At 33.0% G+C, this 144179-nt stretch overlaps 13 protein-coding genes across 13 annotated transcripts in view; 6 read left to right on the top strand and 7 right to left on the bottom strand.

Moving 5' to 3' along the window:
* Positions 1 to 7873, bottom strand: part of LOC149898934 (ceramide synthase 5-like) — a 21889-nt gene extending 14016 nt beyond the window's left edge. Inside the window, exons 1-3 of the mRNA XM_090114322.1 lie at positions 7529 to 7873; positions 6825 to 6945; positions 4211 to 4231 (exon numbers count right to left, since the gene is read on the bottom strand). Of these exons, the coding sequence (XP_089970448.1) occupies positions 4211 to 4231; positions 6825 to 6945; positions 7529 to 7707 (321 nt within the window). The 5' untranslated portion in view covers positions 7708 to 7873. The remainder of the gene's footprint in view (positions 1 to 4210; positions 4232 to 6824; positions 6946 to 7528) is intronic.
* An 835-nt stretch (positions 7874 to 8708) lies between these two features.
* On the top strand, positions 8709 to 9413 carry Polr3K (RNA polymerase III subunit K). The gene is made up of 2 exons (XM_090114422.1): positions 8709 to 9046; positions 9228 to 9413. Exons 1-2 carry the CDS (start codon positions 8906 to 8908, stop codon positions 9411 to 9413), a joined length of 327 nt encoding a protein of 108 aa, XP_089970548.1. The 5' UTR covers positions 8709 to 8905.
* A 29-nt stretch (positions 9414 to 9442) lies between these two features.
* Tcs1 (Threonyl-carbamoyl synthesis 1) lies at positions 9443 to 10371 on the top strand. The gene has a single exon (XM_090114420.1). It carries the CDS (start codon positions 9443 to 9445, stop codon positions 10172 to 10174), a length of 732 nt encoding a protein of 243 aa, XP_089970546.1. The 3' UTR covers positions 10175 to 10371.
* Positions 10372 to 10506: 135 nt separating this feature from the next.
* LOC149898931 (mitochondrial inner membrane protease subunit 2) lies at positions 10507 to 11408 on the bottom strand. Its single transcript, XM_090114421.1, has one exon. It carries the CDS (start codon positions 11250 to 11252, stop codon positions 10758 to 10760), a length of 495 nt encoding a protein of 164 aa, XP_089970547.1. The 5' UTR covers positions 11253 to 11408; the 3' UTR covers positions 10507 to 10757.
* Positions 11409 to 12056: 648 nt separating this feature from the next.
* On the top strand, positions 12057 to 15331 carry LOC149898930 (uncharacterized). Its single transcript, XM_090114434.1, has one exon. It carries the CDS (start codon positions 12545 to 12547, stop codon positions 14615 to 14617), a length of 2073 nt encoding a protein of 690 aa, XP_089970560.1. The 5' UTR covers positions 12057 to 12544; the 3' UTR covers positions 14618 to 15331.
* A 7708-nt stretch (positions 15332 to 23039) lies between these two features.
* On the bottom strand, positions 23040 to 38833 carry LOC149898928 (RRP12-like protein). Its single transcript, XM_090114232.1, has 19 exons — positions 38618 to 38833; positions 38075 to 38312; positions 37433 to 37559; positions 36747 to 37046; positions 35986 to 36069; positions 35429 to 35578; positions 34490 to 34725; positions 33379 to 33493; positions 32690 to 32854; positions 31657 to 32304; positions 30857 to 31338; positions 30075 to 30250; positions 29441 to 29652; positions 28710 to 28963; positions 28185 to 28399; positions 27486 to 27659; positions 26797 to 26956; positions 26005 to 26142; positions 23040 to 24022 (listed from the first exon to the last, which is right to left on the bottom strand). Exons 1-19 carry the CDS (start codon positions 38751 to 38753, stop codon positions 23938 to 23940), a joined length of 4095 nt encoding a protein of 1364 aa, XP_089970358.1. The 5' UTR covers positions 38754 to 38833; the 3' UTR covers positions 23040 to 23937.
* Positions 24343 to 25300, top strand: LOC149898929 (uncharacterized). Its single transcript, XM_090114249.1, has 2 exons — positions 24343 to 24365; positions 24562 to 25300. Exons 1-2 carry the CDS (start codon positions 24343 to 24345, stop codon positions 25262 to 25264), a joined length of 726 nt encoding a protein of 241 aa, XP_089970375.1. The 3' UTR covers positions 25265 to 25300.
* Positions 38834 to 39225: 392 nt separating the features above from the next.
* Positions 39226 to 49896, top strand: Mer (ezrin/radixin/moesin family protein merlin). Its single transcript, XM_090114444.1, has 13 exons — positions 39226 to 39521; positions 40192 to 40321; positions 41074 to 41279; positions 41685 to 41809; positions 42742 to 42844; positions 43136 to 43342; positions 43929 to 44033; positions 44677 to 44808; positions 45400 to 45546; positions 46624 to 46818; positions 47324 to 47523; positions 47886 to 48100; positions 48947 to 49896. The coding sequence occupies exons 1-12, from the start codon at positions 39435 to 39437 to the stop codon at positions 48097 to 48099; spliced, it is 1851 nt and encodes a 616-aa protein (XP_089970570.1). The 5' UTR covers positions 39226 to 39434; the 3' UTR covers position 48100; positions 48947 to 49896.
* Positions 49897 to 54020: 4124 nt separating this feature from the next.
* Positions 54021 to 56412, bottom strand: LOC149898926 (uncharacterized protein KIAA2013 homolog). Its single transcript, XM_090114532.1, has one exon. The coding sequence runs from the start codon at positions 56244 to 56246 to the stop codon at positions 54363 to 54365; it is 1884 nt and encodes a 627-aa protein (XP_089970658.1). The 5' UTR covers positions 56247 to 56412; the 3' UTR covers positions 54021 to 54362.
* Positions 56413 to 59684: 3272 nt separating this feature from the next.
* Positions 59685 to 82519, bottom strand: LOC149898925 (carboxypeptidase D-like). The gene is made up of 23 exons (XM_090114785.1): positions 82455 to 82519; positions 81275 to 81825; positions 77409 to 77647; positions 76834 to 77003; positions 76293 to 76489; positions 75915 to 76027; positions 75506 to 75600; positions 72234 to 72440; positions 71104 to 71298; positions 70552 to 70637; positions 69792 to 69992; positions 69485 to 69570; positions 69033 to 69189; positions 68401 to 68567; positions 67373 to 67483; positions 65071 to 65227; positions 64153 to 64819; positions 63632 to 63804; positions 62494 to 62629; positions 61888 to 62087; positions 61446 to 61545; positions 60642 to 60779; positions 59685 to 59841 (listed from the first exon to the last, which is right to left on the bottom strand). Exons 2-23 carry the CDS (start codon positions 81719 to 81721, stop codon positions 59750 to 59752), a joined length of 4134 nt encoding a protein of 1377 aa, XP_089970911.1. The 5' UTR covers positions 81722 to 81825; positions 82455 to 82519; the 3' UTR covers positions 59685 to 59749.
* Positions 82520 to 85524: 3005 nt separating this feature from the next.
* Positions 85525 to 102133, bottom strand: rho-4 (rhomboid-4). The gene is made up of 7 exons (XM_090114329.1): positions 101772 to 102133; positions 96801 to 97059; positions 95675 to 95716; positions 87881 to 88085; positions 87287 to 87500; positions 86463 to 86613; positions 85525 to 86079 (listed from the first exon to the last, which is right to left on the bottom strand). The coding sequence occupies exons 1-7, from the start codon at positions 101856 to 101858 to the stop codon at positions 85934 to 85936; spliced, it is 1104 nt and encodes a 367-aa protein (XP_089970455.1). The 5' UTR covers positions 101859 to 102133; the 3' UTR covers positions 85525 to 85933.
* Positions 102134 to 102551: 418 nt separating this feature from the next.
* Positions 102552 to 117640, top strand: Mks1 (Meckel syndrome, type 1). The gene is made up of 7 exons (XM_090114320.1): positions 102552 to 102686; positions 102787 to 103278; positions 103988 to 104192; positions 104686 to 104841; positions 108863 to 108998; positions 116469 to 116704; positions 116984 to 117640. The coding sequence occupies exons 1-7, from the start codon at positions 102610 to 102612 to the stop codon at positions 117194 to 117196; spliced, it is 1515 nt and encodes a 504-aa protein (XP_089970446.1). The 5' UTR covers positions 102552 to 102609; the 3' UTR covers positions 117197 to 117640.
* Positions 117641 to 117774: 134 nt separating this feature from the next.
* On the bottom strand, positions 117775 to 124329 carry LOC149898922 (uncharacterized). Its single transcript, XM_090114761.1, has 5 exons — positions 124092 to 124329; positions 120585 to 120790; positions 119977 to 120168; positions 118492 to 118671; positions 117775 to 118151 (listed from the first exon to the last, which is right to left on the bottom strand). The coding sequence occupies exons 1-5, from the start codon at positions 124180 to 124182 to the stop codon at positions 117927 to 117929; spliced, it is 894 nt and encodes a 297-aa protein (XP_089970887.1). The 5' UTR covers positions 124183 to 124329; the 3' UTR covers positions 117775 to 117926.
* Positions 124330 to 144179: the final 19850 nt, after the last annotated feature.

Raw genomic sequence — 144179 nt, 5'->3', positions numbered from 1 at the left:
AGGGCCTTCAGAGCAGTAGCATTTATTAAATCGTACATTTCAGAAATGCGCATTAATTTCTTACACAAGGTATATAATATTATGGAAGAATATATGAATGGAAATTTGATTTTGAATATGTTGGTAAGGGTTAAACTGATTCGGATTCTTTATTCTTCAGTTTGAACAGCTAATTTTTAGTTAAAAAATCTAGTTAAACTATGTAGTACTTAGCAATATGTATTATTGCTAACTATATTCTTCTAAATAATTTAAACGTATTAAAATAATTATTAATTTTAATACAATAAAATTAAAAACATAGATACTAACGACCTTTCTAAATCAAGATTGTATGTATTTGATTTAATCCCCTTTTAATTGTCGTTACAATTTTAACGACACTAATAAAATAGTAATAAAAATCAATAACATATTGTTATCACAGTATAGGAAAAAATATGTCAATTAGGTACATCATAGAATCAACTAGTAGACAATTGAGACAATCATCATCAATACAACGGAGCATGTGATGAAAACAATTTGTTTCGTCATATTATATAGATTAAAAATCGTACTTATACAGTAGTCAGTAAGCACGGTTGATTTATTTATTTTTAATTTATTTTAGTGACCAGTCAGCGAAGTACATTGCTATCCAACTTTGAGAACTTGATGAGGTATTTTAAAACATGTCCGTGCGGTAAAATCGTGCGGTTTCGTACCCGTCACCCGTGTAAACCTTACTTAAGTGACTTAGAATACTTAACTTTTCTTTTCAACCAAACTCAATCCAATCTGGAAGAAGCGTTTAGTCCTGTATACTTCTGATAATGGCATTCGCTTATGTACTACTACGTAGACATGACTTATCTGCAAGAAGCTTATATCTAATACACTGGAGATTGCACTATGACCATTAACTTGTAACAAGAAAATATGACGTTGAATGACGCCTGTATGTTTTTTTATCCCTTTCACACCTAACTTGGCAAGTTGGTGTGAAAGGAATAAAAAAACATACACAACAATCAACAACAATCTCCAGTGTATTAGATATAAGCTTCTTGCTTATCAGCATTGTCGTGACACCTTCGACATTTCAAGTTCGTGTGCAAACATTACAAAAGTGTCTACTTGGCGCAAATACCTACTTACTGCAGATCGTATGCTAGTTGTTTTAGCAATATTTGACTATTTTATGGACAAGGTATTATGAAGGTATTATGCTTTTTATTCGAGTGCATCAAAAACGTATCTCTAACTACATTCTCATTGGAATATGTTTTTGAGAATATCGTAGTAGGTATCTTATGCAGGTGATAAGGACCCCCCGCAGACAGGATATTTATTAATATTATAATCAGGTACTTGCATATAATATTCTGGTCAATGTGATCAAGGTTCTAGAAATTATAAGTTTCAAAATGTATATGTAGTTATCAAGAAGGAAAAATGTAGATATCAAGAGACCGTAACAATATTAAAATAAATAAAAATATAAATCGTTTATTTGTTTCATAACACAGTGTACACTGTACAATCAGTTTTGAATACAGTAAAAATTGCATATTATAATAACGGGCACTTAATAGAGATACACTAGTCCCCACACTAGAATCCCCTGTGTTGTGGGAAACTATAAAAATAAAATAAAAATAAAATAACATTTATTTGCCAAAAACATGGTACAGAGAGGTGTGAAGAAATAATTGTTCAGCATGTTTCGCTTTGTATAAAGCATGCAAATATATGCGTAAAACAGATAGGTATACTAGATCTAATACACTACACATGCATATTATACAATCGATTTAGCAATTATCATTTAAGGTCAAAAAATTCTTTTAGGCTATAAAAACAATTAATAATCAGCCATTTCTTTAACTTATTTTTAAACACATTCAATGTCTGGTTTCTTATGCATTTAGGAACATGGTTAAATATTTTTATAAGCATAATATATATAAGCATAATATATATACCTATAATATCTATTATTACGGTCTCTTGATATCTACATTTTTCGAGAAAAACTTAACAAATACACAAGTAATGTAGGTATGTACCTACCTTATTCGGAATCTAGGAATTGTATAATGAACCGACTATAAAAATACAAATAAAGCTCATAAATTCCCATGCGGGTCGTCAATTATTTTATTGATTTAGATCTCTTAATATATTTATGAACCCCTATCATATAGATTTCATACAATACTTTTCTCGTCTGATTTCTTGATTACTTTCTAATATGCCTGCATATTACTACTTACCTACTACTTTATTAATAAATTATTTAATAATCGTATTTTTATTGCTGTATTGTGTCTACGTAGGTACATAATAAAAAAATCATTGATAGATTCAATACTATTGTATTTAAGAATTCAGTATACTTTGAGTAATGTTTATTAACATTTAGATTGAAATTATTGGCAACCGAACGCGAACCACAGAATACTAGCTAAACCGAATTTAAAAGCAAGTTGACTCAAAACGCAAAATTATCCAAAGCGTTTTCACGATTTTCAGATCTATCTATAATATCGATAGATTAAACATAATGACATATGTACCTACTTACAATTAAATAATCGATTATTAATTTATTAAAAATCATATAGATAGATTAAATATTATGTAAGTATGTACTTATAATTAAAAAATCGATTATTTAAAAAAAATAATTATTCTTGACACCAGACAAATGATGACAAAAAAAACTAAATTTCATATTTTACAATTTAATAAAAAACCGTTGCGTAAACTTTTGCGCTACGAAATTTTCCGTGGATAACCCCACTGGATATATTTTTTTAATTTGTTGAAAAATTTAAGTGTCTTGACAGTTGACATAGTTGGGTGGTTTTGAAAATAAATATTCGCAATACGATACGTTTATATTCACTTCGTTAATTTAAATCAACAATATTATATCCTTTAAAATATAATAAAGTAACTAATAGTTTTTATCAAAATAATAATAGACAATACAATATATTTTTCCTGTTGCCGGATACACTTGGGTTAATTAACGTAAATTATTTTTATATGTCAAAATTCAGACTTATTACGTTCATATTTTAAGTTACGTGAATAAGATTAATTTGTTTATATTGCCCTTTTTATAACTAGATATAATTTGCAGACGAAAATTCTAGTACATTCATTTAAAGTATCACAGCATGCAAACTATAATCTAACTATCAAGCCACAAATATATGTATATGTACAGCATTTTTTCTGAGAAGTAAGATATAGAGTGCATTCTATATTATAGTTATAGCAACTTTTAAGGTCCTACAAGTCATGTTCATTTTTACAAAATGTCTAATTTTATTTTTGAATTGCAATTGTTTTTGTTAAATGAAAAGAAATATGTACTTATTATTGGTGTTTTCGATTATAATTTATGAGAACACTAGCTTACCGCCCGCGGCTTCGCCCGCTTTGTCTCAAACCTAATAAATTATACACTAAAACCTTCCTATTGAATCACTATGTATTAAAAAAAACCGCATCAAAATCCGTTCCGTAGTTTTAAAGATTTAAGCATACAAATGGACAAAGGGACATAGGGACAGAAAAAGCGACTTTGTTTTATATTATGTAGTGAAGATGTCAAAAACATAATAATTATAAACATTATATTCAATCGCGACAAGAGGGAAATATTTGTTAAAGAATTACGTACTTGAACAATATCTTTGTGGGCCTTAAAAATTGTTAATAAATGTAAATAATTTGGAAAATCCAAAAGTGCACGCCTCATAATTTTTTTTTAATAAATATTTATTAATTATTATTTTTGTTTATTTAATAACAATTAAACCACATCGAATCAGACCCTGAAAAATGAAAGGGTTCTATTCCTGAGCATACTCAAGCGTAAGAGAAAAAAAAAGACTCGATTAGTAAAGTATTTCGGTCGCTATCGTGTTAACAAGAAAAAGGATCCGCACATACAGACACACGGACGTCCAAGACAGAACTTTTTTAAACTGTTTTTTAACTAGTTTAAATAACAAAAATGACATCAAAAATATCATGAACGTTAAAAATAGTGTTTTTTCTTAATATGTGTGTGTATGTATTATCTTACAAGTGCAATGTATGATACATAAAGACATTTTAAGTTTGAAAAATCAGATGTTTTGCGCGAAGTGACAGTAGTACCCACCTCAACGCTTCGCTTATGAGGCGTGCAATATAGTGCAAAAATTACCTGTTCCCTGCTCAAAAAGAACTGAAAAGAAAGGAAGCACAGTTAGAGGTTACACAAGCCACACAACACCAAACCGTAATTACTTCTGAAGATATAGAATGGTCTCATATTTTCCTTATTAAATGATGAATTAAACCCGGCACATGTCATCATAAATAATTTGAAAGCCACGGGAAAAAGAAAGTACATAAGGTAAATAGAAAAACTAATAAAATATTTATTTTTTAGGATTCCGTGCCGAAAGGTAAAATGGGACCCTATTATTGGACTTCGCTGTTTGGCTGTACGGTCCGACTGCAACTGTCACCACGCTGTATCTCATAAACCGTGATAGCTAGACAGTTGTTATTTTTAAAGATGATGTTTATGATTTTGGAATTGTTAAAGCAACAGCGGCCGTCGTTATAAATTGTATAGGAGAACTTCTTTTTCGCAAAACATATATCGATGTACGGAACCCTTACCATCGCGAGTCTGACTCGCACTTGACCGATTTTTATTACGTTTTTCGCAAATTATATGGCTTTATAATCATACCATTGATAATAGATAAATGCATTCGAGTTGTTACTGAGTTCATTTTACATAATGATAATATTTTTGAGCTCTAGTGCAAATTGTCATTGCTGGTAATTTGATGACATTCAGGTAGATTTGAATTCGTCTATACTTCATGCACGTTATGCATTTTCCTACTAAGTATCTGTGCATATTAAATGCATCGAAATATACGGAATTTTATAACAATTATTCAACGAAACATTCAGAAAATGAAAGCTATACTTTTACAAATTATACTTTGTATATTGGCCTTATTTTTGAGCCCTACATAATAGATGTTTGCAAATATCATATTTTTTAATTTTTACAATGTCAATTGTAAAAATTGTAATGTAAAATTTCACCTTTTACGAATCTAGTGGTACATCTGTAAAATGTTCGTATACGGGATAATCTTATCTAAAGTTTCTAATGCGTCATGTTCATAAAGTACAGTGTGGTAAACAATATTACACTTATATTATCAGGAACAATCGCAGACACTGCAAACGGAAGTATGAATATTCGCGATATAAAATGAATGTATTTGATGCAAGATTTCATTAATAAGGATTGTGTCCAGGATTTAATTGGAAGATTTCCATTGCTTTGAAATTTGAATATTATAAGTTTATAAATATATTTAAAAAGACTAGAAAAAATTAGATCACGAGGCGGGACTCGAACCCGCATCGTTTCACGCCAATCCGGGGCGGATGCCTGACCAACTCGGCCACCCATGACCCGCCAGAGCGATCGAATAAATTATTCTATTCTTTCAGTTTTATGTGTCTAAGGGACACACCGTTATGTAAGTTTAAAAAAACATCGTGAGGAAACCGACATGTCAAACAAACAAAAAGTTCGACGAGATGTGACATCCGCCAACCCGCACTTGGCCAGCGTGGTGGATTACGACCTGATACGGGAGGCCTGTGTCCCAACAGTGGGAACATAATGAGCTGATGATGATGATGATGATTAGTTTGAAAGCGTTTTTTTTATTGGATTGTAACAAAGGAAAAGGAGAAAATATTTTTTTTTGCAATTGGTCAAAATTATGGGAGGGGGAGGATAGCTCAATGGTTAAGAATAACAGAGGAATGGCAGAAAAGGGGGCAGATTAGTATTGTAAAAAACATTACCTAATGTCTACAATGTATCAATACTTTTTCGAAATTAATAAAAACAAACCATTCCTTATCTTCACAAGTAATAAACTTAACTAGCACCATTACACTAGTTTAGTCACCCATGAATGAATTTTAATACAATGTGTTATTTCAAACTTAATTACGAAACATGTAAATGTAACTGAGCTATTAAAACCCCATTAATTTTTATACCATTATCCTAATATATTTTATCCATAAGGAAAATTGTTGAAATAGTGCACACAACTATTTCTAATCACACTTGACACATCACACACACATAGACAAACCATGCAACAATACACTCTTAATTATTATAGTTAATATATTCTATCCTTAATTGAGAATAATTGAACAAAAAATCAACTTCATAAAAATTTTTTTGAACAAAAAATTTTACGATTTTTTTTAACATTCTGCATAATATTTACTTCCTTGAAAAAAACTGTTGTTAATCCTATACCTACTATATTTTTTCAGACAAATAACAATCAATATTACTAATTTAAGAACATAGGACAGAAACATTGAAGTTGCTTTCTAAACTGGTATATGTATATATACAAATAAAATATAAGCAGATAGATAAATATAGCAGATCGCAACCGAACGAAAATTAATATTTGTTTTTTGTTGGGTTGCGATCTGCTCCCGAAATTGATATGTCACCTATGGGCCCGGCAAGATTGTAACCTGTTATGTGTATTTAATTTAAATAAATAAATAAAATGTATGATAAAAGTTCATTAATTCTTATATCTTTAAACTTTAATACTTTTCTTTGATAAGCCCATTAATAAATAACAGGTTTAAAAACTCGATGCATTTTTCAATTATTATATTACTATTTATTGAAAAATTTACTATATAATGTACTTTAGATAAGATAAGATATTCCATTAAGATAAATGATAGCTCACCTGTTTGTGTTTAATTTTAGAACACTCCTGATAAGCCGCTTCAAGTTTTGGATTACTAGGCGCTTTCTTGGACCTTGTGTTTTTTATGCCTAGTGATTTACCGAATGGTGCGAACCAATATCTGAAAAAAATATTTATAAGAATTTTTTTCAACACTGATTCAACTAAAATGAATCAAAAAATATGAAGTAAATAATTGTAATTTTATTTTTGCTTACTGCAATTAAATAATTTTGGTATGGTAACTATTTATATAATTAAAATATTTTAATAATATTCTACTTATATCTTCATTATTTTAATTTTTAAGGCATATTTGTTTTCTCCAAATTAGGCAAAAATTGTTATTGAATATGTAGATCATTAAATGTGACCTTTTTGTTGGATTTATTTATTAAAATAATTTGTGTGGAGGATCACAGAATAAATTCAAACATAGTTGAATCCATAACACAAAAAATAAAATGTTAAAACATTTTTTTTACGTATTTAAAACATATGAATGAAATTTATAATGCCTAAGTTCTAAAATAAAATAATATTATATCATCACAAGTAACTAACTGGTGATAACTAGCTGAAAATATAATAATAACCAATATTCTCTCTTATCATATTACTTTCAACTGATAATAAGAAGGCAGTGACCCACTAAAGAAGTAACGCCGACACCTGAAATATTTTTCTAAATAAATATAACTCACTTCTCTAAGCCGTGGCGTATGGCAATAACTACTAGGGCCAAGGGTATAGGATATAAGAGGTGCCTGTGATCATTATAAACCACTTCTTTATCTGGACCAGGAGCTATATCCTCCCAAGTAGTGTTCGGCGGCAACCACACATCTTCATCCCAAAATTTGTCCAATAGGTAACGTAACATTATCACCACTTTACACTAATAATCTCAGCACCAAAAACCTCTCGCCATCAATTAAACACCGAATAAATACAAAATAAGGTCATATAATACTTAAATTCATTAACAATAGATATTCCGAAATAATCGCTCTATTTTATCACGATACGTCAAGTATGATCAACATCTATCCGACGATTTGATTTTTGACTGATAGCAGGGTGACCAGCTCTACTAAATTATTTCCCTCAAAATTAAAGTTTAATTGCATCTAAAGATATAAATGATTAAACTTTAATATAATATACATAAGTAAAAATATAATATATTATACATGATTAAAACATAGCATGTCTGACAATTATTGTGACTCTTCTGCACTTTGCCAACCACAAAAAATTACTAGCGTAGATGGGCTATCAATAACTTTATTTTAATACAGTAATGACTTAACAATTTAATTTTGATTATTTAAAATGAATTCTTAATAACTTTGTAATCCTAAAAGAAAACTCTAGAAAATATTTCGTATAATTTTTATCGAATATCTTGTATTATTTGTTTACTTTTTGAATAAATCTATTTTTATCGGCTATACTTTAAGATAATCATTCCTTGTATCTTAAACTGATAACTGATGTGAATGTTAATTTTATCATAACTTTAGGGAAATTTAAAACATTGGCAACATTATAAGAAGCGTCAATGTCAGAATGTTTGGTACTCAGAGGAATGGTTTATTCCTCTGAGGTTTGGTATTTTCTTTTTAAATTTTTTTCCATAGAGACAATTTGACAACAGATGAACAGACAAAATTGTCTGTGAATAAAAAAGTAAATTACCGATTTTAAACAAGCTAACATGTTTTGTATCATATTATCTTGAGGACTTTATATCTATTTTAAAATTCTTTTCGTAATTATATCTATAAAAATTAGATCACGTTTACAGCGGTTTCGCAGCATAAGGCAGTGATGTCAATGTCAAGTGTCAAGATCAAGCAATCAAGCATCAAATATGTGTCAAATACCAATCATGTGGTCGTTCGCCGAATCGCTAGTTTTTTTTAAATATTAATAAAAATACCTTTACTAAAGTTTTGTGTTCTGTTATAAGTACAAATTCCAATTAGCACTTGTGCCCTATATTTCTAAATACATAACATCTGCGTTCAAAACACAATAAAGGTATAAATATGTATTAACATTAGTAACAGAAAATAATGTTATTTTGTCCAACGTGTGCGAATATTTTAATGGTTGAAGAAGCTCCAGAATCAGGGCTTCGATACGCATGCAACACATGTCCTTACATATATAACATAAAGAAGAAGGTGTCTGCAAAGACCTTCCCAAAATTAAAGGTAATTATTGCATCATACAATTATTAGTATTAACTCATAATAAATCGTTTTTACACGTCTGTTTTAAACTTTTGGATTTTCTTTTTGTTGCAAGTTAAACAAACATAGAAAATAATTTAAATTGTAATTATTGTTTGCAGTTTTCAAACTGATTTCTTATATTATATGTTTCTTGTTTCAGGAATTAGATTATATTATGGGCGGTGCTGCCGCATGGGAGAATGTAGATTCTACTGATGCTGTTTGCCCGAAATGCGGACATGGTAAAGCATTCTTTATGCAACTTCAAACACGATCTGCTGATGAACCAATGACAACTTTCTACAGATGTTGCGACCATAAGTGTGCTCACAACTGGCGAGATTAGATATAAATATTGTTCTATATATTGAAAGAATGAACATTTTCAAAAAGTTAAGTTTAGTCAGATTAGTTAGAAACAAAAGTGCTATAAAAATGAAGTACGAACCAACTCCAATAATACCATGTGGGGAGGAGAAGGCCTATGTGAAGGCAACAGATTATCTATCTAATGGTTATGTGATTGCTGTGCCTACTGATACAATATATGGGTTGGCATGTAGTGCCAATTGTCAGGATGCAATCAAAAAGCTATATGCAATAAAAGGCAGAGATTCGGCAAAACCAGTAGCAATCTGTGTCAGTAATATATCTGATGTAAGAAAGTGGGGCCAAGCAGATCATTTAAGTGACAATCTATTAACCAGCTTATTACCAGGGCCAGTGACTGTGGTATTAGAGAAAACTGAACGATTGAATAATCCATACTTGAATCCAAAAACAACAAAAATTGGTATAAGAATACCAAATCATAGTTTTATTAATAAAGTAACAAATGTGTTTGATATGCCCGTTGCGTTGACAAGTGCAAATTCTAGTAATGAACCATCATCACTGACTGTTAAGGAATTTGAACATTTGTTCAGCTATTTGGGTGCGGTTTTCGATGGTGGTATGTTGAGTCAAGGCTTGGATAAAAATCGGAGTGGCTCCACAGTGATTGATTTGTCTAAAATTGGATATTACGATATAATTAGAAAGGGTATTTCCTATGAAACAATTGTGAAAATTTTAAAGGAGCATGGGCTCAGCAGTATTGTTAAATAGTTGTAAAGAAGGATTAAATTTGATTGATTTAAATAGTGTTTTATATGGCTATGAGAAAGGTAAAATATTTTTATTTTTCAATTAAGTGTTGAATAAACTTGAAAAATTGACTAAAAATAATTTCAATCATATGAACATGTCTCCAACCAAATACTGTATGCAGAGGCTCTTTTTAAGAAATAATATGTTTTGGGCTACGTAACAAGTAACCAAGTAATTTCTGTGAAACAAGAAAAAAGTATTGTGCAACTTAATATTGCAGATGTATACTGTATTTTTGTGCTAAATTATAGATCTAGGACAGTAAAGGTTTTAAAATAAAAACAAAAGCATTTGATCAACAAAACTTTATTTTTCACAATATTTTTAAATTTCATTAAACTTATGTTTGAAGAGATGCTTATCCAATTTGGCAGTAATGATGAGATAAGCGCAGATCAAGACATTATTGTTCAGAAAAAAAGTATTTACATTTCACTACACTCTGTAATAAATATTGTAACAATTTATAAAACTAACACTTCATAACTAGAACTGTCTGTACTGAGATGCTGCTTCACTTTGGCTAAACTTATATTATTTGTCATATCTGGGTACTGACTGGTTTTCTGTGTTCTGGAACCTTCACTTCCAAGCTCTGCCATCTGTTTGGTGGCCACACTATAAATTTGGCCTTTGCATTTATTAAACCTAGAGAAACTGGACCAAATGTATTGCTATCCAAAGTGTGCCCTGTGTGATCACCTTCCACCCAGCAATGACCTTCAGGTACTCTCACATATGCAGTTTTATAGCCCAATGTACTCACAATATCTCCTTCTAAAGCTACAACACGTTTAATAATTTTTTGATTCGGATCTTTCGGAGACACGAGCGAGATTATGTCGCCTCTCTGTACATTGTAGTCCTTCACAGACCAACGGGATAGGAACACGTAGTCCGTGTTCGTAGATTCTGGATTTAATACCGGCTGCATTGATATACCTTCGACTCTCGCTACATAACCTACAGTATCCAGAAAAGTTACTCCGATCGGCACTCCAAGAAGCATCGATCTGAAAAGGCTTCGGATCCACATTGATGGGCCGGTGATTCCTGGTGCCAATAAAAATTAACCGACATAGTCGGTCTATCATTTATTGTTTCCTTTTAGAAAGGAAACATATTCAATTTTTTTTATAGCGAAATAAGAATTTCGTCCATAATCAGTCGGCGGACTCTTGACATTTGTGATTTGACAATTTTTTATTTAACTCTACTAACGTCAATGTCAGACGTAATTATAACAATTTGCTTCTATCTGTCAAATAATTCTAATAAAATAGACAAAGTAGAGAAATCCAAAATATTATGATCCATAAACCGTTAATTTTGGCTACATGTGCTTAAGCTACAAATTACAATTTAGAACTTGCGTTAATAAGACGTTATTAATTATTAGATTTGTTGTAGGAGATTGCCATTTTTTAAATTTATGTTACACTGTCAATCGGATCATAATAAATTGTGTCAATCTATTTCAGATTGAAAGACAAACTTTAAAAATATTATTATTGAATGAGATACGAAAAAGGATTTGTAAAATAGAAAACAGTCAATTTCATAATAGCTAGATTTTTTTTTCTATTTTAATAAAATTTTTTTTCTAATAAAATATATCAGTTGAACTTATTCTGTCTTTCTGAAAATTTAATCTCATGTAACTTTATAATGTACAATCAAATAGAACCCAAAATTACAATTAATAAATCCGTAATAAAAACAGATATCATGGTGCAAATACAAAAATTAATTAATCATCATTATATTTTTTAGCCTGTGGTATGTCACTAGACATCACTCGAAATGAATGACCATAGATTATAGAAATTCAGGAATCGTTCTTTACTTTATTACAAATACTCAAAAAAGTGTTGATGCTTTCTGTAGTAAATCACAACCACCATCAACTAAACATCATTTTTTGATTATTTATACGTGTGTAACAAGTATAGTATCACAGAAAATTAAGACAATAGTTACATTTGTTTCACTCAGAAACCAGAAAACTTTTAGAAAGGACTGTCTACAGATGGATGTGTTCCGTGGTCAAGAAAAACTTACAACCTGCATAATCAGCTGTCAGTGAGATAGATCATCTGTCCCTGTAAATATAAAAGCTAAAACAATCACAACACGTTTTGGACTGATAAGTGTAAATAATGAAGTGAATGAGTACATTACAATGTGACCTCGACGCTGTTCTCAGCTGGTCCTGACGTGGGGAAGAAATGGGATAATAACCTATCAAGGTGTAAGGAGATCACAATGACCGGGCTCCCGTGAGGCCACGAGGAGAAATCGTGTACAGAAATATAAGTTTAAGTGAAAATGTCTGGTGACTTCCCATTCGCGGCGAAGATAGTTAGTCCATTGAAATGTAACGAGAAACCATGGGATTTGTGGGTGAGCGAAATCGGTCACTTGTCTCCGAGACGAGACAACGATGGAACGTTTACGACGCCGGCGGCGGTGGACAGCAAGAGCTCGTCCACCCGCCGCGTCCACGACTCCCATCCGTACAAAGTGGCGGAGCGGGGCCAGGCGCGCTATCGGCGCGCGGGCCTCAACCGCCTGCGGTACGAAAGCATGAGCCTCCATGGACTGTTTCCGCAAATGGACAATTTAAACGCTGCAGTGTGTCACATGTGCGGAGAAATAGTGAAGTGTAGTGCAGTGTACAGACATTTACTTGAATCCCACACTGGTGCTGAGCCAATCCTTCCACCTCCACCTCCTACAGTTAAACTAAAATCGGCCCCCGGTCGAAGTAGGCATAAGAAGGAGCCACCACCTCCCGTTCCTGTAGATATCCACCCCGTAAAGATGGAGACCTCCCCAGTGCACACGGCAGCCGCTCCTTTATCTAGGATAGTTTTGCCACAACCTGATTTACAGTACCTGGAAGAAGCGAGCACCTCTTCAGCGATAACTGGTGAGGTGCAGATAAGCATGGAGAGCGGAGAGTTACCTGTTGTCAGTATACAAGATACGGAGGATTTACCACTGGGAGAAAACCTCACTGATGACATTTTTGCAATAATGAACTCTGAAGGCATACAGAGTGCCGACGACATCACAAATGCTGCAGACTGGAAAAATATAATTAAGGATATACATGACATAAATTTTCCTACGACTAGTGAAACTATGCAATCACAAGACTTGTATGCAGCCTCATTAGATACATCACTAACTGGTTATACAATATCAGACACAGATTTATCAAATTTATCATTTCCACCGAACACATCTCCCATGTTATCGACGGTCGTAGACAATGTACAAACTGCTCAAGCTTTAAAGGCTCCGGCGACGCCGAGCACGAAGGCGCAAACGCGCAAAACGAGTAAGACGAAATTTAATCTACGAGAATACGATCCAAACAAGCACTGCGGAGTAGTCACCGCCGAGAACCCCAAGCCTTGCACGCGGTCACTCACGTGCAAAGCACACGCTCTGTCGCTACGGAGGACTGTGGAGGGCCGCGCGAAGCCCTTCGACACGCTGTTAGCAGAACATCGCGCCTCAAGGGATGCTGCGGCTTCGGGGAACACGTACACTCCTCCGGTCACTCACCCCCCGCCCCCGGCGCCCGTAGTCACTCCTGCGCCAGTAACGACAGTTCCTGTCAACCTCCCACCGCTCCTAGTCAATACTTCAATAGACCTCGGCACTTTCAACGGCTTAACGACTGAGCAGCAAGTGAACGACATCTACGCGAGTTGGCTAAGCGTCGAAGATCCCGTGTTACCCGATACGTCAAGCATCACATCCCTCCTCAGCCAACCACTGCCCACTGATTCTTTTCTGTTACCGGACGACGCGGATATCCCCACGGACGTACCTATACTAAGTATAGCACCGCCAGCGCAACCGACTCCTCCTGTGAAGGAAGAGAAGCCGGAAGGTCCGCCGCCGTTGGTGCCGAGCGACGTCTGTTGGTACTCCTCGTGTCCGCGGCCGCTGGCTCTCTGTACCTTCAACGCGTCTCACGCGGGCAGTGCAATAACTTTAGGCAAGAAATTCGCGACCGTCCGGAGTAACATAAAATCGTCGTTAACGCGATCTTCCAAGGCGTCTGGCGTCGCGAACAATTACTACAGCCAGAGCCTGTCGTCGCTTTCTAAGACTTTACATATGAACAATGCTAGTAAAACGAACAAGCCAGAAGTGCGTAAACTAATAGTGACGTGTAGTTCAACTAGTGGTGGTAGTAAGGACGTGCAGCAGACGTTGAGTGATCTATTCGGTGGTGACGTGCGGCACACTTTAAACGGACATTTGGGACATTCGGAGCGCAAGCCTCGCGCTGCGACTATCAAAACCGCCAAGCGGCCTTCCTCAGCGGTGCTCGATCTGGGTTTCTCTCTAGATCCGCTCTTAGCTGACGAAAAATGCTGAACAATATAAGCAATCACTGGTTGTGTAGTCACATAATTGTATATTTATTTTTTTTTGTAAAGAATCGAATCGGACTGGCATTGTAAATGTTGAATAATCACGAATTTTGTCCCCCAACGGAATTTAAATGTTATGATAAAGTTAAATCTCATTTTTCTTTGAAAAACGAACTAATGTTTGTATTATTTTGTATATTATTTATAAGATTTTTTAAATCGGCCCGCCGACGCGGATGTTGGCGCGTCGACGAACAATTATGAAATAGATAATGCAGAATGGTTGTATTTTTTCGATATGACATAACTCATTGTTGATACTGAAATGAATACCGAGAAAATGGCCTAGGATTAATGTTTAATGTGATGAAAATTTCCATGTAAAAATATAAATATTATTAAAATTAAGTTTATCCATAATAGTAAATTGCCTCCTTTTGAAAATACCTCAGTAACCAAATTGTTTTAATTAATGAAAACCTTTAATGGATTTGACATTGTTAAAAATTTCCCACTGTTTTGTGAAAGTTGTTTACACAGTGTTTGTTAGCGAAGTTGGTCGCGTATCCGATTTCTTGGAATCAATACTCAGTTACAACACACTTCATACATGATTGTGCAAAAGGATTTTATAATTTTCAATCCATATTTTACTACTGAATTACTGAGCTCAGAATGATATAATTTTTACTAGGAAATTAAAAAAGATGGACGCTTATAGTGGTATTTTCCCTCATTTGTTGTTAATCGAAATATAATTTTTACATAATCTATTTACACACTCACTTTATTTTCTTCTGTATATTCGCATGTACAACACAACTGCTGAACTGATATTTTTTTATCAATTTGTTTTTTTTTCTTCTATCTAATTTAGTAGCAATATATTGCCTGTACTTAGATATATTTTTCCTTTTACTTTTCTGGAGTCAATAAGCTGTGTCCTAAACAGTTTTTTTCGTCTATGTCTCTAATAAATATTTTCTGATATACCTACACAATTAACAAGCAAACAATAACATTTATTACAGTTAGTTTAAAATCTAGCTGCAAGATTTTTATTACTTACATTTTATTTTATTTAGATGGAAAAAGCTCGATGAAACGCACAACTTCAAGGCGTGGCCGTGGGTTCAACTCCCACGAATTGTTATTGTGAGATCAGATTCTATCTAATTACTAATTAGGCTATTATCCAGAAAATGCTTTTCACATAAAAATACAAAATTCAACAGCAGGCAAGTCCTGTGATGGCGAAGGTGGGTAGGCGGAGGGAGAGTAGGAGGTTCCCTCAGGTATCGGAGAAGTATACTGACTACTACTTACTAGACTGTATTTTTATTTGGGTTTGTTACCTCAGAACTTCCGACTGGGTAGGTCCTCTTTAAATTCGATGCAGTTCTGATCATTTCAAGGCGGTTTAGTGTTTTTTTTTAACTATGCAATATTTCGTCAATGCAGTATTTTACTAATGTTTGGTACTTGGATTGAATCAATTTGGCAAATGAAATAAATCGTAGTTTTATGTACGATTTCAATCGCGTTGTTAATATTTTTTTCCTGAACCAATGTTGCTATTCAAGTTCATTTCGTTAAATTCGATTCTGGCTTTCCTGGATATTATGTCCATAATATAATATATAATAATATAAGCTTTTATTTCCTTACTTTTACAAAAAAAAAAAAAAAAAAAAAAAAAAAAAAAAAAAATTTACACTTTAACTTAATACTAAATACTTTATATAATAAAACCTTAAAAACTAATATAATTATGTGTATTGTTAGTGACATTTTTAGTTATTCTATGTTAGTATTTATCTTATTATTCTATATTGTAAGGACCGCTTTGTGCAGTGAAAGCCTCCTCCAAAATCTTCCATTTCTGCCTATCATTAGCCAGTTTTACCCAGTGGTTCCCCGCTACACCAACAATGTCGTCTTGCCACCTTTTATAGGGTCTGCCTCTTTTTCGGCTCCTGTCCGCTAAAAACCAGTTTGTAATGATCGTTGACCATCTTTCATCTTTTTGCCTTTGGTTGTGTCCTGCCCATCTCCATTTTAATCGAAGAACATGATTACCGACGTCATTCGCTTTTGTTACTTTCCTTATTGATGTATTTTTTATATGGTCTTTTAATCGAATATTCATGTAGCTTCTTTCAATTCCTCGTTGGCAGACTCTTAATTGGTTAAGAGATTTTTTGGTCAGTGGCCAGGTTTGGCATGCGTAAGTAAGACACGGTAACAAGCAGCTGTTCATGGCCTTCGTCTTCAAGCGTACTGGTATTGGTCCTTTAAATATGTCTTTCATAGACCAGTACTTGTTCCATGTCATAGTTATTCTTCTAGATATCTCCCTCTCTGTGCAGGACTTAAATGAGATAAGGTGACCCAGATATATGTACTCATCTGTATATTTCAGTTCTTTTGTGTCTACATATAAAGGTATTTTCTGTCTGTTTGTCATAATTTGTGTTTTGTCATAGTTGATTTCTAATCCTGCATTTTTGCTATGTTCACTGAGGGTGGTTAACATTGACTGAAGCTGAATCGGGCATTCTGATAGTAACACTATATCATCTGCGAACCGTAAATGGGACAAGTATTTTCCATTTATTCTTATGCCTTTGTCTGCCCAATCAAGTTTCCTAAATATGTTTTCAAGTACCGCAATGAATAATTTTGGTGAGAGTGGGTCTCCTTGTTTAACACCACGTTCTATTGGAAAGGGTGAACCATTTGTGTCCAACTTTATCCTTGCATAGTTTTCTCTATATATTTCTTTTAGAAGATTGATGTAGCCAGCCTCTAAACCCTGTGCTTGAAGAGCTTCCCACATAGAGTCATGAAATATTGAGTCAAAGGCTTTTGAGTAGTCTATGAATAATATGTATAGGGGTCTGTTATATTCCACGCATTTCTCAATAACTATTTTTAATGTAAATATATGATCTACTGTAGAGAATTTTGACATAAATCCAGCCTGCTCTACCGGTTGGCTCTCATCTATTGTATGGCTTATTCGTCGTAATAGGGTAGATGCGAAAACTTTATAGAGACATGATATTAAGCTTATAGGTCTGTAGTTAGATATTAGTTTTGGACTTCCTTTTTTATATATTAAAACTATTTCAGACTCCTTCCACTGATTTGGTATTGCATTTTGTGAGAGAATCAGATTGAATAAATTTGTTAGTGTCTCGACCATCATATAAGAACCTGCTTTTATCATCTCATTGGTAATTCCATCTGCACCGGGACTCTTGTCAGACTTTAGATTTTTAATTGCTTGTTCTACTTCTTCATTCAAAAAGACAGGTATTGGATCGTTATTCAAGTAGGTAGTGTACGAATCCAACTTGGTTGGTATGGTCTTAGTTTTATATAAGTCTCTGTAGTACTGTGTGGCTAGATCCAGTATTCCTGCTCGATTAAAGACTGAGGAACCTGAAGGATGGGTAAGTTGTGACAGTAAATCTTTTTTAATTTCGAGTGATTTATATGCTTTTTTGACACCTCCTGTCTTTTCTAAAAAGGTTTCCAAGGTCTTTATTCTAAGTTCCTTATCATTGCTTTTTATTTTTCTTTTTATTGTCTTGTAAAGTTGGCTAATTCTCTTTTTTTCTATTTTTGTCTTGTTTTCTGTATTTCTAAGGTTGTGTAATTCTTTCTTCATGTTAATTATTTCGTCTGTCATTACAGTTTCAATTCTTTTTTCGCGTATTCGTGAATTTCGTTCTAGTGATTTTTTTATTTCATTTATTAAGGTGTTATAAAAGTCCTGAACACAAATATTATTAGTGATATTGAGTGTTAAAATGTTGTTTTTAAAATTTTTAAAGTTGAGCTTTGAAGAACTCGTGTTATTGAAACGAGCTCGGGTTAATTTTTTTCTTCTGCCAAGATCAAGTGTTATTCTTACGATTCGGTGATCACTTGGATGTATAAATTTACTAAGTACGTTGTAGTTTTCGATAATTCCAGGACAGTTGGTAGCTATGTAGTCGATTTCATTTTTTGTTCTTCCATTTGGGGCGAGCCAAGTCCATCTAAGTCTCTCAGGTTTTTTAAAAAGTGTGTTTACTATTTTAAGTTTATACCTCAAACAGAAATCTATGAACATTTGTCCTCTTTTGTTACGCTTGCCATACCCAAAGCTGCCCATGACAAGATGTTCGTACGAGTTGGTCTGACCAATCTTAGCATTCATATCTCCCATTAAAATTATCTTATTGGTACATTTCTCTATAGCTATGTCCAGATCATTGTAGAAGTTTTTTAATTCCGTCTCGCTGCAGCTTTCGGTCGGCGCGTAGACTTGTATAAGGGAAAAGGAAGTGTGGTATATATCCACATGTAGAATTGCAACTCTGTCTGATATAGGTTGGAACTCTTTAACTTTTGTATTTGAACTTTTCTTGACTAAAAATCCTATTCCTTTCTGTCCCTTTATCATGCCGTAGTAATATAAAACGTAGTTTCTTCTCTGTTCAATTTTTAATCCTTCTCTTCTAACTTCGCAAATTCCGAGTATGTCCCAATTAATAGACGACAAAGCAAATTCAAGTTCTAGTATTCTTGTTTCATTAGCTAATGATCTTAGATTAAATGTAGCTATATAATATTTTTGTTTTATTGGAGGGTGAGAGTCTACTGCCCCCGCGGTGACAAGCCGTTGTGGGGGAGGGATGTGTTTTATTTTATTATTTTGTTTATTAATATATTTTGTGGATGAATAGGTGGTATTAGTTTGTTTCTTTTGGAGGAGGGATATTGGCTATTCGTTGTCCGAGTTGGATTGTACAGTATCTGAATTATTATTTTGATTGTTTTGTTTATGGAAGAAATTGCTTAATTGACTTTGATGTCCTGTTACTTTGTTCTTTTTAGCCACATGACCTTTAGATGTTGATGGCTCGGTATTTTGTGTTGGATTGGATTATGTCCATAGAAAGACATAAATAAATGTTGGTCTAGAATCCTAAAACTGTTATCTATAAACGCGTTCTTGTAAAACACGGTGTTTTTTAACAAATAAATCAATAGAAACTTCAATTTTATTTAGGTACCTATATCAATAAATGTGGAGGAACTGCTCACTTACTGGTATAGGTGCTGAAACAATTTAGCATGTAGGTATAATATGGAGACTTATGGAGAATAATATGAGTAGGACCGTCTTTGGCAATCATAAGGATCATAATATATGTAGGTACCTACTACATACAAACATTTCAACAAAAAGGCGAAAATTAATTCTAAGAGGAGAAACACAATGAATTCTGGAAGGTTTTCTTTTTAAAAATAATTCATGTTAAGTGTAACAAATATCAACGTTGATGCCACAGAGCGTGCCAAAAAATAGACATTCATACATACGCTTGAAAAACATAACTCTATCTGGCACAGTTGGGTAAAAATAAATATTTTCAAGCCTAGAAAACATTTCATGAATGTGAAAGATTGTGAGGATGTGTGTATGTATATGTACATACACATGTGTGTACATATGTGTGTTCTTCTTTCACGAGAAAACCACTGAATGGAATTTGATGATACTTGGCGACGATGTAGACTGTAGCTTATGTACCAAAATAACTGAATACGCACGGCACCTATTTTTTTATTTATATATGTACTTATGAGACTGTAGTGATAGGTAGTGATGTAGGCTGTAGATTAAAACACATATATTATACACTATAGAAATACTCTATCTATAGGTAGGTACTTATTCATATTGTTATTTTAAAATATTATAAAGCTTAAGAGTTTGTTTTTTTGAACGCGCTAATCTCAGGAACTACTGGTCCGATTTGAAAGTGCTTTCGGTAGTAGGTAAATAGCCCATTTATCGAGGAAGACTACATGTTTTTTCATTATTAATTAGTATTATATCATCATGCTAAGACCAACAGGAGCGGAGCAAAGCGGGTAAAACCGCGGGGCACAGCAGCTAGTACATCTTATATATAAAAATGAATCGCAAAATGTGTTGGTAAGCGCATAACTCGAGAACGGCTGAACCGATTTCGATAATTCTTTTTTTATTATATTCCTTGAAGTACGAGGATGGTTTTTATGTAGAGAAAACGTAAATATGTAGCACGGGCGAAGCCGGGGCGGACCGCTAGTATTCTATAAAAATGAAGTATAGAATATATTTTAAACTACATATTGTCAATACAATGCGATTTTAATGCATTTAACATTTTATTTAAAACACAAGTTCAATCATTAAAAAATTATTCCGAATTGCAAAATGAGACAAAATAATCCATGACCATTTAATGGTCCCACTTTACGTAAGTATTATTGAAATTTGAAGTTAGTACTTAGGTAGAAAAATAGATGTAATCCTGTAAGATATTCAAGACAACATCTGATGATTGTGTTTCTAAAATAGTTTCTGTATCTTTCAAATGCAAATAAGTATTATTCATCATAACACATACAAAGTTCAAAGTTTACATTTGATACTGCCTTTACGTAGTTAGGTATGAATACATCTAATTTATTTTCACATAAAACTTATGATTTATGAATCGGTTTTGGATACCTACTATAGTTGAAATTTTTGAAATTTTTTTTATAGTTGAAGTCATTTGACCAAACAGTGGTTAGTGTAGTACGTGAGTGTAGAAACAAGGAGCTCGGGGTTCAGTCTGGTAGAGCACAGAAGGCTGCTGGCTGATCAGTGATACATGCTTGTCCCTAAAGACAATCAACCAGTGAACTGTAAAATAGATGTGAAATTTCTGTCCTACAGCCTACAAAGGGACGGCACTTTAGTAAGTATTAAAGAAAAGGGGCTTCCTGTAACGTGCTAATCGTGTGAGCTTATGATGAAGGCATCCTCTAAAAATGCAATAAAATCTGGAATGAAACTTTATACTTACCATGAACATTTATTTTGATCTCGCGGGCGAAGCTGCAAGCAACAGCTAGTTTATAATATTTTATATTATGAGGATAAAATATGATAGTGGTTAAGCAATAGAAGATTCCTCGAAAATCGACCGATAACACCGAACAATAAAGCTCAATTATAGGATGCAGCTGCTTTGATTTAATTTTAATTTACTCCTCTTTTGTTACTAAGTAACTACTTAGTAAGTTAGTAGATATTTATATTGACGATCTAGATTCTAGAGCTACCGGCTTTGCCATTTAAAATAATTAGTATAGTAGTTAGCTACATCCCGATCACTTGGCGGTCATAATATGATCCTATAGATATAGGTACCATTTCTTACTCTTTCATTGGTTGTATCTCGTTATCCTATCCTTAATATTATTATGGGGGAAATTTATAAGAATGTCATGGATATTGGTTTTTGCTGGTTGGTTGTTGCTCTAAACTATTGAGCGGATTTTTACGATACTTTGCAGTGATGTGTTCTAAGTTTCTGCCATAACTTAACACTGTATTATATGTGGTATTATAGATACATCATACATGTATTGCCCGCGAATGAAACCGCGCGTCACAATTCGTATTATAGTGTATGTGAATATGAGAACTATACTCAGATAACTAATGTGTTATTGAAAACGTTGTTTTGATGTATTATGATATTGCAATTTGACTTGCCATCAATCTTCGTATTGACCTAGATCGCGATTAGTGTTAGCCCGAGGCATTAAGTTTGTAATTGGCTATATGCTGATTTCAACAAGTTTACGTTACTGTATACGAAACTGGATTTTAAACACTTTGTATGACTCGCTAAATTTAAATTCATTCAATACTAATACATCAATAATATATACTTTTTTCATCAATTAAGAATGAGAATCTCGATAAGTCCGTTATTTTTTATTGTTGAATTAGGATTACTCATCATATCAATACATATTGCCCTGAGGCCTTCCTTAACGGGTCTTTTTTTATGATGTGTTTTTTTAACTTATTGGTTTATTTTATGGTGATATATTAATTGTTAGCTGTGACATAAAATATAAATATAACGGGGAAGTTTTGATTATAATCTTACTTCTTAGACAGAGATAGTATTCTCTGTCTACGATTATCCTATCGGTGGTAAATGTTATGACGATTCAAAAGTGCTTTTATAAGAAGTCTAATTTAAAAGCGTTTTAATAGAGGTCCTAGGTATAGAGTATTCGACCGTAGTCTTGCTTATTCGAACTCAATTCATGATGATGAATCGAAAGTGGTGATGAACCGTTTGATGTTATCGCGCTTCTATTAACGCGATGAAACCGGAATATTTCTGGGCATCACATACAGGCTGAATGTTTACATTAAAATTGGTGTAGCAGTTTTTAAAATAAAAACACAGAAAAACGAATAGATAGACCGTAAAAAAATATATATCTACATTATTATATTAGTTGATTAAAAAAATACGTTACATCATTACATAGGTATCAAGGGTTGATGATAAAATAAAACAAACAAATAGATTTTTTTATTAATAAATATATTCTCTGAATACATTTATGGTCAACATAACAAAGCACAGGATGAATATGACAACTTTTTAGTTATAGTTCGATTCAAACTTTATGGCGGCTCGGAACATCGTACGATGCGCAGAAAACAATTTTAGATATTAGCGGGACGTTAAGGGACCTGTGCGCACCCGCACTTGCACCTGCACCACAGAATACATAATATGTAGTAGCTAAACGCTACAGAACGGACACTCTCCGCCTCCCGCCAAAATTAAACACTTACCTCACCCCGCACGATCAGTCTATTAGATGGCCCGCATTTTTCCGTAAGGACGATACGCAACGAAGATTGACAACATTAATCAAATTGACTTAAGTAATTTTATTATTTTGGATTTGTGATTATCGTTTTTCGTAGAAAATGGTTAGATATTGTGCTGTTTACGGATGTATTTCATCAGAAAAACGCGAATTTCTTTACGCTAGTCACAAATGTGCCAACCATAAAGCGTTAACACACACATTTGCACTCTCTACAGTGTGACTGTCAAAACGATAATTTTGTATGGAGTGTCCGGGGTGTGCCTGCACCTAACTTGCGAGCCGCCATTGAGTTTGAATCGTACTATACCTATTATAAGCTATATCAAGCAGCAAATAAAGTTATAGTAGAAAATGAAATCATATGAATATAAAACGTGAAGCTTTTTATATTACCATATTTCAATAATTAGTAACTTTTTATACAACAGTTAATAAAATCAACATGAATTATTACGAAAGCTTTATTTTAACAGTATATTGTTTATAATCAGGATATTTTTAGAATTTGGACTATCAAAACCTCCTCACTTTTCTTTTACAAAACCTTAAATATAACAAACTTAAATAACTTAATCGATATTATTTTATATTCGGCTTTATTTTAACACCTTTTGTCTTGGACTTGACTATGCCTTTGAATTGTTTCGTTGTAACAGCCTTTTTCCTGTAAATAAAGAAATATATTTAGTAAGTAACAAAAATATACAAAAAAAAGATACAATAGTTGAAATAATCTTGTTTGTACGATTTTAATTTTAAAATACTTTCACAGACATTGATATAAGAAATATTTTCAGTTAAAGATCGACAATTTAATTTTAGCTTAATTGATATTTAAAATACATCTAGTCTACTAAACTCCAAAAACTAGTTCGAACTTGAATTTGATTTTTTGTTTTTATGCATTTTATGGCATTAAATTGTTTTATAAATATAACATTTTGAAGAATAGAAAAAAAAATTATCACTGCGCGGGATTCGAACATGCGTCTTTCCGCCATTCCGGGGTGACGCCTGGACCAACTCGGCCAACTGATCCGGCCAGAGAAAGGGTTCTAACTAGTTAAAATAAGCAAAATGATATAATATGTAATACCTAACAAAGTATATAACGGGTGATTTTTTAAGAGGTTAGGATTTGATTTTCAAAAAAAAACACAAAAAATTTGAAAAATTTGTTGTAATCTATAATGGAATCGATAGAACGATCAATATATATCTTTATGGCTATAAAGTTTCGGATAAGATTGTAGCTAGAGAGAATTCGATACGTGATTTAGGCGTATTATTCGATCGTACCTTAAGTTTTAATGACCACATAATTGATCTTTGCCAGAATGCATATAAAGCCCTTGGATTTATTTTTAGGCAGACTGCTCGTTTTAATGACAAAACTGTTATCATTAGCCTTTATTATGCATTTGTACGTAGTAAGCTCGAATATAACGCTATCGTGTGGAGCCCACATGAAAAAATTTACACGTTAATGATAGAGAAAATCCAACGCAAATTCTCAAGATGCCTTTTCCGCAAGATGTATGGATATTATCCCTACTTATATCCATCCTTGTACGTTACGGGGATGGTTGGAATGGATACACTGGAGCTACGACGCGAGCGCGCGCTTATGGTTCATTATTATCTGCTGTTAAATAACAAAATTGACAATCCCGTGGCACTGGGGGCCTGTGGTGTGTGGGCACCGACCTGCTCCGTGCAGTGGCGCTCGCGGCCGCTGTTCGCGGAGAGCCTGCTCCGGACGCGAGCCGCTTGGAGTGCACCCACCCATCATGCACTCAATTTGTTGAATAAATTCTTACGTGCTAAATCTGAAGTGGACCTGTTTAATGTTAATATTGTATCGTTTGTCTCTAATTGTACCTTATTTTTAAGTCAAACTTTGTAATCATTGTTATCTTTGTGCGTGTTGGTATGTTTTGTACTGTAAGTCAAAGATGAATAAATAAATAAATAAATAAATAAAATAAATATAATTTAATGTTTGAAGATGATTTCATGCAAATGCTGGCCGCGGCTCCGGTTTAGATGGCCCATTCGCAAGGCCCAATTTCGGCACACTCTCTACAACATATCGACCGGTATATCACGAATAAATGCTTTAATATTGGCTCCCAGTGCGTCAATCGTTGCTGGTTTATCCCTGTAGGCATAAGAAATAGTCCAAAGGCGTTAGATCACACGATCTAGGCGGCCAATCGACGGGCCCAAAACGTGAGATAAACTGTTCGCCGAAGGCGGCTCTCAATTGGGCTATTGTTTCGCGTGCCGTGTGTCATGTGGCACCGTCTTTTTGAAACCACATGTGAGGCATGTCCAATTCTTCCATTTTGGGCAAAAAAAAATCGCCAATCGAAGAAGTGCATCGCGCACTTCTTAACCGACTTCACACTCTCTTAACCGAGCATGCACTTTGATAGTAAAATTCAATAATTTGCAAGCGTTGTTCGTTCGTAAGTCGATTCATGCTTAAATTATAGACCAAACTGAACAAGTTTGATAAAGACACAAGACACGATTCACGCGTGTTCTATCAAAAACAGTATTGCCAAAAAGAAACCAGCAAAAAAATCACCCTTTAGTAACTTTTCATCAAGTGTAAAACATTTAAAACTAAAATAAATATACCTCTTATTAAGATTCTTCCTCGACAGCGGTAGATACGCGTACGGCTCCGGTTTTCCCTTCTTCTTAATATCACCTTTCGCTTTCTTTGAGCGGTAATCTGTTCCTACAGATGTTACAGATGCTGCTGAACCGAGAGGTCTGGAAAAATAATATATTATAGGCATTGTAGGTAATTAAAACGGGTTAAAACACGTTTTCTACATCATAGATGGAATTTTTTAAAATTTATAAATAAATAAATAGATGGAACTTGAGATGCGAGAATGTGTTTTAAATATCTATAGCAATAATATAATAAGAATTTTTATCCATTCCTTCCGGCTTATATTCAAAAAGTTTGGAACAATTTCAATTGCATTTGCAAAAATTATAAAAAAAAGAAAATTTTCCCAATAAAAAATACAATTTTTTGTTCATAACTTTTCTTTATTTCTTTTGGGCCTTAAAAATAATTTAATAAGTAAACAATAGAAAATAAGAAATACGCGATACTTGATCTACAACAATATTATATTTAATACTTTCTTTAAAAAATTGTATAAGTTATCTTTTAAAGTAAATTCATCAATAATCACTACATCACTACATAGTATAAAACAAAGTCGCTTTCTTTGTCCCTATGTCCCTTTGTATGCTTAAATCTTTAAAACTACGCAACGGATTTTGATGCGGTTTTTTTTAATAGATAGAGTGATTCAAGAGGAAGGTTTTAGTATATAATTTATTATGTTTTAGATAGAGCGGGCGAAGCCGCGGGCGGAAAGATAGTTATAATATAAAATATTTGTTTACCTGTGTATACCCTTTCCTCCAGCCTTATATTTAGAAGCCACAGTGACAGTGGAAGCTCTACTTCTATTCGTCCGTCCGCTCTTTATACTGAGAATATCATCATAACGTCGTTTAGTTCCCGGTTTAACTAATTTCGACGGTTTCTCATTATCTTCACCATCTGTGGAAAAACAACAATTATGCATGTGTGAACATTAACTGTAGTATAAAAATAAAAGCGTGTTAAAAAGACACTCAATCGACTATTAAAAGGTCTTTTCTAGTGTTTGATTTTACGCGAGTATTATACATTTAGAAATTAAACTGAGCGACAGTCTCCCCGTGACCACGCTCGCTGCAAAGTCTGCGAAACGTCGGGATAATAATATAATGAATAAATCGCGTTTAAAATCCGTTAAAATCTTTAATATCTAAATATAAAAAGGCCGTGAAAATGAGTTGAAGTAGCGTCATATGAAATATTCATTCAAATTCATACCTTATATCATGGCAATAAGGTCCAAAGTCTATTGTAAAAAATATAATATTACCTTAACCTACCAACTTAACTTTAAAATTACCTGGATAAGTAACATTAAAATAATTGCCTCAAATCAACATCATATACCTATATTTCTAAGTTAATAGCCAATTTTTGCGCAAATTAATCCTATTTAGTAAAATAGATAATAAGGAGATAATAAAATTACCTGTATCATCAGTATCACTATCGATATCACCACTGGGCTTGGGCTCATCATCACCATCATCACCGAAGTCATCATCAGCTATGATCAGTCTGCCATCGGGCGCTGTACGGAAGCCGCCATCTTTCTTCTTTTGCGCCTTTTCTTCGACCGCGCGTTTCTTCTTTGGATCCGTGGCTAAATAAAACGAAAAAATTTAGAATAAGTTGGAAAAAAAGTCGAATCTGATATTTTGAGAACATGTTGTCTGATTTTTGTATTGTCTGTTATTTCAATGAAAAGCAACAATATTTTATAGACCATTATTTCTTGACATAAAGATTTTTTTCGTTTTTTTAACATTTTTTAGTGATGAAGTAGATGGGCATTTATTATCCAGATGGCAACTATTGACCTAATTAGGTAAAATTTACAAACATGTTAATGGTACTTCAAAAACTTCTTCAATTGAGAAAAGCTTTCTCAATAGTACGAAAAGTATCAGTTTTTTTAATATATATAAATCTCGTGTCACAATATTTGTCCTCAATGGACTCCTAAACCACTTAACCGATTATAATAAAATTCGCACACCATGTGCAGTTCGATCCAACTTGAGAGATAGGATAGTTTAAACATGTAGGTACCACGGGCGAAGCCGGGGCGGACCACTAGTTTTCCTATAGAATTTAAAAATGTATCTTCCATCAAAATGTAACATACCAGTAATCTTCCTAGCGGAAGAAACATCAGCGAGATCGACAATATTCTCCGGATCATCTTGAATCCAGGCCTGGTTTCTGCCCTTTTTGGCCTTCGCTTTAGGTCTTTCTTCGTCCAAGTACTCCATCTCTGAGTCCGAGTCCTTTAGAATGTCTTCCAGGGTTTTGGACGTGCCTTTCACGGCTATGTCCGTTTCGGAATCGGATTCTTGTTCTCTGTAAAGGTTTTGGGTAATTGTAGTATGAATAAATGGTTATTTTTATTTGTTAGAAAAGTGTTCATTAATGGGAACAACTATGCTTGTTATCCTTTGATCGACTTTTTCTAGTTCTTCTATGGTTGTTAAAAGGTAGGCATTTTTTGAAATATGAAGTTAATTCAAGATAATATAGCCATTATCAAACATAATCAAAATCACAATCGTGAAGTCGTGACTTCAGAAGTATCATTTCAACTACTAGCATCCACAACTTATATCTTCTTAAAACCCAGACCCATAATATTGCCAGGTTACTAAATACATACCTTCCTTCCTTCATCCTCTTCTTGCGATTATCCATTTTCCTGATATTCCTCAGTCTACGCAGCATAATTTCATCCTCTCTCGGTATTAACTTCTCAATGGTTTCCGAACCGAACTTCCTCGCCATACGAGATAGGAAATATCCGATTTCCAAACGTGAATGACGCTTGCAATCCTCCGACATTGTGGATAAAGTTTTGAACAATAGCGGTAAGCTGCCAGAGAGAACTTCTGTGGGGAGTACTTTTGTGTATACCTGTAAAAATTGTTATAGAAAATTTGGTGTTTGTATATGTGATTAAATGTATTATCTTTCAAAATAAAATTTTCTAAATCATTCCAACCAAATCCAATACTATTCACGGCATATTGAAATTTTGTTAAATATAATCAATCGCTTATAGAATTCATCATCTGTCTATTTTTCCTTAATTGAGGATTTTTTTAACAAACTCGCGAAACTAAAAACTTAATATTCATCATACATACACAATTGCCAGTGGACTATAGTCTTAAAGATTATAGAGTTCATTATACAGATTGCTTTTTATCAATAACTTTTCACATATTCATACAATCTAATCTATATCTAATATAAGTAAGTCAAGTCAATCTATATCTACTTCTCACTTCTACATTTATTGCACGCCAGATACATAAATACTATTCTACACCAAACAAAAGAGAGCAGATACATAAATTCTACACTTCAACACCACAAAAAGACCCAAACCTTCAAAAAGCTCATAGCAGCAGCCACAATCTCCCTATTCCCGTTCATCATCATTCCAGCCATCGTCTCCAATAACCCCTGGACCAGTTCCAGGCCCATTTCCTCAGAGAAATTGTATAGAGCTGATGATAATGCTCGGATTGTGGCACCAACTATACGGGGAAGGGGTGCGGAGAGACCCGATTGTAACATGTCTACGAACGCTTGCATGCCTGGGAAAAATAATCGATTTTATAAATGTGTTTTTTTTTTCTTAGAATTGGACTTTTGTATGTATGAAAAGGATTAAGAAAGAGCTGAATGGTTAGTATTACATATATTGTTTCAAATCATTTGTATTATCAACTTACGAGCAGAATGTATATTTTATCATACCAACTTGTTACTATCATTTATGTAACTACATCAGCAAATTAATTAATTTGATATGTTTAAAAAGAAAATATGGAGGATTCAGAGAATTATTTATTTTTTCATACAGTACTTTCAATTAAACAATGCTCTGAAGTGGTATTCACAATTTTTCGAAATTACCCCCCCATACTATTTTTTTTTTGTGTCATCAATATTTTTAAACTAGGTACGTAATATATAAAAAACAAAAAAAAAACATGTTAAATATACAAAAACTCACCTCCATCCTGTCCCTTCAGTATATTCCCGATCGCGGTTATAACACTAAACGCACATTCCCTACACTTAGTGTTGATGTCTTTAGTGCATATAACCGATTCGGCTATAGCCGATTTGATGAGTTTACTCTCAGCGTTGAGATTCGATGACTGCATGGTTATTAAGTGTTCTATGCATCTGTAATAAATGTTAATGTAAGAAATATAAATCTAAAAAGGATATTAATTATATGATATGAATATACACAAGAATCTAAAAAAGAGCGTGTGTGCCGAGCACACGTGTCCGAAGGGAAACATCTTTGGCAAGATTCAAAGATATCAAAATCGTCCTCTTACTCGTGACGTTCGTATTGCCATGACGCGACCTTGAAATGTTACTCTCAACGCGCCTAAAGAAATTTCACTAAAAAAAATATAAACATTCTTTCTTCAAAACTTTTTTATTGGATCTGCATATTGAATTGAAGTTGTTAAAGTAATATCTTAATATATATAAATCTCGTGTCACAATGTTTGTCCTCAATTGACTCCTAAACCACTTAACCGATTATAATAAAATTCGCACACCATGTGCAGTTCGATCCAACTTGAGAGATAGGATAGTTTAAACATGTACCACGGGCAAAGCCGGGGCGGACCGCTAGTTAAACTATAGAAATTGAGAATAATAAGTTTGATATAATTTAACACACAAAGTTTTCCACATTGAAATGATTATATAACTTAACATAAGGCCAATCAAAAATTATTTTTAATCCTAAATTTCATATTTTATACTAACCTTAATCTAGCCGCCTTGCTGCTATCAGCCACTTTATTGAGCGACGTCATCAACAGTTTCTTTATTTTCTTATAATTCGACTTCAAAAACTCTTGACAACTATCATTATCACTTTTGAATATCTCTTCCAATATCCTATACGCTTTTTTGTGTTCCATTTCAAGCAATTTCGCTTTATCCTTGTAACGTAATTCTTTTTTATCCTTACCATCTTCGTTATTCTCGTCGTCCATTTTGTCTTGGTTTTCTTTTTTAGTTTTTTTGTGTTTTTTCGGGTTTTCCAGTACTGTTTCGCATAATGGGTATACCCATTTGTCGAAAAGGTTAGCAATTTGTTCGCTACTTTGGTAGAGTACGAGTAGACGGATTATATCGAGAATTGATTCGCGTTGGAAGTGATTATTTTCTGAAGTTTCAAGTTGTTGGAGCGCGTTTGTGAATAACTCTTCGCGTAACGTTTGATCGCATATTGTGAGGTATACCTATGAGAAAATTTGTTTTTAGATATCTGAGAGAATTTGTACACAACATTAAATAACTTTTTAACGTTTAATAAATTATGTCTTGATAAAATTCCATTAAATAGCGGTTTTTATATTAGGATATTAACTGAAAACTAGAGGCATTGTATAAACTCTGCCTACGCATGTATTCAGCAGAGTTTCTATGCACGATACAATAAACTTTGAACATGATTGCCACGAAATAAGAATTTAATTTAAATAAATGCAACATCTGAACATATTTTGACGACCTTTTAAAGGTGATAAAATTGAAATTATAAAAAGCTATAAGCTTACCTGTATAGTCTCCAAAGCAGCTAGCCTCTGTCCCTCCGCCATGCTCCCTTTAGCAGGCGACATATATATATTTAGTAGAATCGGCACATAATTCTTAGCAAACCTCCCCAATTCTGCCTTATCTTCATCACTTTCCACAGAACACGCGATCAACTTTCTCAAAGCCGCCATGACAGACAATCTAAACTCAGGATTATCCTTTAAAACACTCCCCAAAACTCTGGCAATCACTTTAAAACTGTCCTTAATGTCTTTAGGAGAATTACAGAAACTGGGCAATAAGGCCCAGAATTGGTTGCACAATAGATCGTAAGTATGAGACCCGGGAGTATCATTTGCTTCGGCTAGTTCACGGGATTTTCGCCTACAAAAGGTGGCCAATTCTAGAATATCAGTTGCGAAGTATTTCAGGTTGGAATTGGTTATTTTTTCCTTCATTACGGGTAGTAACCAACTTCTATCCAGGTTTATTGTCTCTCCGTTTCGTATGGGAATGATTTTCAATACGAATTCTGGTCCAAGGGATTTTATAGCGCATCCTGTTGCATATTCAGCTTCTTTTTCGTTGAAAAAGTTGTGACTTTCGCGACGATCGTTCAATTTCTTTAGTAATGGTCCGAGAGAGTTTGCTACTTTTTCGTTTCCGATCTGTACAACATACAATGTGTAAACATTTTAGTATTAATCAATAATAATATTTAGGTTCCATATAGTTATAGGGCTTGTCATATTCACAGTCTACAATGCGATAGCACGTGAACAAAAGTTAGTGCAAGCGAGAGCACAATATTGCAAAATTATCTTACTCATATGTCTATCTCACTCATATTCTAAGAGCGATAGCATTTTATTCAACACCAAAGTGCGAGAGGGATAGCATGATAATTCATAGCGAGTTAACATAATGACTATAATAGTACTATAGAAGAATTTTCCAAACTAGTGTTAAATAATTATTTGTCCGTATTTTGATTCAAAAGCACATCAAAACGAATTCAACTTGAATAATAAATGAGTGAATTTAATACATTACCTCAAAACAAACAGCTATAGTTAGAATAACATGTTTGATCGCCTGGTTGAACGGATTATCGAGACCCGTTCCGATTGTTTTAAAGATGGCGTCGATATGTGACTTGTGTTTTACCAAACATTCCTCCGAGTCAAGCGCCGGCTTCACGCAGTCCAGAAGAATTGCCTTAAAGATAATAGTGGCTTAAATATTGATTTTAAATTAAGTATTGAAGTATATAAAATGTATGTACAAAGTGATTCAACTTAGAATAGGTTCGACTTAGCGTTAATTATATCTATGTAGTGACATTTTTTTAAATCTCATGATCATATTAATATTGCTTTTGAGAATAGAATTTTCCTTTTTGGAAGCTTCATTTTGCCATTAATATAGAATTTTAGTTAGAAATACAGTCTCAGTATAAGGGTGTGTTTCCACCAAATGTATTTGTATATAATGTAATTGTATAGCGAGGAATGCGTACATATATTTTTTTTTTGTTAAGAGCATTACAATTTTTTTTCCGAATTTTATCAGTTATTACCCTAATCCTAGCGGAGCGAATCCAAATAATCAAAAATCATTAAAGCCAGTTCAGTTATTCTTGAGTTATAAATAGTAACTATCACGATTTTCTTTTAAATACTTATATCGATTTTTCTTTACACATTCAAATGCAATTTTATAATTTGTTCAAAACAACTCACTTTCAGTGCGTTGGTAGAGGCTGCGTTAACTTCAGCAACGTCTGAGAGCCACAGTTCCGACACACAAATGCCGACGAACGCTGGCAGATTTGGTATACACAAGTTTATATCGAGACTGGAATAAAATAATAATAATTATAGTTATGAGATAGATTTTAGAACCCCTTTTCTATTAAAAAAATAAAATTGTCTATGGTTTATTACAGAGGATTATAGAAATGTAGCTTCACAAAATTCTTGACGATATTGCAGTAAAAAAGGCGTGTTAAAATTACTGTACATACTACATTTATGTTTTAGTTCAAAAAAATTATGATAAAAAATTGAGTTGAATCATAGAATATAGCGAATATGGTTTTTTAAGGGTAACTATCGATTTTCATACATACATATCAAATCAGTGATAGTTAAAAAAAAAGACGGGTTGCACTGGGGGAGTGCCGGCAGAAGTGAAAACTTGATTATTAACGTTGAGCATGTTTGATATTGCACGCCTCATAAGCGAAGCGTTGAGGTGGGTACTACTGTCACTTCGCGCAAAACATCTGATTTTTCAAACTTAAAATGTCTTTATGTATCATACATTGCACTTGTAAGATAATACATACACACACATATTAAGAAAAAACACTATTTTTAACGTTCATGATATTTTTGATGTCATTTTTGTTATTTAAACTAGTTAAAAAACAGTTTAAAAAAGTTCTGTCTTGGACGTCCGTGTGTCTGTATGTGCGGATCCTTTTTCTTGTTAACACGATAGCGACCGAAATACTTTACTAATCGAGTCTTTTTTTTTCTCTTACGCTTGAGTATGCTCAGGAATAGAACCCTTTCATTTTTCAGGGTCTGATTCGATGTGGTTTAATTGTTATTAAATAAATAAAAATAATAATTAATAAATATTTATTAAAAAAAAATTATGAGGCGTGCACTTTTGGATTTTCCAAATTATTTTGGAATGGTATCCGTCTTACGCTTTTTCGATCAGGTCACGTATCCTGACGCGAGTTTAAGATTTTATACCCATTACAGAAAAAGTGCTCAACGCCGCTAAAGAATTTTTCACTACAAAAAATTCTTGAGTTTGAGTTAGAGTTAGGTTACATACCCAGCTAGACACCCGTATCCCTGTTGCAGTACTGTAGCCCACGCCAATATTTGCCCTGTATCATTCGCAGGTGGTCTAGCCGCCATTAACGCTCTGTTCAACTGTATCGCAAGGTTTGAGGTTATGTTCGACGATTCTTTGGGCGTTGAGAATAAAGCGTGCAACGTGTGTAGACAGCACGTTTTTATGTATATATTGTTGTGTGTCATTAGCGAGAGGATCGCTTCACAGGTTGTCTGAAAAAAGAGAAAGAAATATTTATTAATACATTTTTGGTAGAATTAATAATTAAGTTAAGGATAAGAATATGTATCATATTTTATGAAAGGTGCCATGTATTTTTTTTACATTTTGCATTTTTTGTAGTGATCTTTTGTCATTTTATGTGAAGTTATTGTTTAAGCAAAACAAAACATATCTAGATGTTGTGAAAAACCTTATTGTTTTATGAATTCTAAAATATGTTATTCAATAAGAGACCTTATATAATTTCAATAAAGAACACTTCAATTAACAAACACAACAGTAGAAAAATTCAAAACATTTTTTAATGCAGACGTGATAAATAAATAAATAATAAATAAATATTATAGGACATTATTACACAAATCGACCTAGTCCCACAGTAAGCTCAATTAAGGCTTGTGTTGTGGGTACTAGGCGACGATAAATATAATATTTAATAAATATATATATATATATATATATATATATATATATATATATATATATGGATACATATTATATGGATAATAACACCCGGACCCAAGAACAAATAATTGAGTTCATCACACAAATATTTGCCCTGACCGGGGATCGAACCCGGGACCGTCGGCTCACTAGGCAGTTACTTTACCACTGCGTCAAAATAATATACCTTATTATCAACACATATATACCTTAATATCAACACAATTTTTATTATATTTTAGTATTTACCTTAATATTATCCTTACTGAAAGCTGGCAACACATCGCGCAACATAGCTAGTGTGTGCAACACAGTCCTATGTCCAGAGAGCAAGGCTTCCGGTTTGATTCCTTGGAGACAGTATTCTGCTACACGGTTTGCGGCTGGGTGGAGTTTCACCTTCAAACATGTTATATCTTTAAATATAAAACTCAAAGGTAACTGATATAGTGATCTATCAACGCACTGCCCAAACCACTGGACGTATCAGGCTGAAATTTGGCATGCAGGTAGATGTTAGGACGTAGGCGTCCGCTAAGAAAGGATTACCCGAAATTCTTGCAGGAACGGGGAAAAACGGGGATGCACGTACAAAGTCGTGGGCGGAAGCTAGTTATTATTTATACGTTATAGCAAAAAAAAAGTCACTGAGAACTACATGTAGAATAAAAATTTCGCGAATTGAATAGTCTTTATTAAACTTAGAATGTAGTTATTACAACATAATTTTGACTTCATTGACAATATATTTTGTTTTATCATTCTATTCTGAATTACAAATTCGCACTGAATGATATTAAGCTCACCTTATTTTTCTGATCTTCTGATGGTATCATAAAACAGCTGCCTCGGAGGATTGACGTTATGCCGTGTTGGGCTGCTTTTCGTACCTATTAATAGAAATACATTAAGACCTCTAAAAATTATAAAAAAAAAACAGATAAAAAATTTAAGTTTAATTTAGGGATGTAACGATACCGATACCGATATATCGGCCGATATAATCGGCAAGCCGATATATCGGTATCGCCGATTATAAAACAACCGATACCGATATCAAACAATTCAAAAATTCGTGCCCAATGAACGATGCGGGAGGCCGCCCGCGCATGCGCACTTTGTTTTTTGAAAAAACTCTACCAATAGTAAACTTTTATTAGGAACTGATTGTATGTGTATAACTTAAAGTTTAACTGACTTTGCAAAATAATAATACTAAAATAAATGGTTTTCTTGTTTTTTTGATTTGGCATTGTTATTTAAAAGAATACGATTTACAGTTGAGTCTGTTAAATGTTGGTAACTTTTATGCATTTTTTATTTTTATGCGCTATTTATTTTTCTACCAAGCCATCGATATCGGTATCGGTATCGCCGATATTTGATTACAAATATCGGTATCGGTATCGTATCGGCAAAATCATGTATCGTTACATACTTACATCCCTAGTTTAATTGTTAAAAAAAATTTAAACAGATTTTTTCTAACACAATACAAACCCCGAGTGAATAAAGAACAAATAAATAGTTTTTAAGTCAATTAATAATATTTTTAAAATAATTTTACCTTCGGCTTTGAATGTATAGTAAAAGCAAGCACGCAGTCAAACACTTTCATCGTCGACGAGTGTCCCCACACGGCATACTCTTGCGCCCTCAACAAAACCGACAAACAACCTATAGCACTACGCAATAAGGTCCCATTTTCAGAATTCGCATTCTTTTCCAATATATCCATGAATATTGCCGCAGAATCTGAGAACTGTTTACGTAATACTGCTTGTGGGACGGATTTTATGCCCATTGAAAGCAGGGATAATGTGGCTACTAGGCTTTCTTCGCCTTCTGACGATTTTAGAGTTTGCATCTGGAATAATAAGGAATTTTTTTATTATGTATTTCAAGTTATGCTGCACGGTCTAACGCTTATGACTAATTTTTGGTATATAAGCTACATCACTGCCCAGTATCAACAAAATTTGTTTAGTCGTTTTTGCATGAAAAAGTAAAAACATCCACACGTGGACGAACCAGCGGGCAAAATTAAGTACCTAAATCTTTCTAATTAATTTTAGTTAAAAAGGAATCTTATTATACATATTTTGTATTCATTGCAAACATTTTCCAACAATGTCAAGTAGTTTGTTTAAATTGAAAAGAGAGACATAATCTTGAAAAATTAGTGATTTATAAAAAAGAAATCAAATACACATTAATATTAATTCAAAATTATCCATTTTTTTTTCTACTAACCAAAGCTGCAAAATACTCTGTAGTGGTCTCCTTGCCCCCTTGTTCTTTGATAACTTCGGTAACTGCGGCTAATACAGCCAACATTTCCTTGTGTACTGCATTGTTTGAATCGAACCTTGTTAGGAGTCTGGTATATGGAAGAAAGCAAAATAAATAATGAGCTTTGAAAATATTAATATTAATAGTGTATATGTTTATTATTTATTATAAGCTTCATATTATGTATAGCTTGGAAGTCAAAAGTAAAAAGGTAACTGATAAAAAATATAATTTAAGTTATCTTTAATCTTATAGAGATTTGTATTTGAAATCAATTTACAAGGAATAACTAAAAAAACAACCTAATCTAATTTTATTAGTTATTTACTAATAAATTAAAGTATCTTGACTTTAACTTTCTACTGTCCATAACATATGTATATAACCAAGAAGTGCAACTCAGGGTCCCAAGACACAAGTATTTCACTTAGTTTGAGACCCACTGTCGTACATTAATTGTAAATCATATAATGGACAAATAAATTTATTTCATTATTTCATTTATTTCATTTCATTTCATGTAGTTAAAACTCTAAATATAGCAAATCAATATGAGAAACTGTGAGTAAACTAGAATATAATTCTAATAAAAAGCAAACTCACTTGCTAAAACTAATATTAGAGCACTGACTCCAATCTGACGCAAACGTCTGAAACGTTTTGAACGTTCCAGACTTTTGTGAGCCAGTGTATTCTGTTTCCGTGTCATCATCGCCAGTACGCACTGACATACTTTCAAACTCTTTAGCTATAGTCAGCTCATCGTCAACTTTCTTGTTATGACCGTAGAGGGTCATGTAGTCATGTTTCTGTAACGCTTGTTGAGTTAGACCTGAGTTACCTGTTGAAGTTTAAGTAGCTAATTTTAATACCAGTATTTAGACTGATTGTAATTTGCATTATGATTTGTAGATAATATAGGTTTAAATTTTTAAATATTACTTTTTGCTGTTAAGTACTCATTTCAATTGAAATTATATCACACTTCTATTTGGAAGATATGTAGTACAAAGACATCTGATAGATTTAATTACTAAAAGCACAGGAAGCTAATACAACTCTGTATAGAACAACTAGGAATACTGTATTTACTAGGTACAAATTTTCTAAAACTACAGCTGTTTATTATGACTATTTTTTACTCACTAAGGTTCTCCTGGAAGAACCGGGATTTTGCCATTTCCCGGTATTTCTGGGTTTTCGGGTTTGAATTCGATGACTGACCCTTCTGCCATCTTTTCCCCTTTGAGGAACCTTTTATTTTGGATCTGAATTTACCCATGGTTTTTATTTCATAGCATTTAAATAATCAAAATATAACACACACTTCACACGTGGTTTTGGTTATGTTGAACGAACTGAAGTTAGCTGATATCGTCACATGTTTGTCAAATGTCAATGCCAAAATCCAGGAATACCAACATTACCTCAGAGGAATAAACCTTGGTTTATTCCTCTGAGAACATTACAAAAAATAAAATAGCCTAGGAGCCGGCTCACATTTTAGATACTTAATTTGTGGAAACATAAACTAATTATGGTTAAATTAATAATTAGAAGAATCGATAAAGGGATAAAAGAGTTATATTTATTAATTACTTAAATATTATATTTATTACTATTAATTACTTAAAAAATTCTTGGTATAATTAAAATTCCTAATGAACATAAATGAACATAAATCATTATTGACGTACCGTAACGGAACGTCATTAGAATTTTTTATCATAAATTTTTCTTCATTCATCTAACATTCTTGTTTCATTGACGTTCCCCTTGTTTGTAAATAATAACCGCTGAAAATAGTACGCAATGTGAAATGCACGCATTCCTCAGCCCAGTGAACATTACGTAAACTTTGCTATTACACCGTATTCGTATTAAACTGTGTTAATGTAAACCTAACCTATCGGTCTGTGATTTGTGAATATTTTTTGTTTTATTTAGGAAATGTGATTGAATAATGCCGCCCTTTAGAAGGAAGAAAGCTTCTAAATCATTTCCTGTGAAAGTGTGTACATTAGACGCTGAATTGGAGTTTAATTTAGAGGTAATTTGTTAAATAAATCGAATGAGTTTGTGTAGTGTTTTTAAGGTTCAAATTAGGGATCTGTTAACATGCATAATTATCACAATAAGCTTGTGTTTTGTGAGTCATTCAGTGACCCTCAGGTCAACTGCTACAAATTTGCACACAACTATACACTAGTCATGATAAAAATATAACATTATTATTTGAATTTATATGTGTACATTTTTAAATGTTTATATAAATAGTAAACCAGTTATAAATTTGTATGTTTTGTATTTCTTTTTAATGTTTGATGGTTTATTATATTACTATTGTATAATCATTAAAAATACTTTTACTCCATATATATACCCATGTACTCAGTTACACATATATTATCAAATATGAATTAAATATTTTTTTATATAAATTTTTAAACTGATAGTAATTTACCTGAAACATTGACCATTTAATCAACATATCTAAAAATATGTGAATTTTAAAAGTTTGATGCTTGATGAATGTATTTTTTAAATTTAGAATTGAAAAGCCTGTAATTATCAGTTTTCATAATACATTTTTAGTGTCGTTTTAATAATTCAGCACAATCGTTTTACTATTTTTCTTGTTTCAACCTATTTTAAACATAGTCCTGTCTTATTGTTTAGTGTTTTTAATATTTTTAATTAAAATATGTATTATGTTACAGTGGCGAGCAACAGGGAGAGATCTATTTGACTTGGTGTGTAGAACAATAGGTTTGAGGGAAACATGGTTCTTTGGCTTGCAGTTCGAAGACACCAAGCACTTTATCAGTTGGCTGAAGTTGGATAAGAGAGGTAATTTTGGAATAAATTTACACATTTAATTCGCTATTTTCATTGTCAATCATGTTTATTTATGTATAAGTAGCTGACACATGCAAAATAATGTTTTTGTAGCATTTTTCATTACATTGCTCTACTATTAATGGTTGTAAAACATGTTAATATAGTCTACAGTCATCCCTAAAAAATGACCCAAAACAAAAATAATTTCAATAAAACCTTGTAGTTTATGAGATTAGCATTACCAACCTACTAAATAAACATACTCTTCAGCTTTATGAGTACACTTGCCCCATGAAAAAGGGATTAATATTGCCATGTCAAAATTTCACTATAATATTTAACAATTAAAAAAGTGAAGTCCCATGTCCCCTAGTGGGGTAAGAGCTATTACGCACTGTCGACCAGTCGCTGGCGACTCAGTCGCCGGCGACTGTGACATACTATAGTTTAAATAGGGGCTTGCGCACTTAGTCGTCAGTCGTCCAGGAGTAAATCCAGTCTGGTCTATTACGCACTGGCGACTGGTCGACAGTGCGTAATAGCTCTAAGGGGCAGATGCATTATGCATACATCTGTTTCACTGATTGATTTTCTTTAGGGACAAGTCAGATCAGCCTTCTATGTCCTACCAGACCGAGACATTTTTTTTTCTTCGTCTCCACCGTGAATCGAACCCAGGACCCCTCGGTTCTACGCTCACGCGTCATCCATTGTACCAAGGAGGCGGTCGAATTTAACAATTAATCTTACATAACTTTCAGTGCAAGACCAATGTGTCTCCCAAATGCCGGGTACACCGTTCATGTTGCTATGCAAGTTGTACCCCGAGGATGTTGCCGAGGAACTGATCCAGGAGGTGACGCAGCACCTGCTGTTCCTGCAAGTGAAGCAAGCGATACTGAGCATGGATATATACTGTCCCCCGGAGGCGTCTGTGCTGTTGGCTAGTTATGCTGTGCAGGCTAAGGTTAGTCCTTTTGTGTGTTAGATAGAAAATTTCTTTAACAATTTTTTTATAAGTTCATCTTTCATGGTTTTTAAGTAAATAAAGGATTTTTTTTATGTTAGTGATCAAAAAATAAGTTATTATTTCGAGTACCTACTCGATGTCACTTATAATTTTGTATATTATGTGTAATTTAATTAAATTAGAACTTATATTATGATTGTCATTAAATTTCAGTGAAAGTTCTATTTTTTAAATTTCGTTGATATTTTGAAGCATAGTTTAATTTCTTAGGTTCATAACTTTTCGATACAGACAAAATATATACTTGCAGTAGTCCTATAAATTTATTCAGCTACATAAACGTACATACTATAAATTTATTCAATACAGCATATTAGAATCTCCTATTATTTTAAATTACAGTATGGTGACTACGACGAAAGTGCATACAAACCGGGTATGTTGGCCAGTGAGGATCTACTGCCGCAGCGAGTCATAGATCAGTACCAGATGACGCCTGAGATGTGGGAGGAGAGGATCAAAATATGGTAACTGCGCACTAACCTATATATATAAAAATGAAACCCGTTTCGCGTTGTCACGGCATCACGTGTGAACGGCTGAACCGATTTCGATAATTCTTTTTTTTTTATATTCCTTGAAGGACGAGGATGGTTCTTATGTAGAGAAAACGTAAACATGTACCACGGGCGAAGCCGGGGTGGACCTCTAGTTGAAAAAAAAAATTAATATAATAGTTATTTATGTATGTCCTGAACCGATTTTTTGTCTCGAACCTTGGATTTTTTTTTTGATACAAAGCTAAAGTCAGCAATTAAGTAAAAGACTAGTTATTCTTATTACAGACGTTATGATTTTTGCATTATATTATTTTCGCTTGCATTTTTATTATTTTTCGAAGCGTAGCATAAAGCAAAGCGCAGGATAAATAATAAAATGAATGATAAAAAATCGGTACATGTCCCTTAAGAAGTCTAAATATTTAATACTCCCTTAAAATAAAATAACCGCCTCCTCGGTACAGTGGTTGACGCGTGAGCGTAGAACCGAGGGGTCCTGGGTTCGATTCCCGGTGGAGACGAAAAAAAAAAAATGTCTCGGTCTGGCAGGACACAGAAGGCTGATCACCTACTTGTCCCTAAAGAAAAATCGATCAGTGAAACAGATGTATGAATAATGCATCTGCCCCCTACCCCACTACGGGGACACGGGACTTCACACACTTTAAAATAAAATAAAAAAAGAGCGTGTGTGCCGAGCACACGTGTTGGAAGTGAAACTTCTTTGGAAATATTCAAAATACCAAAATCGTCGTCTTACACCATGACGAGACGGTATTGCCATGACGCGACCTTGAAATTTTACATAAATTACTCTCAACGCGCCTAAAAAAGTTTCACTTTAAAATTTAAAGTTATTTCGAAGATTTAAAATTATTTTTTTACTTGGAATATTACAGGTATGCCGATCACAAGGGAATGTCTAGAGATGAGGCTGAAATGGAATATTTGAAGATCGCACAAGACTTGGATATGTATGGCGTTAATTATTTCGCTATTAATGTGAGTATCGGAAGTATTCGTATTTATATGATTGATAATTTCATTTAATTAAAGTTTTTACTGTTGTTTTTCTTTCATCATTACAAAAATTATGTAAAGATTCAAATATATACCAGATTTTTTCTCGTTAGTGATAATTAGAGAGACATTTAAAAGCAATACGTACGGTAAATTAAAAAAAAAATATTATTTGGACTTTTCTTCTACTTTTTAATTTTTAGATGAATTATGTATAATGATTAATTTTTCAAAGACCAAGTATTACTATCATTATTTGCTTATTTTTTTCAGAACAAAAAAGAAACGGACCTCTATTTAGGAGTAACAGCGCTCGGTCTCAATATATACGAAAAGGACAACAAACTAACACCAAAGACAACTTTCCCCTGGTCAGAGATAAAGCACATAAGCTTTGATGATAAGAAATTTGTCATTAAATTCGTTGATAAATCAGCAAATAACTTTATATTCTTCTCACCGAAAGGAATGAATAAGTTGGTAAGTTATAAAAAATAATAAATTTTGTTATGCTAAATTTTGTATAAATTTTCGGTAAATCACGTATGAAAATACAATTTTGTTACGCAAATTTTTCTATCGATTTTTTATATACATATTTGGTATTTTTCCGACTCGAAGGACCATTTTACGAAATTTGTAGTATATAGTGGTACTATTAGGTAATTTTATTCTTAAGCAACATAATACATAGTAATTTTATAATAATAAGGACATATTTCCTTAAATAGTCGTAAAAACGTGAAAAATAGTCGTAAAAACGTGAAAAACGTGAAACAGTGCAAGTTTTAATTGTTTTTGTTTAGGCATATGATAGCATAGCATAGGCATATGAGCCATGGTATAAATGAATGGTATGGTTGAAGAATACCATTTAAAACGACGGGATAACAATATAATGAATAAATCGCATTTTAAAATCCATTAAAATCTTTCATTTTTAAATATATAATACTCGCCTAAAACACAAGAAAAAATATTCATAAGTCAATGATGAATACAAATAAATTGCTGCCATTATTTAAATTTATTATTGTAATATTTCTTATTCTATTTAATATTACAGATATTAGACTTGTGTATCGGCAACCATGATCTGTACATGCGTCGAAGGAAGCCGGACACGATGGAAGTTCAGCAAATGAAGGCACAGGCGAAAGAAGAAAAATTGGTAAGTAATAATTCTATAAAAATCTAATTCTTTACTGAAACTTCTATATTCTCTATTAGAATTGCATGTATGCATTATTTTACAATTCTGCATGCTACTTGGGAAAAAATATTTCAATTTTCTGTATACTTACTGTATTATTCGTGTTATTTACTGTATTACTCGTATACTGTATTACTCGTATTATTTTCCAACATGACAATTGGTAAAATTTGCAATTAAAGTCTCGTCAGCATAATTGATATTCAGCATATTGACAGATAACAGTCAATCAGTGAATTTCATACAATTGTTATTGAATACACTTTCTGTCTTTTTTTTAATAAATCATCACTACATAGTATAAAACAAAGTCGCTTTCTCTGTCCCTATGTATGCTTAAATCTTTAAAACTACGCAACGGATTTTGATGCGGTTTTTTTTTAATATATAAAGTGATTCAAGAGGAAGGTTTTAGTACCTTATATATAATTTATAAGGTTTTAGACAAAGCGGGCGAAGCCGCGAGGGTAAGCTAGTTAAAATATATTTTTACGCTTGTATTCAAACTTGATTATAGTTTTACCAATAGAAATGATCTTTTGCAAGGAATTTTCAGTGCACTTATTTGTTTAGTTTAAAAATTAATATTATTTTTTTTTAGCGTCGCCAAATAGAGCGCAATAAGCTAGCGCGAGAGAAGCAGCTGCGTGAAGCAGCGGAGAGAGAGAGAGCCGCTATGGAGCAGCGGCTGCTTCAGTACCAGGAGGAGGTGCGGCTGGCTAATGAGGCGCTGGTGAGTGAGAGAGAGGAGAGAGAGAAATAGAGATAGGACGGATTCTTACAATAGGAAATAAGCCGATAACATCGACTTCGCCCGGGTAGAAATTTAAGCTATTTATAAATATTTATATTTCATAATATTAGTATAGAGTGGTTTTCACATTAAGATAAATGGTTCTGTGTTTTAAAATATAAAAAGCGAAAAAGGAACAGGAATAAGTAGGAAAAATGGAAAAGTCTTTGTTGACAGAAATTTGCAGATTCGCTGTAGTTCTTGCTTATATTGTTATCCTTATTATTTTATCTGTAATATTTTTTAAAGTGAAACTTTAATTACATCGTCTCAAACTGTTTGGTCTGTGTAGCGCATGTCGCGTGTATCGCTACTGTAAGTAGGTATACCTACTCGGCAGCCGACCGTCACGCGACATGCGCTACACAAAGCAGTGTTCGGAACCGTTCGAACAGTTTCACTTTTACCGTGGTTACATAAAACCACACAAAATTTTTATTATTTAATACATATGTTACGGCTTGTAAAAATGAATCACACTCTTCTAATTTATTAATTTAATTAACTTTCTATTTATAAAAATGTTCACAGCGTCGTTCAGAAGAAACAGCAGAACTTCTAGCGGAGAAAGGGAGAGTTGCGGAGGAAGAAGCTTCTCTCCTTGCACAGAAAGCGGCAGACGCGGAGAGAGAGAACGCTAGACTGCGGCTGTCGAATATACGGACTGAGGAGGAGAAGGTTAGAAAGAGATATAACATAACGTGAGAGAGAGAGAGAGAGATAACATAACGTGTGAGAGAGAGAGATAACATAACGTGAGAGAGAGAGAGATAACAACGTGAGAGAGAGATAACAACGAGAGAGAGATAACAACGAGAGAGAGATAACATAACGTGAGAGAGAGAGATAATATAACGTGAGAGAGAGAGATAACATAACGTGAGAGAGAGATAACATAACGTGAGAGAGAGATAACATAACGTGAGAGAGAGATAACACAACGTGATAGAGAGAGATATAAAATAACGTGAGAGTGAGATAACATAACGTGTGAGAGAGAGATAACATAACGTGAGAGAGAGATAACATAACGTGAGAGAGAGATAACAACGTGAGAGAGAGATAACAAAACGTGAGAGAGAGATAACATAACGTGAGAGAGAGATAACAACGTGTGAGAGAGATAACAAAACGTGAGAGAGAGATAACATAACGTGAGAGAGAGATAACATAACGTGAGAGAGAGATAACATAACGTGAGAGAGAGATAACAACGTGAGAGAGAGATAACATAACGTGAGAGAGAGAGATAACATAACGTGAGAGATAGTGTTGTGTTGTTTTTATTTGCGAATAAAAATAACGGATTTTGGTGCTTTCAGTTAGATCAGATCTAGTTTTGTATTTTTTTAAATGTTTATAAATATTTTTTATTCACTCAAATGAAATATCATCGAATCGATAATAAAGAAAGATATACCAATAGCGGTTATTGTAGGTAAACCCAATTAAAACAATGATGATGATAACTGTCCAGCCCCCCTAGACAAGTGGCTTTCTATTAGCGTAAAGTTCAATAGAATAGATTATGAATGTATGAGATTGACGTAATCAATCGTCGTCGTCGTCGTAATCAAACGTCTATTCTAATAAACTTTACGCTAATAGAAAGCCTAGACTTGTCTAGGGGGGCAGGTACCACAAGAGCACTTCTTATTGACTAAAAACAGATAATGGATATAATAGCGTATACTATTAACTATTTATTACAAAAAAAACAAACACTAACTAATAAAATCGTCCAAACTTTTCCAGGTACATCTAGAACGCAAGACGCGTGAAGCTGAATTCCTCACAGCGCGGCTCGTAGAAGAGTCAGAAAAGAGAGCGGCAGAAGCAGAGAGACTTAAAGCAGAATTATTAGCCGCTAGAGTAGCAGAGAAGCAGGCTAAGGAGAAGTTACTCAACTTCCTGAGTAGGAACTCTACGGGGTCATTGCCACCAAGTTCGGTTAGTAAACACGAATATTAGCGTTATTTGTATGTTTGTATGCATGCCTTAGACTCGATTTTGACTCACATTAAACGGACTGGTTTTATTTAAACTTTACACTTATGAAGGATCGATTACTATTTCATGAGAGTATCTTATTAATGCGTGTTTTATAGATTTTTTTAAACTGTTTTTATATTTTTTTGTTAGAAATTTTCCATTTTGAACCATTTACGTACAATAAGCAACAAGACTCACAATTACACAAAAAATTTTATGAAATAAACTATGAACATTACTGCCACGAAATAAGGTGTTAATTCAAATGAATGTTTTATACTAAACCATTCCTGCATTTTTTTACGATAGACAATATAATTCTAGATGTTTATAGTACGTCAATGATCGTAGTTTATTATCCACTATCTTGATAAATAATAAGAATAATTATCGTTTAAAATCCATAAAAAAATTCACGTTAAAAATCCAAAAAATAGTCTTAAATTTCCTATATTATTTCCAGACATCAACCGTGCCCCTCTCCCTCTTTCCCTCCACGTGTTCTCTACCAGCAGAACTAAGTGCTGGGGCTAATTCTACCGCCACAGAGTTAGTTTTGCACAACGGGGATAGCACGGAGACGGAACTTAACTCGTACCAACTTGTCCCGGATGACCCGGACCCGCATATACATAGGTTGTCCCTGGAAATTGAGAAGGAGAGGTAATATAGCATTTATATTGAGTGTTAAGTGAAATTTTGTTTATTAAAAATTGTTGACTCAGAATAATGAGGATATAAGAAAAAGGTACTTAAATAGAAATATATTTTCAAGCGATCATGTCACGGACAAATTGATATTTTATTATCATAATTGTTAATCACAATTTAAGAACCGTTTTCGCTAGTAATTGCTGATTGTGTATCTGATAGCATAATTGACGTTTCTGACTTTGTTTTCATACGTTATGTGTCATTTAACATACTGATAAACAAAAAACATTCAGGAGCTATGAAACTTGGTTAAGGTCCTATCTTCTTCTTTTTTAAGGGGTATATTATCTAACCATCTTTCTTCTCCCTAGGGTGGAATACCTAGCCAAATCAAAGCATCTGCAACAGCAATTAGACGAACTGCGCTGTGAATTTTCCGTGTTACGAGTGGAACAGCAGCCCGGAGCCACCCTGGACAGACTCCATGAGGCACAGGCTCGAGCTGGTGATGACAAGTACTCCACGCTACGGAGACTGAAGCAAGGCTCCACAAAGACCAGGTTGGCCTTCTATGAGGAGCTTTGAGGTGAGATTATATGGCTTTTTTCTGGGTCTTTTTCTAGGTCTTTGCGAGTTTGAGCTGGTAATATGTCTTATAATAAATCTAAGATATGAAAAAATAATCGTTTTCCATCAAAACTCAACTGGCTGTCTATGAAGAGCTGTAAGGTAAGATTTAAGGGCTTTTACTACGTTTTTAAAGTGAAAACTTCTTTAGCGGCGTTGGGTATAAAATCTTAAACTCGCGTCAGGACACGTAAAAAAAAAAAGAAAAAAAAAAGACTGACCTGACCTGATCGAAAAAGCGTAAGACGGATACCATTCCAAAATATCAAACATGCTCAACGTTAATAATCAAGTTTTCACTTCTGCCGGCACTCCCCCAGTGCAACCCGTCTATTTAAGTTCTGGGCCGGCTCCATGAGGCACAGGCTCAAGCTGGTGATGATAAGTACTCCACACTCCGAAGACCAGGTTGGCCTTCTATGAGGAGCTTTGAGGTGAGACTATAGGTATTTTTCTAGGGCTTATATATATAGTTTATAGATCCAAGTTTGAGCTGTTGATAAGTACTCAAAGACCAGGAAATTAAGAAATGTTCCAAATAAAACACACCTGTTTATCTTTAAGAAGCTGTAAAGTTAGATTCTTGTATTTTCATTTAGGACTTCTAGTTTTCTCAGACAAACATTTTAATTAATTTTCTCTATGAAGTTTGTAAATAAGATTTGCAGTTGCAATTTTAGAATAAATGTAAAATTCAACGGCAATAGTTTTCAGCCAATAACACTTTTTTAATGTTTTTTTCTTTTCTGGAAAAATTTATCCAAAACCTTCCAAAAATCTATAATCATTATAAATAATATTTCAGGAACGCAGTACAATATAAGAAGTCTCACAATTCCGCATCATTCGCCGCTAACATTAGCTCTAAGTTATACTGTATATGCCTATTATATAATAGTGAAATAATAAGTGTCTCAAATATTCTATTAAGTTAAGCCCGATGACAATAATTTTATTATATTGATTTTATTTTAAATTTTCTATTGGTATGTGTTCTTTTATTATTGATTATTGACTTAGAAAATAGTAGTTTTTATTGTCAAATACAATATGTGAAAGTAGACCTAGTTAGACATCATGTAATTTTACGGTTTAAGACATTTATTTCTCAAAAAGATTACATTTCAATCACTTACAGAGAAATAATTATTTAAATCACAAGAAAATCTCACACAAATATTATGTTGTCTCCCTCTGCAAGTATCTTGTCTATCTGTACTTCACTAATACTTCTAACATTAAAAACAACTAGATACACAATTCTATACAAAAACAAATGTTAAAGCAAAATCTAACTTATTTCTATTTATTTAAAGTGTATTCGCAATATTTACTAAAATAATACGTGTGGCACTCGAGGACTGCCGCGGTAAAGCTATTGCATAGCATCGCTGTGCCGGTTGGAGTGGGGGGCGTTAGGATTTTTCGTTACGGAATTTTTACACTCGGTCGCCGCGTTCAAGGCCCGCGATAGAAGCTATGCTATAGCTTAAAATAATTTTAACGATCTAAACTAGTTGGTGGACATATATCAATATAAATTCAACCTTATATCAAAACATTAAAGTCGATTTTACATCGCACATTTTTCGTTTGAGAATATTTTTTATCAAGATTGAGTATCTAGTTGTTAATAATGTAATTTCTCTATCAGATTATTGAATTATAATCAATATCTACAAATTCATATCTTATAAATCTACATCCTACATTCAAACTTTTTTTTAAATACTTGACATAATCTATGCAGTTTGTCTTAAATGTTATTCTTCGAAATTAAAACTAAATGAAGCGATATGATTTATTGGTGGAAAGTCACCCTACTGGAAAAAAAAGGTACTTGGCCAAATTTCTTCCGCTCGTACATTATATTTATAAATCTAACTTCTGTTATTATACTGTTTTATCACATTCAATAAATTCTCAAAAAAAAAAAAATAGTTTAAATATATTTTACTCTCCTAAGAATATATATTTAAAGAGAGGCGCATAATTCTTTTTTTTTTAGATAGTTTTAAATAATTATACAATCGTTAAGATTGCCATATGTATTAATGTGATACCATATTGGTTATTTTTATACGTTTCGTTTATATTTTTATATGAAAGTAGTTATGAAATAAATATTAGAATAGTTTTCCTAATTTTGAATAGATAGTATTAATTCTTCAACATATAGAAGTACATAAAAATACTGTTCCTATAATACCTTAATATATTTATATAATCTGCAGTTATTTTAGATTAAATAAATGACTGACAATACAGTGTCTATGCCTGTATTTATAGAAAAGGTTTAATTTCGGCTTTGTACTATGTGCTCTATAAAGAAACTATTAAAAAATCAATTTCAATCATTTCTTTCTATTTAACAAAAATAATGAACTTCAAACACGCGAAACAACATTTGATCTTACTTAAAAGTTATGACAGTCTTACTTCCAAATTGAATTTCTAAAGAGTACAACGTACAGCATCAAGATATTTTAATTATATCTATTTGATCTCTTAGCATCCACTTTTGTTAATAAATTAAATATAATTGAAAATATATGGCCATTTGAACAAACCCTTTCAGGGTTATAAATTTTCTCAATTCTTTTTATATATTTTTACAAGAAACTTTTGAACAGAGCTTATTCCAAAAACTATCTATAAAATTTTACTAATGAATTATAAATGTCTTTTATTAACAATTTTTTGTATGTAATCATGTTTTGGCTTACCTTGGAAAAATACCTTGTGTAAATTATTTTAGCTCTAGTTCGTTTTTATACCTTTTGTGCCTTATTTAAATAAAAATTGTATTTAATACTATGATACTAGACCTACAAATACATTTAAAAGTTGTCCTCAGAAAAACTCTGCCTTCGCGTGTATAGGGCAGAGTTATGTTCGATACTTTGATCATTGCTGCGAAATTTTAAACAACATAGCTTGGATAATTATATTCTACTGACCTTTTATTGGTCAATTGTGAGTCTAGTTGATTATAGTACGTGAATGACTTAGTATATGGCCGGTTGCAGAGCTTCACTGACTATCAGTGCGTACGTCAGTCGCGCTTGTTATATGTATTTAAATTTATAAACCGTTCATAGCTAGACCGACCATACGCACGCGTATTTCCATACATATGACAAGCGCGACTGACGTACGTACTGCTCTGCAACCGGCCTATAAGTTTGTGTAATAGCCTTTTGATATGCAATGCATACTGCTGTCTACTACTATAGTTTTAGTGACATATCACACTAGCGGATTGCGAGCGGTTTCAAAGCGGAGCGGGTGCGCAACGAATACGTTGCGGTTGCGCAGCGAATTCGTTGCGGACGCGTGGCAGATGCGCAACGTTTACGTCGCAGTCATGTACACTCATTAATAACAAAATGGAATCCGTGCTGGTTGTTACTTATAACTTGTGATAGTATAATAATTATGAGATCATTATTTTTTACGAGTTTCATAACATGTTAATGTTTAGGGTATTGTTTTATCTATTAAATCTTGGTCGAAATGCAATCAGATAACTTAATTGCTCATTAAGAAAGTTCATTAGTGAAATAAATGTTAAAGCTCCTTAACTAAAACAGGGCTATCTTATTATTAGATAAATAGCAGTGAATAGAAAATTTTATCAAGCAACCAGCAACTCACTATCACTTTGCTCATAATTAGGTTCACAAAATCTCTTTATAACATACGTTGCTATGGGAGAGATTATACTGGTCAGTCGTTACATACTTTTGGAATGTATGGTACATTCTAAAAGTCCTAGTAATTCAATTTTATAGCACCTTTTTTTAACAACTCCAGTTGTTATTACATCTTTAGTTAACTGTTAAGTAAGTGCATTTCCACAGTACGGTTAAAAAATTGAGTGCTACAGAAACGATGGAAATATTGAATGGAAGTTAGGCAAGGCGGAAGGGCTGGCTTTTGTGCGAGAGTATACAAAATGACGCGTCCGCAACGAATTCGCTGCGCAACCGCGGCGTGTTCGTTGCGCGCCCGCAACGTATTCGTTGCGCACCCGCTCCGCTTTGAAACCGCTCGCAATCCGCTAGTGTGATATGTCACTTATGCTTCAGCAAAAGGATTCTGGATATATTGATATGACGTTTGTAAACTAGAGAGCAATTATTTATAACTAGCTTTCTGCGCGGCTACGCACGCTTTGTAGAAAACTTTACAATTTATAATTAAAATATTATTTCAGAACCGCTCTATCTATTCAAAAAACGCATCCAATTCCGTTGCGTAATTTTAAAGATGAATAAAACGTACAGATAGCGACAGTGTTTTTTTTATAAGTCTATCTAGTGATAGTGTTACATATCAAAAGGCTATCCATTTTTTTTATAGATTTAAACATCTCTTGAGAAATGTAATACCTGACGAATTGTGATGTAATAAAAATAAATGTTCAATGACGTGCCTTGAGACATATATTTAGAAGCTGAATTTTGTAAATAAATATATTTATGATTTTTTATTATACAGTTGTTTTATTTACCGAGTTCTTCATTTTTGTATAAATCCACAGAGCATCTTGATTTTGAACTTACGTTCTGATTTAATTAGATTTTGGCTAGGTTGTAGAAATAGTAGTTAGAGTAAGATCCCAGAGCCGTAAGACACAACTTGTTTTCAAAAGCATATAAATTTCGGTTCACAGTAGTCTCTAGTGTACTTTTTATACCTACCTGAATGTTTGTGGAGCTCTACCGGTGACACCCGCGCCACCTGAGCCGAAACTTTTATCATTAATAAATACAAAAATTACTCAACTATTACTCTTAACGGCTCTGGTATCTTAGACTTATAGGTTCTCAAAAGGGTCCAAGTATTTAATAATTGTCGAGACTAATTATTATTTGGCCATCTATGATAAAATCATTTTTTAATTAAGTTTAAGTCCATTAAATAGATAAGTACCAAATAAAACGACGAAAAACATTCAACTTTTTATTAAAAAATTACATTTTTAATAACAATATTATTATATAAATATTTGTGTACTTGTTATATATACAACATTAAATATCTATTCCTAATTTATATATTGTTAAATCTTGAATTGTTATGTATTTACATTTTGGAATTGGGATTACATTATTATTCATTATTTTACCCATCTATTTGGCTTATTGTTATTTATTACTGTCAAATATTAGCGTTACGGTTCAGTTTCTATGATTCTCTAAGGGGGAGGGGGGGGGAGGGGAGATTTTCCATAAAAAAATTGATTCAATACTAGAGATTTTAATTGGTTCTTCATTGAACACAATCTATGGAGATGCTTCTGAGTGCAAAAGGCAATATATAAACATCCATTTGTCACAAGCATATCAATTTTGTGAATACTTACATTTCCTTGATAAAAGCAGATTTTTTGCGATACATTTATAACATTGACTCCTGCATATATTTGGCAGTGGAGTTGCTCATTCTTCAGAAAGCTTTCGTTATATTATTTTATATGAAGCTCGCATTTTCTACATCGCATTTTGATGTACTTTAAAATCGCAATATAAATTAAAAATGGTTAATTATCACTTATAATACCACAAGAGCTTCAAAATGAATAAATCTTAGAATACATATATGAACTGACGTAGAAGCGGTATATGCGAACAAACTAGCAGATAAAGCCTTTCTGCATTAGACAAAGATAGAATATACATTTAAACCATTAGCCAAAAGGAGTTAGCAACGTGACCAACTAAACAAAACTGAGCTAATTAGCTGACTTCAAACGGAACGTGTTTTTACGTGTATGCCGCTTCTACCTCAGTTTATGTATGTATTCTATGGAATAAATAATGTATTTTGTGATGATAATTGAATTATGTATCTCTCTCTCTCTATTCTCTCTCTCTATTCATTCTCTTCATTGTTATGTGCTGTCTGATCACGAACACAAATTAATTTTAATTAAAATTATAACAATCCAATTAATAAATATTATCTATATTGACGATATAGAAATTAGCATGTGCAATTCACACAAGATTGATAAAAATATACATCAATAAACAGTACATATGATAACATAAAATACTGAAGTAAATAGAAGGGGTGTTTTTATATCAAAAATAGGGTTCCACATCTCAATGACTTGCTAATATAAATTTATAAATAATTAATGAGGAATGCTCATATTAGAAAACTATCTGATATAAATACACCCAGAAATTCAGTCCATTACAACATGATGTTCATGCTTTATTATAAAGCCTCTTATAGCTAACATTTGTACTGCTATCGCAGAATTCATTCATGATTATCCTGCAAAGGAATAAATGGAACATCACTATAAGGAGTATGATTGATACCCAGAACAGTGGGTTTAGTCCTCCTAAGCTGTGGCCATGCTTATGTAGTGCTATGACATGGGATTCATGAGGCGGAGCTTCAACCACCTCATGTACATGTATCGCGTGTTTTAGATCCTCCATATGCTGTTTATCTGCTGTGATATACAGAATAGATGTCAACGGTTCTGTCAGTTTCACTGGGAAGTATTTTCTATAGGGTCCGAGTTGAACAGCGGAGTCTAAACAACCCGCGTCACAAGCGTAGTAAGTTTTATCTGAACGGTCCAACGCTACGAAAATGGCGGCTTTGTTATCCTCTTGCAAAATAACGCTGATGTTAACGTGCGTCATGTTTCCATAGTTAACACGTCTAAATAGAAAGTCTCTATGAAGTTTTGATGGATGAATGTTGTACTCGAGGTGTTGGTTACTGAATCGTAAACTTCCAAAGCTAAGAATCATCGCTTGGTTCACGCCACTCGCTCCTGCTCTGAGCAGGTTGTGACAACCCTGTTTCTCCAACGTCAACATCCAAATACTAGCCACATTGTTTAAATTCTGTAAAGAATTCAACGGTTTCCACAAATTGAATGCGTCTAATGTCGAATAGCCTCCATAGCAGCCTTCTGAATATGTAAGGGTGCGGAGTATTTCTGATTTCGTTGCAGGTTTTATGTGTGATTCGTGTTCGTAACTTCGTACTTGCGACATAATTGCGTATATGGTTGCATTTATTCTATCGCCATTTATCACACCCTCGGCCTTAGAATCTGATATATAAAAACCTGTGTCCCACAGGCCTTGCCAGACTCTAGCGTGGTTATCTCTTAATGCGCGAACAGCTGCATGATCATTCGTGAGAGCAATTACTTTCTCCATTTCTGCAATAGCCTTTTTTTCAACCAAATCTTTTTGCTTTGCATAGTCTGCTTTTTTGATTGGTCGACTGTACTGTACTGTTGTTAATATCATTATATCTAGACCATCCCTGGCCTCAACTTGCACTTTATTACTAAGTTTCCTACACACTACAGAAACTGCCATAACATTGTCACTATCAGGTAGAGAGATCATTCCAGTAACTACTTCATATTCTTTGCTGTCCACTCCCTGGTGTAATTTTATAGTTTGTTTCACAGAGGTAGGCCAATCAGATAACCTTGGTACTGTCATGTGTAGTGTTTTAGCAACATTCAATGGATTGCTAATTAATATCTCTTGAACAAACAGAGACGGTATTGTCCTATGTGCATAGTATTGATAGGAAACCTTTATACCAGAATTACTGCACTGAAATCTGTGCACAATGCCTTTTTTATAATCAACCAATGTTGATTCTTTCATATCGTAATCATCGATAATGTATAGAGGATGATAGTATACCGGTAGAGATAAAGTACGTCCATGTTTTATGTTCAAATATGAATCATGCTCTAATGCCATACCTATAAGTCCATTCCCAACATAAGGCACATAGTTGTGGCTAAGAGACGATAGAGTAGCTGCTGATTCTAGTCTTAAATAAGCGTCATATTCGTTTAAGGCATCTTGAAAGGGATTTATAAAGTTTCGATGACATACAGACTGGCTGCTCGCTAAAGAGCCTTCACCACTAAATAAAGAGTTCAATATTGTCGGTCCAAGGTATAAAATTAAAAACACTAAAACGAGAACTAATATAACTAGCTTTTTCCTAGTCAACGGACCATCTGTAAGTCTATTTATGCGCCGAAAAATTTCTCCGGCTCTCCGGCTCAAATCACTATAGTTTACGGGTCGCTCCATTATAATAGCCTCAAAATTTGTATACAGTACAATGAAATACAACTTCGCGAACACAGTCTTCAAGTCAGATCGTTAATTATCATTTTAAACAAGATATCATATTGTTAAAACATTTTATAAAATTGCAATTGTCTTCACAATAAACTTATCAGCAAAAACATAGACAATTTTGACAAGTCGCCTGATGACAAGTCAAGTGATTGTTACAGATAAAAAAATATTGTGATAACGTTAAATAATAGAGTAGATAATAATTAATATATATTGTTTTAGGAATATTATACAATATACAATGCTAAGAATTTTTTAACCACTTATAAACGATATTATAGCACAATCTAGGAGGGCAACGAACTTCAGCTCTGACCTCTGAACTGCACTGAATACCCTGGCTCTTTATTGCATAAAATTGAATTTCAATATCAATAGAAGAGTACTTGTGGTACTAGGGTACTAGAGAGTAGTTAAAGGCTAGCGCTCCCAAAAAAAATAAATATATATTTCACATTTTTTCATGTTAAGTAATCTTGTTTCTAAAGTATTATTTAATGGAGCGTTTTGAAATTTTCAAGTATTTTTATATTAACTCCTAAACGGGTGTACCAATATTTTTAGTATTTTTATTAAATACAGGTGGATTCGATAATGGCTAAGCAATTCGTTAAATTACGCGTTATAAGGCGCAGTAACGTAAGCAGTATGCAAGACTACAAATCCCTACACCGACGGTGGGGCACCATATATATATATATTATATTGCATTTTCTCCTGAACACACAAATCTTCATTGATATTTTAACGTGATTGAAATTTGTTATTTAATACAAATGTAGTGGGAAAAGCGTAAATAAAAGACCATTTTGTTACATTAATACTTTATTTCACCTTAAAACTGAACTATCACATGTAAGCGATATTATAATAAATATAATTTTAAAAACAATAGCACCTCCAATTATTTTTATATCTTAATGTAATGTATGTATTGCTTTGAATTGAGATTCGATTTTAAAATACAATGAATACATTTAAAATATCATTAGAAATACAATAAATATTATTATTATTACAAATAAACATTAAAACAGTTACCATTTGTATATGAATATAAAAACATTTAAATGTTAAATACAACATTACAAGCTTCAAAGTCACATAGTATATAATTAAAAAGTTTAGGTACTTATTTATTATGTTAAAAAGTAGGCAAATTTCTTGAAATAATTTCTCATAATTAAGGCCTGTTTAAACTGCCGGTCGGTACTCGGATCGGTACGCGATTAGAGTCTCTATAATATAGTGCGTAAGAGATTTAATCGCGTGCCCATCGGGATACCGCTACCCACGGCGGTAGCGGATACCGCTGTAGTTTGAACAGGCCTTTACTTGGTTGTATATTTTCTAACACTGGAATGTGTTCCATTAAAACAATTTGTAAATGCAATTACAATATATTATGTAATAGGCAAAGTGTAGAACTTTTTACTAGGAACTAATAACTTAAGTTATATAAATAAAGATATAAAATACAATAGAATGATGAAGAAATAAGGAATGTTAATTTTTTTATTTACGTATAAATTCATGTTGATATCGGAATCCATATACTGATAAACATTTGTTCAAAAATATTTCATGATAATACATGATTTTAATCAACCTCAAAATGAATCTTCCGCGAGAAGAGTTTAGGAATTTAATACATTTTATTATAATTAGGAAGAATTTAATACATTTCTGTAATAAATCTAATAAATAATTTAGTAAAAACAGAAAATTGATATAAAATAATTTGGAAAATCCAAAAGTGCACGCCTCATAATTTTTTTTAATAAATATTTATTAATTATTATTTTTGTTTATTTAATAACAATTAAACCACATCGAATCAGACCCTGAAAAATGAAAGGGTTCTATTCCTGAGCATACTCAAGCGTAAGAGAAAAAAAAAGACTCGATTAGTAAAGTATTTCGGTCGCTATCGTGTTAACAAGAAAAAGGATCCGCACATACAGACACACGGACGTCCAAGACAGAACTTTTTTTAACTAGTTTAAATAACAAAAATGACATCAAAAATATCATGAACGTTAAAAATAGTGTTTTTTCTTAATATGTGTGTGTATGTATTATCTTACAAGTGCAATGTATGATACATAAAGACATTTTAAGTTTGAAAAATCAGATGTTTTGCGCGAAGTGACAGTAGTACCCACCTCAACGCTTCGCTTATGAGGCGTGCAATAGATTTGTAGAAATAGGTTTTTTTAATACTTAAAATCACTTAATATATTTATTAAAATTATATGCTATATTATTTAGGCAATTATTATTATTGTGAGGAATTAGAAATGAACCGAGTATATTATTAATTCTTATTTGTGTGAAAACGTAAGAATAAGCGAGAAAAAATTATAGTATAGTAATTTACGAGTATATAGCCAGAATATATTAATAAAAATATGGTACCCAATGGAGTTACCCAGTTCATTCCATTCATGTAATATTACGATTTTAAAATCACCCCATTCCATTAAATATATACGTAATATATGGTACGGAGTAGATTTTTTATAAATACCCTCATCAGCCTTATAAATTCGATCGGTCAAGTCTGAATGTCTTCTCCGATGTTTTATTGCATTCACTCTCATGTCAAATAATATTAGAATGAAAGAGACAGGTTTAATGTTAAAATGCAGATTCTTATGCCGCACTCAGAGGTCAATATATTAATATATTTTAAATATTTGGAGGGTAAACATCACACCAATATGTAAAATAAGTCCGATGACAAAAAATATTACATGTTATGTTTATTTACGTAAAATAACTAAATTGTGACATTGATTTGTTCGTAATATCTGTACTAAGAAATACCTTTATTATTAAAAATTTCTGAATGCGGCAGTTAGGAGTCAAAATTATGAAGTAAAACACGATTCTATCACAAAATGAAGTAAAACACGATTCTATCACAAAATGCAATGATGTTATATGTAGAAAGGTATAGATAGCGAGAGCAGCACGTTGAAATGTAGCTAATTAGCCAGAATAGACTTCAGTGCCTCTTTTTCGCCCACGATAGTTAAATTATGCCATCTCACTTTGACGTCGAATCGAATGTGCCTTTGTTAAGATCGAATGTTGTTTTGGTAACCTATCTAAACCTTTTTACTTATAACACCACTGAAAAAATGTTACGATACTTGTGACCTTAGTACTGACATTAGTACTTTTTATAGAACATTCTAGAACAGTTATTAGTACTTTTTATAGAACATTCTAGAACAGTTATTAGTACTTTTTATAGAACATTCTAGAACAGTTATTAGTACTTTTTATAGAACATTCTAGAACAGTTATTAGTACTTTTTATAGAACATTCTAGAACAGTTATTAGTACTTTTTATAGAACATTCTAGAACAGTTATTAGTACTTTTTATAGAACATTCTAGAACAGTTATTAGTACTTTTTATAGAAAATTCTAGAACTTTCCATTTACTCTTTCTCCAATAGAACAACTTCATCTTCCGAGTCCGTTTCTGACGGTGGAAGATCCTCTTCATCATAATACGGCTTCCGAATAATATCTGGTGATAAATTGTTTATTAATTATTACTCACATTTAAGCCCATTATTGTATTGATATAAAGGTACCCTATGTGTAAATGTAGTTTAAAAGAGGATATTCACACACACATACACACATGTATATGCACATTCTCACAAATAGAAGCATGCACGCACACATTTAAGTTCATGCATTTCATTTACTTTACAATGCGAACATCTGAGCAGAGTTTTTAATTAAAATTTTATTGAATACTACAAGATCCTATCTCGATAAATGCATTATAATAATAATATTCCAGGACAATTTTCACACACGGCACGATCAGATCCCATACTAAGCTTTCGCTTGTGTTATGGAAACCAGATGGCTGATAAACATACATATTATATAATTTTTAAATAAATACTTATATAGATAACTAGCGGTCCGCCCCGGCTTCGCCCGTGGTACATGTTTACGTTTTCTCTACATAAGAACCATCCTCGTACTTCCAGGATTAAAATAAAAAAAGAATTATCGAAATCGGTTCAGCCGTTCTCGAGTTATGCGCTTACCAACACATTTTGCGATTCATTTTTATATATAAGAAGATTAACACCCAGACACATGGCAAACATCTATGTTCATCTCAAAAATATTTGCCCCGGGTGGGAATCGAACCCACGACCTTGGAAGGCAGGGCCACTACCAACCAAGCCAATCGGTCGGTCAATTTTTATAAATAAATAAAATAAATAAATTTTATATCAGAAAAAATAATGTTTCAATTCAAAGCAGTACTTTTTGGTTCGAAAATAAATAAATTTCATCACCAACCATAAGCTCCATCATCACACAAGGGTCGTTTATCATCGGCCGGTAGTTGTGTGAACAGATATTCCCGTCTCGAGTCTTTTCTTTCGCGACAACTAAAGCACCAAGCGCCTATCGTCACTACGAACACGCCTAGGATACCTGGGAATTGAAACCTTATTTGTATAGAGGTAAAGTTGAAAATCGAGTATTTTTTTATTTATTTACCATTTATTGTATAGAACAAAACATGAAAATATACAGTAAAGCATCACATAAATCAGTAAGATTTGATCGTAATAACGCCTCTTACATATAAAGGCATTTATTTATATGACGGTAAGGTTGATAATTGAATAACAAGATTAGTGGGATTTATTTAGAGGTAAGATTATAATTGAATAACAACGCCATTGCGCTTTATTTATTTGGAGATAAGGTTGAAAATTGAATAGCAACGTTACTGCGTTTTATACGCTTTTAGTATGATAGTTCTTTGGTTTTTGATATGATATGATATGATAGTTCATTGTTACAAAAAATTAATTACATAATAAAAAATTTGAATATGGTTTAAGTTGCATATATAACTTTTTATATAATACTAGCTGCGCTCCGCGGTTTCACCCGCGTGGCTCCGCTTCTGTTGGTCTTAACGTGATGATATATAGCCTATAGCCTTCCTCGATTAATGGGCTATCTAAAACCGAAATAATTTTTAAAATCGGACCAGTAGTTCCTGAGATTAGCGCGTTAAAACAAACAAACTCTTCAGTTATATTGGTATATTCAATACAGTTTTAAAATATAATAATGTTTATATTATACCTGCAACCATAACGAAAACAAGCCGCGGCATTCCCAGCACCTTATCGTCGGGTTCCAGTTTGAACAGAACGTTTGGCGTCACGTTCTCGCTGCTGCTTATCTGTATTGGTTAGAGAGAGATCGATATATTTACATAATTATATGAGGATAGACAATGATTATATTTTGACTTTTTTGTAGATCTTATTACATTGATAAGATGTGATAAATATATTATGGTTTCAATGGCACAATGATGCCGTGATAGACCTTAAAAAGTAAAGGTTTTTTTACTTATAAATTAGATAAAATTGACATATGTATTTATAATAGCATTAAATGTGATCAATTGGCTCTTGTTCAAAAAGTAGAGAAGCTAATATCACGCAAAATACTGACCATCGAAGAAAAAAAGAGCGTTTGAGAAGTTTCACTTCAAAATATTATGTTTTAGCTATCTTACCTTAATATGCCGACTAGTCGGTATATACCCCTCGCTATCCGCCACAATCCTGACCTCATGTCCCATATATGTCACAGGCAATGTGACCACGAATCGACCATTTACATCCGTAGTGTTTGAAGTTAGGGGTCGTTTTGATTCTAGCGGGTATACCGTCAGATCGGTGGGTAGGGGCAGACTGTTGTGGTCTAAAGCTAACCCTGGAAATAAATAAATTGGGTTATTTAGGTGGACAACCTTTAATGGAAGGTAAAAATGATGAACGAAAAACTGACAAAGTTAAAATATGCAAATATTACAACACTGAATACGTAACAATACTATAAATTACCAAATAAGTGGTCATAAAAATGACTAAACTCAAGTACTTGTCAAATATTACATGAATGAAAAAAAAAATCGATTTGTAGTTCGAGTTTTTCCATAAAACACAATTTTTAAAACAGCAACTATATACCGACGACTTTTGTGGCTAATTTAATTTGTGGTTTTAACTTCTCGATTAAAACTTTTATACCAAGCCATATTCCCCACGCGACACTCACTTTCTCAACCTAAAAATTACTTTCTAGACCTACAAATAACCCTTAACCACTTAAAACTTACCAGTTACATATACTTGGTCCGGATCATTCTGCAACTGTATCGGCTCCAGCTGGCCCGGTATCGGATCAGTGTTAATTCGCTTCATAATAATGTCCTTCTGTTTAACTACTCCTTCCACTACTCGCCATTGTAACATCTGGAAGAAATTATAACCCATACTTATTGTAAAAAGGTTTTTAACGATTTGTGCAAGGAATTTTTCATATAAGCCACGGAAAAATAAAATAAGTCATTCTCTAGCTCCCTAACTATATCCAAACACAAAAGTCATACATACTTAAAAATCGTTAGGTTATGACTTGAAAAAAGGGCAAATACGTTGTCGCCTTTATTATATTAATTAAGGACATAATATAATTTCATATTATAGTATATAAGCATTTTCACCTAATGACGTATCAAAAAGATAGATATGTATTTTAAAACGACCACGGCCGTTTAAAAGCTCTTTCACATTCACGCATTAAATATCTCGCTTGCTCACACGCGAGTCAGGCAATTACCTGACTTTCATATTACCATTTTGGAGCGTGTACATTGTACAACGTGTAATCTGTAACTTAGTATCGATATTTTTTTTTAATTGGGAATAGGGATGCGCTCGTCCACAATCTCGCCTGATGTTAAGCTGAGATGTGGTCTAAGAACGCGCTTCCCTAGAAGGTACCTGTTCGCTCTACTCTAGTTCATAAATAAATAAAGTAACACCCAAATGTAAAGACACTATAAAAAATTAGAAATAAATAATAATCATTTATTTATAACTAGGTTTCCGCCCGCGGCTTCGCCCGCGCAGTCTAAGAAAAATTCGCATAGTTCCCGTTCCCGTGAGATTTCCGGGATCGCGTCATTTTCCCGGGATAAAAAATTGCCTATGTCCTTTCTCGGGTATCAAATTTCATGAAAATTGGTTCAGGAGTTTAGGCGTGATTGAGTAACAGACAGACAGACAGAGTTACTTTCGCATTTATAATATTAGTATGGATTTATGTCCGTCCTAAGGTCACGTCATTATGCGCAGTTGTCAACCGCAAAATTGTATATGCGATAGAGAACGCACAGTGCGACGTCTTTGATTACCTGACTGTCGTATTACCATTTTGTAGCGTGAACAACTGTAACTTTATACAATAATCACCTGATCATGATACCCATGGCACCGCACGATAACCCGATAGTCGCCCGCCGGCAGCAGCGCGCGGTACAGCGCCATGTTGGCGGACACGCGGTACTGCCGAGACGTGCCCGCTATCGCGAGGCTCGCGCCCCGCATTGCACCGCCTTCTTCGTTCTTTATGTAGCCTGTTATACCTGGAGGAAATTTGGGAAAAAGTTGGATCGAAGACAATCGAAATACTGAACAATTAAGATGAAAATACTCAAATATCTAGGTCAAGTGATGCGTAACAAGAAATATGAACTTCAAGTAACCATGCAAGGCAACGTGGAAGGTAGAAGGAGACCTGGTCGCAGACGAATACATTCAATGGTTTGGAAAGAGCACTTAATCATTTTTCAGAACAGCGGTTTCCACTTAATGAACCTCCCAAAAGAATTAAAGAGACGAATAGACAGCTTTCACATTTAGGCGAATTTAAAAATTTCATAATTTAAACATTAAAATAATTTATATAGTTTAATAAATAAATAATTAGTTACCTGTGTTAGCAGATTCGATGAACTTCATAATGCCCCTCAAATTATCCCTCCACACCCAAGCGATGTCCTTATTCGACGGCATCTTACAACAACTGAGCCCAACAGAAATCACTGGAGTATTGAATCTTTCGAACAACAAATCTATCAAATTCCCATGAACTACATTATTTCTAGTTTTACATTCATATCGATCCACAAACGCCCTGTTATCTCTGTATTTCTGAGCGAATTTCTCGTTTATATTCTTGGAATATTCTGGAAAAGCGACGTCTTCTGTCCCGGAGGAAAGTTCTAGAACTAAATCGAACTTTTCGCTTTGCAGGAGACTGATGAATGCTTTCTCTCTTGTGTAATTCGATAGTGGATTAGGATCCTTCTTAGTTAGGTAATTGTAGACACTGTCACCAAATTCTTCTTCCAATACTTCCACGTCACACTTTTCTGTTCCGTCGAAGGATTTCAGGACTTTTTCGTAAAGGGGATCTAAGTTGGGTATAAAGTGGAATACTGCGTTTTTGAGTAGCCGCCTGTGAATCGGTTCCCCAATTTGATATGCAGTGGAGAGATGACGGGCAAAGTTTAGGAGCATTTCTTGACCTAACGGCTGAGAACCATAGAGGTTACTAATTATTCCGATGTGGAATTTCGCTTCTTCTGGTGCTCCAGCCTGAAAATTGTGAGTCACATATTTTAAATGGATCAATGGTTAAATAATATCCAATATTGGTACCATAAATAATAACTGTTTTAACAGTATTTCGACTAAATTTGTACAACTAAATGTAATCTACCTTTGCGAACAGAAGTAGTTTAGATAACTTCTTATAAGGGAAAAATACATCTCTAGAAGGACCAAGTATATTACAATACTATAATAATATAGAATATAGATCACATTAAAAAGGATAAAAGTCTTACATCATCAGTAATCTTCAACTCATGTAACGTAGCCGTTTTCAGACTATCACCAGCTCGAAATTCCGCTATATCCGGGAATCTATTCTCCAACTCAGCGAGTGCCGCGTACATCTCAAGGGGCGTGTGGTACTGCGTGTTCACTATGTTCTCTAATACTCTATGAATTGAAAGGTTTGTCTATGGTAACTTGTGGTGAAAGGTTTGTTTATGGTAACTTGCGGTGTTTGGAATGATAATGTTTGAATTTGGAATAGTGTAGGCTAGTTTGTCGATGGATGTGATAATTGAATTTAGAATTGTATGCTAGTTTCGATGGACAGGTTAAATCAGTATGCTTTCACCACATTTGCACAGATTAGATGGTTATAAGTTTTGTAATGTTAGAGGATGATATTTTTCTATGAAATTTTTAAATAATGAAATCTTTTAGAAGGATATACTCCGACAATAGATATAATATTTTTATCACATTTGTGTATTTTTGACCCATATGAAAAATATTGAAAATAAAAGTTTACTGAATATGACGTGTATGTCCATTATAGAAGAATTAGCTCATATATAGAAGATTATAAAATTTAACTTCTTATTTTCGAGTCTATTCAGTATAACGATTCGTTTTACTTTCGGATATAATATGATTTTGGAATTTGTTCCGAGGAAGTTATTCCAAAATTTGGTCGTCACTACTTTAGTCAGTTATAAATTACGTCAAAATACAACTTTCCCTAAGGAAAACGAATCTTTATACTCGACAGTGAAAGAACGATAGCAGAGTTAATAGTTAGTACATGCAAACAGTTAGCGAAAGATAATCACAACACAAATGATTGCAATAAACATTTATTATAAGAAAATAACAGATAAAATATAATATAGAAATAACACAGATCACAACCAATATTAATTACAAAATATTAACACAAATAGCATGCCAATTATGAGATCGATTCAGTCGAAGAGGGACGGAATACGTTTTTAATTTTAAATTTAATTAAAAATACAATAAAAAATATAAATTAAGTAAGAAATTTAGCCTCAACACAGACAATATAATAAACGAATACAACATTTAAAGCATAATTATATTAAAAACTGTCTATGGTATATTTCGCGCCATTTTCATTTGTCAATAACCATGATAACAACCACCATTTTCTATCTATTTATATTTTATTACAAAAAATAATAATATAAAGCATAACATTATGTAGAAATTAAACCCTTCACCATATAAATATATGAGTTGTTTAACCAACACCAAAAAGCGAATGGAAATTGAAGTTTCAGATAGGAATACATATGCCAGATAAAATTGTTAGATTATAATAGTTATTATTAAGTTTAAAAACTGGTTTACTTAAAAGCGTTACTGTTAACAATTATTAGTGTTAACAACTTGGTTTTAATGTGAACAACAAAAAAGACAAGGATTTCTGTATTTAAATCACCATATTTTGCAAAAGTATCGAAAATATTTTGTTAATAAGACACTAGGGGGTAATTAATAAAATCGTAGAGATCAAGTTATTTGAGCAGTCTAAATAGATGACTAAAGTTCTAAATAAATGGACCATTACACAACATTGGACAAGAACACTAGCCGAATTCATTAGGCTCTATGCATGCAAAATAGAAATATACAAAGAATTAACACAAGTAAAATTGAACCTTATAAGACAGAAAATAAGGATGAAAATAACATTATTAAACAACCAATCTACTACTTGTAATATATTTTACGCGTTTAACATGTTATATTTTGGTCAAATGGCATATGTAATTCCTATATACCATTCTTAAAATGTATATATATATTATGGGTATTACATAGATATCAGCTTAATATAGAATGAATATAGAAGACTTAAGAATATAACCAGGTCCGTAAGTGGATTGCCAATTAATCTTTGTGACTTGAAAATATTTTTATTTTTGTATATTAATAATTATGTCAAAAATATTTTTTTTTTGTTAAAACTGCAAGTCGATATACAAAATTAAAATGATGTATAAAACCTTATTTAAAGACCTATCTTTAAATAAAACAGTAATACTAAAATGTATGAAAAAAAACAAAAAATAGAAACGCACTATTTAAAATATCTTGTATATTGTTTTTGTTTATTTGGTATGATAAACAGTAAGAAATATTACAAGGCATTATCAGTTGAATCAAGAAGTTCTCTAAATTCAATTTTTGGATATTTTCAGGTTCAATGGTCTTTTTCGTTGATTATATCCAGTTTTAAATCAATTTATCTATTTATATTTTCAAGTCACACACCCGTTCTGCACTCACCGGAAGTCGTAAGCGGATGACCAATGTTGCGGGTCGTCTGGCATTAGCGTGAAGTTCAGACTGACAGACCCGTTCGCTGGGACCGTCACTTGTTCTGTTATGTTTTCGTATCTGTAGAAAAAATTGAATTTTATTTAATTGGAATATAATTTATACATTTTTTGTACTTTTTCTTTACTTTTTTACTCTCTCACTAAAGAACTTTGTTGTAGTTATTTTGAAGTGAAAGTTTTTTAGGCGCGTCGAGAATAAAATTTCAAGGTCATTTCATGGCATTGCCGTCAAATGCTTTTAATAATTTTAGTTCGTAGTAACTCAGGCCCCGGAACCACAGACACAAAAGAAAATCTATTGTATCTGGGACCGATCGGGCCGCTTGGGGCTCAATAGGTTAATTTGTATCTTTTAATCTTGCCAAAGAAGTTTCACGTCTCTGCATTTTTTCACACTTTTGCAATATTTTTCATAGCTGCTTCGCCTAATGATCGTGATAATAGCGTGATATTATAAAAAAATAAGCCGACCTCTCACCAAACTACCTATTTAAATGACAAAATATATTTTTGAAGTGAAACTTCTTTATCGGGGTTGGAAAAAAATGTAGTGTAACATTTTTTCGTTACATGTGACATTTTTCCGTTACGCGCCATCTTTTTCTTATCCCTACCACGCGTGATTCGACGTTTTTCTGTAAAGTTGCATATAGTAAATTATTTCTTGAAAAATAAGGTCATAAAGAAGTTTCACTTCTTACGTGTGTACACTAGAGTACACGCACACATTTTTTATTTTTCAATTCAAATGAGTAGTTGCTGAGATAAGCGCATTCCACAAAACAAACATCACCATCAGCCCATATACGTTCCCACTGCTGGGACACGGGCCTCCTATGAGGGTACAGGCCATAATCCACCACGCTGGCCAAGTGCATGTTGGCAAATGACATATTATGTCATCAAACTTATGACTCTTCGACGTGTTGGTTTCCTTCGCCGTTCGATCAGTGGTGTTATAACTAACTCACTCACCCGTCTTTACTCGCGGTGATGTTATACGTGCCGGGCACCAGCAGCCGCCAATAGTCGCCATCTTTGGCAGACTTCACGTTGTGGTTTATACCGGCCACGCTTATGGTCACGTTGGCCAATCTGTGACCAATGTGACTGTGGACGAATCCGTGGACTCCGTGGTGCACCTAAAAGTATTTTTAACGGGTTCAAAACTCGTTTTAATTCAGATGTTTCAGTTTTGAGGATAAAAAATTATAATGGCATTATATACATCTACGTCAGCTATAGCTCCGGAAATATTATGTAACGAATCAAAATTACGTGCATACGCATATCAACGAAATTAAAAGTTTATTTGAAAATATGTAAACTTATGCCTTGTATACTCATTGTATTAATAACTCAGGCCCCGGAATCACAGACACAATAGAAAATCTATTGTGTCGTGGACCGATCGGACCGTTCGGGGCTCATGGGGTAAAGGGCTTTAAAATCATTTAAAACGTCTGTAAGTCATTACTTTATATCGGGCAATGTAACATATGCGAAAATAAAATCGCGTTTGAAATTCCTAAAAATCTCTAAACAAAGAAAAAATCCGGTTGTAAGTCATTAATTTCTATATGTACCCTCATTCAGTTCATTCTTACCTGTTCAATGAACGCCAAAAGTGCGTCCTTATTATCTTCCCAGTAAGACGGTAAATCGCTTGCAGGCGGGAACTTGTAACAGCCGAGTTCTAAAGTTATTTCCATGTCATTTGTATGGAGATAATTCCAATCTTGCATACCACCTGACAGAACATACCTGGGGAATATGTGTAGGTTTTAACTGTTAAGTGTGTTTTTCTATAAATAAATTATTATTATCTAACAATATTTGAATATGTATGTAGACTTAAGTTTAATCTGAATAAAAGGCTTTATCATTATTAAGTATATTTTGAAAAATTGGCGAATACTTTATTTATAGAAAAGTGAAGAGAATATTTTAAATTTGCAACTTTATTTGAGAAATTGAAACTTGACCGGTTTACTTTAAGGTATCCTCGTTTATTCTCTTTAGAAATACTATTTTACTATTTATTTTGTAATATTCTTACCATTCAGCACCATTAACAATTCCTTCGGGGAATCTTTCAAGGCTCGCTCTAGAGCACGGTTGTCCGAGATGCATTTTGTGATGAGTCTATTAAAATATATACACATGTTAAAAGATATTTAATACTCACTATATTTCTCAGTTCTCAGTACTCACTATATTTAGACTTTTTTCAATGACATATCTTACATTAGCATGGACCAAAAAAGTTTTTTGGTCCAAATATTCAATCATTTGTGCAAAAAAAAAACACGAATTTAATATTATAGTTCGTTTTGTTAACCATATATAAATTTAAAGTAACTCACATCAGAATAAACATGCGCCAAATGAACGAAGACATCATTATCCGGGGTGAGATTCTTGATCCCATCCTGGTTCACCGCATTCCCATCATACGGGTAATTGGCAACTAAAGAACCGCCGTGAAGATTGGCTGATAGTACAAACGGTATGGTTAGGGACCAGTTCATGACGGCTAACGTTTCTGGCTCTTGTATCTTGTTCTCCTGAAATTTGGTAATTATTAGGGACTAGCGGTCCGCCCCGGCTTCGCCCGTGGTACATATTTCGCAATAAAAAGTAGCCTATGTCCTTTCTCGGGTATCAAAATATCTCCATACCAAATTTCAAGCAAATTGGTTCAGTAGTTTAGGCGTGATTGAGTAACAGACAGACAGACAGAGTTACTTTCGCATTTATAATATTAGTATGGATTAGGAATCCGTCAGACCACCTCCTTGGTACAGTGGTTGACGCATGAGCGTAGAACCGAGGGGTCTCCTGGGTTCGATTCCCGGTGGAAACGAAGAAAAAAATATCTCGGCCTGGCAGGACACAGAAGGCTGATTACCTACTTGTCCCTAAAGAAAAAGTCGATCAGTGAAACAGATGTATGCATAATACATCTGCCCCTTACCCCACTTGGGGAGTGGAAACACGGGACTTCACTTTTTTTGACTGTATCAGTGTAACAATAGGAAATAAGACTAGGCTCGCGTCATTAGTCAACACAGACCCAAGCTGGTACAATAAACATAGTTACTCATTGAATTTTAGTGTACTTACTTGAGTCATTCCAAACTGATCGGGGAAGTTTCTGTTCAAATCAACATCGTGACCGTTGTTCCGTCCGTGCGTACTACCGTAGTCCTCTGTAAGTATTTTTTGTTTCAATATTGTATAAATTAAAAATGTTTTTGGTTAAACGGTACAATATAGCTCGACAGTTTATTTCAGTTCTAGTTTATAAAAAGAGGACATACAGGTTGTTGTTTGATTTTCTTTGGCATATTACTATAATATATGATGTTACATATGTATTTTGTAAAATTAAATTGTAAAACTGACATAATTAAAAAGAGCAACTATGGAGTTTCTTGCCGGTTCTTCTCCGTAGATACTACTTTCCAAATCGGTGGTAAATGTTAAAAATATGTAATGACGTTTCAAAAGTGCTTCTAGAAGAAGTCTAATTGAATAAATAAATGTTTGAGTTTGACTTAATACTTCTATGGAACCGTTCTAAGTTCCTTTAAGATTTTGCTTACACGGGGTAACCAAAAATTTTGTATGACAAATATCAGGATAATTTATAGTTTATACAATAAGAAAACTTACTAATCCTCGAATGTTCGTATCCATCAGGGTTCATTGATGGCATTATATGAATCCTGGTAGAGTTTAAAATCTTCTGAACCCTGTCATCCTTGTTGACATATTGCTGGCAGAGGTATTTGGCCAATAGGAGTAGCATTTCACGACCTACTACTTCATTACCATGCATATTTGCTACGTACTTGAATTCGGGCTTGCCTGGAAAGTAGCGAATAAGATTAGTTTAAGATTTTTTTAACATTACTTGAGAATGTAATATTTCTTTTACTAATCGTATAGGAGGTAGCAACGTTGACAAGAGAGAATTTTAGACGCGTTAATAAATGACTTTAAAGTTAAGTATATTTTCCTGTGCGCACTAATAAACGCAACCACTACCGCCAGCCAGACAGCCCGGACTCTAACCGAAATAGCAAGAGAAACAGTATATCAAAAACCCATCTATACTAAAATGTTTTTTTTAAAACGTTGCTAGCTACCGTACCATAAGATACTAAATGCGAAAGATCTTTCATGTCACAACGGAGCAATTTTATGAAATGATTTTTTTTGTGTTTGGAGATAGCTAGGGGACTAGAGAGTGACATAGGCTACTTTTTACATCTCATTCCCATGGAAAGATCTATTATTAATTACAATGAGCATTTTAATCACTCCGAAATTCAGAAATTCCAATAGATGAATCTATTTTAAAAATGTAACATGCAAGTAAGGCCGCATGCAATAGCTAGTAACATTATAAATATTAAAATAGACCGTCAATATGTATCAAACAAATACTGCTTCTATGAATTCTACAAATCTATCCACTAATTTTATTTATTGGGTGCATTAAAAATATTTGGAAAGCTTACCTTGTATCTTTGTTTTCGGTAGCATGCAAAAATAGCCACAGATTGAATATGTATCTCAACACTTATATTTTAGATCAAAATAAGTTATTATTCTATCTACGACTATCAGTTTTGACAAGTATCTTAATTCTATTAGAGCCCAAGCTTCGCTGGGTTGACTTTAGATAACAAAAAATAGCCTATGTTGCAAAAGAAGTATTAAAATCGATAGAGTAGTTATTGAGTCTATTCTTTACATACAAATCTTTCTACATAATATTAGTTTAAATAACTACGCACCGGGGATATGTTTTCCAGGATTTTCCGTAACCTCCAGGACATACAAATCTCTTCCTTCCACAGACTTCCCTATACTTGTCAGCCTGGTTATGTCCGGGTACTTTTCATTGAGATCCTTCAGGAATTGTACCATCTTCTCGTAGTTGTGATGAACGAAGTCTGGCGAAGAGAGACCGTCGATTGTGTGACGCGCCTTTCTTTTAACCTCTGAGGATTTGCCATTTATTTTTCGAATGCTTTTCGAACGTTATTTTAATTTTAAACTCGTATCAAATACAGTGTACTTACAAGGATAGATATCAGTGTGTAAGAAGTTTTAGGAAAGTTAACTTCGAGTTGTTTTAGTTAAGAGATAAGAAATTTTTATGTTAGTTAACAAGGAAGTGAAAGAAAACTACACATAGTAACTACGTAATTGTGTATATTGATAAAATATTTACATTATTAATACAATGGCAGTTTTTTTACAGTTTTAGAAGTTTCTAGAAAATACAATTCTAGTCAATACATAGGAATAAATAGTGCATCTAGTGATAACCAAACACCTGTCCTTGTCTGTCATTGTTTATTTATAAGAACAAGAGAGGGACAACGCTAATTTTGTTAGTTTTTATTATTACTCGTTCTTTCTTGCTTCATATTTATACATTGCCTAGATTTTGTGTGTTTACGATGGTTACAAAAATTTTCTGAAATTTCTAACGTATATGAAACTGTGTTTATTCCTATTTACATAAGGTAGGGTAAAAAAGGGCACAAATAAATAGAAAAGGCAAATCAACAGAGGTTACAAGAGGCTTACAGAAAAAAAAAGGATTTTTGTACGGACAACAAAAAATACATTACATCTACAGGACAGATAAAAACCAACACCACAAAAGAAAACCAGAAGGAACAATTGGGGTGAACATTTTACACATAGAAATCTATTGTTAAATTATTTGGTTAGGGAGCCAGGTGCAAATTTGGTTAACTATTTCCTCTCAAGAGATAATTCGTCAGACGCATGAGAGTATAGTATTATAAAGCCTCGTGAACGTCAGCTGGCGCTCGGTTGGGGGGATGAGCGGTTGTAGCCTCCCACGCACATAGGAAAAAAAATACATTCATTCATTCATTTCCTCTCAGCTAAAAATTTGTCAAATTGTAGCTAACCCAATATCTCAACGAAAAAAAATAGTCAGCTGGTTACAACATGGTGTATTATACGTCAGCTGGTGTCTCGAACATGAAAGTTAAATTTAAAGAAAAATTTATTTTCCGTTATTTCCTCTCAAACAAAAATTTACCTGATGATAGCTTATATGTAACTGTGGATAAATATATATGTCAGCTGGCTGTATCTTGGTGGAAAAGCCGTCAGCTGATACGGGAGGCTACAGCCGCTCTTCCCCCCAACCGAGCTCCAGCTGACGTTCACGAGGCTTCATAATACTATACTTTGATGCATTTTACTAATTACCGCTTGAGAGGAACTTGGTCATAAAATCTGCTGCTGGCTCCCGGACCAATTCCCAAGTATTTCTATTTAATAAAAATAAATAATTAAAAATACTTGGAATTAGTTGAAACAATGTGGGATTGTAGTTAATATAGTGATTATTGTCATGAAATAAATGCAATTTTAATGTTACCATCACCAAATCCACGTTTCACTTAAAATAAAGAGCCAATTTTTATACAAAAAGACACACAACCACAATAATATCAATAATTAATTAACATAATATAAAATTTGATTTAATCATTACATTATTTAATAATTAATTTTAATTACCGTAACAAATCTACAGTCATATATTTTCTTTACCCTATATTATAACAGTATAACTGTTATAATATAGGGTAAAGAAAATGGACGATAATGGATGGATAAGAATTCCATCGAATTGTTGTTGAATATATTCATTTAAATATTTCTAAAGTTCACCAATCATAATTTATATATTTTTTATATCTACCCACACCAAAGACAGATGTTATACCCACATGTTATATTATTTACATATTTATGCGTTATTTATCTATTTTCTATGCTGAAATATATTCTATTATTTATTCTTAATCGAAGAAAATTTTTGCAAAAAAAATTCATTAAAAATATGCTTTTTCAAAAATTTTGCTACTTTTATAAGCAAATATAGGAAGTACAAGTTAATTGTTTTCACTAATAATAAGTAAATATTAATGAGTCACAATATTTTAAATAATAAATAATATCACAAATTATTCCCTTACACCTACCTTATAGATATTGAGCAATATAATCCAATATTTTTCATAAAATTAACATGCTTTCTTTTTTTATCACACACACTTACATTTTTTTAGGTAAAGCATTATCTTGTATTATATATAGGTTTTTATGTGACAATTCATAAGAGTAAATTAACAATAATTATAAAAGTTGAGCCAATTATTTTTACACTTAAAAAATTGTGAACGAATGTAGTTAGTAAGCAATGGTTGACAACATAATATAATGAAACCCCAATTCCTTTAAAAAGTAAGTCTTTTAAAGAAGCTTATAGCTATTATAATTTATTTGTGTTAGTAACATCCGAGCCCCTTTTACACTTTAAAATACACTTCGATATCAAACGACAGTCGACACTCAACCCAAACACACCAGACATAAAGTCAATATTCGTCTATCACTCCTACTTATTATATTGATTAAACAGCTAGGACAGTATTAGGAATTATGCATAGGACAATTTCTAGCTAACGACCTTACACTTACATTTCATTATCTTTACCATACTACCCTCACATAAAAAGTCATCAATCCATATGTTTTTTTCGAAGGTAGCTCCATCAATATCTTACTAGACTCTTGTTATCATCATTTTTAATACAAATTTCTAACTATCCCCCATTAAACCAAACATCCCACCAGCATTCAACACGATTGTTTGAATGTACCTTCAAAAAATCACACAACAGAAATTAGCCCACACCAAATGGCAATCATATGATTTTTCCTTCACCGATCAACATATTATTCACTTTTTAACAAATTTCCATCTACCCTCAAAATTAGCCCTCCCAAAACATATTTTCAACCACCGCCTCCCACTATGCCTCTATGACCAGTATTAAAGAACCTATTTTTCACTATTTTTTACGAAATTTTCCATCTACCCTCAAAAATTACCCCTCACAAAGTCTACCCCACTACGCCTGTACAATCAGCACGAACAGCAGGTGCAGCAGCAGCCAGCAGTGCGTGAGCGTGACCGCCGCGTTGTCATGGTAACGGAGCGACTTACCGTCGGTCAGCGTGCGCGGGTGTCGGTGTACCGTCAGGTTCAGGGGTATCGGTGTGTCGGTCACTTTTATCGTTATTGGTGGGGGGGTCGAGTACCTGGAATATAAATAGGTTACATTAAATAAACGAGATAGAATAATATGTATTTTCAATTCAATTGGCAGGTATGTGGTTTCAAACATGTTAAAGATAAAGATGGTTCAGTTTGAGAAAAATAAAGATAGAAACAACAACAAAACATTCAGCAAAATTGATCTGAATGTGAGAGAATGAGATTGTTTCCTCAATTAAAAATAAATTACACTGCCACTTACTGATCTATATAGGCAGATATTAATTGAATTATTCAAAGTGCGTAAAATTAGAAACAATACTTGAGAATATAACGGTAATTAACAGTATATACTTACCCAGCAGCAATAGTTGTGATATTATATTCTCCTGGCATTAATAATCGCCAGTATGCTCCATATTTGGTAGTTCTTACGGTATGACTGATCCCGTCCACTTTTATTTGTGCATTCTGAAAATAAATTTTAACATGATTACTTACTTTATATAGTTTATAAATTCTACATTTAATTCGTTGAATAATAATGCAACAACTATAGAACGCTTAGTTGCTTATCATAAAATTCCTCAATATATGAATAATGTTGAGTTCTCTTGCAAACACATAAGTGTATTTTAACATTGAGTAAGATATACAAATCATCAATAGTATCATATCTAATCACACTTCGAACAAATTTTCGACCTTAAAACGATAACAATAAAGCACATTTTACCTTAACAGGGTTTCCGCCTTCATCCAGCACGAAGCCCCTGACTCCCATGTGGGTTTGCTCCATGAATGCTAACAGAGGTTCTCTATTGACCCTCCAGAACCTTGGCAGTTCCTTCGCAAAGGGATACTTGCAGCAGCTCAGTTCGAAGGTCACTTCGAAACAATTTGAATGGAGGTAGTTGAAGTCTTGCATGCCGCCTGGAAATTTACATATTATAGGTTAAATAGAATTGTGCTTTTTGACACACAATCATTATTCATATTGTTATGATTTACTATAAAAGGCAAAGATAATTTTATAATTTTTATTAATTTCGGTATTATTAGCTATGAGTTAAAGATAGTTTAAAATAAGTACATACATACATGATTATGAAAATTGGCAACAAATAAAGGATATGTGTTTTCATAACACATATCTTTTAATTTCCAAACATTATATTTTATCAAGTTCACGTGGATAGCCATGTCCATATGATAGTTCACTATATTTTTTTATCCAAAAAAAAATTTTTTCACTTTTTTTCTACAAAAAAACTTACCCTTAACAGAATACCAATAAGCGCCATTAGTCAGACCATTATTAAAATGTTCCGGCTTGCACGCACTGCCCCCTTTCATATCTTCATGTCTAGATGCGTATACGCTCGCCAAGTGTTTGAATATGACGTCATCGGGCGCACGATTCTCGACGCAACAGTCTTGGTCGAAACTGAAAAAAATAAAAAGTTATTGTTATATAAATAAGTGTGAAAATAGAAAATGAATTGATGCAAAAATTGAAAGCCGATTAGTTGCAGTCATTCTAAAGTTATTAGTATAACAATTTTTTCAGTTTATTGTAGCTAGTGAAAGGTATGAAAGTAATGTATAAAAATACATGATTTAATCCTAAAAGCCAGTTGCTTAATAAATAATAATCTATAATCTATATTAATCATATCTTGTTTCTCTGTTTAAATTTTTATTATAATGGTTGTGTTTAAAAAAGAACAACTACTTTATATAAAAAATCTTCAATAGCCCCTTGCTTGACGTTCTCCTTACTAATGTAACAATGTTCAAAATTAAATAATCAAGACTTTTCACCACAAAAACACACATCTAATTACCATACCTAGAATCATATGGATAGCTGGCCACCACAGCACCACCATGTAAATTAGCCGACAGCGTAAACTGTTTCTCCATGAGCCACCGCATCATGGCCGCAGTCTCCGGCTGTCTGCCCCAGAACAGGTACTCCTCATCGTTCGATTTGTTCTTATCGTACTGGTCGGGGAAGTCGCGGTTCAGGTCTATACCGTTCGCGTTGTTCCTGCCTTTGTAATCGTTGGGAGATTCGCAGGAACCTTCCTGAAAGTGGCGATATTTGTTTTAAGTAAAACAGAACAATAATTTCTACTTATAAAAAAGAGCGTTTGTGCCGAGCACACGTGTCAGAAGTGAAACTTCTTTGTTAAGTTTGTAAGATACCAGGAACGTCGCTTTACTTCATGACGTGACGGTATCACCATGACTTCAAAAATAGAACATCAAAAAATTATAGCAATTAAGATTATAGTTGCCATTCCATGATTATTCTCCATGCTTATGCAAAAGTTTGTCATACTCTGAAATATTTGTTTAAAATCTGGTTCAGCAGACATTATAATTAAACAAATTCGTCAAATAACACAATGAACTTGTACTAGTAAACAATACAATTTTCATGGCTAGATCTATGTGACAAGACCCATTGTCTTTCATTATTTAGTGAGTTCATTTAACTTTACAGTAATTATAATGAAGCATGTACATAGTAGAATTGTTAACAAAAATAAAGAAATATACCACACTAGAGTCTAGAGTACCCTATACCTAATTAGTTTTATTTAATTTTTTACTAGCATTCTATATTTAGTCAGACGCAGACCACTTCCTTTGCGGTTAACAAATTTGTTAAATGTATACAGAAAATCAATGAGTGAAATGAAATCAAGTGTAAATGTGCAAATAATAAAAAAAGAGTCATGTAAGTTACGTCAGATTTAACTCGAGAGCGGGTGAACCAATTTTCCGCTTGGATAAGGAAAATAAATCTATACATTTTTGTAAAATAACAAAAATTTATTGACCCGGGGAGATTAAGCGAGCGAGAAGCTTGATTACATATTTATAAATATACTAGCGGTCCGCCCCGGCTTCGCTCGTGGTACCTACATGTTTAAACTATCCTATGAGAGATAACTTGGATCGAACTGCACATGGTGTGCGAATTTTATTATAATCGGTTAAGTGGTTTAGGAGTCCATTGAGCACAAACATTGTGACACGAGATTTATATATATTAAGATTTTTTTCTATTATTTCACTAAAGCAAAGGTACGTAACATAGACAAGTCACAATTTAAGGAAACAAATGAACAAAAATTATGCTACATTATCTATTATATAAACAAATAAAATGACTTGGGGAGTTACCTACAATCTTTGATAATCCCTGATCTTGTTTACACATTTTTGTTACAGACACATAATTAATTTCTTACATCATATCTTAAATATCATATGACTGAGATTTGCAACTATAAACAAATGTATGAGTCATTACAAAAACAATTTTTGTAGTAAATATTTGCAAGTCAATACAGTTACAAATAATGTTTAAATTTGTTTGAACTATAATAATCTGCAATATGTTTTAAGATTTGTTTTGTGTGTTTGGAAGTTATTTTTTTTATAAATTTGAAATGAAACCTGATCTAATTCTAGAATAAAGCGTAGTTTAGTTAACATTTTAATTGTAGAAAGGACCAACTCAAAAAAACAAACGGTAGACACAAATAACTAATTTATTTTTAGAATTGCAAAACTTTCTTTTTATTTGAATTAATTAACTTGTTCTCATGTCATGAGAGACCATTTTATATTTGTCCTCATTTTATTATTGAAATGAGCTCAATTTTGTTTTTCTTTTATAAGTTTAATATAATTATATATTATAAATAGTAGCGGTCCGCCCCAGCTTCGCCCGTGGTACCTACATGTTTAAACTATCCTATCTCTCAAGTTGGATCGAACTGCACATGGTGTGCGAATTTTATTATAATCGGTTAAGTGGTCTAAGAGTCCATTGAGGACAAACATTGTGACACGAGATTTATATATATTAAGATGTTCATATTTACTAGTATATGTATAATAATTATTATTTCTATCAAAATAAACATAAATAACAAAACTATATTTAATAAAGGCCAGTAGTCAAAGGTCCTTGATAAGAAATTGCAGGCAAGTGACCTCTTGTTGATATTTGCAGTGTTTGCATATTGTTCATAGTTCATACCTACATTTTCATACATTAAAATTTAGCTAACACTATGTAATTTTCCTAGCATATAATTAAATAAAGGTTTGCAATAAAACTAAACTAAAAATCATAAAAAAGTTGGTTCGACTACCTATTTTTGGGTTCTAAACAGAGTAAATATCTAAAACACCTTTCTTTTCTGTAATTCAAAAGTTTATTTTGAGAATGTATATGATATGAAAAGAATAGCAAAAAAATATCAGTAAAGATGCAAAAAATTCTTATATTGATATACCTTTTATCAGTATTTTTATCTAAGGAGTAAGTATCTGTATTAGAAAGGTATTTCATTTCTGAAGATACTGATAACCTACTTATTGACATAGATTAAAAGAGATTAAAAGTTATAAATTTTTCCGATCTCTTATCTTCTAAATACTATTATTAGATTAATTTTGATTTATTTTTTGACAAAAAATTAATATATGGTCTAGCTTTACATATTAAAAGTGGAGTAAGCATAACAGTTACAATAATGGAGCGAGATTTTGTTTGTTAGATATACACACACCGGCACTATTAGCGGAACACAAACCGATGTGCGAGAACATCGTCTGGGATTTGAACGAATGGCAGCAGGTTCTCTTTACTGATGAGTGCAGAGTTCTTTTAAAACAGATCGATGGGAGACAGCGAATATGGAGACGCAAAGGAGAACGCCACATACAGTCTAATTTTGAACACACAGTGGCTTATGGTGGCGGCTTGATTATGGTTTGGGGAGGGATATGTTTGGGAGCTCGCACGGAGTTAGTGATAGTCACAGGAGGGACCATGACAGCATATCGATACATCAGAGACATTTTAGAAGAACATGTTGTACCATTTGCCCCATTTATTGGTGACGACTTTATTCTAATGCAAGATAATGCTCGTACTCATAGAGCACAATCGGTACAGGCATATCTGAGCCACGTAGGTATACCGGTGATGCAGTGGCCAGCAAATTCCCCCAATATGAATCCAATAGAGCATGTCTGGGACTTGCTAAAAAGAAGGGTTAAATCCAGAATGCCAGCCCCCAACAATCTGAATGAACTTGAAAACGCATTACTTGAGAAGTGGGAGCGGTTGCCTCAAGAAATCATCGATAACATAATCTGTAGCATGCCCAGACGAATGAAAACCGTAATCAGAGCAAGAGGGGGAAACACTCGTTATTAATTTTGCTTTAATTTTATTGTTAAATCATTTAATGCATACTTTTTTTATTTTTTGTGATGGTTCATAATTATCCAAAAATTTCACTTATTTCAAATTTCTTTATTTTTTCAATAAAAAATAACGAAGACTTTTCAAAGTCGTTGTTAAAAGATGTTAATCAATTTTTTAGTTTGTGTCTAATTACATTTTCGTCAAAAATATGCGTTATTATCTCATAGTCTCACTTTTTTTTCTGTTCCGCTAATTGTGCCGGTGTGTATATAAACAATGTAGCAAAATAATTATTTCATCGAGACATTTTTCACGTCAGTTTTAGCAAGTGAGAACTGAATTTTTTTTAATTAATATACACTGTATAGTTACATGACTGGTTGACTTAACTTTTCCTGTAAATTCATTAATTAATTATAGCTTTAATAACTACTTGTTCCAACTAGTTATCTAACATTTATAAGCTATTAACTTACTTTGCTGGCTTCAAATCCATCTGGGTTCAGTGTCGGCATCAAATGAATATCCGTACTGTTAACAAGTTTCGTTATTCTATCATCTTTGCCGTAATTGAGCAACAAGTACTGAGCCAAGTAAATAACCAGCTCTCGGCCCACGGACTCGTCGCCATGCATATTCGCGACATACTTGAACGAGGGCCGCTCTGGATGAATCTTGTGTATACCCTCACTAATCTGTATAACTAGAAGTCGGCGTCCTTCAACAGACTTTCCAATCGAGTAAACTTTTACTAATTCCGGATATGCGGTTTCTAACTTATCAAACAGCTTTACCATTTCTTCGTATTTCGTGTATTTAGGATTCGTTAAAAACGGCTCATCCTCATCCTCTATAGATCTAGGCACACATTCACATATGAGAAAAGTAAATAATAAAAACATGAACTTGTGTTTCGCACCCATTTTGCGAGTTTATACAACGGAATGTTTGACTGCAAACGAAAATTAAACAAGTTACAAGAGATAAACACTTGACTCTCTTATCCAGGCGCACATTGTACACGAATCTCTGAACAACGATCATATGGAACTGCCATATGCATGTACTTTTCCTGCATACCTAAGTAAACAAATCGGGGTACAAACATGGCGGGCTAGGGACGTTCACTTGTTCTACAGTTCTACAGTTCTACAGTTCACTTGTTGTTTCTACAGCTCATAATAACTAAGATGATTAAATGTAAAATGATTAAAAGATTTCTATACACTTGATAATAAATACACTTTAATATAAGCAACAATTTAACAAAATGTTAGCCACTTACCGTTGAAAGGTTAGATTCGGCCTGGTTTTGCTTTGGCATAGGCCACAACCTACTATAGAACACTTCATGGTACCTATTATTATTTTCAATTATACTTATTACACTCGATTATGGTCGAAAAACACTGGAAAATCATAAAAATTTCACAATGACATCTTCTCACATGTAAACAAAACCGTATACTAAGATGGCGTCCGTGGCAGCAAAGGTACATCGATGCCAATGAAGAGGGCGCTAATAAAAAGAGTGTAGATGCTTTTTCTAAGGTAAAACCACTGTTGTGAGAAAGAGATGGGTATATCATTATTATTTCCGCGTCAAATTGAACAATTACGGCAGTTCCATAGGATTCTTTGTTCTGAGACACGAATGCACAACAGAATTATTGTGTTCCGTATTATAGCAATGAAAGTTTATTCACGCCCGTCGCGATCCGCAGCTGACGTGACATTGAATATGACGTGACGTCAGGTTGACTAATAGGTAGATGACATTTTGATTAACGGTATGAGATTGCCATTGTAAAAAATCATTCAAATTGTGTGTTTGGTTTTATTTATTTTTTGGTTGCGTTGTTTATCGGTTCTGTAGAAATCTTAGAGCATTTAACCAACGTAGAAATAGAAGCATATAATATTTTTAACAATAACAGTTTACAGACGAAGAAAATAAAGTGTGGTTTTCATGTGGATTTTCAATATCTGATATGAGATTTTATGCGTGTCATTCGTCATCGCTCAAATAGTTTCTTTTTTGTATATTTCGATAATTTCTTGTAATCATTTAATTAACCATTTACTTTTTCTCACGCACTTTACGACATGAATTGACGCATGTATTACTTTACTCTTTGAATTGACGGTAGTCGTCGAAATAGAAACAATTAATCAGTTTTAATTTTGTAGCAACAGTGAATATTGTATTCCTTTTTTTTAAATTACTCCTGATGAAATCAGGCAAAGAGGAACACGTGTAAGTTAAATTTTAGTACATGTACGTTTGTAAATATGTAGTTGTTAGAATAGGCTCAAAACACGCTAAAAAGGTAGAGATACGGGAAATTGTTATGTCGTTTCCAACTATGCGGGACCATGGCATGTAGCATAATATTATGAATTGTAAAGAGATTCTTTAAAAGCATTTGGTATAATAAGGAAAGAAAACACATTCTAAAAATTAAATGGCATATATTTCGACTCAACTTATGACATCACAACATAATTGTGCATATTTAGTATTTCACATACAAGGAACTTAACCTAGCAACACATAAATATTTTACATAACAATTTCAACAAAATTATACATAGAAACATTACTGTAAGCCTGAAAGACTTGTCTACACTTTATACAATATAAAACAGGTTAATTGAACACAGACCATAGGCAATATACGACATAACAGTGGTAGTTAAGACATAATATATTATTTTTCTAGTGACGAATTAACAGAAATTGAACGTTTTGGACTTTGGTACAAATTGTAACAAGCCAATCATTTACAAATTAGTGTGTGTGTGTGTTTACTTTCTATCTACCACTGCGGGAATATAACTATTAATTGTAATTTTAATAAAATTAAGTGTCAAGTTAACAACAGGCTAATCGGCGAATAAAAACTTTGGAATTTTAAAATATTTTAAAGGCTTACAAATAATATTATTGATTTAAGTTTTCTTAATTTCATGAAAATCCAATCGTTAGTTTACGAGACACTTTAAACTTAAACGTGAGTTAAAATCTTATGTAAGGTACTTTCGTATTTGGTAAATCGTGGGATTCATAGACTAATATCTCACATGGGCACTGATAATGCGATTTGAAGTCTATATCTTAGACATAACGGTTCAATTCTTAATGAGTAGATATCTTATTATAAAATAAATATGGCGTTGCATGAAAATATGTGCGTGATATTCTATTTTTGAAAATATTATTTATTTTTCATGTGCACATGTGAGTTGCCAGTCTTAAAAAAATAACTTAAGTCTATAGTTACTAAAAAACTAGGTATTTCCTATTAATTGGCGTGGTCGGTATGTTACATGTTAATTTTAACCAATTTATCATTAAAACACGAGAATTCATATAAATATTCATACAAAAATATGTCTAAATTCAAGGCACATGCAACATTTACCCAATCGTTTATTATTCGCCTGGAAAATGTTTGAAATACATCCAGTAAATTGTTTTGTGCATGTTTCTTTAATTTTGTAATACTATTCAAGAATTTTCCGCTTGAATACCTTTATAAGTTAAATTATGAATTAATCTTATACTGTTTTTAGTATTCAAGCGTCAATTGTTGGTTTTGACAAATATTGATTTTGATTTTTATCTGTCCTCTTTCATCACAGGACTGGCATTATCATAGAAAAACTTATAAAAGAACGGACGGGTGAAATATACTAATACTGTTAGAAAAACGAATTCTGTTAATAATTTGTCCTTATCGAACACTCCTTGTTCGATCATAATATTATGCATTTTATTATTCACTGCCCTAGAGATATTTACTTATATTTTTTACATGAGTGAGGATCGAACCCGGTATTATTGATAACGCTCACGCATTAACCAAAGCACCTAGAATATCGTCGAAAAGACATTTAATACAAAAATTTGTGCGTCCATTACATATTCCGACACTTAGGCCCCAATACGTTTTATATTATTATGAATACTGTATATTTTATTTTATTTATGTGACTTCAAATTAGTGTTCAATGTTTAATTATACGTATTAGAAGTGTTTTTATTTACTTTTAAACATTTATTTTCCGATATGATTTGTTTCTGCGATAAAAAGCGCGTATTTTTTGTTCATTTTTATTTGGCTTTTCGTCTTATATTGTTAATAATTATTACAAAAACAAGAAACAAAAACCACATACAATAAATCTGATAATTGGCAAAACTCAACTATTTGAAGTCACATTAAAATATAATTACACTAACAATACTTATATTAAAAAGCTATAATACACTTGAGCAAAACACTCTTACATGCAGACATACAAAAAATAAATAAATATATTACAAAAAATAGGCACTTAGGGACATTGACATTAATGTATACTTGTATAGTTAATAGTATACAAGAAATTGTTCTTAATAATTTAAAGTTTATAAGATAGTAATTGTGCGATAGTATATTAAAATCACAATACTGTAAAGAGCTCATTATTTTGCAGTCTTTTATCAATAGACGTTAATAATAATAATCAATGCCAATAGTTACAAACACGTGTCGTAAGGTACAATTTTAATATATTTAAGTTGAAAAAAAGTTTTCTAGCTGCCAAGGCGTTTTAGAACGACTATTTGTAAGGACATTGTTCAAATTTTTACTGAAAAAAAATGGCGGATTGCTTAAATGTCATATTATATAATAAGAAAAAAAACCTAATTTTCACTATTTATGGGAACTTTGAAATTTGAATCTATATTACTCGTTCCTACATATTTTTTTATTTCTATGCTATGTAGCTCAGAGGAAAAATCTAGTGATAAACCTCACTTAAACTAAATAATAAAAATATAATAAGCCTGCGGAAGCTGCCATTCGATTACATAAGAAATAGGAGCGAGATAGCAATCGTTGGGCTGTCAAGTGCAAGTGAGACGGCATGCTATACCTACAACTATGCTTTTCTATCGTACGTTCATTTTTCGAAAACCCAGAAACAGATGGAATGTGAAAAAAAATCTCAAAAATTTCGCTCTCATAGTACCAACACTACGCTACATAAAAAGCGCGCTGCCAACATGCAAAAACTCCCGGTAACTGTCAACACTGACGCTGTCAAAACGAATATTTCCTTAGAACCAAGTGAACGAGATCATTTTATAGGAAATGTGATTCCCAGAAGATGTTAGCGAGGACTCCGGCTATCATAAGTGAGAAATAAAGAACGACCGCCGCCCACCATAACCGCTTCTCCCATTTTCGCTTCTCGAGATTGCGGAGTACACCGATACCGACGAGTAGACCTGAAATTTAAATATTAATTTTGATGAATTACCTAGAATATATTTTTGCTATGAACGCGTAACAATCGGGTTTTGTGTGACCATGAAAAATTATGCTTAACTTTTATCAATCACGAGTAGGAAGTTAAATTTGCAGGAATTATAAAATTCAGTATTCAGTAACAGTTTTTTTATAAAAAAAAATCTCAGGTAAATTACCCACAAGTTATACAATTTTATAAAGAATATTTTATTTTAAGAAGATAGAAATCTCTGATTAAAAAAATACGATTAACATTATCTACCGATCGATAAGTCAACAATGTTTCCTAGTCAATACTTGGTAAGAAAACATACAAAATCCACGACAGTATTCCTCAACAAATATTCTAGAAAATTCTCACCAGCAACAGCCCCACCCAAATGCGCCACATATCCAATATTCTGCTGCGTGTGTTTCCAATACCTATCGTATACAGCTGTACCGACGTCCACAGCCGCTAGTAATACGAACACGAGTAGCTGGATTATAGCGAACTCCATTTCTGACCAGTTCTGGAATATTCGAGAATAGTTGTAAACATTGCTGATGATGTGCACATTTTAAAATTATTATTTAGGAAGACAGGAAGATATCCATATTTGCCAAGGTTACAAATATGAAGTAAGGAATTTTGTGGTGCTCGAGTAGTCTAAGTTTTTTTTAGATCAAATCATGTTAACGCGCTAATATGTTGCAGTGCACAGGAGAATATTAATAACACGTTTACTTTATAATATTTAGAATGTATGCTATGTTTTTAGAATAGCCAATGTAGCCAAGCCGGAGAAGCAAACTATTTGTTGTATGAACCAAAAAACATGTTATTATTTGAATTTGTACAAGTACAGCATACGTATTATTTTCATAATTTATTTTAATGCTATTATGTACTATATTAGAAGAGCCCATTGTATGTACAGTTGTCATTAACTAATTTATTTACGAGCTTGTTATTTTCAGTGCAATGCAAACAAAGTCCATTCAGAACGATGGTCGTCAAATACTTTCAGCACTTATTGTTTTACCATCAAGGTTATTAACAACGCAAAATACACTTCGTATGGAATATGCATTTCTATGACGGACCTTCAGATATATAAATATGTATCAAGAAAATTTTTAACTCCCAAATACGAATCCTGTAGGCTATTCCTGTAAATTTGCCGTGCCGAAAATGAAACTAACCATAATAATAGTAGCTATATGCGCCGTAATCAAGGCATAAACTCCTCCAGAAGCACCAGCAAGGAACACTTTAGGGTCAGCCAAGCTAGTTGCTAGCGATCCCGCCGCCACCCCCGCGAGGTATACGAGAACCACGCGCCACCATTTATGCACCATCTCTAGTGGTACCCCGAGAAATAGCTGCACCAGTAGGTTGACTAGAAGATGTACTACGCTGGAATAAAAAAGGCATATATTATATGAGGGTAGAAATAAATATCACCGATAATACTGCACTGCGTAATGATTCATATGCCATTTGATTGGTACTTGATGGACTAGGTTTATGTGGATTTATTTTTAGAAGCCGTGTGTAGGTTTGATCGATCGGAAAATAGAGAGAGGAATTTTGCAAACATGTTTGAAATGTAAGTTTATAGATATGTATTATTTTAATGCTGGCAATAACTGACCATAACTAGTAGCATTGATTAAGCAGGCGGAATTCCTTATTGTTGTTAAAGAATTATTAACTTAATATGGGAACGTTATTTGTAAAAAAATTCTGTATGTAATGTGTGAACCTTATGATTTTTATTGATCTGAGATACTCACTTAACATGCACCAGCATATACGTCAAGAATCTCCACGCTTCATGCCTCTTCCTCGGGTTGTAGAGAAACAGTTTCGCGATCGGCCCAGTCGCCGCCGTCTTGCCCTGCGCAGCGTCATAGCAAAATAGGACGATCTCCACAAGAGATATGATGATCATGGACACCGCTGGGGGCCAGCAACTGTATTCCTCTTCGTAGGTGCCGTCTGTGTATGTGAATACTCCCTTGCTACGAGTTCGGACTGGTTAACGCAACACAATCGGGACAGGTAAAGGGATAAGGATAAGCGGGTGGAATCAAGGAAAAGAGACAATTAATGGGGTATTGTTAAGTTTTAAAATTGTTAAACGTATGCGGGTAATCGGTTGTTACATCGGACATACATGTTGTAGGAAATAATTAGAGACGGTTTAAATTACAACCGCGTTAAATAGTGGGAAGGCATATTTGAAATGTTTATAATTTTTAAAAAGTTAGCAACAGCAGATCATAAATAGAGCACGCGCCATGAGTGTGACCAATACGGAATAACAGGACGCATTATTCCAATTAGGCGGTCGCGTGTTGAAAAGGGCAAATTGTCGTATAACAGGATAATTGTAGTAGAATAGTAATTTCAATATTTCAATGGACATAAATAGAAAAGACCATAAAAATTATTAATGAATCAGGATCGCATTAACGATTGTTTAGAAATTGATTTAAGGGCAGGGGTAACAGGACACAAACAAACAAAACAGTAGGAAAGGGGAGGAGAGAAAAAAATTGTGTTAGTACAACTTATACTATGTTAACATAAATACGGAAGGCATCACAGCATGCTATTGCTACGTAATCTCTGTAATACCTTCCTCAATCGGATAATGGGGACACTACAATAGTAGATGTCCTTGGACAAGTAAATGACAGCTTATTAGCGAATGTTATTATGCATCACGAGAAAGATCTATCCCTTCACCTGTTAACCTTTGACCGTGAACATCACAATTCCACGCATGCAGTTAATGATAATATGGGTTTATGTCATGACTTGTTAAGATAATGAGGTGGAGCGTTTGAAAAACCGCCGACATTAAGATTTGACAAAGATGAAAAATGAAAATTATCATACCAAAATAGTCAATTATTTTTTTAACGTAACGCAGAACCGTTCTGAAGGACCACTTGCAAGCGTGCTTGCCACTGCTCTTACATGTTCTCAACCACATTTTTAATCACAGTTGACCACTACCATATCCTAAACGATATACTTCTTAGACACATCCCCTGCTACGACTGTACAATTAAAAGTCCTCTTAATCTAGACTTAAGAGTATCTAGAGGATCTATCGACTATTCGAGTTCTCTGGCGTTGTTTATCAACAAACGGCACGTGCATCTCCAGCCAATAGTATCCGATACTAAGTTAGCGAATGGACAGTGCGTTGCAAGGGCCACTGGCGCCATGGAAAAGTTAATGCAATGAGTTATGAGATACATTTATTGCTTGGATATATTTCTTGAGACATTTTTTAATAATTGAAATTATAGTAACGTTTCCTTATAAGCAGAAGCATATTATGTTAATTTACAGTGGAATAAATGCTTCTCATGCTAGTGGGCAATTTTAGCTTCATTTCGCTCATTCTAGTGGACAATTTTAACTTCTTTCGTAATCTAGAAATTTCTGGAAAGTTACAGGATGTTTTATCCTAAAGTATTTTATTTGCGTTTTGACGTATATTATCACATTTTTGCTAGTTTTAGGAGCACCTTATACGACTTCCAACTTTATCATTAGTTACGCTAATTTAAAGTCACCGAATATGTCTTTACCAGAATCACACTATGGAATATAGCCATCCATTACTTTCAGATCTAAACAGGATAATGAGCCAAAATTGACCGCTGTGACATCACTGCCTCTATTTGCTTTCAAACGTCAGGTGTTTGACCTGTTTAGATTTCAGTGTCAAAGCATTTACGATCAGGGACCAAACGCGTGAGTGGAGTATGATTCACGAATTGGGACGATATTACCATAACCTTTGGAAGATTTGGAATTAAAAATAGACCTATAATTCAGAAGACATGTTTACTTCACAATGGGCAAAGTGAATGTGGGTGGCGGAAAGCCTTGTATCCTACTCTTCGAAGTTATTTTCTTTTTGCCGCGTTAGCCTATTGTATTTTATTTTTATTTAGTTATATAGGTCGCGTTAAAGTAAAGGTATGTTATATGGTTATAGTCTATAGGTTATTCACATAGTTTTCAATTCACGTGGTATATTTGCCTTTTTACTAACATTCAGCACTCAATATTTGTGACTGAATCTAAATTAGCATATTGATTTCTTAAACACGTTATAAGTGTGTATTCTCTACAATCAATGGATCTATATTGAAGTCTATTTTTAGCTACTGTATACCTACACTTTCAATGTGACGCAAATTCTACCGCAAATTGAAAATCATGTCTACTCATTGAGTGTAATTCAATGATAATATTATGTCTCGTATTTTCTGATAGATTTAACGGTAAAATTAGTTTTAACTTTTAATTATAATTTTGTAGCACTAGCCTTTTCACATGGGATACTCAGTATGATACAGTATATAAATCCATTTTTATTGCTCTATTTCTTATATTTTTCTCGTTTTTGATTTAAGTACATATTTATATTAACCGTATATGCAAGATCAACAGGTGACTAATTGTGTTTAAATATTGCTAGGTAACTATTATCTATCGTTAAAATTTAAAGACCTTGTAATAATTATGGGTAAACCGAATTTGATACGCTCTCTAGATTTAAAAGTTGACATAATTTAAAGTACCTAAAGCTATTAGCAATGACCATTTTTAGAAATGCAACAACTTAATAAAGTAATAAAAAAAATTATATATATTTATTTATTTTTGCAAAATCGAAAACAATTTAAATTTTCAAGTGGAAAACGTATCAAACGTTCCTATGAATCCGCATAGAACACTAAAGTACAGACTTATATTATTACACCCACAAATTACATCAATTATTATTCTAAAAAAAATACAAACTGCAAGTGACAGCCCTAAAAACGGCGCGGGCGCAGCCGCCATATAGCAACCCAATCTTCTTATCGCGTGACATCACTGAAATATATTATATACTATCACTGATATAACCCTTATCATTCCAATATCACACTTGTAGTACTTGTGAGTGTACAAACATATTTTAACGATTTCGATTATCCTTATTCGATAACATTTTTAAGGTATAATATAATTTCAAGAATGATTGTACTAGAATCTAGATGAAACGATAAATACAAGGAAAATGCAACTAAGTAATATTCTTTAAAGACAGAAGTTTCAATATCATATACAAATTCACTTATATCGAAGCCACATCCCACATGACAATACAACTGATTTTAAACGAAAAACGATCCTTAGGTAGAGTAAATTGATTCTAGGTCAAAGTTTAAATAAGCTCTATTAGAAATAATGAAACGCTACATTTTGATAAGCATCCCTTGAATACAAATATTTTTTCATAAATAATAATAAACTAATAATCACGTAGGTAACGAATAAGAAAGATTAAATACGATTAATGTATGCATTAATCAACAAACGAGTAACAGTCTCACATGTTTACATTCCTTGTACATTAGGGTTGTCGAATATGCAAAAATAAAAGAAAAGTGTATGAATTCTATTTGAAGGACTGAAACAAATAAAAGTAACACATTCAAATTATTTTAATAGGAGAAACTTAATTTTCTGTTTACTTATTTGACTTATAAATGGAATAAAACGTAGATGTACTCAAAGAAAAATAAGAACAGTATTATTTGTTAAAATTTTGAATAGTTCCCAATGAAACATAGTAACACTTGACACTTCGCAAATTGCAGTACGATTTAGGAAAAAATCTTTCGATTTAAAACCCTGCAAATGCACAACCCTAATGCCTGCAAAACTTGCAACACTACATTATAAAGATTATAATCGTGATTAACGTGGACGAACTAATTGAGTAATTAATTACAATCTTGAGGTAATACCGATTACATATAATATCTTTTCAATTTCAGACGAAAGTAGAAATAGTCTTGGCTAATTTTCTGCGGAAATTGATTTTTAACGTATTTGTAAATGTTGCAAGTGCAAGTTTGAAGTCGGTTGTTTTTAACGCAGTTATTGACTTGTTATTTATTTTGTACGACAAAAGGAGTAAATTGGCGTATATTTGATACAACCCAATGGATGGTTGGATGAATTGGTTGACCGATGAACCAAGAACGGAGCATTTATTAATGTTGGAAATACTCGGAAAAACAAAGTTGCGGGTACAGATAGTGATAATAATTAATAGGAAGTTACATATCCCGGAAAGATTGAAACTGCATTAATTCACATGTATAATTAATATAAACAGAAATACAAACTGCAATAATAATTTATGTGACAACTGTATTGTATGACAAGAACCCAATTTTTATGGAGAATGCCCTCATTTGTGATATTCGGAATTATCTTTTTAGATGGCTAAATACGCTTTCTATCAATAGAATTAACTAAAATAAAATTATGGATTAATATTATTGTTTATAATAAGTTTTATTGACTAAATACCCACATCTTACAACAGTTTGAGTGGTCCGTGAGTTAATTTCAGTGCTTGCTAATCTCAACACTTGCACCGATGTCCGAACACGACCGTATGGAGAATAACTTGTCCGTATTCCTGTTACAATCGATGCTGTTATATAATCTATAGTAATAATATTATAAAGCTGAAGAGTTTGTTTGTTTGAACGCGATAATCTCAAGAACTACTGGCCCGATTTGAAAAATTTCTAAAAAAACTTTCGGTGTTGGATAGCCCATTAATCGAGGAAGAAGCAATGCGGGTGAAACCGCGAGCACAGCTAGTGTATAATATATACAACTATGTACTAAGTATATTATAGTATACTCGTGGGTCGAATGTGGGCAAGGTTTGTGACATAAGATGTTGTGTGACGCATTTTTACTTTGGGAAAGCTTAGCTCACACCCCCGCTATAATATTCAAATTATGCTTACTGCTTATGTAGCAAAAGTTTATAAAACTTGTCGGACAAATGCTTAAAAATGTTCATTTGCATCTGGGAAGGTGATTGGTTGTAGCCCACGGGAAGCTTCTTTCATAATAAATAGTTGGAAGCGATAAGTGGAGGAACATTTTAAACTAGGTATTAACGAATCTAAAGTAAACACTCTGTTACTAATATGTTATCTATTTGTCTGTTTCTAAAGCAGAACTAACGTACAAGTTATCGAAAATCCTATATCCATTTAGGAAAGTAATAATTAACCTAGTTAATGAGTGAAAAAACCTCTTATCAGTACACAGGTACAAAAATGAGTCACACGCGCTTATCAAGTGTCCAGCAAGGTCACTGGGCGCTATTTATTTACTTTGTAATTATAATAAAGCCTCAGCATTATTAGTAATTGATTAAACAAACGCTTCCTACACTTGCTAAGAATGTTACATTTGTAAATTTTCCGAGGGATCCTTAACTTGAGTGAGATGTTTACTTCGCAATGGGCAAAGTGAATGTGGGTGGCGGAAATTTTTGGGCCTTCCACAATTTTAGCTGACTGTCGTTTTGTTATTGGTTTATAGCATTACCCCTAACCAGATTTATCGTATGCTTTGCTACCACTATGATACTGATCCTTTTAAGATGAATGAACTTTTACTAAAGTGTCCTATAATCATCATCATCTTTGAAAGAGTGTAGAACTATAGCTTGCTGATAAGCCAGAACTTATCAACATGAATGAAGATGAAGACTGCTCATGTAAAATTGCATGAGAGACATTGTGTCAAATCTCAGAACTATTAAATAATAACTAAGCAGGATACAATAAGCCGTGGTAAAAGCTGTTTAAATTATTAACCAAATCAATAGTTCATTGACCGCACTAGTTAACGCTTCGCCCGTAAACAGTCATAACGTGTAATACTAGTTTTTTTGCAATCGATTCATAATAATAAATGTAAACAATTTCATATTATGAAAAAGGTTATGAAAGTAGAAATTCATAAGGACGCATAGCATGTGCAAGTCGATTACAATCGCAGGGAGATCCTTTAAAAAGAAGAGACACTGCAGGACTTGAAAGAAAGTTTTGTTTACTGTGTTCATGCAAAACACAGATAAACAGGAAGCAATTTGATTTAATTTATTCATATAATATACTGAATGACGTTCTAAACTATGAGATTTAACCCCAAAATTGGAAGCTGTTTATGAATGAGCGTAGGAAATACAGAAGGCTGCAGCCTGCAATCGGTGGCAGGGAACCGACCCTTTACTTGTGTTCGCTTACCTTATTTCAGGGAATTGATAGCAATTTAATTTCATTTGCGCTATTAGCAGTAGGTATCATGCAATACAAATATTTTGATATTTTGCAGTTTGCACACTTTTTAGAACTATCCGCAAATCGTTACTAAAAATAATAATTTAAAAGGAAAAGTTCGTTTGTTTGAACGTGTTGGACGGATTTCAAAATTCCTTCACCGTTTGAAATGTAGGTACTACGTTAGCTCTAGTATAATATTTTATTATCTATGGTTAGATCTATATGGTATGTGTTCAGTGTTGCCAGCTATGAAGCTATTTACTTGCACATCAACATCCCTGTTAACCTATGTGTGTTTTATCTATACTAATATTATAAAGCTGAAACGTTTATTTGTTTGAACGCGCTAATCTCGGGAACTACTGGTCTGATTTGAAAAATTCTTTCGGTGTTAGATAGCTCATTTATCGAGAAAGGCTATATATCATCTCGCTAAGACCAACAGGATCGGAGCAATGTGGGTGAAACCGCGGAGCACAGCTAGTCCAAAATATGCGTCATTCGTTAGGTGCATTCGAGGTTAAACAGTTTACTCCCATGTCACGTACTGTTTGATAAATTTAACTAAGTTGGGTAATGACGCAAATTGGTATTTCAATGTTTTTCATAATATACACGAGATTATATACAAACTTTACCTAAAGGTTATTTTTACTTGGTCTTATTTTGTACTTTGTAGTAATGATTTGAGTATGGTTAAGTATTAATTTTCTTGAAACAGCATAGACAGCATGATGATATGAATATTAGATACACACATATAACATTTTTGTAAATCATAATGTATGTCGATTTAACTAAGTATATTAAAGCATCAAGCGGTTAAACTGTAGGTAATAAAGCTAAAGTTTCGTACGATAAATTATTCGAGTCCAAATCAATACTGTGCAATAACTTATACCTAAGTTCTAGCCTCGAATATTTTGAAAAAAAAAATGTTCACGAGGAAATCGATAGAAATATGTTATATGTAGAACTTAATGACACGTTCATCATTAAACGAAAAGTTATCTAAATTTTGCGCACAACTCCTCTTAATAGAAGATTAGGTAATGATCCCACATGAATGGATGAATTTCTTCAACATATTATGACTCGAATGAAACAAATAGCAATCGACCATAAAGAACACAGTTTTATACAGCCCACGACAAAAATACTCATACACATAGAGAATAGAGTCTTTTAATTCTTCACAATCTTTTAATTCTTGAAAAAGAGTTCGATTTTTTCTATTACCCGCTCTTAAGGATTCCAAAAAAACTAGTTGCTCTTCTCTATTCTCTATGTTTATGATACGACCAATGACAACACTTAGGTACGAAAGCGTGAATTTCGAATTTCGAATGTATGGACACAGGCCGAAAACACAAAACCAATGAGGTAGAATAAAAAAAAAAGTACCGCCATCGGACGCTGACACTGGCCGGAAGCCTGACCACCGTTCTAGATTAAAAAAAATAGCTGTCAAATTGTTGTATTTACTCACTTTACTATTTACACAAAAAAGTTTAGTATACCTAGCGTGCTATTAAAGGGAGCCAGTTTCACGACTTCTGATAAAGTCACTGATAGCTTTAAATGGGCTATAATTAATTACTATTTGAATTAATTAACTAGGTTATAATAATACATTTTGACCTATATTTTCATACATTGTGTTATTCTGACGGATAAGGTAAATATAAATTAGGTATATAGACTATATTCAGAAGTGGTGAAACTAGCTAAAATATTGTAAATATGCTATGTTAAAATGAATTAAGAGAAAATTTTATAAGATTATTGGAGATTTTTACAATATTTTTCAAACTTTTGAAGCGCAAGTCACATTCTGGCTAAATTGTAAATTATCATGCGTTTTGCATACATGTTGAATTAAATGTTAATTAAAATTATATTATTAAATCAAGATGCATAGGTATATACAGGAAGGGAACACTAGTACATATTTACAGAAAAGAAAAATCAATCGTTGAATAATGTACCTACGTGACTTATATTAATAACTAATAATTATTTATTACAAAACTCTGTATCAAATTAATTATTTGCAAATGCCTTATAAAATTATGAGAATAATATATTATAGAGAAAAAAAAACGTGGATAAAAATTAAAATGACTTCGAAGATATAAAAGATCCAAATTGCCATTGCGTTTTTCAGTTTCTATTTTTAATATACGACACAATTTAGGACTATGACATCTTTTTAAAATATCTAGAATTTCTACGTGATAGCCAAAATAAAACTCCTGCGTGATTACTAAATTCTGAATCATCATTGCAATCGTATTGTATCGTCAGAGACAATTCAAATACATAAATATAGTTTAAGACCATACATGCTGAATTACCTTCTCTATGCAACTACATTTTTTACCAAAATTATTGTCCATATTATTTAAATTTCTTTCTTTAATCTACTTGTCATCGTTATTGCAATTAATAATATTGGTTAGTATTCAATACAGATCACACACTAATCATTCATCTACATCTGGCAACACTTAGTTACTATAATACATACCGGTAGTATCAACGGGGTCTCTATGCGGCACAAGACCATGTACATATCTCGCCACAAAATGTCCGAACACCGCCTTCAGCGCTGGATGGTGCATCATCTCCACGAACTCTGAGAACTCCAGATAACCAGAGTTATCCCGGTCGGCTACCGACATGATTTTCTCTACAACATTGTCTGGTAGGTCATGGTCGTATTCCCTTGATTCGATTATGTGCTTCAGTTCTACGTAGGATATCCGCCCGTCGTTGTCTTTGTCATACTGTAAAGAAGGTATTTTAAGTGACTAGTTCTGAAAGTTTTGATGGGAAGGGCGATGGTCTATTAAGAATTATTCCGTGGGACGGAATTAAAGTTTAAAAGAGTAGAATATTTAGGGAACATGCAATATTTCTTTAAGTTTTAGAACCTAATAACCTTATTGGTCAACGTGGTTATCCGCGGCGTAAGTTTTCAGTCGCGTAAGAATAGGATAAGGAGTTAAAAAAACTATTTGCAAAATTTTGGCACAACTAACAATCCTTTATCTATAGTGCGATCAGAGATGGTGGTGCGAGAAACATGTACCAATACCACTTTTTTTCTTTCTATATATAACCCCTAAAACTTATACTACAATACTCGAAATTGAGATCAAATTTTGCAATAGGCAGCATATGTTGCTTATCAACAGGTGTGAGGTGATGTATCCGTTTATTTGCCTTTCCGTGTAAAAAGGGGAATAGCTTTCGGTATTATTACATTGGCGTTACGATTTTCAATTCTATTTCTCAACCTATATTATGGTGCATTTACACATTCGTGCGAATAGCGTGGCTATTAGCGAGGCGAATAACGAACACGCATGTGTAAGCACTAAGCAATGCATTCGCTATTCGCCTTGAGATTCGCGTATTACGGCCAGTTTTTCGGACGTAATCAAAAAGGAAGACGAATATGTAAACAGTCGCAGTGGTTAGCTCCAAGTCAAGAGGCAAACAAGAATGTGTAAATGCACCATTATGTATATATTCCAAGACTCATTTTGGCTACACGTGTGTTACAGGGAATTCTGACTTCATTGCTAATCCGTCACTGTTTAACTCGGTCAATGGCTAACCGCATACCGCTGCTCCACAAATATTGACTGATTCGTTCATTGTTTATTTTGTGTGTTAGCGCCGATAACAATACGGTTTGTTTTCATTGGGAGGAATTAGAGTGCTCTATATGTGTCTATTGGGCGTTCAATGCCTCTTTTAATGCGTTTTGTGTACGTATTGCCTCTTTAAATGTGTACACTTATTATGACATTATATTATTGTGATTTGTTAAATCTTTTTCATAGTGGACTACCGTCAGATAACACAAACTGTAAAAATATAGATAATAACTACAAATGACATCTTAGTACTCAAATTAAAATTAATTTTTAGTGAAATTTTCTTGTTTTTTCTGACCGTAGGTAACTAGGTATCGTATAAATTATCATCAAATTCTGGTAGTCTTGGCAAGATTGGGAAGATTGACCACTTATCTTTGTTAGAGAATTTATGTATCATCAGAAGAGCTTTGGCCTTTGATCATCCGCTTAGCATTACAAACTATAATAATAAAATCTCAAATCGCTTTAAATTTAATTGGGTTAATACTTTATACCTTTTAGTAGTATTTTTAGTAGTAATTTAACGTTTGTTTATGTGAATGAAGTACGAATTTGCTCATAATTTTTAAATCACTAGCGACCCGTCCTGTATTCGCACGTGTGTAATTAATTATGCTTGTTATATATTAGAAGAATTACCTTCTTGAAAACTGTGGCTATTAAAAAATACCATATCAAAATAGTTTGCGCATTTTTATAGATCTAAGCATTGTAGGTACACAGGGAAAGACAATTTGGTACATAAATAAATAATATTTTTTAAAGGTCTTCAAGGAACAAGTAATACGTAGATGCAGAATTCGTGAGGCAGATATTATATGAATAGGTATAACTATGTATATCTATTCAAAGTCGTTGAGAAAAACCATATTATTTTAAAATGCTAATCATACGTGATGTCAGGAAATACCGGTGTAAAATCAGTCAGTCACAATAGAGGAACCTAACATTTTTCCTCTAAAATTATCATATTTTTTTAAAATAAATTGTTTAATTAATAGCCTTTATTCCTTTTATCTCCTAGTTATTCTGATCGTAACTTGTCCTTGAGGGTAAATTGCAATTACCTATTTGTTATGGATGCGTGCCATATCTTCTATTTCAATATACCTACCTACATAAAGGTACCTATATGTAGAAGCGTTGTTTCTAAAAAAATCATGAACCAAGAACATCATGTCGTTTTTTCATTAATTTTAATAACTACCAAATAATCAATATAAAAAATAGACAAACAAAAAGGTATAGAAGAAAATTTAAAATTAAAGAACAAATCAAATTAAAATAATTATGTTATGAAGATATTTTTAAAAAAGACATCATACATAATAAAGAGAAGGTAATGAATCATGGCTTACACTTACGGAAAAAAATTAGAATTCACTATGACTCACACCAATACATTCTTCATAGATTCATGTAATATATTATTTTAGTATGTATGTGTGTGGTTATCGTGTTGTATTATAAACTGGGTTATTAGGTAATTAATTATAGGAAGTAAAAAACGGGAAGATCAATGTCGTAATTTTTGTAAAAAAATATCAAAAAGGTTTTTGCCATTTTTTAAAGTAGCAAATTTTGAATCTAAGTTTTACTTTCAGGAATTAAAAGATTCGTATTTTAATACTGCAAAAACGATAGAGTGAATTTTGTTATAACGTTTCAAAGTCATAAATATTCTCAATTGATTCTGTACATCTTTAAAGTGACAAAAAATTGGAAGACTGCAGTGGTTTTGTAATGGTAATATCCTTTTATCTCCGGTGAAAATAATTAACAGGAAATCCCGATTCTTGTAGAGAGAAATGGGTTGTTCCGTTTTGCCGCTACTAAAATTACTCAATGATAATTATGCTTGCTATAAGCTATTGCTTACTTAAGATATGTATTTATGATATACCTACTTCATTTGTCTAGATTTCATGTAACGTCTGTAACGTATGTATAAAAAAATATACGACAAAAAGAAAATTTTGCGAAGCTTTGGTAAAATATGTTAGCTACTCGCCGCGAATCTGTCCGGAAAATTTTACAAAAAACCCGATGTACACGGTTTTTTTTTTTGGCTTTTTGCAAATACTATCATGCCAATTGCCATCTTTGTGGCTTAACATCACATAAAATGAATATGTATAATAATGTACGCGTTCGGTCTTCCCCTTTTCAGACTTTATAAAATCGTTTACTACTATGATTTTTTAATATTGTACTCTTAAATTAATATGCATTTGAAATAAATTTGCTTTTTGTTGCAAATCTCTGCACCTTAGCAATATCAATCATCACACATCCCAATGTCTTTAAGGCAGAGTATCCTTAGAATGTCAGTCATAATTCATTTTATAGGACTCGGTACATAGGTGACATTGTTTTAATCTGCCTAGTGCCTTAGAAGATGCATTTGGTTTTCAATAAGTTTTACGAGTTAAAATAAATTATTTATTGTTTGTTTGTCTTTTAAGTTATGCTGCTATTAATAAATCTTTTTGTACATAATATAATATCTATGACTGAGGGTAATATTTTATTTGTATTTGTATTTCATATCTAAATTGGGTAATAAATAAAATTGAAAATATTAATATTTGCAGTTAATAATTCTTAATAACTTGATTACTTTTATTGAGGCTGAGGAATTGAAACTATTCAAAAAAATCATAAAGGCAGTACAGATCCAGTCAGACGAAAATACTAGTGAACCAATAAACAACAAAAAGAAGTTATCACCACTTATATTTAAAATTTATAATGCTTCTCTGTTGATAACAGCTCTCTTACAAACTTTTCAAAGAGGATCATATATTTAACTGTTTGATTTAGTGGTTTAACCATTAACTATAGTGTACTAATAAATTGGCAATTGGCCAAAACCCACTGTACATTCGTTACTGAAATAGAAGTATTAATTACATCAATTGTTGTACTTCTGTTTTAGATGTTTACTTTACTTCAAAGTTCTTGCTTGATCTAGGATATTTATATTGTTTAAGAAAATTGTATTTTATCATAGATTCAAATATTGAAAAATGTTTAGCTTTTAGCTCACATTTTTTAAAATAATATTAGCTTACTATTTGGAATATTAATGTTTTTACCTAAGAACAGATTTCAGAGAAATTTCCCAGTAGGATACCATGGAAGTGAAGCCATGGGATCCAAGTAGTATTAAAATAAATCTATTCTCATTTGATGATGGGTAAATTTGTAACATTTTACATATTAAGTGCATCCTCAGATAGCAGCTAGGACATATCTTTTGATAATTTGATAACAAAATATAAAGTATGTATAATTAATTAATTTAGATAGACTGGGTCATTTATTAAGGAATGTATTGTGTGGAAAAAATCAGGGAAATGTCCCAATTTCCTCACTATAAAAAAAGGGATATGTCCCAGAGGTGTCAAAAAGGATTTAAAATATATTCACAAGTATTAAATATTCATATCTCATTGTAAAGTTTGCTTCTTCTTGTAACAATTTTTTATTAAAAACATACTAATTTTAATAACTGTACACTTATTATATTAATCATTCGCCTAGACCTAGAGAAATAAAAATAAAGTGTGGATTGTTTTATTTTTTAATTAAAGAGTTGAAAATATTGCAACTGAAATGTTCTTTTTCCCTGATTCATTTCTGATTTATTTGGGTAAACGAACACAAAAACACATTAAAGTATAAACCCTACATTTCTTACAAATTAACGCCGACAAGGGAAAACTTTCACTTCGTGAGAACAAAGTCAATACATTCGACATACTTTTAGAATCAGATAACTTCTAAAATTCTAAATCAGATAATATTTTCCAAATAATTGACCATACCTTATTAAATATTCTCCTCCAGTATAAATCTGATCTTGTTGGTGTTAGTGGTATAGATACGTTGGCTTCCCGTTGAACCGACTGCATTTTTACCCAAAATCTTGCGAAGAACTAGTTATTTTAATTTTCTGTCTCAGCACATAACAGTATTTCGGATCACTATTAAACGTACATGATCGATTTATTGCAAGGAAACGATAAGATAAGGTATTTCTGGATAATATCCTGATTATTTTTTGTATCCGTGTTTATATTTCTGATAACGCCGCAAACAATTTACGATTTCACAGTTCACACCTACACCGACACATTACCGTTATCCAATCACTCCGACAGAGCAGTAAAAATATATACAGACAGATGACAGAAGCGACCTCGGGTAGCGAAAACATTGACAGATAATATAGATACATAAAAAAAGATAAAAAAATATAACAAAAATATGTAAAATTAATCATTATTGCACGCACATTACACGTACTTCTCACCACGAAGAAATAAATTACTGCAAATACTTCGGAAAGGTAGATTTATTCAATGTTTAACCATTTTCGTGTAGTGTTAAAATAAAATAAAAGGAATATTAATAGTTCTAGTAATTAAAAAAATGAGCTTTATTGAAATAGAGATCAAAACTTTTTAGTAAAAATTAAATGTACATGTTTTTTAACTATCTGGTTATCCGTGACAGTGACAGTGACATAAACGAACATTTTCTTATTAATCTGTGGGATTGTTAATTGTAACTTGATTGTAACTATGGCGACAATCATAGAGTTGTTTGTAAACAAAGTTATTAAAAGTTTTAAAAGAAAATGCTGGGAAGTATAATCTAAAAATGACCGATTTCCTAAAATCAAACGCAAGTTCTGGTGTGTACTGGTTGAAAGAACCCCTAGAAAATATAAAATTTAAGTAAATATCTTTCATATTACTGGCCTGAGAATATACTTATTTCAACAAAATAAATTAATAGGTATTGGAAACTAAATTTAGTCATTATAATATATTTCAGGATTACAATAAAGCCACGTGAAAGCATAATTTTACTACCGAAATTTGAAGATTACTCAAGTACATCTCAAACACAGAATTTAGCTAAAGCTGATGGGAGCGCGACAAAAGAATATGTTTTTGCATGGCAAGAAAAAGTATTTAGCCAGTATGAAATTAAAAAGTACTCAGATATCCATAACTGTATTTCAGAGTCGGATTTAAGCCTCCATAACAAATTAAAACAAAATAATGCTTTACCACAAAAGCTTTTCACATATCTAAATGAAGATTGTTTTATGCCATTGCCCATTGTTGAAAAAAAAAGTTATGACACTGGGATTCCTTTTTTGAATTCATGCTTGGAGCAGTTAAACTTAAATGATAAGATAAGCAGCACTATTGGAAATGAAACAAATTCCACAAGAGATTTGTTTTCTAGTCAAGAAAATGTGATAGCAAGTGCTGAATGGACGGCAATGCATTTAATGTATGATAACTCAAAATATGATGAGTAAGTGAATTTATTATATCTTCTTACTAGCTGCTCCGCGCGGTTTCACCCCCGTGGCTCCACTCCTGTTGCCCGTAGCGTGATGAAATATAGCCTATAACCTTCCTCGATAAATGGGCTATCTAACACCGAAAGAATTTTTCAAATCGGACCAGTAGTTCCCGAGATTAGTGCGTTCAAACAAACAAACAAACAAACAAACAAACAAACAAACTCTTCAGCTTTATAATATTAGTATAGATAATATAAAAAATGAATACCAAAATATGTTGGTGAGCGCATAACTTGAGAACGGCTGAACCGATTTCGATAATTCTTTTTTTATTATATTCCTTGAAGTACGAGGATGGTTCTTATGTAGAGAAAACGTAAATATGTACCACGGGCGAAGCCGGGGCGGACCGCTAGTTAATTTATAAATGTAAAATCTATTTCAGTAAACATACGGGATTAAAAATATCTTCTTCAATTTTATATTTTTACCGAATCTACTGGACCTATTGCTATAGATATAGGGTATTGGACATATTGGAGACCTAGAGAATATATTATGTATAATGGGGGAAGACAGGTGTGGACCGTTAGTTTTAAATATTGCACCAAACAACATTATTTATTATCTTTATATTAGGCCATTCATCCTTCATATGTTTAAACATTGCCCTTTCACATATTTTCATTTATAAATCATTCTTCTTTCTTTTTTCAGTGATGGTAATATAATATACAGTGATGAATGTTCATTACTATCCGTATATCATCACCAAGAACACAATTACCTGATGGTGTTGCCTGATGTTAACAATTTGTCGAACCCTTACAATATAGAGGGTGCGACGGGCAATCTGCATTTGGAATATTATGTGGGAATAGATTTCGGTGTTCAAGAATGTAGTGAAGAATTGGTTGGTAATGTATTTTGTACTTCTTTTTATTATTAACTAGCGGTCCGCCCCGGCTTCGCCCGTGGTACATGTTTACGTTTTCTCTACATAAGAACCATCCTCGTACTTCAAGTAATATAATAAAAAAAGAATTATCGAAATCGGTTCAGCCGTTCTCGAGTTATGCGCGTACCAACACATTTTGCGATTCATTTTTATATATAAGAAAGATATTTATAGCGATATTCTGTGATAATTAGTAACTAGGTATCTTCTGCATGTTGCTATGTATTTTTTCTATAATATAGAAGAATATAAGGATACTATCAAAGTCAAAGTTTTTAGTTAATTTTTAACTATTCAAATAATAATTATTTTTATTTTCTAAGACCAGCTGCAGCAGGCAGCTATTTGACCTCGGTTTAGTGTGTTACAAGTTAAAGTTTTTGGACCATAAATTGTTAAGTTTTTTCTCAATTTCTTACTTCTCTTATCTCTAGTATAACAATTTTTATATTTTCAGCTGAATAAACTATACAAGAAATGGCAGAAAAAGCAAAAGTACTTCATGCCCTTTGTAATGCCGCCTCTGGGAGGCAAGAAGATGTTTATAAACTTAGAAATAACGTCAGCAATAGAATTTGAAATGGATAATATTTATATTGAATATCACATTAAGGTGAGATAATTTTTTTAGACACAATACAACAAAAAACTCTTATTTACTTATTTCAAGATGGCAACAGGAAACATTTATTTGAAACTAGCGGTCCGCCCCGGCTTCGCCCGTGGTCATATTTCGCAATAAAAAGTGGCCTATGTCCTTTCTCGGGTATCAAAATATCTCTATACCAAATTTCATGCAAATTGGTTCAGTAGTTAAGGCGTGATTGAGTAACAGACAGACAGACAGAGTTACTTTCGCATTTATAATATTAGTATGGATGTGCTATTTATTAAATAGGTTTGAAGTTGGTGCCGAACATTAAGCACTTAGTATCAAGCCCGTGCACCGACATCAAACCTTTTTAATAAATAGCACATATAAATAATATGTAGTAAATATTAATGTCAAATCTTTTTTATTTCTTACTTTTCCGTTTTTGAAGTCGGTTGTTTTTAACGCAGTTATTTTTATTAGTGAATATCAAGCTTTCCGTGCGATTAGAGCTTTTTATGAAAATTAAGCTCTCCGTGTGATTAGAGCTTCTTGTGAAAATTAAGCTCTCCGTGCGATAAGAGCCTTTAATGAAAATTAAGCTCTGCGTGCGATTAGAGATTTTTGTGAAAATTAAGCTCTCCGTGCGATTAGAGCTTTTTGTGAAAATTAAACTTTCCGTTCGATCAGAGCTTTTAATGAAAATTAAGTTCTCCGTGCGATTATAGCTTTTTTTGAAAATGAAGCCTCCGTGCGAAATGAGCTTTTTGTGAAACTTAAGCTCCGTGCGATTAGAGCTTTTAATGAAAATTAAGCTCTCCGTGTGATTAGAGCTTCTTGTGAAAATTAAGCTCTCTGTGTGATTAGAGCTTCTTGTGAAAATTAAGCTTTCCGTGTGATTAGAGCTTTTTGTGAAAATTAAGCTCTCCATGTGACTAGAGCTTTTTGTGAAAATTAAGCTCTCCGTGTGATTAGAGCTTTTTGTGAAAATTAAGCTCTCCATGCGTTTAGAGCTTTTTGTGAAAATTAAGCTCTCCGTGCGATTAGAGCTTTTTATGAAAATTAAGTTTTCCGTGCGATTAGTTTTTTGTGAAAATTAAGCTCTCCGTGCGATGAGAGTTTTTTGTGAAAATAAAGCTCCGTGCGATTAGTTTTTTAGTGAAAATTAAGCTTTCTGTGCGAATAGAGCTTTTTGTGAAAATTAAGCTCTCCATGGGATTAGAGCTCTTTGTGAAAATTAAGCTCTCCGTGCGATGAGAGTTTTTTGTGAAAATAAAGCTCCGTGCGATTAGTTTTTTTGTGCAAATTAAGCTTTCCGTGCGAATAGAGCTTTTTGTGAAAATTAAGCTCTCCATGGGATTAGAGCTCTTTGTGAAAATTAAGCTCTCCGTGCGATTAGAGCTTTTTGTGAAAATTAAGCTTTCCGTGCGATATGAGCTTTTTGTGAAAATTAAGCTCTCCATGCGATTAGAGCTTTTTGTGAAAATTAAGCTTTCCGTGCGATTAGAGCTTTTTGTGAAAATTAAGCTCCGTGCGATTAGAGCCTTTAATGAAAATTAAGCTCTCCATGCAATTAGTTTTTTGTGAAAATTAAGCTTTCCGTGCGATGAGTTTTTTTGTGAAAATTAAGCTCTCCGTACGATTAGAGCTTTTTGTGAAAATTAAGCTCTCCATGCGATGAGAGCTTTTTGTGAAAATTAAGCTCTCCGTGCGATTAGAGCTTTTTGTGAAAATTAAGCTCCGTGCGATTAGAGCCTTTAATGAAAATTAAGCTCTCTATGCGATTAGTTTTTAGTGAATATTAAGCTTTCCGTGCGAATAGAGCTTTTTGTGAAAATTAAGCTCTCCATGGGATTAGAGCTCTGTGAAAATTAAGCTCTCCGTGCGATTAGAGCTTTTTGTGAAAATTAAGCTTTCCGTGCGATATGAGCTTTTTGTGAAAATTAAGCTCTCCATGCGATTACAGCTTTTTGTGAAAATTAAGCTCTCCGTGCGATTAGAGCTTTTTGTGAAAATTAAGCTCTCCGTGCGATTAGAGCTTTTTATGAAAATTAAGTTTTCGGTGCGATTAGTTTTTTGTGAAAATTAAGCTCTCCGTGAGATGAGTTTTTTGTGAAAATTAATCTCTCTGTGTGATTAGAGCTTCTTGTGAAAATTAAGCTTTCCGTGTGATTAGAGCTTTTTGTGAAAATTTAGCTCTCCATGCGATTAGAGCTTTTTGTGAAAATTAAGCTCTCCGTGCGATTAGAGCTTTTTGTGAAAATTAAGCTTTCCGTGCGATATGAGCTTTTTGTGAAAATTAAGCTCTCCATGCGATTACAGCTTTTTGTGAAAATTAAGCTCTCCGTGCGATTAGAGCTTTTTGTGAAAATTAAGCTCTCCGTGCGATTAGAGCTTTTTATGAAAATTAAGTTTTCGGTGCGATTAGTTTTTTGTGAAAATTAAGCTCTCCGTGCGATGAGTTTTTTGTGAAATTAATCTCTCTGTGTGATTAGAGCTTCTTGTGAAAATTAAGCTTTCCGTGTGATTAGAGCTTTTTGTGAAAATTTAGCTCTCCATGCGATTAGAGCTTTTTGTGAAAATTAAGCTTTCCGTGCGATTAGAGCTTAATGAGAAAAATTAAGCTCTCCGAGCGATGAGAGTTTTTTTGAAAATAAAGCTCCATGCGATTAGTTTTTTTGTGAAAATTAAGCTTTCCGTGCGAATAGAGCTTTTTGTGAAAATTGAGCTCTCCATGGGATTAGAGCTCTTTGTGAAAATTAAGCTCTCCATGCGATTAGAGCTTTTCGTGAAAATTAAGCTTTCCGTGCGATATGAGCTTTTTGTGAAAATTAAGCTTTCCGTGCGATATGAGCTTTTTGTGAAAATTAAGCTTTCCGTGCGATTAGAGCTTTTTGCGAAAATTAAGCTCTCCGTGCGATTTTATGCGGTTATCAATTCGTCCGGTATATTTTTTTTTTATGTATGTACACCGATTACTCCGAGGTTTCTGAACCGATTTACGTGATTCTTTTTTTATTCGATGCGGGATGGTGTCGAATTGGTCCCATAAATTTTTTTATTCGCATAGTTTTTATTTTATGAGCATTTTTGTCTGTACTCGATGACTAAGTTGATATGTAGCAAGTAACTTTGATTCACTTCCCGGTAACCGATTGAGCTGAAATTTTGTATACGTATGTAAATTTGATAGCGATGAAACATTATCATGACATGAAGCTGATTTGATGATGGAATCGGAAGGTGGCCATAGGAACTCAGTAATATATTGACTCAACTTTATCGAGTTTGGGCTCGTTTGATTCGTGTTGAAAAATACACTAAAAAGTATTAAATAAAAATAACTGCGTTAAAAACAACCGACTTCAAAAACGGAAAAGTAAGAAATAAAAAAGATTTGATATTATTAACTACTTACTACATAATATTATTGTACATATTTCGCAATAAAAAGTGGCCTATGTCCTTTCTCGGGTATCAAAATATCTCTATACCAAATTTCATGCAAATTGGTTCAGTAGTTAAGGCGTGATTGAGTAACAGACAGACAGAGTTACTTTCGCATTTATAATATTATTATGGATTGGTGACTATATTTACTAGACTTATATTTTTTGTCTATCAAATCCAAGATAAAAACTTAAAGCTAGAGTAGCGTCTATTCCTTATTGACTGCTGTGCTAATTAGTGATCCCTTATATTAAAAACAGATCTACAAACTTTTATTCATTGACTAAAATTATATTTTACTAGCGGTCCGCCCCGGCTTCGCCCATGGTACATATTTACGTTTTCTCTACATAAAAACCATCCTCGTACTTCAAGGAATATAATAAAAAAAGAATTATCGAAATCGGTTCAGCCGTTCTCGAGTTATGTGCTTACCATTTTGCGATTCATTTTTATATTTAAGAAAGATTATGAATTTAGTTTCAGAAATGGCACTGTATCAACATTTTGTACAAAAACGAAACATCTAAACAAATTACATATTATTTGGTTTAATTTAAAAGAAAAATATAATTAATCGTAATTTCCATAGATTCCAGATAACATTCAATGCAAAAACGACCTTATTGGGCGTACACACGTGGCACAGTCGCTTGTAAGAGAGAATGGTCAGATTTGGCTATTTGGACACACTGTTGATCTAGAATTGGATATTGCCACAGGAATTGGTTAGTTATATTCGTCTTTATATTGTAATTTTCTAAACAAATTGATAAATAAAACAGAATATAAGAAAAATTCCAAGTTTGGTATTATAGGTCTGTAGACTACAAGCCCGCATAGGACAAAAATATGGGTCAAATGAACCACCAGGGGACATATCTAGAACGATAGCAGAGCAAAAAATAATAAGATTCATCACTATGCCGTCACTTGTAAGCTGTCCAACTGAGTGCAGATGAGAATTGAAAAGTACAGGTAGACTCGGTAAATTTTGGTCATATATTTTTGTACAAGCCCGCATAGGACAAAAATATGGGTCAAATGAACCACCAGGGGACATATCTAGAACGATAGCAGAGCAAAAAATAATAAGATTCATCACTATGCCGTCACTTGTAAGCTGTCCAACTGAGTGCAGATGAGAATTGAAAAGTACAGGTAGACTCGGTAAATTTTGGTCATATATTTTTGTACGGCATTCTTAACCATCGATAGATCCATTAAAAATAATAAGAAACCGCTCAGTGCCGTACAAAAATGGTGGTCCACTAAGTCGGAATTTTTATTTAATTTCCGAGAGTTACCGGGGGTAAATTTGGTCATTTGACCATGTACGGCATCTGTGTCATACTATTGCTATACTGCTTTTAATCCATTATTCCGCAACGCCGTACAAAAATCATGGGGACAAGGGGAAAAAATCGAGAGTTGTAATCCCCTCTCTTTCCCCACTCCAGGGGGTCATTTGACACAACACGAAATAAATTTATTTTTAAAGTATTTTATGCATAGATAATATTTTTTCATGTGCCGTACATTTTCGTTGGTTCAAAGGGGAAAAATCTGAAAAAGAAAAAAATCCATGTAACGAAATGTTTGCTTTATATTTTTATAATAAAATATAAATATACATTAATATTAAGAAGCTCGAGGTGGTTATCGGTCAATTAGGGAAAGCTGGCATGTTCACAGTACTCACACTTATGCAATTTCACTTACAGTATGTTCAAAAATAAATGTGACTCTAGTTTCATTTTAGACTTGAATTGTAAAATGGGTGCGTTGTAGATATATATATATATATATGCAAATATAATTACTTATGAAAGCTCTCATAATTTACCTGTAAAATTATAATTTAAAAGTAAATCAATTGATGAAGTTAATTATTTATTCTAATAATAATCAATTGGATAAAAGTATTAATAATCATTCAATTATCAAATAATAATTAAATTCCTGACTTTGGTCGAGTAAAGATATCTAAGAAATATTATATTTGTAGTAAGTACGTAATACCTACCAATACGCGCTAACAAATATGTGTTACATGTTTATTGTATAATTTTCACACAATTGGTTTTAAACTCAAACTCAAACATTTATACAATTAGACTTCTTCTAGAAGCACTTTTGAATCGTCATAACAGTTTAACAGTTTTAACATTTACCACCAATTCAGAAAGCAGTATCTATAGAGAAGAAGAAGAATCTATTTACCTAATCATAATCGTAATCTTCTACTTCACTGTAACTTTCATCGCTCGAAGAACTCGATGTTTCGTTGTCGGAATTTCTTAATGTTATTATAAATGAGTCAGTGTAATTATCTACTTTTGGTTTAATATATTTTTCCTCATGTTCTCGCGTCTTTCTCCAAACGTCACTAAACATATCCAGACTAATAGCATTTGCTTCCTTTCTAAATAATTCTTCCACAGTTTTCAAGTTAAAGTTCACATTTTGTGATGCTACTTTCCCTTTAATTATGCCCCATAGTAACTCTATTGGGTTGGGTTCTGGATGGTATGGTGGAAGGCGCAATACACTATGTCCATGATCTTTGAGGATTGCATCAAGTAGGTAAAAATTGTGTATAGTTTGGCTTATTTTTTTTAATAATGTGATAACTCTGATTATTAATTAGTAATTTGATTTTTGAAAAAAAAATGCCGATTTTAGTCAAAATTTATATTTTTCATCCAAATTTCCACCTTGGTGAGAAAAATTGACATTTCTAATGAAAATGAACAAAAAATTAAATGATTTTATTAAATACTGTAAAATAGTCTATAATTCTTCCATTTACTGTATCACAAAATTCTTCATAGATTTTTAGATATTCGTACTATACCAATTACATCACCCTGTATTTATAAACAATTGCAAAATATGACACATACATAGGCCGGGAGATACTGACACAAAATTTCGGGTCATTTGTAACAGAATGGCGGTTCTACAGAGGTCTTATTACGCAATGACTAAAAGAAAAATGATGGTCAGAACTCAGAACGCTGGTACCGGCGGACTAGTCGCGTGGGCGTTAGTCGAACTCGTCGGATAAATAGCGAAAGTCAAACGATTTGTAACACAAAAATTTTAGAATTCACCGATAGCCCATAAAAAAGATGTAGGCGGTAGTGTCATGCCATACTTTTCCGGTGTAACTTACAGCCCCCCATACCGACGCGATGCGTTGATTAAAAAAAAAAATTCAAACATTTGTACCAGGCTAACTTTTGCATAGGTAATCATCATCGTGCAGACATTTACGAAAATCGCCATGCCATACTTTTCGGACGATTCCAAATAGCCACCATACCGCCGAAAATCTGCAAAAAAAAAATTTTTTTTCGCCAAACAATTTGTACCAGTATTGCATTTGGATTTTTGGAGAGTATTTGATAAAATGTGACCATTATTATATTTGCCATACTTCTAGTAGGGGGAAAAAGTGCTGCCATACTTGAAAATAAATTTATTCGTCACGTTTCAAAAATACGACTGTACAATACGTAAAATAATTTTTTACAGTATGGGATCATTTAGTCCATTGAATGAGTCCCTCCAAGGGGGGTCTAGAGTGCGTGAGTTAGTAACGTAAGATGTTTCTTCGGAAACATGTCAAGAGTCCCTAGGTAATAAACATACTAAAACCCCGGGCCACTAGGAGGAGCCCCGGAGTGGGGGGAGGGGGGAAATGGGTCCATTTTTTCATTTTTCGCTTTAATCTCAAAAACGGTACATGTTAGAGAAAAACTTTCAAGGAAAAATTGAAAGGCCATAAAATTATCTACAAGTTGTACCTGAATCATTTTTTCCTATATCCTACCGTTTCTGAGTTATACGCAGTAAAACATGATTTTGGCTCAAACAATTTCAACATCAATCGATCAAAAAATATTTCTTTCTTCCAAAAAACTCAAATGTGCAACTTGTGACCAGTACTGATAGATTGCTCTTAATTAGTTCTATAATTGGTAAAATAAACACATTCCTCCATGGAAGCCTTTAGGAGGAATCGATTGTCAAAATATTATATTAGGACAGTTTGAGTTACTGAACTTGATCTTTTTATTTTTTTCTTCCAAAAAACTCAAAAGTGCAACTTGTGACCGGTACAGATAGATTGCTCATGATTAGGTCTATCATTGCTAAAAATACCAGATTCCACCACGGAGGCGTTTACGGGGAATTGAATTTTATCAGGGTAGTTACGATACATGAACTTTTTATTTTTTTCTTCCAAAAAGCTCAAAAGTGCAACTTGTGACCGGTACAGATAGATTGCTCATAATTAGGTCTATCATTGATAAAAATACCAGATTCCACCATGGAGGCGTTTACGGGGAATTGAATTTTATTAGGGTAGTTAGTTAAAAAGTTCATGTATCGTAACTACCCTAATAAAATTCAATACCTCCTAAAGGCCTCCATGGTGGAATCTGGTTTTTTTATCAATGATAGACCTAATTATGAGCAATCTATCGGTACCGGTCACAAGTTGCACTTTTGAGTTTTTTTGGAAGAAAAAAAATAAAAAGTTCAAGTATCGTATCTACCCTAATAAAATTCAATTCCCCGTAAACGCCTCCATGGTGGAATCTAGTATTTTTATCAATGATAGACCTAATTATGAGCAATCTATCTGTACCGGTCACAAGTTGCACTTTTGAGTTTTTTGGAAGAAAAAAATAAAAAGATCAAGTTCAGTAACTCAAACTACCCTAATATAGTATTTTGACAATCGATTCCTCCTAAAGGCTTCCATGGAGGAATGTGTTTATTTTACCAATTATAGACCTAATTAAGAGCAATCTAACAGTACCAGTCACAAGTTGCACTTTTGAGTTTTTTGGAAGAAAAAAATAAAAAGATCAAGTTCAGTAACTCAAACTACCCTAATATAGTATTTTGAAAATCGATTCCTCCTAAAGGCTACCATGGAGGAATGTGTTTATTTTACTAATTATAGACCTAATTAAGAGCAATCTATCAGTATCGGTCACAAGTTGCACTTTTGAGTTTTTTTGGAGAAAAAAAATAAAAAGTTCGAGTATCGTAACTACCCTAATAAAATTCAATTCCCCGTAAACGCCTCCGTGTTGGAATCTGGTATTTTTATCAATGATAGACCCAATTATGAGCAATCTATCTGTACCGGTCACAAGTTGCACTTATGAGTTTTTTGGAAGAAAAAAATAAAAAGATCAAGTTCAGTAACTCAAACTACCATAATATAATATTTTGACAATCGATTCCTCCTAAAGGCTTCCATGGAGGAATGTGTTTATTTTACCAATTATAGACCTAATTAAGAGCAATCTATCAGTACCGGTCACAAGTTGCACTTTTGAGTTTTTTGGAAGAAAGAAATATTTTTTGATCGATTGATGTGGAAATTGTTTGAGCCAAAATCATGTTTTACTGCGTATAACTCAGAAACGGTAGGATATAGGAAAAAATGATTCAGGTACAACTTGTAGATAATTTTATGGCCTTTCAACTTTTCCTTGAAAGTTTTTCTCTAACATGTACCGTTTTTGAGATTTAAGCGAAAAATGAAAAAATGGACCCATTTTCCCCCTCCCCCCACTCCGGGGCTCCTCCTAGTGGCCCGGGGTTTTAGTATGTTTATTACCTAGGGACTCTTGACATGTTTCCGAAGAAACATCTTACGTTACTAACTCACGCACTCTAGAACTTTTTATTCAATGGACTAATTATATTCTGTTTGTTTGTATACAATTCTACCTAGAAAAAAATATCGCAGATTGCAAACATGGGGCGGATGATTGTAAGACTTAAGCCAAGACGTAAAAAAAAATGAAAAGAATTGGCGATTTGTACCAGTACGGCATTTTTGGAAAGTATATGATGCAACGTGACCATTATTATATTTGCCATACTTTTAATAGAGGGAAAAATTAGTGCCATACTGCTACAAATCGTTCAAACTACGAATAAAATCTTACAATAAGAAAAAAATCTTATACACATTCGCCACCTCCCACAGGTATGGCATTATCACACTTCTATTTATAATCATTCAGGAGTTGTTGAAAAAAAAATGTAGGGTGGTACAAATCGTTTGGCGAGAAAAAAAAAATCAAAAATTTGCAGATTTTCCGCGGTATGGCGACCATTTGGAATCGTCCGAAAAGTATGGCATGGCGATTTTAGTAAATGGCTGCACGACGATGGTTACCTGTGCAAAAGTGAGCCCGGTACAAATGGTTGAATTGTTTTTTTTAAATCAACGCATTCACGTCGGTATGGCGGACTGTAAGTCACATCGTAACTGTATGGCATGACGCTACCGCCTACATCTTTTTTAAGGGCTATCGGTAAATTCTAAAATTTTTGTGTTACAAATCGTTGGACTTTCGCTATTTATCCGACGAGTGTGACTAACGCCCACGCGACTAGTCCGCCGGTACCAGCGTTCTGACCATCATTTTTCTTTTTGTCATTGCGTACTAAGACCCCTCTAGACCGCCATCCTGTTACAAATGACCCGAAATTTTTTGTCAGTATCTCCCGGCCTAACATGTGCAATGTGTAAATGTGTTGACGTTCCAGCTCTTCTTAATATACCTATAATTATCACCTTGGAAATTGACAGTCAGGTGGAATGGACTCCGTTAAATTGATGAACTAATAAAAAAGCTATGAACGAAAAGATGTGAATTATATGCAATTAGTCCATGAATACAGGTAAAGTCACAAGCAAATGCTAGTAATATATACATATTCAAAATGTACAAGTAAAACGCTTTCAAATGATACCAAACACTGCATATTTATCTTAACTTTATTTTTTACTCTGTATGTTTTGTCCGCTAGAGGGCGCCACATTAGATTTTGTGAAACCCCATATAGCCTTTAGCTAGCTAGTCGCTGGTTATCCAGTGAACAATTCAGACGCTTCTAATGATATGTCATTTGTCGAATTCTGATAAGTAGTTTAGAAGTTACGAGGGAATAGATGAACATACATACATGACCTGTAAACAACCATAACCCTCCTTTTGCTTTACCGTAGTTGGGTAAAAATATGTTAATGCCGTACTGTGTCAAATGGCCATAAAGCACCCTTAAAATTGTAGCTTTCGTCGCTTTCATCAGCCTAAAAGATGTGGTCTGCACAAAAATGTACGGCATCGTTTTTTCCTAATTTATCTATGTTAATACTATTTAAAACAACGGATAAAGTGTAGAAAACTATTATATTTCATTAATCTACGATGTTTAAACTTTAACAAAATTTCTGGTTTTGCATTTCTCTATAACTTTTTTTAGAACGGTTTCTTTTGAACGGCAATACTATACAACAATTGAATTTTACAATATCATGTTAAAAAAAAAGTTCCCGTACAGGGTCAAATGACCTTACAGCTCTTTATATTAAGAATTCGATGAAATTAAGATGATTATTGGTATACATTTAAAAGAACAATTATTTTTTGACGGCATTGCTTTTAATAGTACTTTTGAGTGCTAGATAATGTTTTGGAACCGAAGCCGTACTTAGTCAAATGACCCCCTGGAGTGGGAAAAGAGAGGGGATTGCAACTCTCGATTTTTTCCCCTTGTCCCCATGATTTTTGTACGGCGTTGCGGAATAATGGATTAAAAGCAGTATAGCAATAGTATGACACAGATGCCGTACATGGTCAAATGACCAAATTTACCCCCGGTACCTCTCGGAAATTAAATAAAAATTCCGACTTGGTGGACCACCATTTTTGTACGGCACTGAGCGGTTTCTTATTATTTTTAATGGATCTATCGATGGTTAAGAATGCCGTACAAAAATATATGACCAAAATTTACCGAGTCTACCTGTACTTTTCAATTCTCATCTGCACTCAGTTGGACAGCTTACAAGTGACGGCATAGTGATGAATCTTATTATTTTTTGCTCTGCTATCGTTCTAGATATGTCCCCTGGTGGTTCATTTGACCCATATTTTTGTCCTATGCGGGCTTGTAGTCTACTGGTAAAAACTAAAAGTGCGCATTGCATACAATAATGTAAAGAACAATATTCTAAAAGGTCATTACTTATTATTGTCGAATATGTATTACCTACTTGTTGAAATATAAAAATCAATTTAGTACCAAATCTAGTTATTTGATTCTTATTTAAACCGTCATTGTTTGCTTTCTTTATTTTTTTTTAATTTCAGATCCACCTCCACTAAAAATATTCTTCGAAGTCATATCCCAAGACTGGTGGCGAAGACACAGGACTGAGGGGTATAGCCATCTCGCTCTAACCTTACATCCCGGTATATATAAGGAACACCTGTCCTGCTCTAGGCCAGAGGAATTGAATAAAATAGAGGCAGAGAGCAGAAGATTCTTTGTTGGCGGATGCCATTTGATTGAAGACTTGGAAGTTTTAGAGAAACCTCAGTTATATGTAAGTTCATTGTCAATAATTTTAACTTGTCACTATGGTGTAGTGGTTAATGTTTCCGTAAACCCGAGAGATTACTGGTTCACAAGTTTTACGTTGCGTATCTTTTTGACTAGAAAGGAAATTGATCAGTGAAACAGATGTTAATTGTATGTTCTCAAAATCTATTTATTAGTTTTTGAGAAATAAACTTTCGCTTATAAGCAGTATGTAAAGACATTTATGGTACTTTAATAATCGCAACTTAGTTATTATCTATAAAAATCGTTTCATAAATTTCAGGCTGGCAACTTTAGAAACGTGCCAACCGGTACGATATCAGTCCACTGGAGTACAATAACCCAATCTCAGTCCCCTGGTCATCATTCCCCTGTCCCTGTAGCATCTGGATCGGCGCTATTACAGGGGGCTGATGCGGTTTTAAAGCAATATAAAAGAGCTAAAGCTACTTTGGCAGCGGCTACGAGAAATATTCGAGAGACAGGGGACTTATAGAAACTTCTAGAGCCATGGAAGGAATACTGATTTGAGAGCTGAACAAAAGTACAAATAACTACATACTAAGTAAGAAAAGATGAGTCAACTAGGTTCAATGTAGGCTAGTTCATTTATTTTTGTTTTAATAGTATTATATTGAAATAAGAAATAGAAACAAACTGTAAAATTTATAATAGAGAGTAGAGATATGCTTTGTGAAATCTTTATATTTTTTTATATATACATAATATAACTATATTCAAACTGACAGACATTCATACAACGATAGAGCAAGATTTTAAAGTCGAATTTGTGATTTTTTCTGTCAAGGGATCACTCAAAATGGTAATATGTGTTTAACTTAATTTTCAATAAAGATTTCCAAATAAACAAAGTAGGAAAGGGTAGGGAAAGGTTTGGAAATGAAACGAATAAAATCTAGTCAAATTGTATATGCAATCAATAAACTAAATATTGGAAACACAAAGGCTATAACTTACAAATTCAACCCCTTCTTGAAGTCATAAAAATTAAATAATGACATAAATTATTATAATGCCTTATATTATTTATACTATTAATTCTACCCCTCCGCTATTCATCTCGAAGTCTTTTTTATTAATATTATTCTACCCGCCAAACTACTCATTCTATTGACATTGATTTTTTTCATTTATCGTATTTTACTAACCAGTGTAATGACATTTTAGTTTTTTTTAACATATCGTATTCAAAGTCCTCTTCTAAACTAATAATTATTCCTAACAACATCGCGCATGAGTTCAGTGACAGCAGCTATCCGTCTCGCTCTCGCACGCCGTCTATCCATAGCGCGCGTCACTCGCCCGCTTCGCGCGCGTTTTATCGCGTGCTGCGTTGCGAACATCGCTCTCTTCGCCGCGTCTTGCGCTGCAAGTTCGTGCCGTTGGAGCGATGTCTCCCAGCTGCTGAGCGCGTTTGTTATGGCTACACGCTGTAAAATAAAATTTGTATGAAACATATGTACATATAATTAATGTGGTTTAAAATTTTGGATAAATATATAAATCAAAGAAATTAATCGCTAATTCGATTGGAATGTTGTTGATCACATTGGATTTATCGCAATAATTACATATTGTGGTCGATTTCGGTTAAAGCAATATAACTGAACATATTTTGAATTATTTTTTGCTTGCCAGTGCATTATAATAGAAAGAAAGTCAATGTTATACATATTGTACAACAGTTTAAAAGAGCCGCTTAATATCCACATTTTTTATGTTATCGAATGATTTTTATTTGTTAAATCATCATTATTAGATATATTATACCTTAGAAGCATCCCGCAACTTGGCGCAGCGACGTTGCCGCGCATCGTCCTCCTTCCTCTGCGCATGCAGCAGCTCGATGCGGCGCCGCAACGTATCCGCGGCGTCGAGCCGGCAACGCCGTTCCATTGCTAGCTGTATGCGCGCTTCTTCTTCCATTGCTTTGTCTATCAGTTTTGATATCTGAAAGAGAAATTTATTGTTAAGGTATTATTGTCTAGTCGATTAATATTTCAGGACAAATATATTTCAGGACAATTTTGACACACGGCACGATCTGATCCCATACTAAGCTTTCGCTTACAAAACAACAACATACCTATATAATTTTTAAATAAAAATTTAATACTTATTATATGTCGTGGCCATATCGTAAATTTGCTCATTTCATGATATGACTGGCCATTTCACGAAATGGTCGCATTTCGTGAAATGGCCAATTTAGTTTGGCCACATCATGATGTGGCTTGAGCATATCAATGATAAGAAATCGTTTCACGATATGGCCAACTAAACGCGCGGTTTTTTCATGAAATGATCAAAATTATTGGATCATATCGTAAAATAGTTACATTAATCATTGGTAGAGGCGCTGCAAGCTCTGTGTTTATGTGATAAGATGGCGGCCGCTAGCGAAAATTTAATTATTCGCAGTTAAAAACTTCATAATTCGTTTAATAACAATATGAAGAAAGTTATAGCAAAGAATTTACGACGGTTCGAGTACTATGGAAAATGTGGATATCTATATAAGATATCCATATAAGGTATAAGGTATACTAACCTAACCTAACTGTTTTTTATTGCAAAAACGATTTGCTTCTAGCATTCGCCGGCCGCTGCCGCGGCACTAACTTAAATGACATTAAACAAGTTTTTAGAATATTCTGAATTTTAATATTTTCTGGACTCTTTATATTTTATACGATCTGGCCAAATGTGGATGGCCAAATCGTGAAACGTTGACGATTTAACGATCTGATCAAACTATGTTGGCCATTTCATGAAATGCGACCATTTCGTGAAATGATCGATCATATCATGAAATGAGCAAATCTACGATATGGCCACGACATATAGATAATTAACACCCAGACACAGAGCAAACATCCATGTTCATCACACAAATATTTGCCCTGGGTGGGAATCGAACCCACGACCTCTAGCTTGGAAGGCAGGGTCACTACCAACAAAGCCATCCGGTCAGTCAATAAAAATATGAATGTAGTAACAAAATAGCCTTTTATTTCCCGAGCATTATAATAAGGTATGTACATACATATTATTTAACTGTATTAAACAGTAGGTACATTTTTTTCATACCCAGGAAAACAAATTTGATCAAATAAACACTATTCGACATCTGCAATCCATGCCGCTTAAAAGGCAGTATAAAGTATTACGAATGGTCTAGTTACTCTTTAGTTACTAGTCTGTAGGTATGTAAAAGTTAATATAAATACACTAGTGTTTATCCTTCATACGTACCTTCTTATCTTCCTTCCAAGCCCTCAAGTCTGCGCTCCTCTGCTCCTTATACCTGATGCAGTCCAACAACTGTCCCCTCCTCGCTTGCTGTTCCGCCATCTTCTGGAACGTTCTGTACTCGTTCATGCTCCGCTCTTGCGCTCTCTTCTCGTGTAGATACCGTTTGTATTGTTCTGATATTTCTGCTTCCACCTAATTGATAAAATAAAGTATTTAATAACTGAAGTGAGCAGATTAGAATTTTACATCCTTTATTTTGCAGGATTTTTTGTTTTAACAAGCAAAATAATGATTTGAAAATATGCAAATAAATTGATAGAATGTGTCTCCTGAACGTCGAGTGGCCTAGATCTGTTCCTTTGGTTTTTTTCTCCATTCAAATATAGAGTAATGACTAATGAGTAATGCGGTAAATTGAATGTGTGCGTGCCAAAAGTGCATATTTGCTACATGAACATCTATGCCAGAAGAATTTATTTACATGTTATAAATTGTAATAGTAATTAGTAAGAATTTAATAGTCTGGTTAACGATGATCATTAAATTAACCTTTGCCACATTTATCGGGAGACATATATATCTACCTGTAGAGTGTTTTTACTACTTACAAGTTCCCTCTCTTCCTTCTCCTTCAGCCACATCTTCTGGAAGTACTCCGCCAGATTCTCCCTTTCCTGATTCTCTTCTCTCTTACGGGCCAGCGCTTGCAGCAGTTTGATGTCTCGTTCAGGAATCGAATCCAGGACATCACTGCTGGACGCATTTGTTGCGTCATAATCCAACGTGCCAATGAGATCTGATGTTGTACTGTTAACTGTGAAATACGGTTCCATATTTTATTGATTTTGCAGGTGCATAATATTTCGTCCTATAATAAGATTGAATGTTGATGTGTAATTTTCGACGCCTGCCATTTAATAAATGCAATTATGTTCTGCTGAACATAATATATGCTGCTGCATAAGGTGCATGTTTGTTTTAATAAATAACTTTTGTCTTTTTAAAATATTATTTGTAATCATGCTTCTACTTATCGTATAGGAGCTACCAACGTTGACAAGTGAGCATTTTAGTATAGTTGGTTCTTTGATATACTGTTCCTCTTGCTATTTCGGTTAGAGTCCGGGCTGTCTGGCTGGTCGCAGTGGTTGCGTTTTTTAGTGCGCATCTCTTCTGCACAGGATAATTTCCTTAATTTAAAGTCATTTTTTAACGCGTAATTTTTAATATTTTACCTTTAGATAGATCCATTAGACATAATTTTTTTATTGCAAGACGTTTTTTTCGTTGTTAAATAGGTGCCAGACGCAATTTTTTATTTCGTTTTTATAAAAAATTCAAATTATTTTAGAATGTCTGTAAATTTCATATTATGTTCTTCAAACATAATATAATCTAAAATTAATTAGCCAGACGCTAATTCGATTGTTAAGTATTAAATAATGTGTATAAATAAAAAAAAGTAATGAAGCATGCTCATCAGCTAGTGTATTTTAACTATGCGACAGGAAATAATTGCAAGAATACAATATTATTTACACTTGTTCTTATAAATAAAAGCTTAAATGAAAAAAAATAAACATAAAAGTGAAAAATAAATTAAAGTTACCATACATTGAAAAGAATGGAATAAAAACTTTATCAATGAAGGTTAAACAATTACATTGTTAAATTTAAAAAGCCATCTTCATAATCATCATCATCATCATCTTTCCTCACACTGTCAGAATTATTTATGTTATCGTCTAAGGAATTGTTATTGTTTTCCAATATTCCATCATCTGTAAACAACTAGAAAGTTTGTTTCAATATTATTGATGTACACACGTACACACACACAACACACACACACCACACCACACACGACACACACGCGTGAACACACACACACACGCATGTTTAAGTTTGTATTGAATTTAACTAAAGTAGTTAGCATGAATTTATATAGGTAGGTATACTAGCGGTCCCGCGCCCCGGCTTCGCCCGTGGTACCTACATGTATAAACTATCCTATCTCTCAAGTTGAATCGAACTGCACATGGTGTGCGAATTTTATTATAATCGGTTAAGTGGTTTAGGAGTCCATTGAGGACAAACATTATGACACGAGATTTATGTATATATATATTAAGAATTAAGATTAATGAATTAATATTGTTATCATCATCACTACATAGTAGGTATAAAAAAAAGTCGCTTTCTCTGTCCCTATGTCTCTTTAAATCTTTGAAACTACGCAACGGATTTTGATGTGGTTTTTTTAAATAGATAGAGTGATTCAATTGGGAGGTTTATATGTATAATAACATCCATTAAATAGTGGAGAAGTACCTACTGTTATTTTTGAGGTTTCTAATGTGATTACGTAAATAATTACAATTTTTCCACTTACAGTGCAAACGGAGGCACCCTACGAGTTTTATCAAAATAATGTACTAACTACATTGAAAAGGTCTACAGAAAAGTCCGTGATGGTATATGTCTATCTCTTATGGATAACCCACATTAACTTTTTTTATCATTTACTTTTTACGACAAATAATGGCTAATTTTCGAAGCGATTTTAACCAATACAGCATTAATCCTTAACCAATTAAAGACCTTGAATACATTGTTCATTTAATATAGATCTATATGGCCTTTTACACATGGATTTCAGTGAATATTTTCGAAGATATTACAGATTTAAAAATTGCGGGACGTAGCGTTTGCGGCGGTACCAGCCGGCCGCCCGGCTATATCTACACTAATATTATAAAGAGGAAAGCTTTGTTTGTTTGTTTGATTGTAATGAATAGGCTCATAAACTACTGGACCGATTTTAAAAATTCTTTCACCATTCGAAAGCTACATTATCCACGAGTAACATAGGCTAGGTTTTATCCCGGAAATCCCACGGGAACGGGAACTATGCGGGTTTTTCTTTGAAAACGCGGGCGAAGCCCGTAAATGTACCAATGGAAGGTACTTGTTCCCACAACACAGGGAATCCTAGAGTAGGAACAATTCAATTTCTATGCATCTTAGGTATATTTTCGAAAAAAAAAGAAGTTATTTTTTATTGTTATTTAATTTTCGCGGCCGACCCTTTCTATCTCTCTTGCACTTTAAACTATCTCTCCATATACACAATCATCAAATTGTTATACTTACCTACTTTCACTACGTTTTTATTTGTACATATTTAATACTTAACAATCGAATTAGCGTCTGGCTAATTAATTTTAGATTATATTATGTTTGAAGAACATAATATGAAATTTACAGACATTCTAAAATAATTTGAATTTTTTATAAAAACGAAATTAAAAATTGCGTCTGGCACCTATTTTACAACGAAAAAAACGTCTTGCAATAAAAAAATTATGATTGATGGATCTATCTAAAGGCAAAAGTTTAAAAATTACGCGTTAAAAAATGACTTTAAATTAAGGATAATTTCCTGTGCAGATAAGATGCGCACTACTGAACGCAACCACTCCGGCCAGCCAGACTGCGCGGACTCTAACCGAAATAGCTAGAGGAACAATATATCAAAAAACCAGCTATACTAAAATGACTTCTTTTTCAACGTTAATAGCTCCCGTACCATTAGGTATCTACTGGAAATAAAATATTAATTTCAAATACATTAGTTTTATTTAATTTTGAACCGGATCCTCATATAATTCGAACATGCTCTACAATAGACTCTACCTTCAAAATTCAGCAATTCATTAGTTTGGCTTCATCAAAAAATTACGAAGTAAGTAGTCGTTCAACAGAATAGCTATATACATATGTAGTAATATTCAAAACTTAGAAATTAGTTGCCTTTATTGCGTTGTGAAATCTTATTACTCTACACTCTACAGTCTACACTGAGAAGAAATCGTAAAATTGTCTAACGTGCCAAAAGTGCATTCAAAATTAAAAAAGGGTGTGTTTGCCGAGCACACATGTCAGAAATGAAACTTCTTTGGCAAGATTCAAAGATACTAAAATCGTCGCCTTACTGCATGACGTGGACTTACTGCATGGTATTGCCACGACGCGACCTTGAAATTTTACTCTCAACGCGCCTAAAGAACTTAAACACTTAAAAAAAGTAGTTCAACAGAATACAAACCACTTACTATAAGAAATTCGTCTCGGTGAAGCCTTCCTTGGAGACACACAGTGCGAGCGACGTGGTGACTCTGTAATAATTTTATAACAAAACACCATTATGGCACTTCCTTATTTATATATTAACGTGGGAAAGGTACATGTAATAACTGCACTTGTCTCGTACTATCTTACAAGTTTAAAATAAATAAAAACCTATAGTCTAAACTATCTCTAAGTATTCTAAAGCATGACTATAGTTCAGCTTTCTTGCGCTGTCTGAGAATGGTTGCTAAGACTGTATCGATTAAATGTTGTGTAATAGGTTCTTCGAGTTTATTATAAAACTTTTAATATAGACACTGCTACATAATGCGCTTTCTGTACTCAACATTAAATGAGAGGTTTTTAGGTCAAAAGTTTTTTGAAAATGATAACACACAATGTTGTAATCCTGGTCAATCAACACGCAGTATAAACTTTTCTGATGTTCAGGAATATTGTTTATATAGAAAATCCACGGAACAATGTTCAATATTTGTTTAATTGTTTCTTTAATAAATGTGATTACCAATCCATTATTTTTACAGGTGGAATATAAATAATGTAGAGAACATTACATAAATAAAGCGCTGCCTACTGATAACTATTCATTCTGTCAAAATGATACCAATACAAGAGGCTATTATCAAAGCGTTATCATTCTTTATCAGTGAAATATATCACACCTACGATATGCCAGTTTGAATTCTACCGCAATCCGGTGATGACGTGTACACAATGGAGTCCAACAAAAAGGTGTATAAAAGGCCTGACGTGTTGAGGAAGTTAAATGCTGAAAATCTGCAGTTAATAGAACGCGGTTTACTTGGCGACCTACCTGAGAGATTTAAACCGCAACCACCTGGCCCCGTACGAGGCCAATCCACAGACCTAGCTGTCCCCAAAACACATGGACTTCTTACGGCTTGTTTGCCAGTGCCAATGCTCGATTCACCTAGCTCGGTAAAATCATTAAATCTAGACGAAGACAAACCTGTATCACCCTTGAAGAAAACTTACAGCTTTCGGGAGAAATTTTCAAGAATCAGCTTCTTTGGCAAAGACAAAACGCACGAAAAGCCGAAATGGAAAAGCATCGTTGAAGAAGAACGAGATAAGGCGGTAAAATCAACTTTATCTAGTGTGTCAGAACAAAAAGAAGATAAGTCAGATCATGAGTTAAAATCGAATAAACGTTTTTGGTTCTTTAGGAACAGGGAGTTAGTTGATAAAAGAGAAAAGTCTACGCGACCTGTGTATACTCGCAGTAAGAGTTTTGAGTTTCTACCGAGAGCGGCTGCAGACTCGGAATTGCCTTATTCTAGGAAGACGTCCTTGTCTAAAAATCAATCTTATGCATTCGGCAGTAGCGATACAATGATGGATTCGTGGTCGTCCAATGAAAGCTTAGAACAATTAGCCAATGTGTATTACGATAAAGTCGATACGGTACATTTGAAGAGTATTCGAGAATTGCAAGATTCTGATCACAACTCGAGCATATCGACAGCGACATCATCGAGTGGTCTGGTAGTGAACATCATGAAGACGGATTCCGTCCAAGACTTATTGGACGAATTCCACAAAGCGATAGATATGTTTAGTGAAAATTATCAAAGTGATTGTGAACCGTACACTCAATCGTACACAAAGTTATCAGTGGAGGAGAAACGTAAGAGTTCTTCATTTAGTACGTTACCATCACCAAAAGTAGTGCAAGTGACGAAAATGAGTAAAGTGGATGATGATTTTAAGACTGAGTTATCTAAGATGATAGAAGTGAGACGGGCAAGTGAGAATGTTAGAACGGTTAGACGTGGTTCAGTGACTGATTGGTTTGTTTTGGAGGAGAATAATCCACCAGCAGAACCAGTAGTTACTGCAGTTAGTGAGGCAAATAAGTATAGAAGAGCGCAGAAGAAGCCAATGCAACGTGTTCGAAGGATCAGCTCTACAAAATATGTAAGTGCCTAGATACATAAGCACTCCTTCTACATATTATATATGCGGTCTATAACTACATTATCAATGATACTGTATTGAATTATTGTTATCTGATACTGTCTTATAGTATTACATTCCTGCTATTTTATATTTACTATTTAATCATGTGCAAATGTTATTATATGTTATCGTCGTCTGTAATACTTAATTATTTGATCAATTCTAAAATTTTATCACTTTATTGCATGAGTGTTTTTTAAACATTAAAGCGAGAGACGCGGCTCCTAATCTCATCGCATGATGTTCATCTTTACCGCTTTGTTCACAAGATCAAAATATTTATTTAAGACTGCATGAATGCATGTGTTTGTGATGATCTTATATTTAAAGGACCAAAAAATATGTTTTTATATATAAATTTTTAATCAGCTTTTTCTCCAATCACACAGGCATATAATTCAAGGTCCTAAAATTGTATAGGCCTTTGTTTTTAACAAATACTTTCTACTTTATCTCCTTTACCCTTCACGTCGATAAGCATATTATTATTTATTATGACTGATATAAAACACGCAGAGAAAATAATACGAACACACTACGATTTTATCTGATCACTGATACATTTGACATATTACATTTTCTTAGATGGATTTATCTCTTGTGTATTTGCAATAAAATGAAAATTTAAATCATATTTTCGCTTTTACCCAGATGCACTAGAACGATGGTTAGGTGCCTTTGTTGTTTTATTCTAAGGTTTTATCAATATAATAGGTAATTTTATTCGGCGTGGATTACTTATTAAAAAAATAACTAAGATATTTAACCAATGATATTTGGATACAGCCTGAAAGATGATAAGTATACCTACCTATCTATAAGTAATTAATATGTAGTTAAGACTCGATAAAATAATGTTCTATAACATCGAAAATAGCATATTTTCTAAAAAGAGTGCCGATTTTGTGGAATTCATATTACTTACTCTTTAAAAAAAATATGTGTGCTATTTATCAATTTTATATATTGTGTAGGTATAGGACATAGGTTGGGTACCTACCTTTGAAGTTGGAAAACCAACGTTTTATGGTCTAAAGTTTACTAAAAAATATGAACTCCTATAACACTGTTCCCAAAGATATAGGTAGTTCATTATATTTACAGTTTACACATCTCCTTTCCCTCTAAAAACACGTTTAAACAGACAAAAAAATCATTGTTATCAACCTTCATTTGGCCGTGCATTCTCCACCTCATGATATCATGTTATCAGACGCGATAAGGCCGCAGGCTACAATGAGCACGTTTGAAATAATAGTTTCGTCTTCGTTATTTTTCATTACACCTATAAGAGTGTAATTAGTTATTTATATGCAGTTTCATTAATTAAAAAAATGTGTAGAGTATAGAGCGATTAAATGATTTGGCAATTTTGGAAATATGTAGGTACGTTTCATACGTATTTAAAGGTAGATTCTAATTTATATTCACCGGTCACTGAGGCCATTGTCCTGTATTGGCAGAATATTTTAGAAAAAAAAAATAAACAAGATACATTACAATCTACAATATCATTTTAATTCAAGATCGGCATTGAAAAGCCACTTCAAACGTTTTCAATATAGAGGTTGTTTTTCTTCTGCAAATTGCAATATTTAATATTCACCAATACTGTTTTATTTGCATTCCTAAATTCATACACGATACACCGCGTTATATTCTTAAAACTTAGGTATCTAACAACTATTTAAATTATATAATTTCGTTGCTCCAAACAGTAGCACATGAAACTAAACTGCCTCAATTAAATGCATCAAGACGATTTAAAAAGCAGTGGTCCAATTTCCAAACAGTTCAAAGGTCAATTCGGCATTTCGCTCGGACACCACGGTATTGGCTAACATGGCATTTGAGCTTAACCCAATTCTAGAAACCTTTGCATTTATCTAACATTCACCGGCATTGCAATAAACACATTGTTTGGAGATTGGAACGGAAGACTGCATAGTTTGATATTTGAAGCTCGTTCGAAAACATGCGCCTATCAGAATTTAATTACAGATAATTAAACTCTCTTTTTTAATTCTCAATAAACACAGACGACAAAATACCTTTATAAATTCATAAATTTCTACCTTAATAGGTGAAATGAAATATTGAATGTTTCATTTGAAAATTTGGAAATTCATAATATTATATATTTTTAATTAGAAGGTCAAACTAATTGTTTACTACGTAACAATATTACAATAGCTCTACAAGTAACGATAATTTTATTCACCAAACGCAGCACTAATCGTAATGCTATCATTGCCTATTATAATCAATGTGAAAATCCCTTTCAACTCCTTTTTCCCAAAGCAGGAACACAGAAGCGAAACTCTGCCAATCAGAACGGAACACCTTTCTCTGAACGCAGGGCGTATTAAAAACATATTAACATTTGATCCCTTGATGTTATGTAGTTGTTTACATCCTAGAAATATACAAGTATGTTGTGCAGCTTTTACTTTTTATTTTGCGGTTTATACTTCTTTAACGTTCTCTACATAATCTAAAAGGTAGCAGTAGTTTGTGAATCTCTATGTGTTTATCTGATGATTGTATTATGAATCAAAATGTTTTTTTCAGAAAATTTAATACAATGTTATTCTTTTTTATGTATCTATAGTAATTTTAATTAGATCGCCGCGCTGCGCGCCGTTTATAGTCGAATGACATCGTATTTAATCAAGTACGAACCATAAACGCTATGTTGAAAAGAACAACTAAAACTTTAATTACATTTGATGAGACTTCCTTGTTCGTTCTTCCCGAAAGATAGGCTTTCAAATGTCATTTGACGATAGAAAAGACTTGAAAGAAGCATAATAAATAATTCGTTTCACTTTAAATTAAAAGGGAAATACAACAAATTAATTTAGTGGGAAGTAGGAGGAGTACAGGAAATGTAGCATTTTTAAATAATTGCCGCATATTTAATACTTACTAAACTACGAGTGTATACTTACATGTTGCCCTCACGCCACTCATTTCCAACAATTAGCAACACGCTAATTGCCTGGCTTTGTTTGTGTTATAGTGTTACACTTGCAAGAGCTGACACTAGGAGAGTAGCATTTGAGGTTTTTAGCACAAACTAAAAACTCTACCAGCTAGCTTTAATTTTTTACTTGCTTTATTACACGGCCTCACCAGTAAAAGTGCAAATGTATATTCTAAAATATCTAATGATACATCTCTATGTCAAATTTAATCCAGACCTAAGTTTGTTATTCACTGGAAGACTTTTATGGCAATACTAGTATTTTAATGGTAAATAGGAAACAATTCTCAACCGATTTTCAATTTTATTTCAGCAGTTACATAATACTTGACCGACTTACCTACAGGCTCAATTTTAGTTTCCCGAACGGACCCGGTTATATTTTTTTTTATTTATTTATTTATTGGTTTACCAACATTTGTTTACATTTTTACAACAAAAGTTTACATACACAAAATAAACAAACATGGTTAATGTAACAAACACTTACTGGCAAACACAGCATGCAAAACGTTAAACGAGTTAATTTTTAAGTACATATAAAAAGAAAATTAATAAGAACAGGAAAAAAAAATACAGTTAATATTATCCATTAAAAGAAAAATCTTGAAAAATTTTGCGGAGTTTGCTGGGGGAGTCCGAGAAAATGTCGAAAAGCTCACAGTGTTTATTAATAGTATTGCAAAATCTTGGAACTGGAGAATTACGGCCCGAGACAGTTCTGCGAAGAGGAGGACAAAGTGGTAGCAAAACCTTACGTGGGTACCTAGAAGGCACTCTTATGTTGAGTCTTTGCAGTATTTTAGGACAATCGATTTTGTTATTAAATAATTTTGACACAAAAAGGACGTCTAGCATAATTCTACGATTATCCAAGGAAGTCAAGGAAGTTATAGAGCTTCGACGTGCAGATATTACCGTAATTAAACAGGTATGCAATATAGAAGATAATAATGTTATACATATTATGTATAACAAAGAATATAGCGAACACACAGCTTCCACTCGTATCTCAATCTCACTTCCTCAATTTAATCGATGAGGCAATAAAAACACGATTCATCACAATTTGCACGCCTCAGACTAGCTGTAACTGTGAAGCGATATTTTAATTGTGTTTTTAGAAACACACAAATTTAATTAGACAATTTTTACTAGCGAAAGTATATTCAAATATATTTTAGTCAATCTTATAAATTAAACTTAGATTAAGTATGTTTTCTAAAATGGTTAAAAAGATAGTAAAAAAGTGAAGTCCCGTGTCCCCGTAGTGGGGTAAGGGGCAGATGCATTATTCATACATCTGTTTCACTGATCGATTTTCTTTAGGGACAAGTAGGTGATCAGCCTTCTGTGTCCTGCCAGACCGAGACTTTTTTTTTTCTTCGTCTCCACCAGGAATCGAACCCAGGACCCCTCGGTTCTACGCTCAAGCCCCAACCACTGTACCAAGGAGGCGGTCAAAGAATAAAAAAAAGATAGTAAACAATTATTAGCTAATTAATATTAAAGCGGAAAAAGATAGTAAACAATTAGCTAATTAATTAAAAATACAAGCCACTATACCATCCAGACAATAAATTGAATATGGTACTTAAAGGCATAATTGCATCATATTATTTTGCATATTATATTTATAAAATTCTCATTCATAAAATCGAATATGATTTTAATTTAAAACTCTATTTATTCAATTTATTATTAATTCATCTATCAAAGAGCACATTCATCTTAAATCTTAATCTTCTTCTTATATATAAAAATGAATCGCAAAATGTGTTGGTAAGCGCATAACTCGAGAACGGCTGAACCGATTTCGATAATTCTTTTTTTATTATATTCCTTGAAGTACGAGGATGGTTTTTACGTAGAGAAAACGTAAATATGTACCACGGGCGAAGCCGGGGCGGACTGCTAGTACCATAATATTTTCAACGGAAAACTGCAATTAAGTCATTTGTATTCCTACTATACTGCGTTCGTATTTAATCTCTAGTAGCAAATGTACGATTTTAATGAGATAATAATTAATAATATCGTGATTAATGAATCCGAACCGCGACTCACACTGTAGGTACTACTTAAACCTCTAATTATTAAGACTACGCTCATAGAAGCGAATGTAGCGGAGCGGAGAGCGGATATAGCATGTTAGAAAATATAAATATTAAATATTAAAAAGCCTATCTATATACATCTTTATAAAACTACCAATATTAAAAAGTACCCACCATTCCATCTACCACCCCTTTTTTCATCGTTTTTTTTAGAACACACATTAAAGACTTACCTACCTACACCCATTAAAAATACCTATAGGTAATATGCGGCAGAACTTTCACTCTGTATTGATTAATTAAGACAACTTATAAAAGTAGGTAATGCCTGAAAACATATCTTATGAGCTATAGATGATATAATGATAAATATACAAACGTTTTAAATATGATGATAAAAACTAAAATATTCCAGTTAACAATGAAATGATTACTATAAGTACTCAAATTCACCTCTACCACAGATAATATAATATTATACTAGTCCTCTACCATACATAACAATGCCGTCGACGGAAATCGGTCAGGAGAACTTAAAAAAAATTGAATATGTATAAAGAATAGAAATCATTTTTTCTATACAGACATTAGCATGCCCCATATCGCGCTGTAGACCAATCACCAAATCCTTATTTGTTAAGCTATTACCATACAATAACAGTATTAACTAATAAACAGTATACAGATATACATATATTCATCACCCCGTTATGCGTTTATTGACTTTGCTCATTATACTTTTTAATTATTTATCGATTTCATGTCAAGGTTTTATCTAATGCGAATTAACCGGGCAATTATTGAGATTTTTAACCTTCTGATTCGTTACGATTATTGTGAGTTTTAATTTTTTTAGCTCAGGCATTTTTTGGATATCTGAACCGGGATTATTTTTTATTTGATTCTTAGAGTATAAACACTTTTGCCTTTCATTGGTGGTGTACTGAAAAAACAATTTTTTTTTATTTTACATACCTATTTATAGTCATTCCCTGTACCTACTTATATAAAACTCTACGTACATTTAGCAAAAAATTAAAAGCAAAGATTAAAATCATTCCAAAAAAGGTTTTATTTTTGTACCCAAAACATTCGAAAATAGAATTATTTTGAAAAACATTTCTTTATGCTGAGAGCTCTGAAAACAAGTTTATTTTTAAAATCAAACAAGTGATTTTTCATCTGTATTTTATTTCATCGTGCAGCCATGTCGAAGGTCCATTGTTGTAGTTGACTGTTAAGATTATTGTTGCATGTCCTCAGTCAAATACGCCAGCGAGATGAGATAATTTTATTGAACTAACTACTTTTAACTTTTAACATTACTACTACCGCAGTCAAAGAAAAAGCGCATAGTGCTCCTTCGTGGGATTTTAAAACTATAAGTTACCCACTATGTGTAAGTATGAAAATCGATTCAGTAGTTTCTGTGTCATGGAGTAACAAATAAACAAAAAAAACATACTTTCGCATTTATAATATAAGTAGAATTTATGTGCAGCCTCCTTTACTATGCATGCTGTAGCCTGCATTAATTGGCAAATAACCAAACAATTAGTTGATATTTTATGTAATTTTCAGCAGTACATAAAATTGAACCTTATTAATACCCATTTGGTCTATCTTCTACCCGCAACTGCCTTGCAATCATAACAGAATCTATCTAAAAGTATTAAACACGCATATCGACTATCACTTGAACCGTCTTGTTGATAAAACAATCGCGATTTCGATTTTATAGTCGGCTAGTTGTTCTCACGACTGTTGCACTGCACTTTCACCAGTGCGTTATGAGGTTATGAAAAACATACATACACTTGTTACTTAATATGATATGAAAGATTGAATTTAGATAGACAAATCTTTTAGCACGGGGAAACCCGCAAATATATTTTATGCCACATTATATGGGATTATAAGTACATAGGAATATTATAGATACTTATAGATTTGCTGGTTTATGCAATTTGGACTACATATTTTTAGTAGTCATTGTAGTACCTTGGTCGCTACATCATTATAAGAAAGATCAAAAAACTCTTTAAATCTATACGAACTACCTACCTACATACATACTTAATATTTGTATTATTTACATATTATTTACTTATTACTATATTATATACATGATATAAACAAATAAACCTTGCTCTTCACTCTATCCTGTAAAAAATCTCGTACATATTAAGTATAACCCGTTGGTTTAAAAATCTAAACATACATAGAGACTACAGCGGGTAAAGCGACTTTGCTAATATATAACCAGCTAAGATATATAATAAGTACATAAAGAAAGCCAGCGAGAAGCTTTGCTTGATACTAAAAGTGATGTACATCACATGTACAATATAGTTAACACTTAGGAACTATTAAAACAGTATTATCGTGAACAGTCTCAAACAAAAGACGAAATAGTGCACGTGCATCCGGCGCGCACGTGTGCCAAGGATTTAACGGGGATTTTAATCGAGATTCTTATATTATATCTTATATTTCTTGAATGGTTTATATACCTTATTAGTCCATGTGCTAAGTACATATCTTTATTTGTAAAATAATTGATTATTTATTACCTAAAGAGTAAAGAGGTAGAGTTTATATTTGGCGCGCAATTTGTTTGAGTTCCTACGTTATCTCCAGACTACGTTATTACTTAATTAGAAAATATCCCTTAATCATTGTAATTACTTATCTATATCTATAAATATAAAAGAAAGTCGTGTTAGTTACTCCACTTATAACTCAAGAACGGCTGAACCGATTTAGCTGAAAATTGGCAGGGAGGTAGTTTAGAGCCAGGAGAAGGACATAGGATATGTACCACGGGGCAAGCCGGGGCGGACTACTAGATAATAATCTAATTTAAAATTCTACGCTTATGTGACAAGTAAGTAGTTTCAGGTACCAGATATGTAATTATATTAATTAGACGTTATTTATTTATGTGTAAAAGTATAAACGTCTTTGAAATAAATATTTTAATTTCACAAAAAGCAATAAATTGGTTGTTTATATAATTGTGAATATCTAAATTTATCAGTATTATGTATTTATACGGCATCTAAGCTGTAATTACTCTAGTTGTACAAGTTTAAGGCCATATCATTTATTCCTATGGTTTCTACAATGATGCTTGAATTCAGTAATGTAAAAATTTTGGAATATTTTTGGTAATTTCATGATATTGATTGTAAATTATTGTTTATTGTTTAAGTAATACTGCTCAAATTACAAGTTACGTTTATTTATGCTACGAATGAGTAGAAATTCCAAAACATATTTTTTATGAAGTTATTTTTAACTTGTATAGTCTATTTATTGCCGATTAAAATTTAAAAGGAAGAAACAGCTTTATATACATTACAAAATTCCTTCTTCACTAGAAAGTTACATTATTCTTGAGTGTCAAAGCAATAATAATTCATATTTTTTTGCATTTATCCCGGACAGGGCCAGGACAAGAGTATAAATAAAATTTTACATTCTAACTACATACGTACCTATTTTATAAATAAAATCATTAAAACAATTCTAGAAAACGTTTAAAATGTAGGTACATAACTTGATATCCAATCGACGTGGGTTGTGGATTGGGTCGAAGTACGATTTGTCATAGTTTTTGCTAATGGGCGATACGAAAAAGTCTATACGTCAAAGATTAGTTAGCAGACATGTGAAGACAAAATATCTCTATCTAGCGTCCACAAATCTAAAATGATCTATACTACGGTCTTACGGTTATGAAAATTATTTAAAGCGTAATGAAAAGCGCGACAAGAGGTCTATTACGAGCGCTCTTGGATGAATTTTTAACTTGAACACATTTACAGTTTAATAATTTAAGAGCAATGTAAATTGTATTCACGAACACTACCTTTCTATTTAAGAAAATTATTGTATTTTTAATTTTTACACAGATATTGAATTAAATTAGAAAATGATTGAAAATGAAAACTTAGACTATAAGTACACAAATTGTAAAGCGCTAGAACTTCAGTTAATTTAGATATGTAATTGCATTATATAATGATACAAAATATCTATTATATTATACGTTCTGTTAGCTGCCACATAATCTTTGACAACATTTACTTTTTTCAACCAAGTACCGTTAGTGCAGATGAGGCATAATCTTGTTATTAGGTGCGATTTGTGTTTAGAAAGTTGTATAAACATTATATTTTTGGGTTAAATGTAATATTATAGAATTTTTGCATTTGAATTATTTTTGGAAAATTAACTACCTATCATCTTTAATTGAATATAATTTAATATTTAAGAGAAATAATTACGAGTAGTTTCTATTTGTATTTAATAGTTAAACTTGCAATTTGCAAGCTGTAACAAACAGGTATATGGAAATAGTAAATAACTTACGTAAATATTTATGATTTTAATTATTAAGAAATGCAACTGAACTCATGAATAAGGTAGTTGACTTTTGATCGATTCATATTTTCTACCTAAAATCACCTAAAATACAAAGAGCACAGCCTTAGAATGTTATTGCAACACATTTTCATTGATGCTCTTATAGGTACGTGTACAGTACCTATAATATGAAATTCTATATTATGTGTACACCAGCCTTTCTTGTTATCAATGGATTATAGACCAAATAATTATCGCATTCTACTAAAAATTAATGCATTATTACCAAAACCAATCAAACTCTTCAGCTTAGAGGTGATATTTTTTTACCCGGTTTGGAACTTATCCGTGTAATAAATTTGCGATTTTGGTACATAGATAATATTAATCGGGAAATTAGACATTTGAAATAGTTGTTTAATTATACGATATTCGACAAATTAATCAACTTGGTATAGAAAAATCAGCCCCGGACATACTTTTATTGATACCAACTTTGCCAGGTAAACAGTCCTGCCAACCTAACCGCTACCATTTTTTGCGCAGCGGTTTTTACGCTCTAGAGCTGGGAACGTACACTGAAAGCTGAGCCCTTGAGAGAGGAATAGGTAACATGATCGGTGGCAGGTACATCCGCACCTTTGTAACTCTGTTTATTTATTTATAGTGACTAGTATGGTATTATTTTTGACCCACATTTTTAGATGATACCAATGGATAATCGAAGAGTAGCTTTAATAGAGCTGGTGGTTGGTTATTTCTGACTTTTTGTTGGTTCATATAAGGTGATACCAGAAAAATCGTAAAGAACTTTTGAGGTACTATTGTAGCAACGCATTACCTAGGTACGAAAAATATGTAGAGCAGCGAAAGGAATCACTACATAGTATAAAACAAAGTCGCTTTCTCTGCCCCTATGTCCCTTTGTATGCTTAAATCTTTAAAACTAAGCAACGGATTTTGATGCGGTTTTTTTTAATAGATAGAGTGATTCAAGAGGAAGGTTTTAGTATATAATTTATTACGTTTTAGACAAAGCGAGCGAAGCCACGGGCGGTAAGCTAGTTAATGAATAAAATGAATTAAAAGATCTTTATTTCACACTTGCACATGCAGTATATTACAAAACAAGAGCTGTACTTACTAGGAATTTTATTTGTTTGTAATTTAGGGCCTATTTTAAATGTCTTTTTTTAAATATTCGATTGTTCGATGTCTCATATCAAAGAAGAAACTTAACATGCGTGCAAAATTTAATCGAGTTATGACATATTTATCTGAAATACTTCTCATCGTTGTATTCGATGGCGAGACAAGATTATAAAAATGGATACTTGTGACACAATAAAAATAGAAAACGCAAATTTATGACAGTTACAATGATCTTACAACCACTTTTATCTAAATCCAATCTAAATCTGAAGATAAAAAAAGACATCTTTGTAATTCAACTGCCCAACGAATATAAATATTTTGTGTACCTACTTATTAAATTTTAACTTAGTCAACTTAGGACAAAAGTTAAAGTAGGGAAAAAGGGGTAGTTTCAAATTACTCGTATTATGCAACTATGGTCGTAAAAATGTTCTGTGTAAATAAACTTACATAAAATTAGAGCCATTTGCAGTGAAGTATTGTAATGTGATTAGCGGAGTATTCTAGACATTATTATCCAATAAAGTCTGCCTTAGAATGACATAATAGTTTGGAAAATCCAAAAGTGCACGCCTCATAATTTTTTTTAATAATTATTTATTAATTATTATTTTTGTTTATTTAATAACAATTAAACCACATCGAATCAGACCCTGAAAAATGAAAGGGTTCTATTCCTGAGCATACTCAAGCGTAAGAGAAAAAAAAAGACTCGATTAGTAAAGTATTTCGGTCGCTATCGTGTTAACAAGAAAATCCTCCGCACATACAGACACACGGACGTCCAAGACAGAACTTTTTTAAACTGTTTTTTAACTAGTTTAAATAACAAAAATGACATCAAAAATATCATGAATGTTAAAAATAGTGTTTTTTCTTAATATGTGTGTGTATGTATTATCTTACAAGTGCAATGTATGATACATAAAGACATTTTAAGTTTGAAAAATCAGATGTTTTGCGCGAAGCGACAGTAGTATATACCCACCTCAACGCTTCGCTTATGAGGCGTGCAATATTATATACCCGTTTGTATATAAGTAGAAAGGTAGGTTATAGGTAGGTAGGCTCTATTCAAAAGTTCTAGATGCATAATTTTCAAAAAAAATTGTAATAAAAATAATGTTCATGTTCATTTGCTACGAATAATATAGGTTGATAACAACGGGTCACCATGAAATTTGACTTTGATTGCAAAGCATTAAATTTGGTAGTTTAGGTCGTAATTAGACGGAAAAAAAATATATGGCATGAAAAACTTTGCTTTTGTGCTTAGAAGACTGATTGAACGAAATTTTTAAAAATCTCGGATTTTAATTTTTGATTGAAAATAAAACTATTGAAATAAAAATGTTTATTATTTTTATTAAGTTTTACTATCAAATTAGCTTACAGAAAAGTGGGAAATAACTTAAAAGTGCACACTTTTAATTTTTCTTTTATGTTCATAGCTACTTTCTCTCAATAAACCCCAAATATAGTCGCCCATCATGTTTTCATTGTATTGGCCTTGATAGCGTTGTTCAAAATTCATGATGTCCTGATGGAAACGTTCTCCTTGCTCTTCGGAATAGGCTCCCATATTGTTTTTAAATTTATCCAAATGAGCATGCAGCATATGTACTTTTAATGACATCCTGCAGCCCATGGCCTTAAAATTTGTAATTTGCCTTACCTTCCAAACACCTTTTACAATAACTACAAGCAACATGTGGAGCCCATGGCTTATGTTGATTCCGTACGACAGTCAAAATATGCTTCATAGGCTTCACAGAGAACATGAGATGTCTTTAGTTCATATTTCACGTCTCGAACTTTAATAAATTGACCACATATAAAACAAAATGCATCAGCATCGTATTTGCACTTTCGTGACGACATTTTAAGTTATTCTGGGCTTGTAAATAACACCTGATGGTTGTTTATCACTCGGGTGCCATCTAGCGGCACAGTGTAAACGTTAATACCCCACTCTCACCGCGCGGTCTTTTTAAAAATATTAAAATCAATTAAAATTTATGAAAAAATTGAAAAATGAGTATTTTTATTATAACTATCACAAAAGCAAACTTTATACCGAAAAAAGGTATTTTCTTTTCGTTTTTGTGCATAACTAACTGGAAAATAATAGTATAAACTTTAGGACAAAGAACGAAAATTTTTTTGTCGAGTCGTGTAATATAAAATAATTTGGAAAATCCAAAAGTGCACGCCTCATAATTTTTTTTAATAAATATTTATTAATTATTATTTTTGTTTATTTAATAACAATTAAACCACATCGAATCAGACCCTGAAAAATGAAAGGGTTCTATTCCTGAGCATACTCAAGCATAAGAGAAAAAAAAAGACTCGATTAGTAAAGTATTTCGGTCGCTATCGTGTTAACAAGAAAAAGGATCCGCACATACAGACACACGGACGTCCAAGACAGAACTTTTTTAAACTGTTTTTTAACTAGTTTAAATAACAAAAATGACATCAAAAATATCATGAACGTTAAAAATAGTGTTTTTTCTTAATATGTGTGTGTATGTATTATCTTACAAGTGCAATGTATGATACATAAAGACATTTTAAGGCTGCAGTCTAGCAAATTGCGTTTTCAACAAGTTATTTGACAATTTTTTCCCGGCTAATGAAATGATAAACTGAATTTTTTTTTCTTGTTTAAGTATCAATTAGTGTTATATACGCAATGCGCGTGAATTTTTTCACATTTATAAAGTTACTTTATGTTATCTTAATCAGGCCTTCAAGATAAGTCTCTTTCCCCCAAAGACATTTCGAGCTAAGTTTGTGCACTCACTACGTTGCAACCGATTACAATTTACACAATCTGATCAGCGCATTATTATCCTTATATAGTCGTTATTAAAAACTGCTGAATACAATTGCCGAAAAACTTATGATTTTCTTAATTAGAACGTTATAAATTCATTAAATTTCCCATTTTTTGCCTTACAAAATCTATTGATAAATACAGCTAAAAGTTATTTTTTCCATTAATTTATTCGAGTTGGTTGAAGACCAATGAGTATTAATCCTTTAAATAATTTTTTTTTTGAATTTTGATAATTCTTTAAATATTAAAAAAATATTTAAAATAATTAGGAAAAATCCTAGCGAATTTCTTTAGTCGCGCTCCTTGGGCCGGAGCGTTCTGACGTGTGCTCTACGCTCGATTTTCCTTCATACCGAAGTGAAAGTTGCTCTACTTCATTAAATTTAATATTTTTGTTAATTGATTATTTTTATCTTAGTTTTGTGCAAATATTCGTATTTTTAAACATTTGATTTCGATATGGAAAATAAACGAAAAAAATACGCGTGTAACTACATACTAGAAAAAAATTTATCTTCGAACATAAAGTTAATGAAACCAAATAGATTGCAAAGGTGATTGGCAACAATTTCTTTATTTTACGGGGTGTCAGTAAAGGGATGTATATTTCTTTAAAACTAAAGTAAGCTCATAAATTTTCTTATAATATAATTTTTTTGAAGTACCAAAAATGTTTATTTTTCGTTTGAGAAATACGAAATACATATAATATAAACTTGTATTGAGAACTTGAACTTCCCAAGTTCATCCGGGGAAATCCCCATACGGGGAAAATGATTTGTTTACTCCAAAATTGATCCGAGGTGTTTTAATTTTTTCTTCTAGTCATTTTCAACGTAGCGGCATGTTGTTTGATTATTAATTTTGTAACTTAAATACAGGATGTTGGTTTTATATTCTGATCTTACAGACGCGCTGACAAATTTAGTCCGCCATTTCTAGTTTAGTCTACCAACTCTAAGTACCAATATTAAAACGAATGGATTATCATCACATCATCAAAACTCAGATGTAATGGAAGATCACAATAACATAGAAAATTCAGTGGGTGTTGAGAACTAAACAAACAGAAGTAACAGAGACGCGAAGAATAAAAAAAGAGGACGAAAACGATAATTCGTTGATGCTTTCCCTTTTCGACGTATTGTTAGGGTACATCACCAATCTGCAAAATACAAAACTGATGATTCCCAATTGCTGATTAAAAATGAAAAACAAATAATCGACAACAGTGGTGAAAATTTGCTGATCACAATGAAACATCCTTCAGAGGTAGCAGATTTACTCATTTCAAATGTATCGGTATACAGCGTAAAGGAGAGGAGGACAGGAAAACATTATGAATGTGGATGGTGGATTGTATACAGGGTGTAATCGATAAGTATGTGCAGGCGATTATGACGTTATTATTGCAGGTATCAAAAAACTTAAAACTGATATCGAAATTACTTTACCTAATGAGAAAAATGACAATAATAACTTTTTAAAAGTATAACGAGAAATATCTAAAAAATTTACTTTATACACTCCCATATCAAAAAGGGAAAATGGGACTAGTAGAAGTTAAATGTTTGTGTTTCCGGCAAAAGACATGAATGCGGAAGATGCGGTTAAAAAAAATTTAATATTTGAAATACAATGCAAAAAATAACACTTTTGTCATAGATAAGAATCATGACTATTTTTTCTAAATTCGGGGACAACTAAACGTTGCAGAAGCAGAAGTCTGCTTATTTGCTGTTTGGACTGGAGTGAATAATTCGTTAAAAATAGAATATAAAATAAGTATGTAACGTTTAGGCAAAATAAAATGATGGACCATTATCAAGATTTTACATAAATTGCCTACTGTCAGAATTGATTGATTCGAGACTTCAGCATTCGATGCCCATCAAGGACCCATCCTATATCATTCAAGCGATTGAAAAAAAAGAGATAAATCCAGTGCAACCGATAAAGCATCAGAATGCTAGCAAAAGATTTATTAGGTTTATCAATATAAATCTATATATTACACATAATATAATAAATCTGTAGAAGACGCGAAGACTGACATCCGCGCGGACGGAGTCGCGGGCGGAAGCTAGTCAGAAATAAATATCTTTTGTTTTCATTTAACACAAACATTACATTTTTTTATTATATACAAAATTTGTTTATCCGTTTTATTAGTTAAACTGAACAACTTTCACTAAGAAACTTAGGTCGAAAAAAATGTATAGAGTTCTGCATTTTGTATGGAAAGCTTATTTTTTTTATATTTCGTCCAAATTTCTTTGTAAAAGTTGATCAGTTATATAAACATGAAGTTGAAGATATCAATAGAAAGTATTCGTAAATATTGTGTACTGATAAAAAAAAAATCACCCGGTGTAATTTTCACGAAAATTGTTTCAAATTGTCATTTTTGGTACTTATTACGAATATTAAATTATGCATACGAATGATTTAATTTTTAAAAATTAAGTGGAGCAACTTTCCCTTAGTACATTTGTATTATTTATATATAGGATGACAGGATGCATTTGTTTGCACTACTAGACCAAGCCCTTAAGTTTGAAAAATCAGATGTTTTGCGCGAAGTGACAGTAGTACCCACCTCAACGCTTCGCTTATGAGGCGTGCAATATATATTCCTAATACCCGGAGGCTCCTATGTATTTATTTCTCATACTGAGGCTAATACCGACGTAAAAAAATTAATAGATATACCTATGTTAGTTATTGTTTTATTTAGAGTAGGTACGTATAAATTGTAATTATGCAAAAACCGTATTTTCAACATTTTTCAAATACCAATATACACGATACGATTATTGAGAGACTAATTATTATTACAACATAATTAACGACATGATCGTTTTAATATAGACTGTGTATAAAACTGTATTGCATTCTCTTATGTGCAATAAATCATATTTTACGTAACATCTATGACTGTAACATACTGTTAAATTACCTACTTTTAAATCTGCAATCTTAGATTAAGATCAAGTAGAGTACCTACTTATATTTGTACTATGAACGTAAATATCAATTCAAAAACAAGAAAGTTGTCAAAAAAACAGAATTGATATTCAGGCTTATTAGGCAAGTTTTTCATCATATTTTCATCGAGCTGCTTTTAACGTAAAATAGGTAACATTAACATGCCCTGTAGACAAAGTAACAATTATAAAACGATAACGAAGTTAGAAAAGGAAAAATGTATGGGATTGACATTAGATAGACCACGTGATCTAACGCGGCGTATGTCAATCCCATACATTTTTGCCTTTTCTAACTTCGTTATCGTTTTTTAATTGTTACTTTGTCTAAGGCCCCATAACCTACATTTTGACAAGATATAATTGTATAATAGGGAGAGTTTTTTGTAATAAAAAGTAAAATCTTCTATATAAAAATAAGTCGGGTTTTCCTTCCTGACGCTATGACTCCAGAACGCACGAACCGATTTCCACGGTTTTGCATTCGTTGGAAAGGTCTCGGGCTCCGTGAGGTTTATAGCAAAGAAAAGGTGTCTCTGGTGGCGAAACGGAGTTCGCTCGGTTTGCTAGTTATACAGTATACATTTTGACAAGATATAATTGTAGAATACGAGTGCTTTTTTGTAATAAAAATGAAAACAAGAGTAAAAAAATTTATGTTGTGACGATTCAAAAGTGCTTCTAGAAGAAGTCTGTTTGAATAAATAAATGTTTGAGTTTGAAAATGCAGTTCCAAGAGGTAACAATACAAAGTATGAATTATATATTGTACTTCTAAGTGGATGAACTGCGTACTAAAGAATCCATACATTTACAGTTATGAACCATTAATGACGTCACAAAATCATAATACCATTCATTCGTTGCTAATGAGTTGTTTTTGTCGAACTAACTTAATTTGGAGACATCCCACTCAGAGTGGGATGTTTGATGTTTCATCGTGGACAAAATAAATAAATAATAATCGTAGTCGACATTGGAACTTTTATTGCTTTTATGTTACTAAGATTTTTAACCCATTGAGCCCTGAACGGCCCGATCGGTCCACGACACAATAGATTTTCTATTGTGTCTGTGATTCCGGGGCCTGAGTTACGTTGCAAAGTACATAATATATTATAACTTACTAGCTGTGCCCCGCGGTTTTACCCGCGTTGCTCCGCTCCTTGGTGTTAGCGTGATGATATATAACCTATAGCCTTCCTCGATAAATGGGCTATCTAAATCCGAAAGAATTTTTCAAATCGGAGCAGTAGTTCCGGAGATTAGCGCGTCTTTACAAAAAGGGGATAAAATATATATTTATAAGCTTTTTAGTTTCCATAAAAGCCTTGTTCATTTCAGTCACATGAACGACAAAATATGTATTTTTTTATTTGTATTGAAGAAAGTTAATGATTTGTAGCAGAAGGAAATGTTACAGTTAAGGTTTTTGTTAAGCCAATTTAAATTCTAGTAGTTGAATACATACTACAAGTAATTTTATTACGTTAGCCTTTGTAACCTAGACATAGATAGTGTTTATGACCTACATATTTTTCTGCGCTATTGAAATAAGTACATATTTACCCTATTATACGTGTATTCAATACTTATTGTAAAAAATACAATGACTTGAGTCTTGAGAAGATATTCTATGGTGTTTTCGCGAATTTTGGTTTTTTAGTATT

Source organism: Colias eurytheme, chromosome 21, assembly GCF_061535395.1.
Source record: "Colias eurytheme isolate Ceu_HAF_F1 chromosome 21, ilColEury1 Martin Lab GWU primary, whole genome shotgun sequence".
Lineage (NCBI taxonomy): Eukaryota > Metazoa > Arthropoda > Insecta > Lepidoptera > Pieridae > Colias > Colias eurytheme.
The sequence above is the reverse complement of the archived record's forward strand: the minus strand, read 5'-3'. Positions and strand labels throughout refer to the sequence as shown.

Bases quoted from the DNA above. Each gene is read 5' to 3' on its own strand.
- Polr3K (XM_090114422.1), top strand. From the start codon at position 8,906: ATGTTATTTTGTCCAACGTGTGCGAATATTTTAATGGTTGAAGAAGCT. The intron at 9,047-9,227 runs GTAATTATTGCA...TTCTTGTTTCAG, and splicing joins AGACCTTCCCAAAATTAAAG to GAATTAGATTATATTATGGG.
- Tcs1 (XM_090114420.1), top strand. From the start codon at position 9,443: ATGAACATTTTCAAAAAGTTAAGTTTAGTCAGATTAGTTAGAAACAAA.
- LOC149898931 (XM_090114421.1), bottom strand. From the start codon at position 11,252: ATGTGGATCCGAAGCCTTTTCAGATCGATGCTTCTTGGAGTGCCGATC.
- LOC149898930 (XM_090114434.1), top strand. From the start codon at position 12,545: ATGTCTGGTGACTTCCCATTCGCGGCGAAGATAGTTAGTCCATTGAAA.
- LOC149898929 (XM_090114249.1), top strand. From the start codon at position 24,343: ATGCGTCTTTCCGCCATTCCGGG. The intron at 24,366-24,561 runs GTGACGCCTGGA...TGGAATCGATAG, and splicing joins CGTCTTTCCGCCATTCCGGG to AACGATCAATATATATCTTT.
- LOC149898928 (XM_090114232.1), bottom strand. From the start codon at position 38,753: ATGGGTAAATTCAGATCCAAAATAAAAGGTTCCTCAAAGGGGAAAAGA. The intron at 33,494-34,489 runs GTATGTAACCTA...ATTTTATTCCAG, and splicing joins GGATACGGGTGTCTAGCTGG to TCTCGATATAAACTTGTGTA. The intron at 29,653-30,074 runs GTGAGTTTTTGT...TATTTTTCCCAG, and splicing joins ACTGAAGGGACAGGATGGAG to GCATGCAAGCGTTCGTAGAC.
- Mer (XM_090114444.1), top strand. From the start codon at position 39,435: ATGCCGCCCTTTAGAAGGAAGAAAGCTTCTAAATCATTTCCTGTGAAA. The intron at 44,034-44,676 runs GTAAGTAATAAT...ATTTTTTTTTAG, and splicing joins AGGCGAAAGAAGAAAAATTG to CGTCGCCAAATAGAGCGCAA. The intron at 44,809-45,399 runs GTGAGTGAGAGA...AAATGTTCACAG, and splicing joins GGCTGGCTAATGAGGCGCTG to CGTCGTTCAGAAGAAACAGC.
- LOC149898926 (XM_090114532.1), bottom strand. From the start codon at position 56,246: ATGGAGCGACCCGTAAACTATAGTGATTTGAGCCGGAGAGCCGGAGAA.
- LOC149898925 (XM_090114785.1), bottom strand. From the start codon at position 81,721: ATGGGTGCGAAACACAAGTTCATGTTTTTATTATTTACTTTTCTCATA. The intron at 69,571-69,791 runs GTGAGTTACTTT...ATATTTTAATAG, and splicing joins TGGCGCATGTTTATTCTGAT to ACTCATCACAAAATGCATCT. The intron at 62,088-62,493 runs GTAAGTTTTAAG...ATTTATTTCCAG, and splicing joins GGACCAAGTATATGTAACTG to GGTTAGCTTTAGACCACAAC.
- rho-4 (XM_090114329.1), bottom strand. From the start codon at position 101,858: ATGCAGTCGGTTCAACGGGAAGCCAACGTATCTATACCACTAACACCA. The intron at 95,717-96,800 runs GTATGTATTATA...TTTTTAATCTAG, and splicing joins AGACCCCGTTGATACTACCG to AACGGTGGTCAGGCTTCCGG. The intron at 87,501-87,880 runs GTGAGTATCTCA...TTTTTATTCCAG, and splicing joins TATATGCTGGTGCATGTTAA to CGTAGTACATCTTCTAGTCA.
- Mks1 (XM_090114320.1), top strand. From the start codon at position 102,610: ATGACCGATTTCCTAAAATCAAACGCAAGTTCTGGTGTGTACTGGTTG. The intron at 104,842-108,862 runs GTGAGATAATTT...TAATTTCCATAG, and splicing joins ATATTGAATATCACATTAAG to ATTCCAGATAACATTCAATG. The intron at 116,705-116,983 runs GTAAGTTCATTG...CATAAATTTCAG, and splicing joins TAGAGAAACCTCAGTTATAT to GCTGGCAACTTTAGAAACGT.
- LOC149898922 (XM_090114761.1), bottom strand. From the start codon at position 124,182: ATGGTGTTTTGTTATAAAATTATTACAGAGTCACCACGTCGCTCGCAC. The intron at 120,791-124,091 runs GTAAGTGGTTTG...CGTATTTCACAG, and splicing joins ACCGAGACGAATTTCTTATA to TTAACAGTACAACATCAGAT. The intron at 120,169-120,584 runs GTAAGTAGTAAA...TTTATCAATTAG, and splicing joins AGAAGGAAGAGAGGGAACTT to GTGGAAGCAGAAATATCAGA.